The sequence below is a fragment of the Gadus morhua genome, chromosome 12 (genome assembly GCF_902167405.1).
Source record: "Gadus morhua chromosome 12, gadMor3.0, whole genome shotgun sequence".
In the NCBI taxonomy this organism is placed as follows: Eukaryota; Metazoa; Chordata; class Actinopteri; order Gadiformes; family Gadidae; genus Gadus; species Gadus morhua.
The window spans coordinates 18,859,011-19,003,189 of NC_044059.1; the positions used below are offsets into that span (position 1 = coordinate 18,859,011).

Sequence of the window (144,179 nt, forward strand, 5' to 3'; positions counted from 1 at the left end):
AAAAAAAAGAAAAGCAGGGGACCTTTGCCTACATAAGTAATTTGATACAACATAGAGAGAGCTGGTTTAGATTATGTTACTTTAGCTTAACACTTTTCAGAAAAAAAAGAAAAAGAAGATCCCTAGTCTCTCACCTGAATCTGTCTTTTTTCTTTTAGAGAACTGTCGTATGTCCATTGCTCACTGGCAGGCAACACACACACACACACACACACACACACACACACACACACACACACACACACACACACACACACAGTAACGCTAGGAGTTAGTATATACTACTACGCCTGCATGAAGGTCATGTGATTATTATTGTTGCAAAGCCTGGTTCAGGTTAAATCCTCTGTAAAACATGAATGAATACAGCAAAAGAAAAACATTTAGCTTTCTTTTATTGTCTAGTTTGATAGTCAGACTAGGGCTGCACAATATATCAAATTTTTATCGCGATGACGATATTGGCGTCCCACGATGACACGTAGTGTTCCCGCGATATTTTTGCGATATTTTTTTAAATTATTATTATTATTTTTTTAATTACAATTTTAAATAATGCACCCGCAAAAAAAGAAAAAGAAAAAAGAAACGAGCCCCGCCCATGCAGTAAACGCTCTACCTCCGCTGCAAAGCAAACCAAGCGCTCCCTGTACACCTGTCTGCGACTGCGTGAGTCCGGCGCGAAGCGTGAAAAGAGGGGGGGGGGGGGCGTGGCCTGGCGGCAATTTGCCGCTGAGCACAGTGTGTGGCTCCTACCACAAGGGGGTGGTAGAAATTCGAAAGATTTTTTTTTCAATGAATAATCGTGGTAAATAAACGTGATATCAATATTGATCAAAATAATCGTGATAATCATTTTGGCAATAATCGTCCAGCCCTAAGTCAGACACAACTGAAAAATAACTGATATAAATCTATGAATAAATAACAATTTATTAAAAAAGTCACAGTGAGTGTTTTCACACATACTGGTGGTATACAGTCCTATATCGTTTCGTTTTTCAGCTGTACACACGTATGTTTTCACTCGGGTCCAAACGCCGCACCACTGGCAGGGCTTCATGTTTCCATGACGACGCACACACACACCAGAAAAGACGCACCTGACGTCATGTTGACCTGACTCCCGATTGTTAAAATGAGTCTCAAACTAACGATAAACTTTAACAACAGATACACACGTACGCACTACACGGGTACTTGTGGCGCTGCTGTTTTTGCTGAATAAATGGACCTCTGTAGTTCGACTGTAGCCGCGCTATTGGTGCTAACGGAGCTAACCGGGCTACCGAGCTAACTGGTAAACGGTGCCTGGACTCCAGCACTCACCGATATGGTATCAGAATCGGAACAACTCTAGGTAAAAGGAAAGAAGTGTGAGACACAGCTTCGGAGCAACTTACTTAGTTGATTCACAACACTACAACTAAACAGATCTCACTCCGCGTGAGTCGCGCTGGACGACGGTCGGGCTGCGGAGCGGTGCAGGTACAGAGGAGAAGGATGGTTGAGAAGAGGATGATACCATTTGCTAAGCGGGGATGTTTTTTCATTTTCTTCCTTAACATATACATTTTAAACCAAAAACTACAGAGTATGTTTTTGACATTATTTAACAATTTCAAAGACGAACAAATATCATTTTTAGAATAACATTTCTTACTCCCAAGTTTTAGGGGTGCTGAGCCCCTTTTTAGGGGTGCTTCAGCACCCCTAAAAATGGGCTAGCCTCGCCCCTGGTGTCTGATCTTTAGTTTTATAGTTATTAGGAAGATTTAATCGGCTCGCTTGCATATTTCAACGACGTCAGGTTGCTAGGGACGCTGCTTTCGCTAAACTAGCAGCTCACGTGTTTCCTGTTATTAAACCGTTACTTTATATAAATTGTAATGATATTGTAATAACCACAGGCGAGGTATTGAGCGAAGTAAGCTTGATAGCAGGTTTATTGGATTCCACAATCGGACAGGCAGGCACAGCTCCACCGGAAAACTACAGCAACCAAAACTCCCGCCCGGAAGGAAACACCCGGAACCCCCTCTCAGAAGGCCCGCCCCTTTCTCCCAAAGCCTGTGACGCTACAATATCATCTTGTTAGAAACACGTTTATCTGAGAGCCAACCCAGTCGCCAAAAGCATACGTTGACAGTGTACGTTTTTGTGAACACTGGATTACGTCGCATTTCAAAATAAAATAGCGTGTACACACGCTATCACACGTACACACACACACACGCACGCACGCACGCACGCACGCGCGCACACACGCACGAACGCGCGCGCGCACACACACAATGCATTTCGCTGCTAAAACAACAACTTGGGCTGCTTCTAGGACATTTTGGGTGGATTTTGAACGGTATGTGGGCAGGACGTTTTCTGCAGGCAGGACCTGGCAACCCTGCGCTGTTGCCCGAGGTGCAGAAATGCTCCGGAACAGATCTGGATCCACCATGGCCAAAATAATTGTCGGCCCCCCCTTAAATAAATACTATGGCAGAATAAAGAATAGATTCATGCATTATCATTCAACTTGAACATGTGTTTTTACAGTATCGAGTGGCGGAGTGATGACGTATGTTGGCCAACCCGGAAGTGAGCGTCGACCTGGGTTTCCCTTGACAAAAACCCAACGGGTTTTTCCATTGGATTTTGGATTATTGCAGAAAAATTAGCATCTTTGACTGAAAATAAATAAATAAATAAAAATAACTGTGCTCCAAAGAAAGAAATGTAAACCAATGCATTCTGAATGGGAGTGTTTCTCCGATTTTTCCTTGCTACACAGAACGAAATGTAAACCCATGCAAATAAAGACTTCATGGTCATAATCATTTAAATATCATTATTCTCCTCAGTAGCCGCGTTTACATGGACACATCTATGCCGCATAGATTTCTATGCGGCATAGAAAATGGTCATGTATACGCCTCAATACAATTATCTGTGCGGCATAGTTTCTATGCCGCATAGAATAGGTGGTGTAGTCCGTTTTAAATCGCCATGTATACACTTATTCTGCATAGATTGGGGTTTAACTTAGAGCCGCCGCAGTAGTTCGCAATTGGTCCACTGAGCTCCGTCGGTACTTTTAAGCACACCGAACTTCACCGCTGTCAAGGAAAGTGGATTTATTGCCTGATTCACGTCTTTGTTATCACTCCGTTAAAGTAGTCCGGTAAGCGTGTCCGGTTGCTAAGAGCCGGGACATGGGTGTTTATTAATGACGTGTTCGCGTATCGTATAGTGTCCGCGCGCGTCCGAGATAACTGTAAATTAGTAGGCTACCCTACGTCTGCAGTCTAACGTTAAAATAATTCTTAATTTAGAGAGATGGCAGCTGTGGTAGTTCGTATACTTCGAGGAGACAAATGTCCTCTTGGAAATTCTCAAGGAACAAGATATCTTCCGAAGGATGGACCAGAGAAAGGTTCGACATAGCGACCTTTTAAAAGATGTGCATCAAAAGTTTAAGGATGCGGGCTATAGTCGCTCAATTGAGCAGATGAAAAACCGTTGGAAAGTTTTGAAGGCATCCTACCACAAGGCCAAACAGGCAGTTGACAGGAGTGGTGCGGCTCCAACCAATTTTCCATTCTTCGAAAAAATCAACAGTTTCATCGGAGGACGGCCAATATTCAACGTGGAGGAAAATGGAGTTGATATTGGTTTTAGAACGGACGAGGACGTGAATGTAACATCCTCTGGTAAGTTGTCACCGTTGTTATAAGATTTAGGATAAATTCATGGGTACCCATGACTTATTGCTTGCTTTTTAGCGATGGTTTGAGGTTGCCTGATAATACATGAGAGTAGCCTACTTAATGTTATTTCAAGTAGGTGATCACATACATCCCATGTTAGTTCTTAACACGTAGGCCTATGTATTCTGTGGTAGATGATGATGATAGTGACGGCAATGACGCTGTTGGCAACGCTCTGGAGTCAATAGCAGAGGAGACCTCCAATGTTGCCCTTCCTGCTTCAAAAAAAAACAGTAAGCCACTGCCTCGGTAGAAAAATAATAAGCCTGTTAAATGTGGGGTTTAGATAAAGTTGACATTGTGAGCTAGGCTACGAGTCATCTGCTTTGTCCCATTGTCTTCAACATCATGCCTGATATAGACCTGTATGGTTTATAGACAAATCATGGGGTAGCCTATATCCTCTTAAGACCCATTCGCCCACCGGTGGGCGATTTGTGTTTGTTGACCACATGTTTCCACTACGCAGCGACATAACCCGCTTCAACTTTCATCATTACAGACATTCTATGCATCGTTAGAAAGGGTAGAATCTCCACAATTTATTCATCCGGTTTTTTTTTTTTATAAATCATGAGCACAAAACCTTTAATATTGATATTAACCAGCATGGTAAACCGGAAATGCCAGAAAACAGAGTGACTCCCTACCTTTGAAGCAATCTGAGAACCGTAATATGTGTCCATTCCTCAATTATTTATATTCCAATTGTCCGTGAGAATCCACTGATCAAAAGCATCCAAATGGTTTTTCATAAAATTATTCCAGCTTGTGAATATCGTCGTGTAAAGTCCATTTGTTTACCATCTCCAAACTTTGTTCGTCAACTAACATACAGACGTTCGCAGCCGTATCGATATTTTCTCTAGCTCCAGCATGCAGTTGTTGGATATGCTTGTTTTCATCACTTTGCTGGCTACAAAATAAAAGTGTCCCCGTCTTTTTCTGTTCAGTTTTCACTCCGGTACAGCCCGTGAAGTAGATGGAGCGCTCCCAGTTCGAAGGGCCAAGGGCTTTGTTTACTTTGTTACGCGGCTTTGGTATAGGGACAGCGTATTGGCTATTGATATGTCAATCACTTGGGCTTCTAGCCAATGAGTTTACCTTTCCAACGCTGCTAGGCGTGTCCAGCTGTGATACGTATGAGCCGAGATATAAAGCTGCGTCAACACGGAAGACGACTCACTTTGCGCATATTTTGCGCATATATTGTTCATATTTAGTTCTTGTCATATTTTCATGATATGGCCAATATCTCAATATGAATGTGTGAAAGAATTTTAGTTTTGAATCACGGAGAAAGGTTTTATAGTCACCAAAATGCTTCAGTAATGTTTCCAGTGTCACAGAAGTAGAGTAAATGCATTTGGCACAATTTGGCCATTTGGAGACATTTTGGAGAGGTTTGTGCCGCCAGTGACAACACACCATAAAAACTCCATTAACTCCCCAAGGTTTAGGCCTAGAACTCCAAAATTTCTTCCAGGTGTAGTTGGCATGATGTAGAAGGTATTTGGCATATTGCCATATGCCTTACAGGGGGTACATGGGGCGAGGAAACACCTCCCCCTGCTGGAGACAGGGCAGACTGAAGGCAGGTGGAATGACAGAAAGTGCTCCAATTCACCACCTTGCCCGACGACCAGTCGAAATGGGGGTTGTGCCGCTTGAGCCAGGGATGACCCAGGACCAGGGAAGTAAGGGGAGACCGGATGACATGAAACTGAAGTGTTTCATGGTGATTACCAGAAAAATTAATTCAAGGGGCTTAGTACGATGAGTAATAAGGGCCAGGTGGCGGCCATCTAAGGCGTTAGCATTTAGGGGAGAGGCTAACTGTTCAAAAATGATGCCAACCTGAGATGCGAAACCGGCGTCGATGAAATTCTCGTCCGCTCCCGAATCCACAAGGACTGATACTGGAAGGGAACGACCGAGGAACAGAAGAGTAGCATCCAGCAGCGGGCGTGAAGAGAGAGGAACGGGGACGGACGGGGCGTGGCTCAGCAGGGCCCCGAGTCTCACTGCTGAGCCCGGTCTTTTGGCAGTGACGGACAGGTGGAGATGAGATGCCCGGGCAGGGCACAGTACAGACATACTCCGGTCCTAATCCGATGAAGCCGCTCCGCTTGGGTGAGACGAGTGCGCCCCAGCTGCATGGGCTCCTCTTCAGTGACAGCACGTGTCACGGGGGCAGGGAGAGCAGCTCTCGGGAGGTGTGGAAAACGTGAAGCGGCGAGTGCCGGGGGCACGGAACTGCCTGTCCTCTCCCTACACCGCTCACGTAGGCGATTATCCAGCCGAATGGAAAGGGAGATCAGTTCGTCGAGAGAGTCGGCCTCCTCCCTGGTAGCCAGCTCATCCTTAATAGACTCACAGAGACCAGAAACAAAAAGCCCACGTAAAGACTTGTCGTTCCAGCCCGACCTGGCTGCATAGGTCCTGAACTCGACGGAGAACTCGGCTACGCTACGGGAGCCCTGACGCAAGGAAATTAGCCGCTTGGCAACGTCCCCTCCCTCCACTGGGTGATCAAAAACCTTCCTCATTTCAGCTACAAAAAGGCCAAAGTTCTCATTAACTGGGGAATCGCTTTCCCATAAAGCTGAAGCCCATGCTAGAGCATTGCCCTTAAGTGACCCGATAACAAAAGCGATCTTAGCCTTTTCAGAGGGGTAGCTGAGGGGCTGCTGACTGAAAACTAAGGAGCACTGGATCAAAAAGGCTCTGCACGTACCCATGTCCCCAGCGTAGCGCTCAGGGGCAGGAATGAGAGGCTCACGAGCCCGTGGCAGGTGTGCCGAGAGAGTGGGGTCAGGCGGAGGCGCCACAGGCAGTGGAGGCAAAGTGGCGGGGGGAAACCAGCAAGTCCAATTGTGCGCCCATCTGTGTGACACGGGTAGCGAGACTCTTAAAGGCTTCCATAGCTTCCCGGAGGGCGTTGCTGTGCTCAGCAACCAGAGCGCCCTGGGCGGCAAGAGCTCCACGGATGCTGTCAATGTCCGCTGGGTCCATCTTGGCCAGATCGTTCTGTTATGGTTAAACGATGCTGAACCCAAGAGCAGACGGAGACGAAGTTGAGTTGAAGGAAAAAAGGGTTTATTGAATGAGGCGAGGAGGCGGGTATTGGATGAGGTTGCCGGGGAAGGAGCGAAGCAGGCGAACTGGAGTGAGGGATCCGGATAACTGCAGGCAGAGGAAAACAGAGTTGAGTCGTGGACAAAAAACTACAAAAGACGAGAGAGTGAGAGCGAGGTAACACAAATACTAGAGCCAGGCGTGTATCATTACCACAGTAGTGCGTAGTACGATCTGGCACCGACAGCAGGGAATCCAAGGGTTTATGAAGGGGAGTTGATTGGAGATGAATACCAGGTGAGCATGATTGCAGAATAGGTCCAGGTGTGAAGTGAGACAGACAGGAGGAGTGGCAGACCCAGGAGGTGGAAAAAACACAGCAAACTGCTGTGACCACAACATTAGGGTTATAGGGTTATAATATGCTTGGTAAACCCAAACCAAGTCTCTCAAGTCGAGCTGCAGGTGTTCATCGCACCACTGGGGTTGCATTGGCCCCTTTTGGGTCTCACCTTAGGCAGTAGATGGGCTTTTTGGAAGAGATCCGAGTTGCGGAGAACACTGGCGTCGTGTGCGCTACCGGGCATCTTATAGCAGATGTTCCAGAAGCTGGAAACAAGATTTATTTTATTATTATTTTTAATTAGGCATACAACAGTTAGTTCCGACCAAGTAGGCCTAATTTGATTTGACAAGAGGTATTCCATGAGTTCTGATATAGAGTAGCCTATAACAGCACTGGGCCTTTTTTTTGCAGGTGTTCTAATAACCGTTAATGTTATTTACGGTCTTTATGTAGCTTACTTTGTAACAAACTTCTATTTGTGTTGGAAGAGCCAAATAAATCATTAAATAATAAAAAAAACTAATCATAATCGGTTGTTGCTTATTACTGTTGTAGAGCTGAAATCAATATAAAACGCGAGAGGGAGTGCTGTTGGCTGCTGAATATCAGCGCGGTTGTGATTCGGTCGCAGTTACGAGGCCGTATAGGCCGTATAGGCAGAGTGCCAAAGATAAACACAGCCGTTATATAACTTGCATATCACTGTGAACCAGCCTTTATATTATAGACAGAAAATAGAGTGAGAAAAGTGCAAAAGAGTGCTTACCAAAATTGGTGGTCGACAACTGCCTGGAGCACATAAGACGGCCAGCCTTTTCGATTGACAAAGTCTTTGTACCCATCTGAAGGGGGCAACATGGGGATGTGTGTTAGGGCTGTAACGATACGCGTATCAAACCGAAAATCGCGATACTCAAAGCCACGATCCTGTCTCGCGGTGTGAGAAGGCAGAAGCGCGATATGCCCTTTCTAACTCTTCGGTCAAATTGTCCGATTGAAATTTGCTAATAATTTGTCTAAATAATAGTCTGCTGACAGCGCCCCCTCCTATCGATGCCGTAAATATGTGACGAGATGCCCTCTCTGTGATCACAGCTCTCCGTGGCTACGGATGATTGCATTTCCACAGCCGTCGAAGTCCTCATATGCGATATGAACGGCATTTATCCAGAGTGGGCCAAGCGCGAAAAAAAATTGCCTGTGTGATCCTGTCTCTATTGTTTTGTGTGATTTGACTGGCAGTTTGTCTGCTTATAGGTCGGAATGAAGCGGCCACCGATTATTGACAGGATGGGTACTTTATTCTACCGGACTCGTTCGCTTCTTCACTAGACACACGCGCTACCGCTCGCTCTCCTCGCTCGTCCACTCACTCGCTGACGTCACTCACACACGCATACGCACACTGCCATTCTCGCGCATACACATATGCTACTCGTAACACTATGCCTCGTTATTGCGACGTTCATGTTTTTCCTCATCTATTGAAAGTTAGGCTATTAAACATGTTGCATTCTATACGGCCTGATTATGTCATTATTTAAGCTACATAGCCTAATAAGAAGCGCTAATAAGGATATTTGAATAAACCAACCAAACAGTCAAAGGGGCCCTATTATGCCTACCAGCAAAAAGCATCCTCTGACTGTAATCTTTGGTTATTTCTTTATTAATTTAGCTATACTTTAATAGTATTCTTTCGGTTCAAATCTGTTCAGTGTTCCAAATTATTTGTTATTAAATGATACATTAAGATAATTGGTATTTAAGTGTTGTTTAAATAAAATGCTTTTTAAATTTAAAAGAATCGTGGGATGTATTAAACCGTGGGTCAAAAATCGTGATACAAACCGAATCGTGAATTTGTGTATCGTTACAGCCCTAATGTGTGTGCCATCAATGATGCCCATCACATTTGGCAAGTGGTAGCTGGCCTCGAATCTGGATGCGATGTAGAGGGCTTCCTCCTCCGTTGGTACCCTTATGAGGTCTTTTATAGGTCCTTGCACCATACTTTTGCAGAACATATAAACAAACTTCTTAACGGTGCTTTTATGCACCCCGAACTGATTAGCGATCAGCCTATATTCGGCGCTGCTGCCCAACTTGTAGAGTACCACGGCAACCCTCATTGCCAACGGTATTGCTCTTCGCACAGTTACCTCCTCCGGCGAAATAGTCTTCATCAGCTCGCATAATTTCATGAACGACTGCCGACTCATCCTAAAATTCTCTCGCCATTCCTGGTCACAAAATTCTCTCAAGACGACTCTCTCCCACCAGTCTTGGCTGCGGACTCGCATCCAAATTCGTTTTGTTTGCGGCGGAGCTGGGGGTAAATATAAAGATCTTAAAAGAAATTGACGTTGCTGCGCCGTCCTCCTCCTTCTTTCTTGAAGGAGCAGGGAGAGAAAAGCTCTCTCCTGCTGTGCTTTCATTAAAATTTAATTTAAAATCCCCGATAGTGATAACACGTCCATTATCTCGCCGCCGGTCCAGAGATGTGTCAGGTGTGCGCGAGGGACATAACGGATATTTTTGTCACTGCCATGTATACAGTTCATTCGGAACACATTTCGGATCTGCCATGTAAACGCGGCTAGTGTGTAGGGTGGTATTCTATTTTTTTCAACGGGTCTGCATCCAGTCACTTGACCGTCATGGTTGCTATGGTGGTTGCTATCGACCAGCCCCTCTAATCCTTACATGGCTCTAAAATCCACGCGGCAAAGGAGCTGCCGTAAATTGTGTTGTTTTTGTCGTAAACTAGGGTCTGATGGTTAAAAAATAGACAGATATTCCAAGGTATCCTTAAAAGGCAGCTTGGATGTTTTTATTTTCTGCAGTGGTGGATCCAGATCTGTTCCGGAGCATTTCTGCACCTCGGGCAACAGCGCAGGGTTGCCAGGTCCTGCCTGCAAAAAACGTCCTGCCCACATACCGTTCAAAATCCACCCAAAATGTCCTAAAAGCAGCCCAAGTTGTTGTTTTAGCAACGAAATGCATTGTGTGTGTGTGTGTGTGTGTGTGTGTGTGTGTGTGTGTGTGTGTGTGTGTGTGTGTGTGTGTGTGTGTGTGTGTGTGTGTGTGTGTGTGTGTGCTTAACAGGCTATTTTATGTTGAAATGCGACGTAATCCAGTGTTCACGAAAACGTACACTGTCAACATATGCTTTTGGCGACTGGGTTGGCTCTCAGATAAACGTGTTTCTAACAAGATGATATTGTAGCCTCACAGGCTTTGGGGGGAAGGGGCGGGCCTTCTGAGAGGGGGTTCCGGAGGTTTCCTTCCGGGCGGGAGTTTTGGTTGTTGTAGTTTTCCGGTGGAGCTGTGCCTGCCTGTCCGATTGTGGAATCCGATAAACCTGCTATCAAGCTTACTTCGCTCAATACCTCGCCTGTGGTTATTACAATATCATTAAAAGTTACATAAAGTAACGGTTTAATAACACAAACGCAGGAAACACGTGAGCTGCTAGTTTAGCGAAAGCAGCGTCCCTAGCAACCTGACGTCGTTGAAACATGCGAGCGAGCCGATTAAATCTTCCTAATAACTATAAAACTAAAGATTAGACACAATCACTAACTGAAGATTATGCAAGTAAAAAGTATATTTCTCGCTAGAAATGTTATTAGAAACACGTTTAACGGTTAATCGGTCCTAAAATATTGCATTTCCCATTCAGATAATAAAGATTAATAAAGATCATGCACATTCACTGATTCAAGATTATGCAAGGAAAATGTACATTTCTCGCTAGAAATGTCATTAGAAACACGTTTAATGGTGTATCTGTCCTAAAATATTGCATTTCCCATTCAGATAATAACGATTAATATGGCTACGTAACAATTTCACCAAATGCTAGGAGAACGTATCGCCCCCTGTTGGTGCTATTCCCCCATTCATTTCGAATGGAGAAGGACGCGTGTTCAGGGTGACGCTTTGGTCAGGCAAAGCGTGACCCTGAACACGCCTTGCGATGTGGACAGACGTATCTATTTTACGCCTTGGCGTGATACCGGGTTGCATCAGCAGCAGTGTTGGGAAAGTTCACTTTCTACGTGAACTACTTCAAAGTTCAGTTCATAAATTTGAATATGAACGTTCAACGTTCATAATTCAAAATGTTGAACTAAGCTCGTTCCAAAAAATGAACTCGTTCATACTTCTTCTTTTCAATGTGTTGCTGTGAGCTATTATTTGTTTCCAGTATTTTGAACATTGAGCCCCCTTTGTGGTTTGTCTAGGATGAAATAGAGTGGTTTAATCAAGTATCGTAGCGAAATACAGTTTCTATCGTGTTTTATTGGACATTTAGCGCATTTTGTAAATCCCATTGATTTCTGTCTCGTTGCTCGTTGGCCGGAAACGGAAAGGGGGGGGGTGTTCACGTTTGGTTGTAGTCTTTTAGCTCGGTTCTGGCCCTACTGTTGAGTCGGAGAACCGAGCGAAAAGACTACAACCAAACGTCAACAGCCCCCCTTTCCGTTTCCGGCCAACAAGCAATGATTCTAGGAGGCATTCTAGTCTGCTGAGCTATGAGCCAGAGAGCTAACGTTATGGATTGTACATATTTATAATTCGAAATTCGTCTCAGCCTTTATACCACAGATACTCCAGGGTCTATAGCATATAACCGCGTTGTCTGATTGCAGTTTAATTCATTTTTCACAATTTACCAGCTCTCGTTTTGAAGAATAATCACTGCGTAATTAGTTTCAATGGGAATCGCGACGTCCATACTTTCAACATAAAGTGTACATATTTATAATTCGAAATTCGTCCCAGCCTTTATACGACAGATACTATAGGGTCTGTAGCATATAACCACGTTTTTCTGATTACAGTTTAATGTAACAGTAAGCTGACAACACCGCAACTGCAAATTAACCACACGGATATAACCATGGCAACTGGTCAAACAACACGGCGTTCTGCGTGCGCTTCCGCCGTGTTGATAAACAAATAACCCTGCTCATTCACACTCCAAAGACAGACAGGCAAACAAGGACACACATTGGCCAGCAGCGAGAAAAACTAGAAACTGGCACAAAAGTCTCCCATAAACAATGCTGCGGAAATCTTTGCACATCGTAGGCCTATCTTTCTGATTTATGGAGGGCCATAAACTCAACGATTCAATAGTAAAAATGCTTTATATGAACAATAAAACAGTTTGGTATAAAAAAAAAAAAAAAAGGAGTAATTTATAGCAACAATGCCAACAACCTTCTATAACTTTAAATGTAGGATTTTAAAGATTTGAAGATTTTGTTATTAATCTTTTTTTTTTAACAATAATTTAGTGTCGGTATTTTCTTTTGTGAACCACTTCATGACCTTGTTCAGTGAAAGATGCATTACTAAATAAACCGTACTTAATTGAGATAGATAGATAGATAGATAGATAGATAGATAGATAGATAGATAGATAGATAGATAGATAGATAGATAGATAGATAGATAGATAGATAGATACTTTAATAATCCCAGAGGGAAATTATTTTTGTCACGAACTCCAGATATACATACACAAATAAATAAATAAATATTAAGAATAATATATAATATAAAATATAACATATATATCCATATCCATATATATATACATATACATACACACACATATACATATATATATATATATATATATATATATATATATATATATACATATACATACAACATACATATACATACAACATAAATACACATACATACACAAAAGATAAAAGATACAACCTAAGAAAAACAAAATATACAAATAACAAATTTAAGGACAATATATATATATATATACAACACCATATATACATACATATATACATACACATATATATACATACACATACACATACACAAGCATACACAAAAGACAGCACTGTACAGTATTGTGCAAAAGGTGCAAGAATTATAGTCCTTGTTTGAGGTCAGAGATTACAGAGAGTGACGGTGTCTGCCATTCTAAGTGAGGCGTTGTAAAGTTTAATGGCCACAGGCAGGAAAGATTTCCTGTGGCGCTCTGTGGTGCATCTGGGTGAGAGGAATCTCCTGCTGAAGGTACTCCTCTGCAGGGCCAGTGTGTCGTAGAGAGGGTGTGAGACATTGTCCAAGATGGACTGAAGCCTGGACAGCATCCTCCTCTCTGCCACGGTCGTCAGGGTGTCCAGTTCCTCCCCCACAACATCACCGGCCCTCCTAATCAGTCTTTCAAGTCTGTTGGTGTCTGCAACCCTCATCCCACTGCCCCAGCATGTGACAGCGAAGAAGATTGCACTGGCTACAACAGACTCATAAAACATCCTCAGCATCGTCCGGCAGATGTTAAAGGACCTCAGCCTCCTGAGGCAAAAGAGTCGGCTTTGGCCTTTTTTGTAGACAATCTCTGCGTTTCTAGTCCAGTCCAACTTGTTATTAAAGTACACCCCCAGGTACTTGTATTCCTCAACAGTGTCCACTGGGACCCCCTGTATGGAAACAGGGGTCACAGCTGCTGTTTTCTCCCTCCTCAGATCCAAAAATGAGCTCCTTCGTCTTTGTCACGTTGAGTTGCAGGTGATTCAGCTCACTCCAAGTGACAAAGTTGTCCACAACAGTCCTGTATTCACGGTCATCCCCCTTTTCAATGCAGCCAACTATTGGTGAGTCATCAGAAAACTTCTGAAGGTGGCAGGACTCAGTGCAATAGTTAAAGTCTGAGGTGAAAAGGGTGAAGAGGAAGGGAGAGAGGACAGTCCCCTGTGGGGCCCCAGTGTTGCTGACCACCTTGTCAGACACACAGTTCTGTATGCGTACGTACTGTGGTCTGCCCGTCAGGTAATCAACAATCCAGGACACGATGGGGGCCTCCACCTCCATCGCAGTCATCTTCTCACCCAGTAGAGCCGGACGGATGGTGTTGAAGGCACTGGAGAAGTCAAAGAACATGACTCTCACAGTGCTTGCCGGCTTGTCCAGATGAGTGTAGACTCTGTTCAGCAGGTAGATGATGCCGTCCCCAACTCCCAGGCGGGGCTGGTAGGCGAACTGTAGTGGATCAGTGAAGGGCCTGACCATAGGCCTTTACTGCTCCAGGATTAGCCTCTCCAGGGTCTTCATGACGTAGGACGTCAGGGCCACCGGTCTGTAGTCCTGAGGGCCGTTGGGACGCGGCTTCTTAGGTACAGGAACGAGGCAGGACGTCTTCCACAGCACGGGGACCCTCTGGAGTAGCAGGCTCAGGCTGAAGACCAGACTCAGTACTCCACACAGCTGATGGGCACAGGCTTTAAGCACCCTGGGCATAAAAGCCTGTCGGGGCCTGCAGCACACCATCGGGGCCTGCAGCTTTGCCGGAGTGGAGTCTTGTTAGCTGTCTTCTCACCAGGTCAGGCGTGGAGGACACTGTAGAGGTGACAGTTGGGGGAGGGGTGAGGTCCTCAGGTTTTAGAGGACATGATGCAGAGCAGGGAGGAGGGGTGGAGTAGGTAGGAGTGAATTGAGGTGTCAAGGGGCAGACAAGAGGTCTGTAAGGAGAAGGAGTAGGGGGAGTGGAGTGGCATTAGGTGTTTGGCAGCCAGCAGAAGAGTCTTGTGGGGGAGGGGCCGCAGTATCAAACCTCTTGAAAAATAGGTTCAGTTCATTGGCCCGGTCCACACAGCCCTCCAACCCCATGCCACCAGTCTTCTGGAACCCAGTGATGTTTCTCATACCACTCCACACATCCCTCGTGTTGTTTTGCTGGAGTTTATTCTCCAGCTTTCTCCTGTATCTGCCTTTTGCCTCCTTGATTGCAAGTTTGAGTACCACCTGTACTCTCCTCACCTCCTCACGGTTGCCATCCCTGAACGCCCTCTTCTTTTCATTCAGGATGGCCTTAATGTCCTTGGTGATCCACGGCTTATTGTTGGCATAACAGGTAACAGTCCGAGCAGGGACATTGCAGTCCACACAGAAGTTGATATAGTCCGTGATGCACTCTGTAAGCCCATCAATGTCCTCCCCGTGGGGCTCACAGAGTGCAGGCCAGTCAGTCACCTCAAAGCAGCCCTGCAGTGCCTCATAAGCCTCCCCCGACCACCTCCTCACAGTCCTTGTGTTCGTAGGCTTCCTCTTCACCAGAGGCACATAGCAGGGTTTGAGGTGAACCAGGTTATGATCTGACCTGCCCAGAGGGGGGAGAGAAGAGGAGATGTATGCATCCTTAATGTTAGCATACATCAGGTCCAGGGTCCTCTCCTCTCTGGTAGGACAGCTCACATATTGCTTGAAGGTCGGCAGAACTCTATCCAAGGTGACGTGGTTAAAGTCTCCCGAAATGATGATGACTCAACACTGGGGTGTTGAGTCTGGAGTTTGGAGATGGTGGTGTGGACGATGCTGCAGGCAGATGTTGGGTTTGCAGAGGGAGGGATGTACAGCATATCACACATATCAACATTAATCAATAATTAATGTTTCTCACAAAACAAATTGTATATTAAATCAAAATTAAAACTATTCTGCATGAAGCTTCATCATTAGGAAAATACAAATGATAGGTATATCGCTTTCAACCTCATCACTTAGTTATTTTTGCATTTTTGATATCAAATAGACGCTATTCACTGATATGAACTATGTATTTTTAGCAATCACCAAACATCAAATCAATGAAAGATGAGAATGCTGTTCAGGTGTTGTGGCTGACAATGGCCAAGCGAGCATAAAGTCTGAGTGTAAAGTGGTCAAATAGCATTTGGCTCCTTCAGGTTATCTTTGATCATTTGTTGAAGAGCACGGCTGCAGCAGTATGAGCAATAGTGTTATCAATTATATCGTACATCACTTGGATATGAACAAATAGTATTCTGTAGCAAAGCTTTGATCTGAACAGGTCTTTACTGGTCTTTTTGAGGGGGGTTACTTTTTGCATTTCTGCATTTCTGGCAACCTAAGGTAGTCTTCAGTGACTCTCCTTGAAGCGAGTAGTCTCTGTGCATCATTTAAATGAGAGATGATTTCTAGCCACTATTCTGTCTAGCTGCAATGGTACTCACTCCCACAGAAACTCTCGAAAGGTTATCTGAGTATGAGAGGGAGAGAGACACAAAGGAAATATGACACACACACACACACACACACACACACACACACACACACACACACATGCAGACAGATTCACAGAGAGAGAAGGAGATGGATCTTGAGCCATGTAACAAGTTCATATAACTCGCATCTGTCAGATCCATATGGCAATAATACGGCATAGCTGCATTTTTTAAAAGCATATCTCTAAAACCCCAACTGTCAGGCCTGGGTCATCAAAATGTTATTATATATATATGTATATATATAGCCTAAAAATATACTCGATATGGAAAAATATATAGATGGATATTTATATACAGTTTACAGGTAATATAGGTATTAAAACATAATTGAAAGTCTTCAATATATAATGCAGACACATGCAAGTTGTTGGTCCTTATGTTGGTGGCAGTTAGATTAAACAAAGGTATACTTGGATGTGACAACAGACAATAACAGACAGGGTGGGCTTAAAAAGTAGCAGTTTTTTTATTCAAAATTGTGAGGGGAAGGGGAGGGGGACAATCCAATTCCATGTCTTCCTGGAGCGGGGTATCTTTCCTCCAAGGGCCTTGAGGGTACACTTGAGTCTTTGTAGATGACGGGGGGTATAGTGGTGAGACACAGTAGGTAGAACAAACACAATTCGCTCTATTGCAGGGTTTCAAAAAGTGGGGGTTGCAAGACACTGGTAGATGGGGTCCCAAAAATATGTCCAGAATGTGAATTGTTTATTTTTTGGAATGTTGGATTGTGGGTGTTGAAATGTTTAGGATTGATATGATTCCTGAGCTGGAATAATTCTGTGAAACACTGTGAAGAAGTCTCTATGCCCTTCATAAACTCTTTACCAAGTATTCCCCAGAGGATAAAGCTTGGGAATAAATATGATTGGATACGATTTCTCAGCACTGAAATACAACAGTATTGAAAACTATAAGATTATGGTAGGCTATTGTGTTCTCTTGAATTATAAAAGCGTGGGGTTCCTCTTTGGCTTATAACTGCATGTGCGAGCAATTATTTCCATGCATCAAGCACCTCCGGGAAAAGTGGGGTTCTCGAGTCTATGGCACTGTATTTTGGGGGGTTACAGGCTAAAAAGTTGGTGAACCCCTACTCTATAGTGTATCTCTTCAAGATTTAATTTGTTCAATTTGGTTGGTCTTCAGGGCTATTGGATGATTACCACACCCTCTCGAGGTCGCCATACTCCTTCCTCGATTGGGAAGGTTCTGCTGGCTTTCATAGATGGACATTTGTCCAACGGCAAGCAGGTGTTCCCCCTTGCCAATCATGCAGCAAGTGACCTGAATAATAGTGATTATCAATCACTTCTCCCAGTGACTGAGAAGTGTGTGACTTGAAGGGAAAGGGCATTGTTCATGGTTTTGATACTCTTCATCCCTTATGGAGGGAACTTTGGCATCTAGGCCCTCAACATATTCTCCCTAGCGACTTGTCAGGGCATGGAGTGTTCGTTCAGAGGCTCTCGTCTTGTTATGACAGGGCGTCAGCTATCTCCTGGTTCTTTCCAGCCCTGTGTGTCATGGTCCGTTCCTGATTTTCCCATTCACCTGCCTGTCAAGCTGATCTCACCTATTTAGCTCCACCACCTTCACCTGTGCTCCCTCTATATCAATCCTCTCTCCCTACTCAGTCTCTGCCAGATCGTCTCTCGTCACTCAAAAGGCTTTCCCGCAACTCCAGAACTGTTTCTCAGACGCTGATCCTGCCTTTTCCCGAACCCTCGCCTGTCTGACCACCTGCCTGTTGTCGAGTCCCTGCCGGCCGGTCTGCTCCCCTGTTTCCGACCCCTCGCCTGCCCAACTTCCCCGCCCGCCGACGGTACCCCCAGTCTACCTGATTGTCTGCCGGTCCCCGAACTCTTGCCTGTCCCCGTTTCCTCTGCCTGCCCGATCCAGATCATCTGTGCAATCAATAAATCTTTGGACTGCCCTGTCACCATTGTCAGTCTGTGCACTTGGGTTCTGCCTAACCCCCCCCCCCCCCCCCCCCGTTACACCTGTGTTCTACTTTACATTGGAAGTCTTGTAGCTCCAGGAGTGATCTTACATTCACACTACCTCTGTCCGTCTACGTATGGGGGCTTTTTGAGGCATCCATGTGTTTTCCCGGGTTGTATAACAAAGGTGATTTCATTGGACAGTGTATTTGCATATATTTGCATAACGCGATGACCGACGGATCCGTCGCTTCCTGAAAAGTTGAACATTACTCAACCTTTTGACGCAGGCAACGGAGCCGACAGTACGGACGGACCCACAATGCATTTCGAGAGGGCCCCGAGCAAAGTCAATGAGATCCGTCAACGGACGGATGTAGTGTGAACGCGGCGTAACTCTGGCATTCTTATCCTTCTTTACCGTCATCCACTGTGGACACTAACAATGGTATCTTCAAAACTCTTCAAAACTTAATAGCAATGAATTCCTTCTCAACAGAAGAATATTTTTACCCACGTTTCAGTTACCTATCGCTAAAGTACCGTAATTTCCTGACTACTAAGCATACCTGAATATAAGCTGCACCAACTGAATTTTTTATTTTTTTTTATTTTGAACATAAATAAGCCGCACATGTCTATAAGCCGCAGGTGTCTACCGGTACATTGAAACAAATTAACTTTACACAGGCTTTAACGAAACACGGCTTGTAACAAAAATAAAAAAATTGCCTCTGGTTTGGTGACAGCTGAGGATAATGATAACTTCTGGAATATAATGACGAGAAACATCAGCAGACAGGGCAGGCAACTAGGGATGCACAGGTTCTGGACATTTGTTTAAAAGCTGATGTGATGGATTTGTAGTCCATTGCGCCAACCAGGCTGCCTTACTCTACAGTTGACTGGGCCCCGCCGTTCTCCCAGTTCTTGTGGCCCATGCCATCTGACGAGGAATTGGCCGCATTTGTAGAGCGGAGCATTATCACCTTTTTCCCCATACTGGAATACTCTCACCTGGGACTCGGGACCCTCAATTATATACCCAGGCCGGGCCCCCTGTACTTTTCAGATCTGGTGCCGGACCATGGCCCGGATCTTAGCCTTCCATGCCTGCATTTGTTTCATATGCTCAATGAATGACCTGTGGGGTGATGGATGTCGGCCTTTTACTTTGTCCAGCAGCGAACCCTGTTGAGCTCTGGAGAACTTCGCTCATAGAGAAAAGGACCAAGGGAAGAGGCTGTTCCCCTGCTCTTCCCATAGGCATTCAACCTCTTCTTGATATTTAGTTCATCGTATATAAAACCGTTCTACGAGGCCCTCGGCCTGGGGAAGTTGCGATTTTCCATTTGTTTGCGGTGAAGATAGAGGTGCAGCTCTAAAAACCCAGTCCGTCAGATAAAATAAATTAATGACGCTCTTGCTATCGTTGCTCCAGCCAGATCCGACTGGAGGTAAAGCAAAAAATGTTCACTGAAAAAAATCTTCCCTGCTTATTTCCGACAAACTTTTTACCTTTTTCTTCTGTCTATCTCGGATAACGATGTTTTGCTTACTTTGCAGAAGCTACAAGCTATGACAACAATCATTGTCAGAATTGCAGCTGAGTGATTCGGTGAGGAGGTAAAGAAAAGCTCTGGAACAACTTACTCAAAGAACCAAAGAGCTGTGAGGATCCATAACATCCGGTAGGAGATTAAGGCGCTGAAGTTCCAATACAAGGAGGCCGTAGACGAGGGTCGCATTGGCCTGGCCCAGCTAATACTACAGAAAAAGATCAGGGTTCTCAGCCGGGCTGAGTGGCATCGGAGGCGGCGCCGTGAGAGAGTGCGTTAGCGCGCTGCCTTTATCTCCAACCCCTTCAAGTTCACCATGGATTTGTTGGGGTAGAAGCGCAGTGGTAAACTTGCCTCCTCGCAGGAAGACATAGACCAACATCTGAAGCAGACATACAGCGACCCCGCAAGAGAGCAGGAGCTGGGAGAATGTAACATCCTCATAGACCCCCCTGAACCTGAGGTGCAGTTTGACATGTCAGAGCTGCAGCTAAAGGAAGTCAGGGAGGTCGTCCGCAAAGCAAGGGCAAGCTCCGCTCCAGGACCGAGTGGCACTTCATACAAAGTGTATAAGAACTGTCCCAAACTCCTGCTGTGTTAGTGGAAAATCCTGTGAGTCTTCTGGAGTAGAGGGAGGATCCTACATCAATGGAGAGTAGCTGAAGGGGTGTGGATCCCGAAGGAGGAAAACTCCACCCAACTCGACCAGTTCTGCAGCATCTCCCTACTTTGTGTCGAGGGAAAGATTCTTCTTCTTTAGCACTGTTTCCAAACCACTGTGTACCTACCTTGAACAGAACACCTGCAATGACACATCTGTCCAGAAGGGCGGCGTTTCGGGAATTCCAGGCTGTCTGGAGCACAACGGTGTGGTGACACAGCTGATAAGGGAGGCAAGAGAGACCAAGGGCAACCTGTCAGTTCTGGGGCTTGACCTGGCAAATGCATTTGGCTCCATTCCACACAAGTTGGTTCATCTCACATTGACAAAACATTATGTCCCCAGCAAGTGTAGAGACCTCATTGCTGATTACTACACCAATTTCAGGATGAGGGTCTCTTCGGGAGCAATAATATCACATTGGCACAAGATGGAGATCGGTATCATCACAGGGTGCAGTATCTCTGTGACACTATTCTCCCTAGCCATGAACATACTCAACAAGTCTGCTGAGCCAGAGTGCAGAGGTCCCCTATCGAAATCCGGTCAACGGCAACCCCCCATCAGGACATTCATGGATGACCTCACAGTCATGACAGAATCGGTCCCAGGCTGCCGGTGGATTCTGAAGGGACTCGAAAAGGTGATGGTCTGGGCCCGGATTTAAACCATCCAAATCAAGGTCTATGGTACTGAGGAAAGGGAAGGTGGTAGAAAAGTTCCGCTTTAACATCACAGGCACAGCCATCCCAACCATCTCAGAGAAGCCAGTCAAGAGCTTGGACAAGGTTTTTGACAGCTCTCTGAGAGATACAACATCTATCCAGCCGACCTGCACTGAGTTGGATGGCTTGTTGAAATCCGTGGCCAAGTCCGGCCTACCTGGAAAGTTCAAAGCATGGATATACCATCACAGCATTCTTCCCAGGATCCTTTGGCCCCTCCTTGTCTATGCAGTCCCCGTCTCAACAGTGGAGACCTTAAAGAGGAGGGTAAGTAGCTACCTTCGGAGATGGCTTGGATTACCGAGGAGCCTGAGCAGCCTGGCACTCTACGGGAACACCAATAACTGCCCTTCAAACTGCAACTGCCCTTCAAATCCTTGGAGGAGGAGTTTAAGGTTATAAGAGCCAGAGAAGTTGTTCATTAGAGGGACTCACGTGATCCGATGGTGGCTAAAGCAGGGATCCAAGTGAGGACTGGAAGGAAGCGGAGGGCAGAGGTCGCAGTTCAGGAGGCAGAGGCAAGGATGCGTCAAAGGAACATGGTGGGAGTGGTCACACATTGCAGAACTGGGCTAGGCTCCTTTCCAACTCCCCAAATGAACAGCAGCGGGAAGGGAGGGCGCCGCCTTGTTCAGGAGGAGGTGAGAGCTGCAGTGGAAGAAAAAAGAACCGTTAAGGCAGTGGGAATGAAGCAACAGGGAGCTTGGACAAGATGGGAGAACGCGTTTGAGAGGAAAGTAACCTGGGCTGAGCTGTGGAAAGCCGAGCCTCACCGCATTAAATTCCTCATCCAGGCAGTATATGATGTGCTACCATGCCCATCAAACCTGCACACATGGGGCTTAGCCGAGACACCAGCATGCCCGTTATGCTCCAAGCGAGAAACCCTGGAACACATCCTCAGCTGCTGCACCAGGGCACTTGGAGATGGACGGTACCGCTGGAGCCATGATCAAGTTCTTAAGACCAACGCTAAGGTCATCAGCGAAGGACTTGTGTGGGTGAAGCGGTTCCGACACTCCAAGAAAAAAATAGCCTTTGTCAGAGCTGGGGAGCAGTCAACCCCTGCCGGAAGAACATGTGCGGGAATCCTAACATCTGCACATTGCAGATGTTAGGATTGCAGTCACCACCCTGCGACCAGACATTGTCCTTGTGTCTGAGTCCAGCAAGCAAGTTGTGCTGCTGGAGCTGACCGTCCCATGGGAAGACCACCTGGAAGAAGCCTTTGAGAGGAAGCTCTCCATGTTCGCGGGACTGGTCAGTGTCTGTAAGCAGGCTGGTTGGGGAGCAAGGTGTCTCCCGGTGGAGGTTGGTTGCAGGGGTTTTTGCAGCCCGTTCCCTGACCAGAGCCTTTAGTAGTTGGGCATCGAGGGAGAGAGAAGGAGGAGAGCCATCCGCAATATCACCGATGCGGCAGAGAGGGCCTCAAGATGGCTGTGGCTCAAAAGAGGAGAGCCATGGAGTCATGATAGCTAGCTAGCCATCTGGACACAAACTGGGGTCTGATCAGCCCCGGCTGGGTCACCTGGAGGAGGGCGTATTTTGTTGAAAGACCCGAAACGTCTGATGATTCCAGGTGTAATGGGTTAGAAAAATAGTTCCTTATTGAAAAATATAAATACATTTGGGGCATTAGTAAAAATATAAAAGTAGACACCCCTTTATTTTTGTGGTATTTGACTACAATAATCTAATAATCAAATTTTATAATGTCGGCTTTCGCTACTATGACTCACCGAGCCACTAGATGGCGCACGGCGCCGAGGGGATCATTAACAACACAGGGTCGCGGTACCGCAGAATAAATCCTGCGAGCAAGACTAACTGAAGCTTTGTTTCGTGTCTCTTGTTTGTTCAACAATAGGTGGGTTAAAACTCCTTAAATGCAACATATTATACTTTGTAGAGTAGGCATGTTTAGTAGGGTCATGAGTTTAATAGTTTTGGTCAGAAGAAGAGAAATGGGCTGTGTGAATGTTTTGTGATCGTGATGTGACCATGAAGCTACATGCTAATGTTGCTGTTGTGCTAGTGGGTTCTTGCGGGAGTTGCGCTGACATTGGGTTCATGAAGTGAACTTGAGTTTCACCTCGGCACGGTTTAGCCGCTGGTTAGTTTATCTAAAACGTGGGTTTTTGATCTGTTTTACACCATCCGTAAAATGAAATTTTAATATATTATTTCAAGGGTTTTTGTATTGTATTAAATGGAGTTCCTACCTTTTAAATATTATTTGATATAAAGCGACATTTCAAGAAATACTCATAAGTAGCTATAGGCATTTACTTGTTGATATGTTTATTATACTGATTGTTTGATTTCATGTTGTCATACCGTGGAGTTACATATCTCTGAAGTCAAAAGTTTATGTCAGTCGTCATGTGTCATTTCAAAAATCCTTGACTTTATGAAGCATAAAGTCAAGGATTTGAACAAATGTCCTGGTGCAGAATAAATCCTCAGAGCAAGACTAAATGAAGCTTTGTTTCGTGTCTCTTGTTTGTTCAACAATAGACCACAGGATTTGTGGCAACATGCCCTCTTGGCTAGGTCAAGGGGGCAACACAGGCACAGCACTGATGATGTGTCCAGAGGCATCAGTAGATGTATGTACATAGATTGCTACACTTGCTACTTAATACTTTGGATAAGAATGTACTTTTCTATTAATCCCATATGGGGAATGTTGGTGTACATCACAAATGAAATAACTCAAATCCGTGTTTACAACTACTTACTAATATGCTAGGCATTATGTTCACAATTGTTTCTGAAAGTATGTTTGTGAAAGCCAAGTGACATGAAATATATTGACCACTTAAACTCATGTCAACAATAATCAAGGATACATTTGTTGTTAATGTGGCGACACGAGGAGGCTTTACTAATTTATATCAGAGTATCTTCTCTTTGTTACTGACCACGCCACCTTGGGTTAGGGCCCAAGGACCAGTACACAAACAAACAATGATTGGCGAACGAGCCGGAGAGGGCGTGGTAAAACAGAAGCCTGTGTCTAAGTAGCAGTGGTGCCTCATACCACTACAATCCACCCCCCCCATTTTCATCGTTGACCCGACAATGCTCTTGAAGGATCTTGACTAAGACCATGGCCTAAAAACAGCAAACACATAATTTGACTGACCGGCTGAGGGCCCGGCCTGAGCCACCTCATTGGCCGGCCTGGGTAAATGGTGGAAGTTTGAGTGTTGACCAGCTGTAGGTCGGGTTGTCCGACGCCGGACAGCTTCATAACTCACTGGAAGATGGACTGCTAAGGGAGCGCCACTGACAGAGGGTGGCTGCACCGTCAAGTGGGCAGGAAGTGCTGTGGGCAATGTTGCCGTTGTGGCAACAGGTATCGCCGATGCAAGGGCCGTCTGGACTTCTCCGGCGGGATGAGCAGCTGGCGCGAGGATGGTGTCCTTTACTGCAGCCATCAAAGCTCTCAGACGCTGCAGGCCGGTCAAGTCAGATGGAAAGAGGAGCAGGTTTGTTGCCTGAAGCAGCCATCCTGACTATAGCTTTAAGCAGCATTCGATGTACCCGTTTGACCCTGGCCAGGTTGTCCTCTGGTGCAACTGTATACACCGCACCATTGCCGTGGGGAGCTTTAATCACCCGATGCACCACAGGGTTCCACCTGTCCTGGATCTTATGACGCCCCTTCCAGACAAACTCCTTTAGACGAACTGCCTGACCCACCAAAAGCGGCTCTGACCGGACAGACTGATCATGATTTTCCTTCCGACGTTCCGACGCCTTCAAAAGCCAAGTGTAGCCGGGTCTGATGCTCCTGGACCCAGTCATTTACCGTCCCCCCAACAGGATCCTGCACCCTTCCCAACAAGAAATCAACAGGGAGCCTTGCCTTACGACCAAACATGAGGAAAAACGGGGATTCCCCAGTGGATTGATGCGGTGTGGTGTTATAAGCATGCAATATCTGAGTTAGACAAGAGTGCCATTCGCGCTTTCGAGAGAGAGGTAAAGTGCGCAGCAAATCATGAAGAGTGTGATTGAAATGTTCGCATTGACCGTTACCTGCAGGATGGTACGGTGTGGTGCGAGATTTTTCAATGTTGTAAAGACCACACAGCTGCTGAATGAGTACTTTCGAAATTGCGACCCTGATCAGAATGAATGCATGCTGGAACACCAAACTTTGAAAACCACTCCGCGACGAGCACCTGTGCCACTGTAGAGGCGCGCTGCTCACGAGTGGGAATGGCAAGAGTGTTTTTACTGAAAACATCCGTCAAGACAAGGACGTTCTCCAGCCCATTATGGGTTGGTTCAAGCAGGGTGAAATCCATCGCCAGGATTTCTCTGAAGCAAGCAGATGTCCCATGAAGCTATGACCTGGTGGCCCGGAGTCTTTAGCCACTTGGCACCGCTCACAAGTTTGACACCAGCGCCTCACATCAGACAACATCCCCGGCCAATAACACCGCTCCCTGAGCAATTCCAGAGTCCTACCCACCCCCTGGTGACCGTGATTTTGATGGACCTCCGTGAGGACTTTATCCTTTAGAGCAGCTGGCAACAGCACCTGGAGAACCACTTCTCCCCCATCGGAGCGAAAGGCTTGCCGGAACAATACTCCGGCCAATTCCTTAAATTGCTCCCACTGCTTGAGGAGCACCAAAGCTGATGGGGACAACTGCTTGCGTGCCTCATGATTCGGGTATCGTTTCTGCTGCCAAAGCACAAGGACTTCCTGGGTCACAGGGTCAGCTCGCTGAAGTTCTCCAATGTCTGGCTTTGCCTCAGATGCTGAGGCAAAGCCTGGATAGCAGCCTGACAGGCTGCAGGCCCTCGGACCTGGAGAGCTTGTTTCAAGGGCTGTGGAAGCTGCATACCAGAGATGATCATTTCAAGAACTACGGTTCTGGGTGGATACAAGCGAGACAGAGCGTCCGCATTTGTGTTACTCTTGCCAGAGCGGTAACGAATCTCAAAATCGAACGACGCAAGTTGGGCTACCCAACGCTGCTCCAGGGCTCCAAGTTTAGCCGATGACAAGTGGCTAAGCGGATTATTGTCCGTAAAGACAATGCATTTGTGGCCAAGCAAGTACTCATGGAATTTGTCCACCATAGCCCATTTTAGCGCCAGAAACTCATGCTTCATGGAGCTATAATTGACTGGGTTGTGTTCGGTTGGCCTCAGGCTTCGGCTGGCATATGCTATAGGTTGGACCTTTCCTCCATGCTCTTGCGAGAGCACTGCGCCCAGGCCTCCATGGCTTGCGTCGACTTCCAAGATGAATGGGAGGGAAAAGTCAACGTATGCCAGCACGGGTGCAGTGGTAAGCTTAGATTTTAAAGCTTCAAAGCCCCGCTGATGTTCTCCCGTCCACCGTTCTAAAACTTGCTGTTCAGACCGGACTTGGACGCCACAAGTTCAGCAACCAGGCGATGCAAAGGTGCAGCCAACTTGGCATTGCCCTCCACGAAGCGCCGATAATAGCTAGCGAACCCAAGAAAGGACCGCAGCTCCAAGATGCTGGTTGGAGGCTGCCAGCTGGCTACCACTTCCACCTTGCCTGGATCGGTGGAAACACCTTCGGCCGTAATGATATGGCCCAAGTAACGCACCTCGTGTTGGAAGAAGGAGCAGTTTGACAACTTTGCCTTCAGACCTTCATATTGCAACCGCTGCAGCACCACTTCCAATCTCTCAAGATGTTGCTGAAAGGTGGAGGAGAAGACCACAATATCGTCCAGATACAAAAGCAACGACTGACATTGCTGATCTCCGAAAACCCTTTGCATGAGTCGCTGGAACGTGCTGGGTGCATTACACAACCCGAAAGGCATGCGATTCCATTCGAAGAGTCCGAAAGGAGTACAAAATGCGGTCTTGGGTCGGTCGGCCTCTGCCACCGGAACCTGGTTATACCCGCTGGCTAAATCCTTGGTGGAAAACCAGCGGGCTCCGGTGAGTGCATCCAGCGATTCCTCAATCCGAGGGAGAGGGAGAGTGTCTTTTCGAGTTCTGCTGTTAAGCTGCCGGTAGTCTACACACAAGCGCAGACGCCCATCATTTTAACCAGCACGATCGGTGAAGCAAACGGACTGCAGCTCCCCCGGATAACCTCCGTATCAGGCAGCTGGCTGATGTGTACACATCAGAAGTGCCCACATGGACATCAGGTATGTACACAGTACCTCCCTCAACTCGAACCAGTGCTGGGGACGCCAGCAGCCCAGCAGGAAGGCCCTGATCCGAGGGCTCAAAGAGCACAGTAGTCCCAGAATGTTGGGTAGAACAGGTGGTTGGAACTAGCTGCATAGTGCCACCAAAGATACGGCAAGCTTTCTTGCCTCGCAGCTTGACCTTGCCAATGACATCAGCAGGGGAAGTCAGAGAAGCTTGATGACATCTCTGCAATGCCTGCACCACAGGCTTTGGTGCTTCGGTAACGGTGGGCAGATTGAACAGGGCAGAGCCATGTTGCCCAAACAAGGTGCTATAACATCTTCGTAAGATGTTCATCCCCAAGACACCCGGGGCAGAAAGAGAAACATCAGCAGGAGGATCCTTGACGACCAATAGCCCACACCCTGGCAAAGTCCTACCACTGAGCTCGACTTCGAGATCCAAGTAGCCAAGCTATGGAATGGGCAATCCATTGGCCGCTTAAAGCTGAAGCCAATGGCTAGACTGAAGTTTCTCCTGGCCCCAAGTCGCAAAGTGTGGCCGGAAAAAGCTTTCCCTGACAGTGGACACCATGGACCCACCAAGCAAGTGTCCACCAAGCAAGGAACCTTTACTCCCCCCATAACCACGTCCATGTGTGGACAAGCACTGATTAGCCTAGTCTCTCCCCCATCCCTTAACCTAACTGGTGAGCCTGTGGCGCCTCCCCTCGAACTTTGGCTCCGCAGTTCAACGGGTGCTAGTTTCCCGATTGCTGAGCTGGATCCCGCCTAGAAACTGTCGGTGGAGGTGGAGGAGGGGCACGTTCCCCTCTGCACTCCCTGGCAAAGTGGCCAGGCAGCTGGCACCGCTGGTAGATTACCGGACCACGGTAAGAGGAATGATTACGCTGCGGATTAATCTGCAGCCGAGCAAGAGTTTCTGTGAGACAGTTAAGCTGTTCCTGTTGGAGCTTCAGCATCTGTTTCACCTCCTGCAACTCTGAAGCCTGGGGTGGACTAGCCACGGAAGTAGCAGTCCACGCCACACTGCAAGCCCAGCATCAAGGGTACTGATTGGCTTCGGCCCCGCACACCCCCTGGCAATCCCTCTCGCTCCCACTTAATTGCCTCTGCCCTAGCGTCCAGGGTCCTGGCCAGGGATATCAACTCAACAAGTAACCATAACATATGTTTTAAACAAAAATAAACAAGGGCTCAGATTGAGAAGTTCCCCTTCCAAATGGAAATTAAATGAACAACGACACCACACCTTATGAGATTAACTCATAACTAAAAAACACACACACGCACACAAACACAGTCCAAACCAGGGGTGAGTCTTGGCGGAGCTCGCAGCGGCCCACCCGAGCGGCAGCCACACACGCACACACCGCACCACGCACAGCAGCAGCGGGACACAGGGTTAACAGCAGGAGGCAAGCCGACCAGGGGCAGCAGACAGAGCCCCGAACCAAGTCGGCGGAAGCGGCAGCGAAGCAGCAGCAATGACAACGTAGCAATGACTTAAATAACCATGATTGCTCAGCTCTCTCGGTTTAGCGTTCATAACCCCGGTTCTCAGTCCGGTTATTTTGCGTCCCTTCTAAAGAGGGAGAGGGGTGAAGAGGATCGGCGTAGCAGGGGAGACAGCCACCACGCACCATGCGACAAGCAGACTATGCTCTGGTCAGCGGCGGTAAACGACCCCAATATATTGCCCCCATCGCGATGAGGATCTCGACAGATCTGTGCTCTGAGGTGAGCGGCGAGGGCAACGACCCGGAAGTGGACGGGCCGAAGAGGCAGGAAGCGAGAGGGCAGGAGGAAGGGCACGGCCTACTTTTATCCCCTCGACACAAACATGATTGGCGAACGAGCCGGAGAGGGCGTGGTAAAACAGAAGCCTGTGTCTAAGTAGCAGTGGTGCTGTCACACCAAATTTGTACAGGCTGCCAAATTTGTACCGCCTACGTAATCCATACGTAATCCATTCCAAACCTGCCTGGCAACAGACGATCGCGTCGAGCGTTGCCTGGCAACAGACGATCACGTCAAATTACGTGGGAAGGTTCAAGAACATTCGCGAACTCGTTCACTGAGCGCGACAAGACAGATAACACTTACTTTACTAATTACATTTATTAGCGTTCCTAACTTTATATTTGTATTGTATTATGTTGTATTTATCTATTTCCCTACACGGTAATAGCTAAATGTTATGGGGATAACGTGAATAGTAATCATAAAAACTAGAGCTGTCAAACGATGAAAATATTAAATCGTGATTAATCGCATTAATGTCATAGTTAACTATTATTAATCGCGATTAATCGCAAATTCTTTTTCTATGCTAAATATCCCTTGATTTTTTTGTCCCATAATTCTTCTCATTTTAATTCTCTTATCAACATGATGAAGTGCATCGGCTTGCCTTGTGCAAATGATTTTCTATTGATAACAACATTGGCATATACTGATCAAAACAGGACGATACAAAAAAAGAGCCTATAGTGCAAATAAACGACTGCTTTGAACAAATGTCATTTGAACATAGCAGTCAGGCTACTGCTTCTTTGTTTTGAGCCAAAAAAAAAAAAAAAATATTTTTTTAATAAAATAATTACGTTAATCGCGCGATAAAATTTTTAACGCCGTTAAATTTGGTTTGCGTTAACGCCGTTAATAACGCGTTTAACTGACAGCTCTAATAAAAACATTTAACAGTTAGTAAATGCCTGCTCACCTATCTAACCATCTATCTATCTATTATCTATCCATCTATCTATTACCTATAATCTATTCTCTAAATTAAATTAAGGAAATTAAATTAACACAAGCTAGCTAGACTATGATACACTTTAAACACTCGGTTTACTAGCTAAATTCGATTAAACAATTAAATGCAATACAAATATAAAGTAAAAACAAGTGTTATCTAGTGATCCGTTATCTGTATTATTCTTTCTTTCTTTCTTTCATGTTTATTTTGAATATGTAGACAAAACAAAAACAACAAATTTTGCCGATTACAACAATAAAGCCATTCAAGAATGAATAACAAAGACAAAAATAATAATAGTAATAGTAAAAATAAAAAGCAAAAAGAAACAAGAAATAAAAATAAACATTGATGTAAACATATCCAAAAGAGTGAGAAGAAGTAAAAATGTATGTACTCTCACCCCTCTTATTACTTACTCTGTATAATAATAATGATAATAATAATAATAAATGAATATAAAAATGTTATGTTATATAAATAAATATACATATGTAAGTATGTACATATATATATATCTGCAACATACATTTAACAAGTAACAGTATGAATGTGACACATCAGCGTGTATACACAGTATACCTATATGTCGCGACTTGACTCAGGGACAAGGACTCGGAAGCAAAACTCAGAAGACGGCAGTATGTTTAAACCAAAACGCTTTACTAGAAAAAGGTAACAAAAAACGCTCTCATGGAGGATACAAAACTATAACCAAAAGGTGCTCGCTTAGGAGTATACAAAACAGTCAAATACAGTAGTGTCTGCAAGTGTCAAAAACGAACAAATCCTGAGGCTTGACAATACGCTAGGGACGCAAGGCGAACTGACATTAGACAAAGGAAAACAAGGGCTATTTATACATGAGGGAGGGGAACACAGGTGAGACGAATCAGAGACCGGGGAGGCAATCACAGTTGAGAAAGTCAAGTGCCTGAAACGAGAGGGAAAAGGGAACTACAAAATAAAACAGGAAGTGAATGACATGAGTGGTATTAACTTGGCTCAACAGAATTAACAAAGTTTGCGTGACATGACACTATACATACATACATACATACATACATACACAAACCTACTGACTCTTAGTGCAGTTCACTATATCCTGTGAACACTAAATTTTTGTACATTCTTTTAAAAACATGGGTTGCTTGGACATTGCTTATGTACTTATCTCAGATTGTTCCACAACTTGACACCTGTGATGGAAATGCGAAAACTTTTCATGGTGGAATTTCTCATCTGAATTTTGAAATTGAGTTCTCTCCTCAAACTATGCCCCCCTCTCACGTTCACTAAACAAATTTTGAATGTTCAATGGTAACAAATGGTTCCTAGCCCTGTACATAGTTATTGCTGTTTGATATGAGACGATGTCTGTGAATTTTAATAATTTAGACTGTAGAAATAGTGGATTGGAATGTTCCAGATAGCCGACCCTGTGAATGATCCTTACCGCTCTTTTTTGTAAAATGATTAGTGACTGTAATGAACTTTTGTCATTGTTACCCCAGACTTCAGTACAGTAGTTTAAATATGGCAAGACTAAAGAACATTAGAGAGTGTGAAGTGACTTATGATCCAGAACCTTTATTTATTTATGACCTATAAACTTCTTGCTACTTTGTATTTTACATGTGTAATATGTGGTTTCCAGCTGAGCTTGTCGTCAATTGTTACACCAAGAAATTTGATTTTGTGCACTTGTTCAATAGCCACCCCATCAATTTCTATCTTTAACTGTGTGTTTAACCTGAACCTTCCAAAGAACATAAACTTGGTCTTGCTCACATTTAAAGATAATTTGTTCCAGTCAAACCATAATTTCAGTTTGTACAACCCTTCATTTATGTTCTTTTGTAATGTATCTAGATCATCACCAGAGCAAAATACATTAGTGTCATCTGCGAAAAGTACCATCGACAGCAACCTGGATACTTGGCATATATCATTTATGTACAGTAAAAAAAGTTTTGGTCCCAATACTGACCCCTGGGGGACTCCACAAGCAATGTCCAAGCAATTTGAGCTATGGTTACCCAGCTTCACAAACTGTTTCCGTCTGTCCAAATAGCTTTTTATCTAGTCTATTGCCATGCCTCTTAAACCAATTTTCTCCAGTTTATTAATTAATATATTGTGATTGATAGTGTCAAAAGCTTTTCTGAGGTCAATGAAGATGCCAATTGCATATTGATGATTATCAATTGCGTCTGTGATTCTTTCAATGGATTCCATTAATGCCTGAGAAGTTGATCTTTTAGTTCTAAAACCACATTGACTCTCTGAGAGTACATTATGTCTTTCCAGGAATGAATCTAATCTGCTATTAAATAGTTTCTCCAGTATTTTTGAAAATTGAGGCAGTAGTGAGACAGGTCTGTAGTTTGTGAAGAGGTGTTTGCTCCCATTTTATACAGTGGAATGACCTTTGCTATTTTCATTTGATTTGGAAATGAAACGGTTTGAAATGATAAATTGCATATGTGAGTAAGTGGCTTAGAAATCCCCTCAATGACCAGTGACATGTCAATATCATTAAAATCTGTTGATTGTTTATTTTTACAGTTTTTTACTATGTCCAATATTTCCTTCTCTTCGACTCTCTCAAGGAACATTGAGCATGGATTTCTGTTCACCAAATTTTACTCTCTAGATCAGGGCCTACATTAACAAAAAAGTTATTGAAACGATCTGCCACCTCCTCCATATTGTAATTTTCAATATCATCTTCTTTGAAATATTTAGGTAAGCTGTTTTGTTTGACACCATCTCTTATTATACTATTTAATATGTTCCATATCCCTTTTATGTTATCTTTATTATGATCTAGTTTATTCTTATAGTATTCTTTCCTACTTATCCTTATAATACTGATTAACTTATTTTTATATTTTTTATATTTATCCTCATCTTCTTTGGTTCTCTGTCTAATATAATTCCTGTATAATGCATTTTTCTTTTTACAAGCATTTTGCAAACCTTTCGTTAACCATGGACAGTAATCACATGCTCTTTTTTTGTTGTCTTCTTTGATTGGACAATGTTTATCATACTTTGCCTTAAATATCTCCAAAAATATATTATAAGCACCGTCCACATCTTTTTCATTATAAATCATGTCCCAGTTCTGTGATACTAGATCCTGTATTAACATATTAATTGATTTAATAATAATAATACATTTAATTTAGAGGCGCCTTTCAAGACACCCAAGGTCACCTTACAGAGCATATAGTCATCATAAATCGTTTAAAAAACAAGACATTGAAAAAAATTAATAAAAAATAAATAAAAAAATAAGTAAATATAATAAATAAAACAAAAACAAGACAAAACAAAACAAAACAAACAAACAATCAAAACAGTGATCAGTTAGACGTTGTGTGCGAGTTTGAACAGGTGAGTTTTGAGTTGTGACTTGAAGGTTGTAATGGTGTCTGACTGTTTTATGTGTGGGGGGAGGGAGTTCCAGAGCCTGGGTGCTGAACAGCTGAATGACCGGGCACCCATTGTAGTGAGTCGTGATGTGGGGATACATAGTAGTCCAGCAGAGGTTGAGCGGAGGGAGTGTATTCTTGGAGGAGGTCGCAGAGGTAACTGGGGGCTAGGTTGTGGAGAGCTTTGTAGGTGAGGAGTAGGGTTTTGTATTGGATGTGGTAGTGTACTGGGAGCCAGTAAAGTTGGATGAGGACAGGGGTGATGTGGTCAGATGATTTGGTGCGGGTGATGATCCGGGCGGCTGAGTTCTGAATGATCTGCAGTCTGTTGATGAGTTTGGTGGGGAGTCCGGTGAGGAGGGCGTTGCAGTAGTCTATGCGTGATGTGACAAATGAGTGAACTAGGATTTCAGTGCTGGATTGGGTCAGTGATGGGCGGAGTCTGGCCATGTTGCGGAGGTGGAAGAATGCAGTCCGGGTGATGTTGTGAATATGGGGTGCGAATGAGAGGGTGTTGTCCAGGATGACGCCAAGGCTCTTGACTTTGGAGGAGAAGGGTACTGGGAATCCATCGATGATTATGAGTGGAGCTGGGGTGTGTTGTGATTTAGTGAGGGTGGATTTGGATCCGATGAGCAGGGCCTCGGTCTTGTTTCCGTTGAGTATCAGGAAGTTCCTGCTCAACCAGCTCAGGATCTCTTCCAGGCACGTGATGAGGGAGGTGGGGGGGATGGCAGCGGTGGGTTTGGTGGAGATGTAGACCTGTGTGTCGTCAGCGTAGCAGTGAAAATGGAACCCATGGTGACGGAGGAGTGTGCCCAGCGGGAGGAGGTAAGTGGTGAACAGGAGTGGACCCAAGACTGACCCCTGGGGGACACCCAGTGAGACACCTGAACACCCAGACTTGTGGTTGCTTAGTTGAACAAATTGTTGACGGCCGGTGAGGTAGGATGTAAACCAGGAGAGTGCAGCACCAGTGATCCCAATGCCAGCCAGGCGGTCCAGGAGCAGAGGGTGGGAGATGGTGTCGAATGCTGCGCTGAGATCGAGGAGGATGAGAATGGTGAGTAATCCAGAGTCAGCTGCAAGGAGGAGGTCACTGGTGATTTTGACTAGGGCTGTTTCAGTGCTGTGTTTTGGAGGGAAGCCAGATTGGAACGGTTCGTGGAGATTGTTTGTGTCAAGGTGGGACTGTAGTTGTGCGGCAACCACCCTTTCAAGTGTTTTGGAGATGAAAGGGAGATTTGAGATGGGCCGGTAATGGTTAAGGTCAGCTGGGTCAGCACCAGGTTTTTTCAGGATGGGAGTGATGGCAGCCAGCTTGAGAGTGGGGGGTACAGTTCCAGAAGGGAGGGAGGAGTTAATTATGTTGGTGATCATGGGGGAGATGGACGGTAGACATGCTTTGACAAGGGAGGTGGGAAGAGGATCGAGCTGACAGGTGGTGGTTTTGGCTTTGCGGATGAGTTCTGAAACGGTCTGTTCTGTTACTGGGGTGAAGTCAGAGAGGGAGCTGATGAGAGGTTGGCCAGAGGTGATCATCCAGGGTGGGTCATCAGAGGGGGTGCGAGATGAGGCCAGTTGTTGGTGAATGGTGTTGATTTTAGAGCTGAAGAAGTCCAGGAACGCAGTGCATTGGGTGGTGGAAATGTCTGGAGGGAGGGTTTTAGGAGGCTGAAGTAAGTGACTGTTGAGAAGAGGACTCTGCTGTTGCCTGTACCAGTGTGTCCTGGTGCAAAAATGTGTCCGTCTTGATTCGTCTAAATATTTTTTGTTTTTCGATTAAGCTAAATTCGATTAAACAATTAAATACAATACAAATATAAAGTAAAAACAAGTGTTATCTAGCGATCCGTTATCTGTATTATATTATTTCGTCTTTGGCAACATGAGCGCGATTGTTTTTTTAAACCTGCCTGGCAACGGACAACCCCTTACGTAATCTGTTGTCCGTTGCCTGGCAACAGACAACTGATTACGTACCCGGTACAAATTTGGCACCCGGTACAAATTTGGTGTGACAGTGCCTCATACCACTACATTAATATATTATGACATATATATTAATATGGTGTTCAAAGTTGACCATGCCATTTAGTAAAGAGTTTGACCACTCATTTTGTAAGAAAATAATTGTGAAACAAACAAGATACAGGAACAGCATGAAAACGATTTATGTGCTTTGATAGAGCTCTAGTGCCATATCAATGATGGTCTAATGGTGAAATGTGATTAATAACGATATCTGTGAACGAATTGTAACGAATTGTATTGACCATTTGCTCGCAATCAAACATCTAGGGTATGTAAATTAAACTAGAGATGCACATGTGCACAAAAGCCTTCTGTGGGAGGTTTGGGTGTGTGTTTGTGTGTGTTTGTGTGTGCTTGTTTGTGTGTGTGCGTGCGTGCATGTGTGTGTGCGTGTGTGTTTGTGCGTGTGTGTGTTTGTGTGCGGGGGGAGGGTAACTTGCAGAAGTATGGAAAACGCTTTTGTTGACATCCTTGTGCCAGTGGAGGCTGTACAAGGAAGGATGTATGAATGTGTGTAGGCGTCAGGGAAGAACATTGTTCTAAGGTTCTGATTGCTCAAAGGAGTCACTCTTGTGTAGGAGAGTCAATATTATATGCAAAAGAAAAGCAAAGTTCAGTGCCGCAGATAGGAGTGCAACTTTTGTCTTCTCAAATTAAAGCTAGCAAACGCATTTATGTTAGAATGTGACATTGCGTGTTGTAAGGCTAATTCCAGAGTTCAACAGGCTTTTGGTGTAGCGTTAGGCTGTTCAGTGGGAATTTTCCTTAGCATCAATGCCTTCTGCTGCGCTACTTTGGATGAGATTTTGAAAGATGCTCCATTTAACTGTGTTGGCAAACTGATCAGGTTTTAGTGAACAGTTTTGTGGAAATCCACATTTTGTTGCAGTCTGCATAAACATTTCCCAGCCTCGTGTTATAGCATGTTAATGGCCCCCGGCGCAGACACCCTGTTTCCCAAGACTCCAGTCAAATTAATTAACGGGAGATTGCGTCATTGCTAATTCTCTCTTATTCTCTGTCTTGCATAATCTGGATTGTTAAAGTGTAGTTTCGCTGTAATCCTCACACTGATCTCAAGCACACAAATTATTTGCCTACACCTAACCATTGCAATTATCTTAGCGAGCCATTAATCCAAGCAAATGGTTTTGCTCTTGTTGCTTATAACATACGATTCATATAAAAGTAAGTAACATTTTGACATTTTAAAGGTCCCATGGCATGAAAATCTCACTTCATGAGGTTTTCTAACCTAAATGTGAGTTCCCCTTGCCGGCCTATGGTCCCCCAGTGGCTAAAACTTGCGTTTGGGGTAAAACGAGCACTAGGTGTTCTGCCCGCCTTTGAAAAAATGGAGGCTCAAGCGTGCTGATTTGGAAAGTGGTCCCATATGTTGTCATAAAGGATCTAAGCTCCTCCCCTTTCTCTGCCTTGCCCGCCCAGAGAATTTGGCCCGCCAATGAGATACGACCTTGCGAGCGCCACATGTGTGTGTGTGTGATTACACACACTTCGCGTGTCAGGAAAGAATGTGGTCTGCAACATCAGTCACAGAAAATATTAACCTGTGCTGACATTGGATTGTGTTCTATGTTGGACCAAAGGACAATTTCAAGCATTTTCGCAGAAACAGTCAATGTTGCAGACCGCGATTTGCATATGAAGTAGGGAGAATGCTTATAAAGCTGATTATCTAATATAAAAATTAAATTTTCGTCTCTCTCTCTCTCTCTCTCTTTCTCCCCCCCTCTCTCTCTCTCTCTCTCTCTCTCTCTCTCTCTCTCTCTCTCTCTCTCTCTCTCTCTCTCTCTCTCTCTCTCTCTCTCTCTCTCGTGTGCCTAATGCCTTTTTCTACTCTTCCTTCTCCTTCTGAGGCTCCCCCTCAAGGCATCTCTTTTTTATATCTCGTCTCAACGCATGTATTTTTCATACTAGGATTCTTTCTGCGCCCCAACCTCTTTACACCCCCACCCAATCCGCCTCCTAGCTGTGGTTTCGCTAGTAAAGTAAAGCTGCCTCAAGGCAGTGTGAGCAGGACAGAATGTATCTTGCGTTCGTGGTAAGATGCTTGGATGTTATACACCTGCCATTCCTGTTTGACACCTGCTCCCTGTTTTGCCATGTGGTTGGTCCCTGTGTTGCTGAGCTATTTAGTTTGGATATTGTTGTGTGGTACACAAAGCAATGGATTTGACCTTTTGGTCGGGATATATATTTTTTTTTTCTTCTATTTTCTGCACTCTGACTACTCACTACGTGTCTCAGGGTAATTTCAGATACAGTTGGTTTAAATGTCTCTCCCACAGCTTTCCTTTATCTCCCTGCTCCTCTGCTGCCTATCAGAATGTGTGTGTGTGTGTGTGTGTGTGTGTGTGTGTGTGTGTGTGTGTGTGTGTGTGTGTGTGTGTGTGTGTGTGTGTGTGTGTGTGTGTGTGTGTGTGTGTGTGTGTGTGTGTGACGTGTGTGTAGGGGGTGCTTGTCCCAAATATCTGGAATGCAACCAACGTACTATAAGCAGCCAGAACCACCTGATATGTATGACATTCTCCTTGGTAATAACTACACTACTACTTATTCTAATTTCTTTGAGCAGTGGTGTGAAGACAGCTATTCAGTGGTCCTCCATGGTTTCAGGATGTGTGTGAATGGTGGTAGAATGAGCTGGTTTTGGGAGGTCATGGAGTCCTGCAGTATTGTTTCGTATATTAATTTTTCTTAATGATATTAATAGCCTTTATGTATTGATATTTTTTTAAAGTGTGCATAAGACCAATGAATGAGATCAGACATGAAACATCATATCTCATGTGATTATCCTGTTATGTGCTTTATTAATATTGTTTGTTTCCATTCCTTTATTTCAGAAAGGTTGTTTATGAATCTAGAGCCAGACGTCCATTCTGAGATGGGTAGGCCTGCAAAACCAAAGCAACATGGTTCTGCAATTGTGCATACTGTGTGAGCAGATACCAAATCAACTATCCATTTGGACATAAAGAATAAAATTGTTTGCATTCATGGAAAACAGCTTTTCTGATAATATTGTGTTAATATAAGTTTGGGTATTCCTTATCATGCGAATATGCAGCAAAACAATCTGGCAACAACTGAACAACTGTCTGGAATTCAATTAAATATGCTTATCAGTGTAATGCATATATCACACACACACACACACACACACACACACACACACACACACACACACACACACACACACACACACACACACACACACACACACACACACACACACACACACACACACACACACACACACGCACGCTCAGTGCTAGACTAGGGTGGTTGCGATTGTGGCCCACTAGAGGGCCCACCGTGAGTCTTGTTGTGGGTGGCTGCTCCTCCAGTACGACTAGCCCGTTGCCTCAGTACCAGGCAGGCAGGAGGAGGGTGGAACAGCGCTGAGCCGATTAGACGAGGAGGAGAATAGTCCGAGAGAGGAAGGTTACTCCATGCTGGCCGTGATCTAACGGGCTATAAAAAGCTCTGGATTCAGCGTCTTTAACACATGTATATTTTGGAATTCCAGGAGTCCGTATTAACAATGCACTTCATCAGAGCCGCTGGGATCCTCATCGTGGCATCGTTAACGTTACAGGTAATAATTTATACATTTTTGTGATCCGACAAGTCGCAAATTCGCCGTTTATTGCATCCTGATGAGGCTCCGAAGAATGATGCCGTGTATGCGGTGCTGCTGCCCGGTTAGGTCGGACATAAACGCATGGTTAATTGCTGATGGTGGAACATTTCAAATCACTACAGATGAAGATAATTCGCTTTACGTCTAGTGTCGCGATTCTATATTCACCAAGACGCTTTATGCCTCCACATTTCTCTAAGATTAAGGTCTGTGGTCGAGAATAGAAACCAATATTTAGAATGTATCGGGGACTTGCAATGGCTTTACACAACGATGATACCAGCTTACACTGTTAAATGTTGCCCTATCTAGGGCAGCCTTATATCCAATAGAAACAAGGACCGACATCGGTGCCCAAGGATAGATCCTTGTTTTCGCCTATGGCTTTAAACAATTTGTAGCCAACACAGAGAGGGTGTCGAATAATGATTAAAATATTACAGCTAAAAGCATCTATGAGGTCTGTTTAAATATACGCTGGTCTAATCCTTTGCATATCCACCTGCGGGAACCCGTGTTATCAAGAACCCCTCTGCTCGGGGTGGGTAACATGAGGCCTGTAGGCGACGCCGAGTGCTCATTGGGAGTGATGATCAATTGCATCCTGTGTGACTGGGCGTCCGCTTCATACCCGGGGTCAACATCAGCCATTGGTTTTCATGTCCTCTTTCCTCTAGTATGCCAGAGTGCTTTAACACCCCCCCCCCCCCCCCCCCCCCCCCCCCCCCACACACCTTTTTACGTCAAGACAAAAACACAGACAGACAGACAGACAGACAGACAGACAGACAGACAGACAGACAGACAGACAGACAGACAGCATCTCAAGACAAATACAGTCCCCATGACAACCGTAGCCTACAGTGACGACTTTTCTTTAGTTTCCAAGTAAACAGTTTGAAAAATGGGTGAATAGCTTGGGGCTGCTTACAAGGACAAAGGCTCATAACATGTTGGCTCTGCAAGGAACATAGGTTAGGCCTCTGTAAAAGGATAAATCACATGACTGCGTAAGCTAGCACTTACAAGTTATAAATCCTATACAGTCGTGCCCCACAAACTGGTAAAGAGTAAACAAGAATGAATCAGGCTGCCAGTTTGCTTTCATTTGCCCACAACAACAACATCAGCAGCAGCAACAACACCAGCATTCAAAAAAGTAACATCTCCAATAAGAATAACAAATCACTTTTATTGGTGCAATACTGCGAGGGAGCTGATCATCATATATTCCTGGCATCGTTGGGCCACATGGCACTATCTTCTACAGCAACAAGGCAAATTGTACCTACTCTTGTTGGCAATTGCCAGTTCTGACAGCGTCCAATTGATCTATTTGCATTTCCCTCACTGTGTAATGTTGTCCTAAATCTGTGCCTGGTGCTTACTTTTTATTTATTTTTGAAGGGGGGAAGGGGTCCTTCTCTGATCGTAGGATGTCTAGACGGTAAATATATAAACATTAATTGACCCAGTTAAGACTATATACCGATGGTTGATTTCAGTTGGTGTGAAAGACTTGGATTTAATTGCTATTGAGCGTGTTTTTGATATATTTTTTCCTTCCTTATTTGTGTACCCCGATGAAATGTCGCCTCCATTCAACAAGATTTAAAACAGACATCCAATCTTGTCCTTCAGTTAGATCAAAACATTTAATAAATCAAGATCAGCAAGATTAACACTGAATGTCTGATATACTTCATCACAGACAGATCACCCCCAAATACATCATCCTTTACACCCCCCCCCCCCCCCCTCACACACACACACACACACACACACACACACACACACACACACACACACACACACACACACACACACACACACACACACACACACACACACACACACACACACACCCTTACATGCAAATAACATGAGTAATAGCAGTGAACCAAATCGATCAGACAAAAATGTATGATATTAATGTTAAAGATGAAACACCTGAAATATCTGTTGGTCATGCAAAAATGTTTTCTGGGTTTGCTTTTGCAATGTGCAACTACAAAGCAGAGACTCCAGAGGATCCTTGCTTATGAACAACGTCTGAGTGATAAAAGATCCCCAACATGAATAATTGAGCTCAAAGAGGAACTTGAAAATTACACCAAAATGATCCATAGAATAGCGCCATTTTACCAATAAGAGCCGTGCAGATAATGTATGAAACCAGATTGTTGTTCTTCCTGCTTCACCATATATTTCCCCTCAACACAAATATATATATTATCATTGATTTTCCAAACAACATGGCAACCAGCAATTAAAAAAACTAGGGTTGATATTGTTATAATTTGAGAGGATCTGCTTGTATTTATGGGACCCAAAAGCTAGTCTGTACTGTATATTCGGTAGGTGTTCCAGTGTTACCACGATGCAATACATCTCATCCTTGCCCTCTCCCCTTCTGTCCAGGCTGTTTGTGTGTATGGCGGAGCGGCGCAGGGGTCTGTAGGGGCGGAACAGGTCTCGATTTCATGCACCAGGGGCTTCCCGGACCAGGAGTATAGTATCATGGTGGATGCAGACCTGCAGAAGGGACAGCATCTCCTCAACGGTGAGTGATCTAATTCACCCGTTAGCACACCTCCATATTTTTTATTTTGTGTCGTATTGCTGTCACGCACACTCACACACAAACGCATGCATGTGCACGCATGTATACAGACACAAACACGGAGACATACACACACACAGACACACATTCACAGGGACACACAAACACACACAAACAGACACACTCATACAAAGATTCACACACACATATCGAGAGAGACACACACTGACACACACAATTCCATCCAAACTACTCGGAATAAGTGTGACATGGGCAGGAGTGCTAAAGTGGTAATCCCCTAGCTGTTGGTGGGGGCTGTGTGTCTGGAAAGAAGTCCTCGCCATGATATTTGATTGCTCTTTGAGTGGAACTGGCGCTTATAATGGCGTCTTTGATTTGATTAAATTTGTGGTTGTTCGAGGAAATGTGTGTGGGAGGTGAGGAGGGATTAAGAGAGATGCAGAGAAAGAAAGATTCAGAGAAAGAAAATAAAGAAACAGTACTTATACATATTATGTTCTTATGGAAGCCTAAAGTAGGATGGATATCATGTTAAAGTATGACCACACCCACATACATACCTTTATGCAGGTGTACTTTTATCTTTATACCAAACTTTAATTTAAATTGACTACATGTTCAGATTGGAATCATTATTTGGAGTGAAACTGCAATGAACAGCATTTTACAAGGAAGAATTTAAAATGATAAGCACAAGAGATCTGCTCACATATCTGGCCAGTGGCCACAGAGTTTGCATGCAAGGGTCAGGTCTAGACCATAGACCAAAATATAAAAGTGTGGATCAGCGTCCGTGTTTCCCCCCATTGCTTTTCACTCAACCGGATTGAGAGAGTCAAAGATTTGCCGTCGACAGACCGTAACCATTGGTGGAGATTTGTGCAGCCAGCAGAAGAAACAATCCATATTTGTCCCATTGATGGTGGGAATTGCCTCACACTAGTATATGGCCAAAACCCATTAATATTCAATCCTTAATGACATTTTAATGAAATAAAACTGTCAACCGGGACCTTTGAAAATGCATAATATGAAGATGAACTAGCCACTAAGTTCCTAACTGAACAAAGAAAGAAACGATTGGCTTTGTATTACGAGAATGTACGCACATCTCTTTGAATTGAATTAGAATGATTGTGAACGACCTCAAGGCCATTACAGGAACAACATATTGTTCTCACTCTTCCACATGAGCTGCAAAAACAGACGGCTGTGATCATAAAAGTCACATTACAGCGTCATACAGCGCATCAACGGGTCAATCAAATGCATTGTAGCAAATGATCTAGCTCCTAGCAGACTGCACGTCCGCAGACTCTGCGGTGGATACAGCTTAGACAGGAAAGGAACTCTTTAGGAGATGCGAAAAAATACTTAGGGGCACCGCCTGAACGTTAAACATTAAACTCATCAAAGTCATTCTCAAAAAGAAAAGCAGTTACTCATCCTTGAAAAGTTATCAGCCAAAAAGAGGATTCATGAACCTAGATGTAGTCTGGATTAGATAATAATTTGGACGTAGTTCTACACCTCGTCATAAATGATCTCCAAACTTCAGAAAGCTTTTTTGTCTGAAAGTGAGACTCTTGCAATGCCCTAAGAGAAAAGGCTGTTTTGAAGCGAGGATGAGAAGATGCACCTAATGTTACAACTAGCTCAGTTACTTCCTCATCTGTATTCTGACAACTCCAATGTGCTGCATGATGGTGGGTTAGTGGTTCAGTGGACCGTCCTCTGTCCCATCCTGTGTTTGTTGTCTATAGGCCAGATAGGCCAGATCATTATCTACTATAGGGGCATCTCCTACCATTGTTCGGCAGATGACATGCAGCTGCATGCATCACTTATAACCTCAGTAGCTTGTCCAGGCAACAAAACAGTTTCTGTGACCTTCAGAACTGGACAGCCTATTATTTCCTCCTGCTGAACAAAGAACAAATCTGTGGTGCCCATATTTGGTCTGGAAAACATCATAAACAATATTCATCCACTGACCTCATAGCTGTTGATAAAAAAAGCACAAGCGTCATCCTTGACCAAGAATGAAACGTGAAAAAAATGTAAATAAACTGGTTCAATCTTGCTTCTTCCACGTAGATACATTGCGAAGGATAGTAATATCTTGTAACATCTCAGATTAGGGATTCATTAGCACCTTCATTTTTTTATGAATTTTATCTTTTAGTTGAATACAATTCTGTTTCATGTCTGTCCCAATCAGTTTTAGTTTGCCTTCCGCTGGTCGAAAACACAGCTTTTCAGCTTTCAATTAAGTCCAGGCAAAGCTTACGAATCCCCCGTTTTCTTCAGTCTGGTTGCCACCAGTGAAGAAAACTATTTGTTTTTTAATCAAATTGTACAATGAATCAAACCACAGCAGAATGTGCGGAACCACTGCCCGCGATCCAGAGGTGACCGCTAGCAGCACTGGCCTCTGGTACCATTTCACTTTGTCTATTATGCCTGCAATTTTTGTTGAACAATTTGCAGGAGCTTTTAAAAACTCATCTGTTGAAAATTACCTTACCGTCTGGTCTCATCTTCTGTCAGCGTTTACAGATTTACAGAATTACTGTTTCTTTTCCATCATGCTTTTTTGATAAACCGACTTGGGTTTTTGCCGTTCTGTCTGTTAAGCACTTTGTGACAACCTGTTTGAAAAGGTTTTGTATTAAGGTGCTAAATTATGAATACATAATATTAGTTTTTTCTTTTCATTTGTTATGATTCATATTATTCTTATTATTATTAATTCATACTCGAATTTCAGAAGTAACAGAACTAGGGCGATTTCATATTTTTTGTGTAACTATGATGTCTTCCTGCTATAGTAGTTGCAATTCCATCTATTTTGGCTGATCATTTGTAAAATGTTTTTTTTGGCAAAAATAATATTTTGCCAAACAAATATCGACTATAGTTTTGTGAACATCTACTACTGGCATGCTAGTTTACAGTACAATATATCATCCAGCCTGAGCAAACTCAGCAGGACAAGTCAAGTTACTTTGGTTCAGCACTTTTCTGTCTTAAATCTTGGAGCAACGCCAGGATTATCACAGTCTAGCAGGAAGACAACATCCTGACAGGGCCTGTCTTTCCTCGAGTGATACCAGTTCAGAACATTTCACTTCCAACTGTAACGGTATGGTAACATAATGTTTTTTATCACAGAATCTGAATGTATTTCTGCCCTCAGTGGCACTGGATGCTATAACTACACACACACACACACAAACACACACACACACACGCATACACACACACGCGCACACACACACACACACACACACACACACACACACACACACACACACACAGACACACACACACACACACACACACACACACACACACACACACACACACACACACACACACACACACACACACAAATGATAAAAATACTGTTTGTGTATTAAGTCAGTAATTTATCAACTATCTCAAAGCAGATTATCTGGTGTTGTTGGCTCCTATTTTGCCCGGAAATGGAATGTAACAGGTGAATAAGAAAAATATCTTTATTTATTTATTTGTTGGGTGATTTTTATCTTATCATAACAGCATTAGATATTGTTTGGGATTCAGGTGTGGAACAAAACAGTCAGCATGCCAATAGCAAACAGTATTTTTGTCAGTACAGTTGGGTGGGTTTGGATTGATCACATGTTCATGCTCTCTGGAACACCAAAGCATCTTTATGTTGCATACATTAATAAGAGATTTGTACTAATAACGGCCAACAATTATACTTTTTTTTTGCAGTATGCAGCATTTAGCCATGATCACAGTAATGACATGAACATCGATAGATGAATAGACTATATGATCAAAAATACAGTTTACGGTATATTTCCTTCAGCCTTAAAGTAAAATATTGAAATCCTACATATTCAATGACAGTCTAAGGGCGCACTCACACTAGGCAAGTTTGCCTGTTCCGTGCTGCAGGAAGATTCAGCACGATTCCCCCCCTCCCCACTCCCCCCGGCGCTGGCCCGTGGTCACACTGCTCCCAAAGGTCGTGGCCTGGGCACGATTGCTCCTTCATACATACGTCATCACGTCGTAATACGATAAATACGTCATCACCAAGCGTCCTCCCCGCCAGAACAACAATGGAGAACAACAACGTGAATGCTGTTGCCGGCCCAAATTTCAAGTAAACACTCGACTTCACTATCGCACCAACGTAAACCCACTCGTGAACCGCTTGCCGCCATTGTTTAAAATGATTGTTGTGGGGAAGAAGGGCATGGACCTAAAAAGAAAGAAGGGACGCGCAAGGACTACGTCATCCAGCTCACGTTGCGTATCCGCACGTGTGCGCGTGTCATCTCATTAGCATCTGTACTTTGGCTACGGCACACCTCTCCCAAGTGTGCCGTGGCCAAGGGGCTGTTCCGTGCTGGAATACGGATGGCGTGGTCGCACTAGCCAAACATTCTAGACTTTAGTATGCAAATGAGCTCGGGCACGGGGCCGCGGCCCTAGTGTGATTGGCCCCTCACGGTACATCCTCGTCTAGACCTTTATCCATACGCTGCAAGGACCCGTGTCTGTTAACGACAGGGACTCGTGCTGTGAGTTTGTATGTGAGTGCAATAATGTTATTTTCTTTCCTGCACCAGCTAAACCGGCGTACAGCGCCACAGAGAGTGATTGTGTTTCTTTGCAATGGGAAAAACATAGCATGGACTCCTGTGGCTCATAGACTTGCCGTTCCTACATTGACTTTGCACAAAGACAGAGAGAGAGAGAATGAATAACAAGAAGCCTGTGTCTCGTGTTATGTGTGTGTGTGTGTGTGTGTGTGTGTGTGTGTGTGTGTGTGTGTGCTCATGCATGCATGGGTGCCTTGTATGTGTGTGTGTTCGTGTTCTGTGAACTGTAACGAGGCAGCACTGACAAGAACCGACAGAGCCCCCGAGAGGACAGAACTCTCTGAGTGTCCTTCCTAGTGTTTTAACACACACATGCCTGCATGTGTGATGACCATGTTGCTGAACCACAGACACCAGCGTCACTTTGTTGACCGTGCCATTTCAGCTACGACAAGGAGAATGGACTCAGGGTGTGGGATAATGTAGTGTGTGTGGGTGTGTGTGAGACATTTGTGTGAAGGGGTGTGTACATGGTAGAAAATTGGTGTGTACACCAGGCCATGGTTGGGTGAGAGATGTGTGTGTGTGTGTGTGTGTGTGTGTGTGTGTGTGTGTGTGTGTGTGTGTGTGTGTGTGTGTGTGTGTGTGTGTGCGGGTGTGTGTGTGTGTGTGTGTGTGTGTGTGTGTGTGTGTGACGTGTGTGTGTGTGTGTGTGTGTGTGTGTGTGTGTGTGTGTGTGTGTGTGTGTGTGTGTGTGACATGTGTGTGTGTGTGTGTGTGTGTGTGTGTGTGTGAGACATGTGTGTTCGGGGGTGTGTGAGAGACCTGTGTGTGTGAACATGGTAGAAAATGAGTGCATATACGAGGCCATGGTTAATTATTTAATTGGAGCAGATAAGGGCCTGGTAAATCATTAATGAGGGGATGGAAATGAAAGGGGTATTCTGAGCAAGGGGACGTTTTTCCTCTCCTTTATCTGGGGGCAGGAATCGAGGCGGTTGAGCAAAAAAGGAGGTCATTTTGAGAGAGGATGACAGAGGCTGTTGTGTGTTATCAGGGTCACAGCACAGATAAATGGAGTGAAGCGGAACATTTGGGGGGGGGGGGGTGCATGGCCATCCGACCTTCCTGTCCGGTTCCCATGTGCATTCCTGTCTCATTAGCCGGGGCATTGACCAGCAGTCAGCAATATATTCACCAACTTACTGTCAGCCGCCGGTCACGAGCACAGAAACACTTGTGTGCGCGCACGTGGAAATAGACTTTGCGGAGAAAAAATAAAGAAGCGATCTCCCGGTCTCTGGCAGGGGCATACAATGAGCACATTCATCTCCGCTTTATCCGAACGCCCTCCCTCCACCCAAGCCCTCCCTCCCCCTCCCTTCCTTACACCCTTTCTACGGTTGTCTCTTTCACACTCTCTCTCTCTCTCTCTCTCTCTCTCTCTCTCTCTCTTCTATCTCTCTCTCTCTCTCTCTCTCTCTCTCTCTCTTTCTGATGCTGTCACTCTCTCTCTCACTCTCTAACTCCCACCCCATGCCGGGGATCGCCCCAGTTTTTTGATGGCCTCATACATCACTGTCTTCCTTTCCCTCTTTTTGTCCTGTCTACAGAAAAGTCACCAAAAGGCAGGGGTGGTGGGGTGATAGGGGTGGATGGGGTGGTTTGGGTGGACGGGGTGGACGGGGTGGATGGGGGGGTGGGGAGTTGTGTGCTGTCGGGAGTGGTGTGCTGTCTGTCTCAGCGAGAGATCTCAGTCTCTTTGAAATGTTGTGTCTTTTTTCCATAAATTCTTTAAAGAGATCCATTTCGTAGTAACACTTTCCTTGCCTATCCCTCTCATGCACTGCTGATTGCACAATAGGATAAATTTATGAATTAGCCAAAGAATGATGAGGGAGTGGGGCTTCTGTCAAAGCCAATTTGAATTTGAGCGTTGCCTTGATAAAAAAACTTGTTTTGTCAGTACGTCATCTGAGGTGATAGTTGTCTTGGGTATTATGTTGCTATTTTTTTGTTACAAATGGGGACCACAAATATGAGAAACACTGTTGTGTGATGTAGGAATTATGGATTTGAAAGTCAATGCATGATGTGTGTGCAGGAGCAGTGTGTGTATGTGTGTGGGTTTTTGTGTGTGTGGGTTTGGTGGGATTGAAGTGCTAGACACGGTCAGCACCCACAGGGTACAGGCGAGAAGAGCTCGCTTTTCCAAAACAAACTGGATATGATGAAACACACAGGCACCGCAGAAAAATGGAGCAGGCCTTTTAGTGTGTGTGCGTTCTTGTGTGAGTGTCGAACATTGGAAACCCAGTCTTGAATTAGGGCTTTGACTTTTGCCCAAAAATCATATTCGAAGTTTGTTTCTTTATTAATATTAATATTCAAATATATTCTAATATTTATTAATAATATTTTGACCATTAAATGCCTTCAGTAAGACCTGGGCTGAATCCGAATACTTAGTACATACTATTTCTGTTCAGTGTCTACTACTTGACCGTACTACACTTGACAGTGTAGTACGGTCTCTACAGCTATGCGTAGATCGCTTCCGAACACTGCTGAAACTCCACCGGATGTTTGGAGATGACGTATCTCCCCTCAGATGCCGGCAAAATTACCTTGATAAGTTACCTGTTTTCCGTCTTGTCATCGTTGCTATTAAATTAAAAATGTCTCTTTTTACTTTACTTTCTTTACTTACTTTACTTTTTACATAACGCCGTAAATAAAGGGATTTACACGTTTCTCTCGTCCGTGCTGTTGTAAGGATATTTCCGATCTGTTTGTTGTTGCTTTTGTAATGACAGATGCTTTTGAAAACAGCCGGACTTGCTCCGGTGACGGTAGTTATAGCCTAGCCTTCTAGGTGGCCATAGAGCTATTGTCTATTGCTTTGTTCCAATATCCATACTATCCGCAGTCATTATACTTTATTTTAGTATGACTTATTTTTTATATAGTTTGAGTAGGCTACGTAGTGCGTTGCCAGTTTCTACTGGCACCTACCGTTTTTCCGCTGGCATGCCACTCATGTAAAATGGTATTACCAGTTTCTACTGGCACCTACCGTTTTCCGCTGGCATGCCACTCATGGAAAATGGTATTACCAGTTCTACTGGCACATGACGTTTTTCCGCTGGCATGCCACTCATGGAAAATGGTAATTACCAGTTTCTACTGGCACCTACCGTTTTTCCGCTGGCATGCCACTCATGGAAAATGGTATTACCAGTTTCTACTGGCACCTACCGTTTTTCCGCTGGCATGCCACTCATGGAAAATGGTAATTACCAGTTTCTACTGGCACCTACCGTTTTTCCGCTGGCATGCCACTCATGGAAAATGGTAATTACCAGTTTCTACTGGCACCTACCGTTTGCCAGTAGATATTCCTTTCCTGTGGTATTTGCCCGTTCATACACACATACCACTCATGATTCACAGCTACACAATCATTCTTATAAAAACGGTAGGTGCCAGTAGAAACTGGTAATTACCATTTTCCATGAGTGGCATGCCAGCGGAAAAACGGTAGGTGCCAGTAGAAACTGGTAATTACCATTTTCCATGAGTGGCATGCCAGCGGAAAAACGGTAGGTGCCAGTAGAAACTGGTAATACCATTTTACATGAGTGGCATGCCAGCGGAAAAACGGTAGGTGCCAGTAGAAATTGGTAATTACCATTTTCCATGAGTGGCATGCCAGCGGAAAAACGGTAGGTGCCAGTAGAAACTGGTAATACCATTTTACATGAGTGGCATGCCAGCGGAAAAACGGTAAGTGCCAGTAGAAACTGGTAATACCATTTTCCATGAGTGGCATGCCAGCGGAAAAAACGGTAGGTGCCAGTAGAAACTGGTAATACCATTTTACATGAGTGGCATGCCAGCGGGAAAACGGTGGTTCCAGTAGGAAATGGAACTTTCCGATTAACATAATTGGCTTGCCAGCGGAAAAACTTCTTGGCCTGTATGCCATGATACCACTGGATCATGTCGATATAGAAAGGTTTATGGAAACTGGATCAGGGTTAAATGATAGGAACCTATAGGCCTACTTAAAATATTTGGTTAAACACCAATAAGAACAAATGCAAAACTTAATATTTGGCCTATTGAATAGTTCTGAGCTGAAGCAGTCATACAGTAGGCTTTATTATAGGCTACGCTTACTAGAACATCTTGATAAAACACGAGTGGGAAAAATGGATGACTGTCTAGCCATAGCCTACAGTGCCACCCCTATAGGGACCTGGCTCTGGTGCACTAACCGGAAACTACGATCGCAACCGCAATAAACATCTCGCTTTGAACGGTGAACTCTTTACACATAGTAGTTATAAAGCTATTAAAACTACAAAAATGACTCCATTAATGCAGGATACGTGGAAAATGCATGGACCTATTAAAGAAAATGCGCCGACGTTGCTCAGCCTGGCTCCGCCTCTTCAGCTACGTAGCTAAGATCGCTGCCGTGGAGCACGGAAAGGTGTACATCAATCCACACTCATCGGTTTGGACCGTTTTGAGTATACCATTCGGGTCCTTTCACTACACTTCCTTTTCGCCCTGATCTTAATTGCAACGCATTACGTACTCAAACTATATAAAAAATAAGTCATACTAAAATAAAGTATAATGACGGATAGTATGGATATTGGAAACAAAGCAATAGACTATAGCTCTACTGGGCACCTAGAAGGCTAGGCTATAACTACCGTCACCGGAGCAAGTCCGGCTGTTTTCAAAAGCATCTGTCATTACAAAAGCAACAACAAACAGATCGGAAATATCCTTACAACAGCACGGACGAGAGAAACGTGTAAATCCCTTTATTTACGGCGTTATGTTGTGATATTGTGTCAATAAATACCAAATATATATACCTTTACATTCATGGCAATACCTGTCTTGAAATTATACGGAGGAGTTATGCTGGTGTCACATACATTGTTGGGAAACTGCAGTTACCGGTTCCACCTGAACGGCAGTTACCGTTTTCAGAACGGTAGTTACCGTTCCAGGAAAGGCATATGCCATGGCATTACCGTTTCAGAACGGTAGTTACCGTTTCAGAACGGCAGTTACCGTTTCAGAACGGCAGTTACCGTTCCAGAACGGCATATGCCATGGTATGTCAGTGGTCGCGACGGCAGTTGCCGTTTCAGAACGGCAGTTACCGTTCCAGAACGGCATATGCCATGGTATGTCTTTTTAATGTCTCTTTTTTTCGCCGCTTTCTACGACGTCTTTCTAAGCCGCTGTTGGTAGTGTCGGGTCAGCCATCTCTTCTTCGTTCGTTACCAGACTCCGGTTGCATTATGGGATAGCGTAGTGAACTCCGTTGTTTACTGTGGCGGTAGTACGCATTCGGAAACGTTTTATGTACTACACAATGCGTGCTGAGCATTCGGACGCGCTATATTTGTGGCGTACTACAAAATGCATACTATAAGTATGAGTATTCGGATTCAGCCCTGGATTGGGCTTTGCAAGGTTTGTTTACCGGCGTTGCTATGGTTACCGGTCTTGCATGTTCCAACGGTTTATTAGGTTTCTAATAAATCGCTGTCTAATCAATACTTAATGGAGAATTTGTGTACAAGACTATTGTCTACCATAGGCTAATGTTTTTTGATTATTGAATCAGGTCAAATAAAGTAGCAATGCTACCAAATTCAACTTGAGGATTTCGCAATTTGTTGATCAATTTCAAAAGAGGTATTCATACCTCCAATTTTATTTCTGAAAGTTAAAAAAGCATTTCAGAGATTCAAAGAAGTTGAGGCCCATCAAAGGGCCAGCATACAAAATCAGTGTTATTTATTTATAAAAAGAATACACATGTAATAAATGCTTACCAACAGGTCTGTGTGCGTTTCCTGGAGACATGAAAAGATTAATAGAGGTACACATATAGAAAGAAACACACTTGAACTTGAAAGACCCAACCGCCCTTTCTGCACTCAGTTTGCAGAGATTTGCCGTCATGCCGGAATGATATTTTCTCTATTGTTTCAGTTGATAATTCAGGAAAGATAAAACAATCTTTCCCTTGCAGCGAGTAGCAGCAGTGACCGGGTGTGCGAGTCATGCTGGGAGTTCTCTAGTTTCTGTTTCAGCGTTGATATCCCCCCTCCCCCCTGCGGACTGTTTTAGTTGTTTTATCTTTCTTAGGTTTGGTGTGTATGCTATGTGTGACTGTAGGCTACTGCTGCTAACTAACCAATATGCCTTGCATTTTAAAATGTCAATGCACTTTTCAGCCCTGAATAACATTTAAAGCTATTTAATAATTGATTTGCATGCATAGTATTCTACACTTTCCATTGAACAATTTCCCCTGTGACCATAAATTGACTAATTTCATAATGTAATCAAATGTCACACACTAGCTGCTTTCAGACACACGTGTAAGTCCTGATATTCTGTTGATGGGCTGTATGTGTGAACAACATATCCTGACATTTGTACCCTGAAAATCTCCCGAATAATACTACCTCCGAGGTAGTATTTTCTCCGTAGGAAATGTAAATTACCTTATATGTGAATGAGGAGTAGAAAGTCGGTATTTCCCACACCCCTTTAGTGGGCGTGTTGATAATGCTTCTGCATCTCATTGAGTGGCACTGCTTTTAAGAGTCATTTGTGGTGAACGAATTTTACGAATTAATGCACAATGCCTGCCTATAATGTTACGTTGTTACGCTGTAACATTATAGGCAAAATGTTATTACATTATGCACTCAGAAATTTGTGAAATTATTGACTGGGGTTTCCACATTATTGCTATGGGTTTAATTACAACTAGAGGTTCGCCCGCGCGTTGTAACGCACGTGCGAAAACTCTTGTTTAACATAATTTGACCCACGGATAAACCCTTACATGAATTGCACTCTGTTTCATGTCAACCTTGTTCCCGTTTGTACTCAAACTGTCAAAAACATTAGATGGAACCTTATATATATGAATATCTTTCAATGATTTTGTTTGTTGTTGTTGTCCTGTGGTCATCCCGGGCTGTAACCTGTCGTACACAGCTCGTAAGCAAAGGAACAGAAATTGCGTTTCGGTAGACTGGATAGCAATACGATTTCTGGCCTTCTCTTAGCCTTGCTAAGAGAAACATAGAGACGTGTTTGTGGCCAGTGTCTCTCTATTTGCATATTTTCTACCCAAACTACTAGATAGCCCTTTAATATCTGTTGCTAAGCATATAGCTTAGAAATTGCAGAAACTAAGTGCACCTCTTCATGGTTAATCTAATCGTATGGCCGTGCATTCGTTCATTGATTACTGGGGAGGTTAAGTTGCTGTCACAAGTGAATGCCCCCAACTTACAACAAGTCATGTTTTGGATGGTTACTCGCTGAGTATTAAGAAAGTGATTACAGAAAGAGAGGAGGATGAGCTCCATAGGAAGAGACAAGCTACATCATTGTCCGTGGGATGGACAGTCCAGTGAAACAGGCTTCAGCCTTTCTGCCAGTCTGCATGCTCCTAATATGATATACCAAGGCAACAACTGAGTGTGTGTGGGTGTGTGTGTGTGTGTGTGTGTGTGTGTGTGTGTGTGTGTGTGTGTGTGTGTGTGTGTGTGTGTGTGTGTGTGTGTGTGTGTGTGTGTGTGTGTGTGTGTGTGAGTTGAGCTTGTCAAGATTCATTCTTCATTCTTCACTCTTTCACAATTATCCTTCCATTGCAGTTCTGCAAGACTACTGCCAAGTACCCCTAAGTACCCTCGACACTCCTTCACATTTCCCTCCAATGCACGTTCTTTTGTTAGCATGACAAATGTGTACATTAGAAAGATGATCATTTGTGGGTGTCCTGTTGTGTTTCATTGTGAGGCTGGCTCAGTCACCAGGGCTGCACAGGAAGCCTTCACACTTCGCCGGCTAATATCTGATTTCTTTTGGAACACCGTCACAATCTATTTTTAGGATCCATGCCTATCCAATATGCAATATGAGCTGACGGTTGATGCCTCAAAGACATGCTTTTCAGTAACAACACAAAATGTCATAATTTCAAGCACTTTCCCTCATACTGCAGCACGTTATTGTTTGCCGTCATCCTAAACGTTGTTATTCGTTTAAAACAGAATGCACACACACCTAGTGCTTGCAACACACTTGCCTGCCAGTCTTCGTATTGCTTTGTGGTAGCATTTAGGCTATGGGTAGCATTTATGCTATTGGTGCTCTATGTGTTTGTCTTGCGTCTGCCTTTCCTCTATTCATATTGTTTGTTTAATCTTCCACCTCATTAGTGTTTAATCTTCCACCTCATTTGCTCCACTCATCTTAAAGTCTTTTGAGATTATTGACATAATCAGAGTTGTGTTGCATACCCAATCTTTAACCATCCGCATATCTCCAGACTCCAACCATGTCAAAATGACTACCACAAACATACACTTACTCATGTGATTACGTAAAACTTGAATTTGCATTCGTACATTTATAGAGCGTAATTAAAACATCCATAGTCTCTCATTAAAGCCAAAAAAAGCCTAACTATAGCTCTAAATATAGTTGGCCAACATAAAGCAAGAGGCTAAGGCATTGCTGGTAGGCAAAACACAAAGGGAAGCCGATTCTCGTGGCAACATGTAGAGGAGCTCACGAGTTGCATGGCGTGTATGTTCTTTTAGAGATCGTTAGGTTCAGCTATGTGGTTTGGAATGGATTAGAGGTGGTGTTTAGGTTAAGGTTGAGTGTAGTGGGAGATGAGCAACAACTCTAGGCAGACTCATTTAGAATAAACCATCAGTACATTGCCCATAGATAACTGTGATTACTGCATGGTCAGAGCTCAAATACGTCGTCTGCACTGTGACTATTTCTGTGGTGAATACCAGAAGGTATGTTCTCGGATCTTTCTGGAATGTGGCTGACATGATGTGAGAAGATGTGTTCATTAACACACTAAGCAACCTTGTGAAGAGGACCTGCTAGACAGATACAGTGTGCACGTGTGTGTTTGTGTGCATGCGTGTATGTGTGTTTGTGTGCGTCATGTGTGTGTGTGTGTGTGCCACACGTCTGCAGAAGGTGATGATTGGCGGTGCCAATTGTCTCAGGTTCAGCCCAACCAGCTCAAATCATCACTTAGGAAAAGGTGCTGATGTTCAGTGGGGCTCATTGGCTTTCTGATCCCAGATCACATGTGTTTTCCTCGTCACACAAACACACAAACACAAACACACCATGGTCAACTGTTTCCTGCTCCTCCTCATCCCATCCGTATCCTTTCTGTGTCAAGCCTTCCTTATATTAAAGAGTGTTTGGTAATGCAAATAATCTAGTAAAGCTCACCTTTACTTCATAAAAGTGTACGCTTAATGATGGTTGATTTGAGCAAGTGCTGTTGAATTGCCAAGGCTTATTGTATGAACTAATAACATTTACTGTACAACCTGCGTTTTGTGCTCTAGGTATCGTTTTATTGTACTGTTGATATAGAGTAGAGGGCATCGCGAAATAACACTAAAACATTAAAGCATTGCAAAGACAGGGGACATGTGTAACCAGGTTGCGGCCAGTTTAAGTCTGTAAATGTTGTCCTTCTTGACTGTGATTTATCCGCTGTGTCTCGCCGAGTGCTACTTGAGCAACACATCCATCATCAGCCATTGGCTGTCTTCACATGCTAATTCTCGGCATTAGGCCTGACATATTGGAAACACAAGCGACTGAGCCATCTGCCCGATGTACGACCAGGTCAGCATCTGTGTGTGTGTGTGTGTGTGTGTGATTGCGTGTGTGTGTGCGTCTGTGGGTTTGTGCACACGTGGGTGTGTGAGGGTCAGCCCTCCCTCTGGAGAGGTATATTGGCGACATATTGGTATTTTCAGGGTTGAGTGGATTCATTCGACAATTTCTTTTTTTCTATGTTTGTCAGAAAAGATAGCGATTGAATGATAGCGAGTGAAGCCTCACCCTTCTTCGCCTTCATGCGTCCCCGTCAAACACTGAAGACCAAAACATGCAAAGGTAACAAAGGCAATTAATAGCCGTGGTCCAAACAAAGTCAGAGCTAGAGTTAGTTCAATTGAAATTGAAATTATATTCAATTTCTAAATGGGCAATGGAATTGCTGTGTGTAATTTTTCAATATATATTATGCTAATCTTCTGATATCTTTAACTCTCTTATATCCTCAGTACCTTTAAATAAATTAATATATTACATTAAAGAAATAAGAAAAGTTATACATCACTCAACTGCATTAATTTAGATTTTAATATTAGAATTGATTATGATCAAATTAATGGCCCTTGTGAAAAATGAATGTGTTCTAAATATTCTGTCGTCAGATAAATGCATAATAAAATATAATTTATTCAAGCATTATTTGTTAATTTATTTATGTATATCATTAATAATAGGCTTCAATATTCAAGTATTCGGCTTCTTTTTTAATAAAAATACAAAGTATTTTTTTATATGTCTTAGCATATTTACGAAACCGTAGGGAGAAGGTAAGGTTACAGTTTGTTTGAATATCCAAATTATATACTAGGGATAATGGTGCCCATCATCAGAATGGAAAACACGCAATGAATTATTCGTCCTTTTCTGAGAGAGAGAGCGTAAAATTGAGATTAGGGAATGGGACATCGAATGGGATAATGTCAATATTTATACGCCCACAAAACGTCACCTTGCATATTGAGTACACCTTGACTATGCCACATGATTATTATAAAAAAAAATACAAGAATAATCATAGAGCTGAATGGTATTGTTTACATATGAAACTATTCCCATCTTGGTAAAAGTCACCAAGGACACTATATATGAGCCTATTTATGTTCTTCAACACAGAGTCGTCTCATTACATTTAGTGACTTATAATTATCGCCATCTGTTATATGTATTGATTATTCATCTCAATAGCAGTCAGCGCTAAAGCCAATGTCTACCTGCAGTGCAGCATAACTGCTTTGGATAACATAATGGTTTGCAGGTGTATCGCAAAGTTTTGTTTTGACTACCCCGAGGAAGTCATAGCCTACTTTTAGTTATTGAACAGGGAAACAACCGCAAATACTAACATCTCCAAAGGGTCTTAAATAATGCACTTTATCATAATCCACCTCATCCACAAATTGCCATTCGCTACACTATTTCACACTTGGATTAAAATGGGAAACCCCATAATAATATATTGTGCTGAAAGGACAGAGCCCGTCTTCACTAAACTATATCAGATTGAGGGCTGTCTCCATCTGTCTTTTCAAACGGCACAACTCGCATTATCCTGACGTTTAGTTGTTACATGCCTCAATTAGCCCCACAGTCCAATTAACCTGCCTCGGGCCAGGTGAGGCTGCTTAAACCTGTGGGGCTGAGGCTGTCATCAACTAAACACACACCCAATATCACCATTCAACAGAAACTGCCAACAGTTTTTTCTTCAGTTGGGGCTGTCTTGTTAGACCTAATGAAAGCCTCTGATAATGTCAACCATGAGGTGCTTATCGCATAACTTTCCAAGTTCAATTTCTCCCCTGACGCATTGAGTTAGATGAAATCATACAGATTTCAGAGTGAGACTTCATCCAGCCTAACCCATGATGGGGTTGTGCCACAGGGAGTTACCCTTGGACTCCTCCTGTTTTGTTGATATATTATAAACAAAACGGGTGTAAAATACATGCTCGCTGGGAACACAGACCAGGCTGCTCACCTTCGCACCAAAGTGATGCTCCAAGTTACAAAGTTGCTCGGTGATTCATACTTGCACCTCAATTGGAAGAGAAACACTTTCAATGTTTCACGAGTGACTGAAGTCACCAAACTACAAATCTTGATCTCAGGAGAGAAGTGCTGTTTGCCTGACTAGTTGAATACAGCTTTGATCACAGGCCATACCACATTGAAGCCCATTGATTCCACCTACAAACAGGCCCTCAAGGTGCCTGAACAAAAGCCGAAGAGCCACCACGTAAATATCCTATTTTAAGCAAGGAACATCAATTGAATATGCAGATGCAGGGCTTATGTGTAAGATACTTCATAGCTTGTCTCCTTATCCACTCTCTGTATTTATTAATCCACAAGACTGGACTGCCTTGTTCCAGTAAGTAAGCATACCTTCAGTTAGACCACCTTTTCAGTAGACGCTTCCCACCTCTGGAAACAACTACCAACAGATGTACAAAGAAAAAAGTAATATGTAGATAATAAAAGGTCAAATTGGTGAGTAGTAACATCCTCTAACCAAATAATTTAGCTCTAGTTTATTTGAATGTTGCTTTCTCTGTTTAAACACTCTCTGTCTGCATGTGTTCACCGTCTGCATTGTCAGTTTCAATCTGTATTATTGTGCGTTTACATCATCATCATGTGCACTGTGGGAAACTCAAAAAATAAAACAAATTCTAACTGATGCACATGGATAACGAGAGAGAGAGCACGTGAGACAAACCATGGGATGTTAAATCAACTAGGTGAGAGAAATAGTTATACAAATAAAATAGGTAGAATGACAGACAGACAGAGAGAGAGAGATGAAGGAAGAGAGAGATGGAGGAGACAGGAATTTATTGAGACCTACTGATGGCATCCTGACGAGTCCCTTCTTTCCGTCCTGAATAAGCCGCCAGGCAGAGGAACAGAGAGATATGCTAATAGAATCTTACAGACACACAGGCAGGCTGTCACATTCTCATTCAGCTGGCTGTGCCTTATTTAGTTTGGTGTTTCGCCCCATCATGCTATCGTTTTTTTTCCTTGAAATGGGGCACTATTTATCAATCTCGTTAGCCTTAAAGGCCCACTATGCAACAATTGTAGCCAAAATAACCTTAATTATGCAGGTTGAGAGTCGTTCTGATCATTCTAGAACCATTTCTGGGTCTTTTGACGGGTGTTTCATTGCCCCAAGTCGCTTCTCCAAGGAAAAAGCGAATATGCAACTTGCTCTGTTCGGACCGACACAATCCGGATGTGACGCAGCGGAAGTATCCAATCGCTCCTCGAAAATGTAGTAAGATTGTAGTTTCGAAAATGCTTTACGGCACAGTCACACCCCAAACATGGCACCGGCTAGATATAAACAGCCAGTTGCGAGGCAATTGTTGCATTCATCATGGATCAAACGACTGATAAGGGACCCAAGAGGCGACTGTCGGTGGAACAAAAGAAGAATAAAAGTTGGACCAGAAAAGAGACCAGACATGAGTGAAAGGGGAACTATGCAACTCTTTTGGCTTGATTTACCTTAATATAACAGGTTAAGAGTCATTGCAATGGTGCTATTATGCATTTTTGTTCGATTGGTCGTTGTTTCGACTCCCCCTCGCACTTCTTGGCGGAGAAAGGGAAGTTTCTGCCGGCAACCCGCCGCCCACTCTCGCGGGAGTCTCGCAAAGTAACGAATTGCTTTACGTCACAGACCCCCAAACACGGAACCGGCTCGATATAAACACAAGTAACTAAGGGATTGTTACATTCATCATAGATCAGCCGACTAAAAAGAGACAGAGAAACCCAATGTCGGAGGAACAGAAGAAGAGAAAAGGGAGACTGACCGACAGAGAGGCCAGACACGAGTAAACGTTTGGCGAGCTTTTCAGGAATAGCGTGAACTGAAAGAAAAAGAAGACTGCAAATCAGACGCCGACTTGGCCGTGTTGCTTTTGAAATTGAAAGTACCCTCTGTAAAAATGTGTTTTCTCAACCGTTTTGTTGTGAGCCCTGTATATTTCTAGCTTGCTTGGTTGCAACAATGGAAACACCTTTGTTTCCATGGGTGTTTTGCTGTTCGTCTGTCTCGTCCCTCAGATACAGGCTGAATCCCCGAATCCAGGTTCTTGTTTATTTAGATTATTAATTTGGCCAACACTCCCCGTCAACTATAAAAAAGGATGGATTTATGTTTATTGCAATACAAATACACCATTTAAAAAATGTATAACCTTGTCTACACTTTATGAACATCTACTTCGGACATGGCTCCACGCATTCACTTCTTTGAAAACAAATGCACATGGCTGGTGTATAAGTGCATGGGGAGGGATCGTGAAAGAGTTGTTACGACAGTGTTGTAAAATATCTACTACGAAGCTGTAGGGGGCACTGTATAGAGAAAAGTGCATGCGCAAACCAAGAAAACAGCGAAGAAATGGCCGATTCTGAATAGTGGGCCATTAAAGCACAATGTTATTATAAGAAAAAGACAACCTGATTAATAAATGTGTCCCTTGTACACATACATTTTTTCACACATACCAGGGGATACATTACTTCAACTCTGTGTACAAATCTGTGTAGACGCGAAGCCCCCCCCCCCCCCCGTACTTCTGGGTCAGAGTTCCCGTTGTCCGGTAATTACAGGTCTTTGACCGTAAAAAAATTAGGAGGACCGAAAATTCTAAATGTCTCCGGTCAATATGACCGATTGGAAATAAGGCCCCGTCCACACGGAGCCGAAACGGGCGAAAAAGATCCGGTTTCGTTTTATGCAGAATATTCAACGCGCTGGTTCTCCACAGAAAAAAGTGGAGCGCATCAACCCTGCGCGCATACAGCATGAGCGCTGTATACAAACATTCAGTCACGAGGAGATTCAACCTTTTATATTGAGCAGAAATACTTTTGAATGTGTTCATTTGAATTGTGTTTAAATATGCTACAGTGGTCATTTGTTTAGCCAATTCATGTAAAACAATGAGGGTTTTGATTGTAGCGTAGCCTATGTGATAAAATACATGAGTTGTTACATTTCGTCCACTCGCTCAAATTGATCGCTATAGACTACCGTAGGTTTATGAACTAAACAGCGGCAAGCTAGCGAAAGCCGGCGGCAAGCTTTGCGGAGTACCGGTATTTAACAACCATGGCGAATCAAAATATGATCATACACTTCTTCTTCTTTATAAAGCCTGCCTATACATTTTTTTAAGTGCAATATACACAGACAATATCCGAACGATTTTTTTCCAATTTGACCTGTAAAATAAAACCTTACTGGTCACATGACCGGCACCAATTTCTTCTAGCGGAAACACTGGTCGGGGTTGTTTCCTCTCAATCTCAATCTGCCTGAAATTGTGTTTGGTGCAGGAGTTTTCTAGCCTGGTCCTACCAGACCATCGTACTTCATTTCATTTGCACAGAAGGTCTGGAACTGCTCAATTGACAAACGTTCACTCACTTGGAGGTGGGTGTCTGTAGAAGTTTTAAAATGATTGGATCTGCCCAGTGCCACTCTCGATCTGCCATAACCAATCGCATAGCGTTTGGTCGTGACGTATGTCATGCGATGGGACCGGCTCCTTCACCACTAACGGAGCCAGCTGGAAAATCTAACTTTTCTCGAACCCGGTGGGGTGAAGCGCCACAACATCATTGCCACCAACAAAACTCTGCAAAGCTTGTTCTTGCTCCGGCTTTAATTGATCGATTTTCGGCACCGATGCCACAACAGACCGAATAGCTTCTCTCGTATCCTTCTCCATTGTCTTCCTCTGACTACAACTGAAACTGGCACGCGACCTAGACGTCATCGTTCTCAGCCACTCCCTCTGTTCGCTGATTAGACCGCCAGAAATCTGGTTTACATTGAACGCATTTACATTAAGCAGACCCAGACCTAGTACTGAAGTGAAATGAAAATTGAGCGGAAGTAGGTAGGTGGGCGGTGCCAGGCTAGGAGTTTTCTGACCATGCCCACAAACTAGCATAAATGGCTTCTTACACCCCCCAATTGCCTGGTATGCATATAGAGGGTTAGCATTTTGTTGAGTGGTGAGGAGGAATGGCAGAAGATTTTATGAAGCATTGGAAGAAGAAGAAGCGCAATTTAGATCAAATTTACAGAAAAAAAATGGTATTATTTGGAAGTCTACGCTCTGGCTTGACCAACTAAATGAAACAATTTGAATGGCAGAAGTAACCGGAGCAGCGTAACCGTTAGTTCTGAGCCGAACATTGGTCTGCGCGAGGCCAAGAAGTGCATTACTGCACTACAATGCAATTGTCAGCTGAAGTCACTAAACACCTAACTTATTTATGATTATGTCATCATAGTGAAGTTTTTTTTTTAAACTACAGATTACGTTTGAGCAACACGTAGACCTAAATAACCTAAATAAATTGTCATTTCACACTTTTATCATCCTTTTCGCAAACTCGCAACATCGCACTACAACATCATCGCCGCCCGTGGTTTTGTATGTATACAAAGCCACGGGTGGCGAGAATGTTGTAATGTGCTTTCCCTGCAGGATTCCCAATATATATAATGGGAATCCTTCAGGGAAAGCGGTAGTGTGACAGATGCAAACCAGTACGCTCCTTCTCACCGCCGTGGGATTTTATTTTATACATTCAGACACCTGCGTAGAAAGTGGAAATAAGAATTTTGCCTTTGACTGAGCCCCTAAACAGACTTTATGAAGTAAGGCTCGGCTGTCACAATGTCTCATACAAACAGATACACATCGACACTCTTTCCCGCGGGAAGATCGCTGAAGCTTCAAAGAACAGCTGTGATTATTTTGAGGAACGAAGGCATTTCTATTGTCTTCCATTCTTTGTTTTAATTTCATTGCATATAGACTGTGCTTGTCTTGGCTTATGTCGTTCATTGTACAGACGCACACAAACAAACAAATCAAGACATGCAAAATATGCAAACACAAACACGGAACTCTTTCCTTGCAAGTTATCACACTCTAGTATTCACTTCCTTTCTCATTTGTGAAATGCACACATCATGCAGTTTTATGAACAGAGGCATCATATGGGGGCACTCATTTGAACCAATCAAAGACATTCATTGCATAACGTTCTGCATCTGGAAGGGTGTGTGTGTGTGTGGGGGGGAGTGTCTGCACTTGCATGTGTTTGATTCATGATGTGTGTGTCTGTGTTTGTCGCTAAGTGCACGTGTTTACATCAGGATGTGTCTGCGCGGGTTTGCATCAGGCTGTGTGTGTGTATCCCATGCATCCATCCATTCCATTGAAAGTGGGACGTCGTTGTTCTTCCTGTTGGATCAACAGATAACACAGCTGCTCCCTGGGGAAGGGCCACACAGTAGCTCTTACACGATTAAATATGAGCCCTTGTCACAATAGCACCGCCATAATTCCACATGTCTTAATGTATTCATAGAACATAATATATGTGCAATCCCTCCTCAAGCTCAGCCACGTCCAGCTCCCCTCATGACATGTCACGTATTGGTTTTAACGTCAAAACTCTGCAACCTATATCATCAAAAAATCCTTTGTGATAAAAGGACGGATTCCCAGCGTTGATTCTGATTCTGAATTTAACTCTTAAAATCTTCAATAAATGATCAATGTAAAGAAATTCTAAATTAAATATTCAACGATAAAATGTCATCTTAATTATTTTGAACGCCGAAGTCGACTGCAAAATACAATGTATGAAATTCAGCGTTAACATCGGCTGACCCAAGGAAGCCATCCTTTGTGATAAACTATGCACTTATCCTCCAAAGTTGTGTCATGTGTCCCATGAACGAGATCTGATGTCAGATGTAAGTGTTCAATGATTGGCCATCTCAGACATGTTGTTGTTGCTGCTTTTTTGTTAATGAGGCCGTACAACTAATGAGAGGACAAATCCCTGTTTGGGTGGGGGCCCTATCAGAGCCTAATCGGGCTCCTGATTATAGTGACTACAGTAAACCTGACTATAGGTTAACTGTAGCTGGGAGCTGTGGTCTTAAACATCTGCTGCAGTTGTTTAACCTAACACAAGGACAAATATGTGCATAGCAGTGTTATAACAAATTCACCATTTATTTAAGATCAACATACGCTGTACATTAAAGCCTGGTACAAATATCAGCTCTAAAAACGTTTGATTAAGGTCCTCCTCCTGCTCCTCTGTGTGTGTTTGTGTGTGTGTGTGTGTGTGTGTGTGTGTGTGTGTGTGTGTGTGTGTGTGTGTGTGTGTGTGTGTGTGTGAGTGTGTGTGTGTGTGTGTGTGTGTTTGCAAGCACAAGTGTGTGCTTGTGTGTGCTCTCATATGTAAACATGCATACGCACACACACGCACACACACACACACACACACATGCACACACACACAAGTCCCTATGGGCTTTCAGAGTCTCACTTTATATATCTCATGTTGGCAGTAATTCCTCTGTCCTATCACACCTCTCTCTCTCTCTCTCTCTCTCTCTCTCTCTCTCTCTCTCTCTCTCTCTCTCTCTCTCTCTCTCTCTTTCTCTTTTGCTCTCTCTCTCTGTCTCTGTCTTTGTGTGTGTGTGTGTGTGTGTGTGTGTGTGTGTGTGTGTGTGTGTGTGTGTGTGTGTGTGTGTGTGTGTGTGTGTGTGTGTGTGTGTGGGAGTGCGTGTGTGTGTGTCAGTCTCTCTCGCTGTCTCTCTTCAATTTAATACAGTGTGGTGAGAATGATAGATCGAGCCTTATTGATATTCAGCTTGTCAGTTGGCAGCCCTAAATAGTGTCTCTTGTGTATCACCTGTGACAAGTCTAGAGGGCAGAATGGTTTCCCAGAACTGATTTCCAATATAAGGTTATTCTTAAACATTGGAATTGAATGGTGTGCTTTGTTTATTACGTTCCAATGCATTTACATATGGAATATAGGCAAAATTATTTGGAAGAAGGTCTGATGTATTTTGATGGAGTAGTGAACGTGATATCCTATTAGAAATTAAAAATTATAATGGTCAAATTAAGGATTGGTATCTATGGTAAATGTGTTAAAATATATATTAATACAGAAAGTAAAGAAGAAATATTTCTGTTAAATAAAATCATAGTATTTCCCATGCTGCCTATCCATATTATCATTAGTATTCATTAATCATTCTTCCTTTAGCACAGCTCTTTGACATTACCATGGCTTTCATTTCTACGTTCGGTTTTTCTACGCTCATAAAGCTTGATTGACATCTACCGTTGTCCACTACATTTACAAGACTCTCCAATATTACCTGACCAGCTTAAGCAACGGTGGAATGCGTTCAAGACGGGGTAATTCATAAAAGATTTTTGGCATAAACTCAGACTACTGGCAGTATTTAAGTTTGATGTCTGAGATATTACTAGCCAGATATTATACATTCTTTGTTTTGCTGAGATTTCTAAGGAGTGGAGACAGTACAGTACTTCTTCTTTTGTGTACTGTGCCAATGCTTGGAAGCATACAGCATAACTGTTGAGAATGCTCCCTATCACATGACGTTATCCTAGCCCTGGCCTCATATCAGGGGAGGTCTGCATAGAGGAGTTCCAAGTCTGTGAGCCAGGATCATGTGCCAAACATCGGAGAAAAACAGCAGGATATTAAAGCCAATTTTGAGCAAAAGTAAGAGATGGTGCAGAAAGATGGGACCAAGAAAGGAGATAGGTGTGTGTGTGTGTGTGTGTGTGTGTGTGTGTGTGTGTGTGTGTGTGTGTGTGTGTGTGTGTGTGTGTGTGTTTGTGTGTGTGTGTGTGTGTGTGTGCGCGTGCGTGCGTGCGTGTGTGTGTGTGTGTGTGTGTGTGTATGGCAGTGTGGGCTGAAAAAGATTGAATGTCAAAAGCCGAATGTTACGTTTCATATTGGATATGATTATAAAATATGATTATGAATTTGAAATGAGAGCGAATGAGTATTGTTAATGGAGAGGTGGCCTTTTCCAGAATCATTTCTAATACTTGTGAAATATATGACATTAGAACCCCTTTTTTTGGGTTATGTAATCAAATGATTACCGGTTGTGATCTCATTACACATGTAGATTGGCTGAGTTTTTGGTAAAAATAAACGAACTGAACACCAATAGCATAATGTGTTCGCCAACGGCCGATGGCAACGCAAGAAATCTATGAAGAAAAATAATAGCGTGCAATTTCAAGGTTTCAACCATCCTCACTTTCAACTCAAGCGAGAGAACATATGGTTGTTTTCATGTCTCCACGAGTGTGGCTGTTCATGAGCCATCATCGGCCTGCTGTCCCGTTCCAGTCCTGCTGTAGCATTGGTTTTGTCATTGGTTACCTCTCAAAGATGTGTTAATCTTGTTTTTACGTGTCTGCTGCTGGCTAATATGTCTGCTTATAGGCAGCCTATAGGCTAGCATTTGCTTGTGTTTCCGCAACGCACTTTGACAATCGAGACAACAACCGAACCACAGGAATGTTTCGCATATTTAACTCTCCATCTCTGCCCTGAACAGAGAACTTGTATGCACTATTTAACGGCCGACCACAAGAATCTTTTACAGTCCTCAAGGATAGCACATTATTGACAAACAGTTTACAGATGGAAAACATTAAATCGTCAAGGACTGAAGATAATTTAGGCTAACAGACTGGAGAGGTAATCATCATATTTGCAGTTACAATGATTATGTGTTCTCAACAAATATTACTTTTCTCATTGAAGAAAAGTAAACGAGATGTTGTGTTTACTTTGAACACGCAAAACGCAGAGCCTTTGGGCAGCAGCACTGTTCAATCAAGTTAAGCCTTGTTGCTGAGTCAAATACCCATTGCTTGAGTCCTGTTTTGTCTGTGCATGTAGGGGGGGCGGGGGGCCGTAAGACCTGAAACTTTTGTGGATCAACATACGGATGCATGACGTGACAACCTACTTAATGTGATGCCTGTATGGGAGGTTGTTTAGGATAGTTCCTGGAAGATAGGCCTATGGATTAAGTATTGTCCGTATCAGACAAGACACTGGAGTTAAATGAGCCGCGGAAACAATAGGACTATTATGTTGGAAGTGTGACCCCTCGCCAAAATCCGGATTGAGTCTATATGTCATCATATTTTCAATATTGTTTCTACAATTGCCTGTATTCTTTAAAATTACACACACAATGTCCCCATATTTAAATTAGGGGTTGTAAGTATTTCATTAGTAACATTTTTAAGGTATAAAGATTTATTCTTCTTCTTAAATAGGCTACAGAAAAAAACATCATCTATTTTATTTAGAAATAAATGAATGAGTGTTTATTTACTTTATTTAGATATAAGTACTTAATGTTTCCTCCAAACGTGTTTGTTCTTATAAACAGTTGAAACAGTTGAAAAATCCAAGCGTCGCTACTCGCGGCTTACTTAACTGCAGAGGGTCTTGTCTGATACAGACTTTAGTTGATACATTTATTAACAGTAAACGAATATATAGACAATATATTAACATTAAATATATTTGATCATAATATAACCAATGATTAAAAGGCTTTCTTTCACAACGACTTCAGGAGACACTGAGTGGTCTCTTACGCTAACTGAGTTCTCTTGCACACTTAACTTCCAGCCATGCCGTCAACTTCTGCACCCCCCTCCCCCCCAAGAGTTTTGCATGACGTGTGTCAAGTAGAACATGTGTGCTTAAAGAAGTGCATCATTTGTGTGCTTGCAAGAGTTACATATCATGCGCAAGCTATGAGTGTGCCAAAGGGTTATGTACTCTGGGCTGCCCTACATCTTCATTCTTGCATGTCTGACTGAGTGCAGAGTGAAACTATGGTTTGGCGTTAATAATAATATGTATTTTTTCATTATTATTTTCTAGCATAAAGAACATGGTGTTGATCATCACAGCTTGCAGTCTTCTCATTGCACTACTAGTTGACCAACAGCAGATTAGCCCCTATAATCTTTGCAACAATGTATTCATTGATTGTGATATACACAGAATAAGAAAAGGTCCTTTAAAGTCTACAATAAGAGAATCTACTTCAAGGGTTGTGTTTGATTGGTGTACGCCTTAAACACCAATACGTTGTAGCCAAATATTGTTTTATTTCTGCAGGCTCACATACTGTATCTGTGACTGTGTTTACTCCAGAGCTTGACTGTAAACGCCTGCCTGGTCTTATCCATTAAATTCATCGGTTCATTCCATTACGCCGTTGTGAAGTAATTACACATACTTCACTTGTTTTGCTTTCACATAACTAATGGTTGGACCTATTAATTGTACATGCTATTGATAGCAATTGAAATAGGTCCATATTTAAATGTACTTAGTACAAAACGTTGTATACATTAGCATAATGGCATTATGCTAATATTGGGCATCAGTAGACCTTATGACATTTGTACTGTAGTTGAGGGGAAACACACAAAATCAATATATGAAAAAAAAAAAAAATTATATAGAAAATCAATAAATGCTCCAAACAGATTATGTATTTATCGACATACCATTGCAGTCAAATTCATTAACATATTTCCACTAAATGTATATGTTAACAGAAAATAGATGAATGCATATAAATAAGGTCAAATCAGCAAAGTTTATTTATGTACAAGCAAGAATCTTTGTATTCTCTGAATTGTTTTATGCAACATTTTGTGTTCCCATGTTCGTGTTTTCTTTTCAACAATGAGTCTACATAATGTCCTTCTGTAAGAGGGAATTGATGACTTCCCGATAACCCTGAGTTTATTGATCCTAGCTTGGCTGTTATTAATGGTTGCACTAGCTCCTGCTACACATGATTAGTGTTTAGTCGCCTTATCCTCTCTCCCACCCTCACAGTGTTTTCTGCCCCAGTTCCCCCACATTATATTGTGTTTGTGTATTTGTGTGTGTGTCTGTGTGTGTGTCTGTGTGAGTGTGTGTGTGTGTGTGTGTGTGTGTGCGTGTGCCTGTGTGAATGCCTGGATGTTCCCTATGAGAACACAGCCATTTTCAGCCAATGAATGTGTGCTAGTTAAACATGTAGTGAACATTTTGGGAGTATAAATTCCCATAGATTTCGTGATAGTTTCCACCGAGATAGTAAGTTCAGAGACATAGCAACACATAACACATACAAAAGGGGTAATCTGCACCTCTGGCTCAGGCTCACATTGACAACAGTCAGTGGTTGTTCACACATTATTCTTTGCCTGCCACAGACTCCTGAAGCACTCCATATCCATCTCTAAACATGAGTTATGTTATGTCTATATCGTTGAATGTCCTTCTCCAGTATGCTGCAATTGTTTACACACACACTTGAATGTTTTCCACAATAGTATATCTGTATCCTATACAGCATTTGCGTTCAGAGATGAATAGCAATTATTGTTAGAAGTGCAACAAAATAAGTCTATCTTTGGAAAGGAGCCGATGTGTTTCCATTGAACAGGTCATGCCTGACTGCCTCTATTCTGTGTCTGTTCCAGTGAGCTTCAGGGACTGTGGTCAGAGCAGGGTGGTATTTGAAGCAAAGGACCAGTCGCACTTCAGGGTCGGTGTGGACGGTGTCCTCTACGCTGCACGCCACCTCCACCTGTCCGATGAGGAGACCACCCCGTTGGTGGTGTACGCCCGAGACACGCAGTCCAAGCAGGTGTGGAAGATGCAAGTGCATTTCATCTTGCAAGAAAAGGGAACGAAAGAGGTAAGGTCATGTGAAAGAATGTTTCAAACCCTATTGTAGCTGTGGCCAATACTGCAGGGTACACAATTGGCCATTTTTCAAACAATTGATGAAGAGGAATGGATTTTTTTGATGGTTAAGCCTATGTAAGATAACAATTAGGCCCACTGTCCGATTTCATTGCCCAACAGCCAGGTCCCGATTCTCGCAAGTCGGAATTGCAATCTCCTGTTTAAAAGCATGACTTAAGCTAAACCACGATGAAAGTGGCCATTCTATGCTAGCTTTGCACAAGATATCGTAACATATAATAATAAAATTGTTATAATAATAATAATAATAATAATAATTATTATTATTATTATAATTATAAATATAACCGCAAGCGCCGATTAACGGGGTCCGAGCAAAATAAAAAGTCAAGAACAAACCAATGAAAGATATTTAAATATGACATATAATTGTCATATTTAAGGAAAGATGTTCCTCTTATAAACCTGAACTGCAGCCTCATTCACATGGTCAAAATGTCTATTGATAAGCACACAACATCTAGAAAACTCAAAGCACACATTTCTCAACTGAATTAAGGGCTTTCTTCAAAGGATATACCTGAAAAATCTTTGAAATTCTGGGGAAATTAAACATTTGTAGTCAAGAACACTAACGGAAGAAATATAAATATAACAGAGTTAATTATGAAAGAAAAATGGTTAACGAAGAAGTTCCCCTTAATGCCATACTATGTCTTGGCAGTCCGATTCTTGGATACTAAAGAGCCGGAATATTGATTGCCTGATGTTTCAGGTGCTGTTCAATGTTGTGTTTCTTAAATGAGTGTCAATGACAGAATGTCATGTTCAGCTTGTTCATAATGCACTAAAAAGGAATCGAACTCTCAACAGATCAGCAGCACATTATACCGTTGAGCCACTGACATTCCTGCACTGCATGAAGCCTCATTCACATGGTGAAAATGTCGATTGATAAGCACACAACATCAAGATGAGATTGTGGACGTTTGGCTTTTCTATGAAATTGTGGGAAAAGTAAACATTTTTAGAGCAGAAGAACAGGGTGAAAAAGATGCATCTGATTTTAGAGATTAATATGATGAAAGAATTTTGAGTCCAGGTCAATCTAGTAAGGAGAAATAAGGCTAGTTCATGGCTTGGTCTTTTTACAAGACTAACCACGCTTTTGCCGCCATGATCCTGTGTGATTACCGGTAGCCTTGGCTCCCAATTGGCTATTGTCTTTCCCCCTTGACAATAAATATACTGCGTACCTGGCTGTCCTCGAGGTTCCCCCCCACAGTACAAGATTTTGAAGTGGTGCAGCCCTGGTCAGATTGGGTGAGGTGAAGGACAATCTTAACATACCCAACAACCCATGCACAACACTTAGTATTCCGGAGTAATAAATCACTCGAACAATATAAAATGGCTGACCCTAGTCAGAAGGCAGTGTGCTGGGCACCAGCAAAAGTAAGGAATAAACACAGACAGATATTAGTAACTCCGTTCTGTACCGTATCGTTTTTTACCAGCATTGATGCTATATTGGTTACTCGCCTCTACACTGTATAATTTTTTTTACCAACATTGATGAGACATTAGTTACTCTCCTCTATAACGTAAAGTTTTTTACCAGCATTGATGATACATTAGTTACTCGCCTCTACACTGTATAATTTTTTTTACCAACATTGATGAAATATTAGTTACTCTCCTCTATAACGTAAAGTTTTTTTACCAACATTGATGAGATATTAGTTACTCTCCTTTATAACGCATCATTTTTTTATTTAAAGATTTATTATTGCATTTTAATGCTTTATTATAGAGTGAGATAGAGAGGAAGGTATGGGAGATAGAGTGGAGCACATGCAGCAAATGACCACGGGCAGGACTCGAACCCATGCGTTCTAGGACTGAGCCTATATGGTACGCGCTCTACGCGCCAGATAATCCATACATTTTTTAGCAAGATTGATGAGATATTATTTTTTAAGAGTTAGTCGTTTTTATCAACTCAAACAGCTGAAATTTCAGCATATTGTTTGTGCATTGCCAAGGAAACATCTGATGGATAGTTTTATTTCACCGTTGGTTGTAGCCCAATGATTTGAAACTGTTAAAAGCCAGAATCTGAATAAAGTATTAAACACTGGTGTATACCAATAGTAAATGTTGTGTATTCATCAGGTAATACAACAACATATAAAGGAGGACATTTTCCCTTTTCCATGCCTTTACCCTTAAAGGGGAGTGAGTAGGGACGACTGGATTACACCGTGTTGAATGTGTTTGCATTTTCATTTATTGCATCAAGAGCAATCTCTACGGAGGGGAAATGTAATTGGATTAAGACCAATTGTGCGTTTTTTTTGTGTTTGGTTTTGTGTGTGTGTGAAAGCATGCACAACTGCCTCCCCTAAAGCATATTTCCTCCGTTTCGCAGGTGAAGACTGCAGGTGATGCAACCGGGTTCCGGCGGGTGCCTGAGATTGTGTTTCCGTGGCACAGCCAGGTTGTCGGGGGCGACGGCTCTGTGGTGAGGCGAGTGAAGAGGGACTGGGTGATCCCGCCCATCAACGTGCCGGAGAACTCCCGGGGACAGTTCCCAGAGGAGCTTGTCAGAGTAAGAGAGAGCCCCGTGACTAAAGCTAAACACACAAGTTGTTTTTGCCATGCTTCTCTTTCACAAAGAGAGCAGACTGTTTGGAACACAAAGTGGGGGGATAATAAGTACTACTGACGCCATGCCACTAGTACTTATAATGGTATAATAACCATAATGGTAATAATAATGGCCATGCTATCACATGTTAGTTTGTGTAAACCAGCTTGTAAACACAGAGACACTAACACAAACAGTGTTAGTGTCACAGATTGTGACCAATCACAATCTGTGTGATTGGTCTTCTTTGGCTTTTGACTACTTTTGTACACATCAATTGGTACGTGTTTGTGTTGACATTGTGTCCGTTGATTTACTTTGTAGTATGTAGTACTGCTCTCTCTCCATCTCAGCTCATCCAGGTCCACCTTCACATTGTACACTCCTTCCACTTGACCTCCTCCCCAGGCGTTCTCCGCTCCCGGGGAAGGGCACCTGGAGGCGGAGGCTTCCGCTGGGCGGAGAGCGGCAAGAGAGAGGGGGGGAGGTGTATTCCCCCCACTGTTGCAAGGGGGGAATACATGATCGTATCGTTTACCCTTCTGTGCCGCAGATCCGTTCGGACCGGGACAATAACCGTCTCCTGCGCTACAGCGTGACGGGCCCCGGGGCCGACCAGCCCCCCACGGGCATCTACATCATCAGCCCCATCTCTGGCCAGCTCTCCGTCACCAAGCCCCTGGACAGGGAGCACATCGCCAACTTCCATGTGAGGCCCAAGCCCCCAATGAGGGAACATTGCCTGTCTGTCTTTCTGTCTATCTGTCTGTCTTTCAGCCACACAGTAAATACAGATTTAACAGACGTATTTTGAGCTGCTTTTTCCGACCCAGTCTCGCAGACACCCCGAGGAGAGGAACTCCTGTTTGATCTTGGGAACAGCAGGGGGGGAGAGCACAGTGCGAATCTCAGGCGCAGCTGGGGCTCACGTCTGATGAATATTCATGTTTCAGAAGGAGTCGTCTGCGCCAGAGGCAAGACGCTAGACGCTGAGGCTAGGATCTATGATGTTTAGGAAAAACGTTCAACAAAAAGAGGCACAGAAGTAGTGTAAAAAGCCAGGTTGTGAACAGACGCCCCGTTGTGTTGGGCTTTGAACATAACGGTGGGCTGGTTAGCACAAACTAGAGGCGCAACAACTGATAGCATGCGGCTGGCCCTGCAGATGTGGGGAGCAAAGAACCGGACCTGGGATTCTCTGCCTATGCAAGGAAACCATTATTGACTGCTATGTCTATCTCAAAGCAAGGTATAGCAGTTAGTGTCCCCATTCTAGGGACGGGCAGATAGAGAGAATTGCATATTTGCTGTTGCTGTTTTCTGAAATATTTCAGAGGACAACGGTGTGGTATCCTAATTTGCCAATGGCTTGATTTAAACCATGCGAGAAATAGAAAGCTGAATTACAAAATATTACATGTTAACTGAATTCAAAGGAAATCTAAATATTAATGATGATGTGAACGCACCCGGATGGCTTTGTATGTCATTAATGTGTGTGTGTGTGTGTGTGTGTGTGTGTGTGTGTGTGTGTGTGTGTGTGTGTGTGTGTGTGTGTGTGTGTGTGTGTGTGTGTGTGTAGCTAAGAGCTCATGCGGTGGACCTAAACGGGAACCAGGTGGAGAACCCCATCGACATCGTCATCAACGTTATCGACATGAATGATAACAGACCAGAGTTCACCCATACCGTATTTAACGGCTCTGTACCGGAGGGATCCAAACCTGGTAATAGCATAGACACACACAAACACGCACACACACACACACACACACACAGACACACACACACACACATACACACACACACACACACACACACACACACACACACACACACACACACACACATAGACATAGACACACAAAGACACACACACACAAACACTAAAGCTTGATCTTACCTAGTCATTAGTCTTACTTTATTCATCTTTTACATGAATGTGTGTGTGTGTGTGTGTGTGTGTGTGTGTGTGTGTGTGTGTGTGTGTGTGTGTGTGTGTGTGTGTGTGTGTGTGTGTGTGTGTGTGTCACTCCCACAGGGTCATTTGTGATGACAGTGACTTCTATAGACAAAGATGATCCCAAGACGGCCAACGGGATGCTGCGATACAAGATCCTGTCCCAGAATCCTGAAAGCCCCTCCTCCAACATGTTTACCATCAACAACAAGACGGGCGACATCATCTCCGTCGCAGCGGGTCTCGATCGGGAGGTACGCTGTTAGTGTCTCTGTGTCTCTGTGTGTTATTGTCCCTGTGTGTTTGTGTCTCTGTGTGTTAGTGTCTCTGTGGTGTTGTGTCTCTGTGTTGGTGTGTTAGTGTCTCTGTGTGATTTTGTCTCTGTGTCTCTGTGTCTCATGGTGTTTGTGTCTCTGTGTGATTTTGTCTTTGTGTGTTAGTGTCTCTGTGTGATTGTGTCTTTGTGTGTTCGTTTCTCTGTGTGTTTGTGTCTCTGTGTGTTAGTTTCTCTGTGTTATTGTGTCTCTGTGTTGGTGTGTTAGTGTCTCTGTGTGATTTTGTGTCTGTGTCTCTTTGTGTTTGTGTTAGTGTCTCTGTGAGATTGTGTCTTTGTGTGTTAGTGTCTCTGGGCCCTATCTTGCATCCGGCGCAAATGACTTAGTCACTGGCGCATGTATCGTTGCTAGTTTACAACTGGCGCAGAGCGCTCTTTTGCCACCTGCGCCACTCGCCGGTAAATTAGGGAATGATCTTGCGCCCCAAGGGGCGGTTTGGCGGAAGGAGGAGGCGTGTTCTGGCGCAAACGGTATTTTGCCGTCTCTGAATACCATTGCGCTACTGACCAGGAAATACCTGGTTTAAAGTCAGTGGCGCGTTGTTCAGATGCTATTTTAAGGGCGCAAGCATACATGCGCCTGCGATGCATACGGATTGCTTGTGCACCTCGCGCATACACTTTGCTTCTCTCATCTACCTAGCCGCACATTCTTGGTAAATTATTTGGGAAAGAACAGCTGATGCAGCGGTAATAAGTTGTAGGCTACTTTTTAATCAATGCATCTGTAAACACAGCAAACACATATTTTCTTGACACAGACATCGTGTAGGCCTACATGCCCATAACTTTTAGGATTGATGAGTAGGCCTATTTGATCGTGAAAAACATTGTTTTACCGCGAGTGAGTGTTAAAAAGAATTAATGAATGCGGGCGCGCGTGTGTGCTCTGTTTAAACACACGCAAACTAAACACTCTCATCATCATCTCATCTTCGTCCGCTTATCGGGGGTCGGGTGGCGGGGGGAGCAGCTCAAGCAGGGGGCCCCAGACTTCCCTTTCCCGGGCCACATTGACCAGCTCTGACGAGGGGATCCCGAGGCGTTCCCAAGCCAGTGTTGAGATATAATCTCTCCACCTAGTCCTGGGTCTTCCCCGAGGTCTCCTCCCCACTGGACGTGCCTGAAACACCTCCCAAGGAAGGCGCCCATGTGGGCATCGTTACCAGATGCCCGAACCACCTCAGCTGACTCCTTTCTAAGTAAAGGAGCAGCGGCTCTAATCCGAGTTCCTCACGGATGGCTGAGCTTCTCACCCTATCCCTAAGGGAGACGCCAGCCACCCTTCTGAGAAAACTCATCTCGGCCGCTTGTACCCGCGATCTCGTCCTTTCGGTCATCACCCAACCCTCATGACCATAGGTGAGGATAGGAACGAAGATAGACCGGTAGATCGAGAGCTTTGCCTTGCGGCTCAGCTCTCTTTTCGTAACAACGGTGCGGTAAAGCGAACGCAATACCGCCCCCGCTGCTCCGATTCTCCGGCCAAACTCACGCTCCATAGTTCCCACAGTTGCGAACAAGACCCCGAGGTACTTGAACTCCTTCACTTTGGCAAACTAAACACGTAACGCATAATACAATCAATGGCAATGTATATTACCGCGGGGACACATGCATATTAGGATAGCATACAATACCCATAAGAAACAATGTTTATAATGTATTGCGTATATCATTAAATAGAACCACAGTTATCATATGTTATAGCCTATCATACGTTTTCTTTGCCGAAAACATTGAGGACTCAGTATTTCTGAAGTTGTGGAAGAAAACCCCTTATTCCATGTGTGAATTAGGCCACATTATTTGGCAATAAACTAAGCCATTTGCAAATTCATGTGCTTCTGTCTCATCGGAGACTGCAGACGCGCTGTCAAAATATCAACTCGTCCGATTCAAATGCGCTCATGGCTCTTAAAGGGGATGGGAGCTGGCACTCTCATTGGTTTGTTGCACGTTACGCCCAAACCACACCTACGGGTAATTAGGCTGCTTCAGACCAACCCTTTTGACGCTTGCGCCATGGCGCAAGCGTCATTTATCCGCCTGTAAAATAGCGATAGCGCCGTAGAACCGCCCACAAAGCTACTTGCGCTTTGCGCTTTCCCACTTGCGTTTCAAACCGTTAAAATAGGGCCCTCTGTGTGTTAGTGTCTCTGTGTGTTAGTGTCTCTGTGTGATTGTGTCTCTGTGTCTCTTTTTGTTGGTGTCTCTGTGTGATTGTGTCTTTGTGTGTTAGTGTGTCTGTGTAATTGTGTCTCTGTGTTACTGTCTCTGGGCCCTATCTTGCATCCAGCGCAATTTACTTTCTACACTGACGCATGTGTCGTTGCTAGTTTGCAACTGGCGAATAGCGTTCTTTTCCCTCCACCGCCACGAGTCGGTAAATTAGGGAATGATCTTGCGCCCCAATGGGCGGTTCGGTGAAAGGAGGAGGCGTGTTCTGGCGCAAACGTTCCCTGGTGTTATTTTGCAGTTTCAGAAACAAATTCCGCCACAAACCAGGAAATACCTGGTTTAAAGTCAGTGGCGCGTTGTTCAGATGCTAATTTAAGGGCGCATGCCTAATGTTGCTTGTGCACCTCGCGCATACCCTTTGCTTCTCTCATCTACCTAGCCACACATTCTTGGTAAATGATTTGGGAAAGAACAGCTGATACAGCGATAATAAGTTGTACTTTTAAATCAATGCATCAAACACCGTACAGCAAACACATGTTTTCTTGACACAGACATCGTGTACAAGCCCATTACTTTTAGGATTGATGAGTATTTGATCGTGATCAAACATTGTTTTACCGCGAGTGAGTGTTAAAAAGAATGAATGAATGCGGGCGCGCGTTTGTGTATGTGTAAAATAATTAATGAATGCGGGCGTGTGTGCGTCCATCTGCTTAAACACAAGCAAACTAAACACGTAACGCAATCCATGGCAATGTATACTAACGGGGGGACACATGCATATTGGGAAAAAAAGTCGATAACGATAATGCATACAATGCTGGTAAGAAACGATGTTGGTTAATGTATTGCGTATATCATTAAATAGAACCACAGTTACCGCATAACATATGTGTGTTAAGTTTTCTTTGCCAAAATTTATTTGAGGACTCAGTATTTCTGAAGTAGTGGAAGAAAACGCTATTCCATGTGTGAATTAGGCCATATTATTTGGCCATACTGAGCCATTTGAAGTTTGAAATTCATGTGGTCATGCATCTGTCTCATCGGAGACTGCAAATGTGCTGTAAAAATATTTTCTTGTCAGATTCAAATGCGCTCATGGCTCTTAAAGGGGATGGGAGATGGCACTCTCATTGGTTTATTGCAAGTTACGCCCAGTGTGTTAGTGTGTTTTTGTCTCTGTCTGTGTGTGGGTTAGGGTGTCTGTGTGTTTGTGTCTTTTTGTGTGAGTGTTTCTGTGTGTTTGTGTCTCTGTGTCTCTTTGTGTTAGTGTCTCTGTTATTGTCTCTGTGTAATTGTGTCTTTGTGTGTTTGTGTCTCTGTGTGTTTTTGTCTCTGTGTGATTGTGTCTCTGTGTGTTAGTGTGTTAGTGGCTCTGTATGTTTGTGTCTCTGTGTGTGAGTGTCTGTGTTAGTGTGTTTGTGTCGATATGTGTTAGTGTCTCTGTGTGTTTGCGTCACTTTGTGTTAGTGTCACTGTGTGTTAATGTATCTGTGTGTTTGTGTCTCTGTGTGTTTGTGTCTATTTGTGTTAAATTCCATGTTAGCTTGTGTCTCTGTGTGTTTGTGTCTATGTGTTATTGTCTCTTTGTGTTGGTGTCTCTGTGTTTATGTCTCTGTTGTTTTGTCTCTTTGTGTTAGTGTTTCTGTATGTTTGTTTGTGTCTGTGTGTTTGTGTTTGTGTTTGTGTCTGTGTTTGTTTGTGTCAGTGTGATTGTATCTCTGTGTGATTGTATCGCTGTGTGATTGTGTCTCTGTGTGCTAGTGTTTCTGTGTGTTTCTGTTTGTAGCTCAGTGTGTTTGTCTCTCTGTGTGTTTATCTTTAAAATACCTTTGGAAGATGAATATCTTTCGAAGACTAAATGCTATTATAAGATACCTATGTGGCATCTTCTAAACTTTTGTTGATTTATGGACATATTTCTTTGGTTTATTTGAAAGTAATAATCTCAAAGGTTTGAACATTAGAACATGTCTGTTATCTATCGCCAACTGAGGTAACACAATGAAAAAGGAGTCTATGGCTGAGTGATGAAAGCCCTTGCATTTGCATTATTTCGACGTGGCCAACTGGGTGGCAACAAAAAAAAATCCCAAACTGCGCACAGTTGTTCCGAAGAGAGGCTAGCAATTCAACTGCCAAATGACGTTATACAGATGACTTGGTTTTGATCTCTGGGAAGTGAGGTCCAACACACACATGCAGTGCTTATCGCCATTTGTTTTACCAAAAAAGATTTTTAAGGAAATCTTAGAGAATGCCATTTTAATTATCAACATGTAAAAAAACTTAACTTCGAGAGCTACTTTTAATCATTTCACTGCATTTTGTTTTAAAAAAATCCTGTTTCAGCCATGATTGAATTGGTAAAATAATGTAATTAATAGCTACTGAAAAAAAAAACAATGATGTCTTTTGTCTGTATTTTTGTAAAATGCCAAATGGAGCAATGAAATGTATGACCTACACCTAAAGGAAACATTGAAGGACTTTCCATATCAAACTTTAGTATTGGCAACTATCTTGGCTGCTAGACTGCTAGACCCATATCATCAATTCACCACCCCAAACTTGAAAGGGTTCAGAATGACATTCCCTGCTTAGCCTTCTAAGTCAGTCTACAAATTTGCATCTTCCAAATTTATGAAAAGACCAGAGACAGGCATTTGCTGTCCCTTTCATCTTCCTTAAATGTCAGTAGAAAAATACAGAACAAGTCTAAGCAGCATCACATTTGATCACTAATCAGACCACAAGCCGAAACGTTCACGATGAACAGAATCATTAAAATTACATAGAGGCTTGACTTAGAATGGATTAAATTGCATTTTGGTAAATGCAGAATAAAATACTATACTATAAATAAAATATTGTATTCTTCTGAGGTGAGTGACAGGGACAGATGGAAGAATGTACATTTCAGGTGCCAAAATAAATAGATGTATTTCTTTCTACGTGACTACAGACATTAGAGCTTGTGTGTGTTTTTATGTGTGGGATACATCAAGAGCAAGCTGTACATATTGTAAAACTCTAGATCGTATGCTGGCTCCTCTACATCCACTAGAGTTGTCTGTAAACAGATCCCAGACAAGCTAGTTTGAAGCCCTTTTTTGGCTTGATGCAGCATTTAAGAAATGCGGCAACAGTTTGCAAACGGGCATTTTAATTATACTCACAGTTTGGCCCTTTCATCGGTGTGGACGTGAGCTTCAACATTTCAGAGGTGCGCCAAACGTAAATCGTCGTATGAACCCTGGCACGATCACTGCGGATAACCTTTTTTTTCGTTGTTAATTTCTTTGTTCATGCTACCTTTTCCATATCACGGCTTAACATGTTGGTATGCATTTGATCCCAGCCTTATGGTCGCTCTCTTTCTTTCTTTTATTTATGATTTTTTTTACAGAAAGTTCCACAGTACACTCTGATCATCCAGGCAACAGACATGGAGGGAAACCCTACCTACGGCCTGTCCAACACAGCCACCGCCATGATCAGAATTACGGACGTAAACGACAACCCGCCAGAGTTCACCACAGACATGGTAGCCGATACTCATTGGAGGAACAGCCCAGTATTTTCTCCTTCCTTTCCTATTTTCCTATCCTCCTTTTGAGTTTGCTTTGTCTCTAGACTTTTGCGATCTTGTAAGAAGACAGAAGCACAAGACAAATGAACCATCCTGAACCAATTTCACCTCTTCTTGCCCTGTAAATTAATTGTTCCATTTTATTATAACTAATAAACACAAATAAAAAACAAGAACTATTTTTGATCAATAAGGAGAAGTTCTACTAATGGATTCAGAAGTTGTTCCAGCTCTTCTGCCAACCATGTTTCCCTCCTCTGCACCAAACTGCAGAAAAATGTTTTATTGCAGTTTAAACCTTGACTGTTTAAATTGTTGCTTAAGTCTATCCCTCCTTATCTTTTATTTTCTCTCTCTCTCTCTCTCTCTCTCTCTCTCTCTCTCTCTCTCTCTCTCTCTCTTTCTATATATATATATATATATATATATATATATATATATATATATATATATATATATATATATATATATATCTGGCTCCTTCCAACACCATGAATGTTTGTTTACTTCTTACTATCTTTCCTCATAATTTCTCTCTCTCTCTCTCTCTCTCTCTCTCTCTCTCTCTCTCTCTCTCTCTCTCTCTCTCTCTCTCTCTCTCTCTCTCTCTCTCTCCGTTTTGTCATGCCAGTTTTTCGGCGATGTTAAGGAGAACCGGGTCAACGTGATCGTATCCAACTTGACGGTGACGGACAAGGACCAGCCCCACACTTCGGCCTGGAATGCAGCATACCGGATCATCTCCGGAGACCCCACCGGACGCTTCTCCATCCCCACCGACCCCACCAGCAACGAGGGCCTGCTCACTGTGGTCAAGGTGCGCTTCACTGTTTGTACCGCAAACACACACACACGCTTGGCAAGGATGGGTCAAAAAGCTCTTCTCCCATTATGCTGGCTCAAGATTACCCTGTGACTAGGGTAAGGGTTAGGTAACCCTTAGGTAACCCTGACCCTAACCATGACCTTCCTCCAGGCTGGTTTCTGGCCTAATCTGGAGAAAGATATATCAGTCAATGTGCGCTGCAATAACTCAACTTGAAACTCAGTCTCCTTTGAACCATCCTCTTTGTTGCAGTTGTTTTAAAAATCCTTCTTTGCTCTGATGAGAACAATTTAGAATAAATGACATTGCATTCATAATACATTGCAGAGCAGAGGCAGAGCATGACGGATTAAAGTGAGGCTGTCTCAGTGAGTGATGCGTTTGAATTAGGGATCGACCGATATATCGGTCGGCCGGTATTATCGGCCGATATTCGCGTTTTTTACGTGTATCGGTATCGGCCGATACGCAGCTGATTTTCGCCGATATTTTTTCGCTTTTTTTTTTTTTTTTTTTTTTTTTTTTTTTTACTTGTTCTACCTCACCTGTTTTTAATATTTGTTAAATATTGCTCATCTAATTTTTCTTACTTGTTTTACCTCACCTGTTTTTACTATTTGTTAAATATTGCTTTTTATATTGAAGTTCAATAAATGTTCCTTTTTTTAAATTGAGACTTGTAACATTTGTTATCAGTGTAATTTTTATGATTGAGGGAGCAAAAGCAGTGTCGGCTCTAAATATCGGCTCTAAATATCGGTATCGGCGTATCGGAGTATCGGCTAAGGCTGATGAAAAAATATCGGTATCGTATCGGCCCTAAAAAATCTGTATCGGTCGATCCCTAGTTTGAATAGCTGACCAAGAAAATGCCAGAAAGACCATGCAGGAATAAGTACATGATTAAATGAGGGTAGAATTATTCAAAGGAAATCTTGCAAAATCGTACGCATAAATAATTAGAATTAAAGATAATAATAATGAAATAAAGCAAATCTAAAATAACCCCCTATCAGTTAAAATATGCAAAAACATAAAACCAAAACAAGGGGAAGAAAAGGGAAGAGAAATGATGTAAAATGGTTAACGTATAAATGGAATATATTGGGATATTGAGGATATATTTAAATATCCTCAAAGAAACTGCTGATAACCAGAGGCCAAATAATAGAAGTGGAAGACCAGTGCAAAGGAACGCATACATGTGAGGCTCGAACGAGACCCCGACCAGACACAAATTAACCCAACCACCTCCCCTCTGTCTCCAGCCCATCGACTATGAGCTCAGCCGCTCCTTCATGCTGACGGTGGTGACGGAGAACGAAGTCCAGCTGGCACGCGGCATCCACCTGCCTCGCCAGTCCACCTCCACCGTGTCGGTGCGCGTGGTCGACGTCAATGAGAGCCCAGAGTTCTCCCCGGACCCCAAGTCCATTAAGCTGGAGGAGGGCCTCCCCGCCAGCTCTCTGCTCACCACCTTCACCGCCCAGGACCCTGATCGATACATGAGGCAGACCGTCCGGTAAGGAACCCCCCCCCCGATCCGACTAACGTCTTCCAGAAGCTGGTTGATTTTGAGTAATTCTTTATTAGATATTCTTCAACCAGGTTGGTCTTATTGAAACCTTAACTCTCTTTAAAGGGATGCTTCACGATTCAGAACCGGTGTTCTATCATTATAAAATCGCTATTGTAATATAAAACAAAGGTTTTTTTCCTATCCCAGTCTTCCCTTGGCCCAGCTTTCCTGATCTAATTTTCTCACGTCAAATGACGCGTTTGATGTCATCACAGTAAAACTTTGCTTGCCTGCTAGAAGGGCCGAGGACTACAAGCAACTTGTTCCGCAAATTTGTGAGCCCACCAATAAGGAATGAGGGGTGGCGGGAGCTTGTGTACGAGATGTAATCACAATGTCTGCCATGTTTCTTCACCGCTTAGTTAGAGAACTGATTTGCAATGTGAAACAACCGAAGTGGATTTTGGAAATCTATTGTTAGATTCGGACATTCAGGGCTATTTGTACAAGCCAGAATACAGCCAGGAGGAATTGACACAAATAGAGTAGGAGGCTGCTGCGGCTGCAGCTGAACAAGCCTTGCCTGTTGCCGAGATCGAGGAGCCGGAGCGCGCCGGTTTGCTCTGTTCGCCTATAGACACTAACACAGAGTCCCTGTGCTGCAGCGAATTTCAGCGATGCTTCTTCTAGCATAAATGGCTGAATCTGGTGAGGACTGGGCCATGTTTGTAACCTCTCACCCAGGCTTTACGCCTCACCTGAGCAGTTGGGTATTGGATACATATTTCCGGACCCAGAAAGTCAACTGGAAACGCCAGCCAAAGCCTGCAGGGAGAAACAGACGTCTGAGCATAGAGTAAGTGTTGTTGTTTTTTACTAACACATTGGCTACAATAGTTTTGAGTCCCGGGGAACGTGACAATCTAGTTATCCGAAAATAGCCGATCTTATTGGCAGAGCATAGGCTACGTTACTTTAGCTTGAAGTCTGTGTAATGCTGTACAGGTTACTCAAGGCATAATTTATCTTGCTTTGCTAATGTTGTTCTCTTTCTTTCTTAGACAGTATCGGCTTCCTGTGTTGTCCAGGCCATCAGAGCTAATTACCCAGCACAAGATGGGCAGAACCGTGGCTACCAAAAGACAATAGATGCTCAAGATGAGCTGTGACTATTTTGACTCTAGCAAGCGCACCCTACACATTTTTTTTTGGAAATAGTTTGTAAATAACTTTTTTCATGAATAAAACTTCAAATTCATGTTGGGTGTTGTGATTTGTTTACTAACCCAAGTGCTGTTATAGTTTGGTAGGCCTACTGTATAAGATAAACACTTATGTCAACTGGGGAGAAAAGGTTAAGTATCAAGTACAAATACTTGATATGCTGAGCGACTGTAATTAGCAAATGTCTAAACTAGTCTAAACTAGTCCCCGTGATACACAGGGACATGTTTACACAAAGTTTGCTCGCGCTAACACTCGCGCTAGGACCATGGGTCCTTCCCCCTCCAAACGGAGGTTAAATGAGCCAGAGAGACACTTTTTGCCTTTTCTCAGGATAGGATGAACTGATTTCAAGGTTTTCTTTGCACATTTATAATACATAGAATTATTTACCTCATATTACCTTCATATCTCCATTGGTGAAGTATCCCTTTAACAAGAGAGGTGTTAAATCTTAATAAGATTGAACATTTCCCTTGTTAAAGACATGTTCAGTCTCATTATGACCAAACTGGTGGGTCTTAATGATATTCGACATCTCTTTAACAAGAGAGACTTGGCTGCAATTCAATTTCCATTGACTGACTGACTTTGATGTATATGGCGGACATGCCACGCGGCTCTAATTATTGATCAGAGATTCTTCTTTTCAACTAAATGTGGTGAGCTTGTGCAAATACTGGAGAAGCTCAGAACCATTGATTCAAAAGGTCTTTCCATTGTTGTCTTTTTTAATTGTTTTAAAGTCGGGCGGCACATGTTCTATCATGAATGATATGTGATCACTATATGAAGGTCGTTGATTATTTCACTTGCCTGTACGTTTTATTGGTTATGAATAACATTGGAGAGATACGTTCAAGGCGCTTGTCCTCTGGCTGTACACATGTTTTGTGAAGTGGTCTAACGGTTCTAACACACAGGTACACTAAGCTGTTCGACCCGGCCAACTGGCTGGAGATAGACAACCTCAACGGGAGGATTTCCACCCGGGCAGTACTGGACAGAGAGTCGCCCTACGTCAAGAACAACCTCTACAACGTCACCTTCATGGCCAGCGACAACGGTAGCCGCCCAACACTCAACACTCACACAAACCCGACTTTGGTACCATTTCCAGAGTGCAGTGCATGGGCAGCTCTGTTGTAGCCTGCCAAGAACCCGAAGCTGGGTTTGTTTCACTGTTGTTCTTGACTTGATCTGCTGCTCACCCCATGTTTGGTGATGTAGTCGCGTGCATCGGCATTGATTAAACAGAGAGAAGCCAGACTCAGAGGGCCGGTAGATGCAATGCGCTGACCTCCACTAGTGCAGGCTTCTACACTGTGACAGGGTGAGTGAGGGAAGGGAAAGGCTTTGTCCTGCATACCGCGGAGTAGAGTAATTGCAATCCATTCCAGACAATTCTCTTATCAAATGTTTTTATCACTGAGGAGGAGATTTCTCGGCGGAGCTTGCTCTCGTGGATTACCCTCAATTGGTTCTTCATAGATAGATAGATGGAAAAGTACTTTTATTTTCCCTGTGGGGAAATGAATTTGTTGCAGCACCAAGACGGGCCAAGGAAGTACAATCAACTCACAGTAGAAAATAGAAACCCAGCGCACATAGTTAGAACCACCCACTAAACATTGGACGTTGGATAGACGTGCAGATCATGTCTATATCTGGTCCGTCGGTCCATGACCAATTCTGGACATCTATTTTACATCCAAACTAGGTCCACTATTTGGATGTCAAACCATGACCCAACTTGGATGTCATATTGACATTTCACTTTTGAACTGGGTACATTTTTGGAAGTCATTCGGACACCTATGACAGGTGTAGGAAATGTATACATGATCCCACTACATTTTTACTTTTATTTTCCCCGTGGGGAAATCACTCTGTAAGTGTGGATTTATCTGTTTATTTTTTTAATCTGTCGTCAGAGTGACGTCTTCTCTGTGTCATTATTGATCGTCAAATTTCGGTCCACTGAAGGGGTTGTTTTGTAACGCCGGACAACGTCTTTTTTTCGACGTCTACCAAACTCTAATGTTGACGTCCGTGGGGTCTCCGTGTAAGGGCTATTTATAGTCCAAATGTGATGTTGGAGTGACGTCCTTTCGGCGTCAAATTTGGGTCCACTGAAGGTTTTTTTTTTTTTTTCGTGTACCGAACGTCTAATGTTGACGTCCATGGGACCTCCGAAAAGTGGATTTTCAACGGTCAGTTAGGCTACAGATCTTGTTATAACGATAATTGAATTGGGGTGACTTATTATAAGTAACTTATTAATATTGCACCACTTCCTTTAGGGCTTTGGCCTCCTAATTGATCAATGTAGTATAATTGAATGCCCTCAGTCATATATATGATACCACCACCACTGGGACGTGGCAACAATTCTCCAAATCCATATGGGGGGGGGGGGGGGGGGTGTGCTTGTGGACAGTAGGGGTGTACACTAGACATAAATAGGAAGCACACTCAGGAGGAGGAATGACCTCTCACACATATTTAATTAATTGTTTCAAATAACCCTGCCTCATTAAATCAATGAGCTTGGTGTTTTGCTTTCAAGAATAGGTAATAGACTGTGACACCATGAAATCCGTCCATGCGCGTCTCTCAGAGTAACGTAACAAGCCAACAGACAAAGATTAAAAAAATATATATTAAAAAAGTAACTTATTAATTACGGTACATGTCTAAACTGCAGAAAATAGACACATCCAAGGTGCCTTTTGAAGGAAACCTTGGAATATCTGTCTATTTCCTAACCAGCGGACCCTAGTTTACGACAAAAACAACACAATTGACGGCAGCTCCGTTGCCGCATGGTTTTTGGAGCCATGTAAGGAGCAGAGGGGGTGGTGGATAGCATCCACCATAGCAACCATGACAGTCAATTGACGTGGACTTAGCCCCATTGAAAAGAATAGGACATGTCATGATTAGAGCTGTTATTATAATGTATTTTCCGCGGTGGACCAACGTAGTTATACTACATCCTGTGAGACTGGATTTAAGGGACGTGGTTAGTTTCAATTTTTGAGGGGGTCTGCTGCAAAAATCGTTTGTTGTTTTGACCAATCTATAACTAGTGCGTGCACTGCGCGGCCCTTCTGAAGTCGAAAAAAATCTCCTGATTGAAATTTATTGATTTAATTACAAATTAAAATATAGGCTATATATTATATTTAAATATGAATATAACATTATTTAGTTATAATATTATAAGTAGACAATGTAGCTTTTATTCAATAGCAAGATCTGTTAGTGTGCCCTGCGCAGCCCGCTCCCCCCTTCTGAAGTCCAAAAGAATCACCTGATTGAAATGCATTGGTTTAATATTAAATTGATTAAATATTAAAATATAGATTATATATATATAAATAGAATTATTTTGTTATAATATTATAAGTAGACCATGTAGCTTTTATTCAATTATCGTTATAGGAAGATCTGTATGCTAGAGCATGCATTGCGTAGCCCGCCCCCCCTTCTTAAGCCGAAAAGAATCACCCGATTGAAATGCATTGGTTTAATATTGAATTAATTAAATATTAAAAATATAGATTATATATCCGATATAAATATAAAATTATTTAGTTATAATATTATAAGTAGACCATGTAGCTACTATTAAATTATCGTTATAACAAGATCTGTATAGAACGTGCACTACGCAGCCTGCCCCCCCTTCTGAAGTCGAAAAAAATCACCAGATTGAAATGCATTGGTTTAATATTAAATTAAACCAATGCATAACTATACAATTATTTAGTTATAATATTATAAGTAGACATGTAGCTTTCATTCAATTATCGTTATAACAAGATCTGTAGCCTATCTGCACTTCCACCAATGTGTAGGCCAAAGTGTGGTTCCGGTATACCAGACAATATAAAAACATTGATAATATAAAAACAATGTAAAAAATAAGGTTATGGGCCGAATTCGGTTCAAATTCAGCCTCGGCTGGCCCACAACTAAATCGTCTTATTCCCTCGTTTCACGCTTTAATTTAATTATATTTAAATTATAATGACCATGGAGCCTTTATTTTCTTGCCTTTATCATTACATCCTGTCTCATTATATCGATAGGAATTCTTGAAACACAGTGGAAAAGAGAGCTGCACTGCGAAGTAACTGATGGGCTTACGAGGGCCTCTCCTGTATGATCAATATATATATATATATATATATATATATATAGGGTTAACATCAGAGAACGCTCCCATTCAGAATGCATTGGTTTACACAGATATTATTATTTATTTGTTTATTTTCAGTTTTTGAGGAGGTCTGCTTCAAAATTGCAAAAATTTAAATATTGACAAATATATAACTAGAGAGTGCACTCTACTATCTGCACACAACCCTTCTGGAGCCTCTCTCTCTCTCCGTCTCTCTCTCTCTCTCTCTCTGTCTCTCTCTCTCTCTCTCTCTCTCTCTCTCTCTCTCTCTCTCTGTCTCTGTCTCTGTCTCTGTCTCTGTCTCCCTCTCTCTCTCTCTCTCTCTCTCTCTCTCTCTCTCTCTCTCTCTCTCTCTCTCTCTCTCTCTCTCTGTCTCTGTCTCTCTCTCTCTCTCTGTCTCTCTCTGTCTCCCTCCCTCTCTCTGTCTCCCTCTCTCTCTCTCGTTTCATTTTGTGGAGCACTTTAATTGTTTGAGAAACGTGTGTTCTGTGGAGCACGTTCGTTTCAGTTTTTGAGGAAGTCTGCTTAAAAAAATTGGAAATATTGACATATATATCACTAGAGGGTGCACTGTCTGCGCACCACCCTTCTGAAGCCTCTCTCTCTCTCTCTCTCTCTCTCTCTCTCTCTCTCTCTCTCTCTCTCTTGTTTCGTTTTGTGGAGCACATTAATTGTCTGAGAAATGCGCGTTCTGTGGAGCACGTTTGTTTGTCAGTTTTTGAGGAGGTCTGCTTAAAAATTGTGAAATATTGACCTATAAATAACTACAGGGTTCACTGTACTATCTGGGCATACCCCTTCTGAAGCCTCTCGCTCTCCCTCCCTCTCTCTTTCTCTCTCTCTCTCTCGTTTCGTTCTGTGGAGCTCGATAATTGTCTGAGAAACGCGCACGTTCGTTTCAGTTTTTAAAGAGGTCTGCTTAAAAAATCGGAAATATTGACATCTATATAACTAGAGTGTGCACTGTACTGTCTGCGCACACTCTCTCTCTCTTTCTCGTCTGATAAACGCTCCCATTCAAAATGCATTGGTTTACATTTCGTTCTGTGTAGCACGGAAACATCAGAGGAACGCTCCCATTCAGAATGCATTGGTTTACATTTCGTTCTGTGCAGCACGAAGAAAGTCTGACCATCGTGCTCTGGGACACGATTCAATAGATTAACATTTGTGCGCATGAACACGAAATCGCGTGATACCGGGTTGGTGTGTGTGTGTGTGTGTGTTCATGTGTGTGTGCACTGGTATGTGGCCTACTGGTTAAGGAGTTGGACCAGTAACCGGAAGGGGGCCGGTTGGAATTCGACCAGTGCACAAAAAATGTGGATGGGTGGTTTCCACATGTGTGCATGTGTTCACCGGTTTCCGGATGGGTCAAAAGCAGTCGACTGATATGGAGGGAGCGAGAGAGAGACAATGATCGGTCCATCTCATTTATCCGACGCTGCAATTAAATGAACCGTTTCTCTTTTTCCGACGGAAACTACCATAAACATATGAATAAAATAAATAAATTATAGAAGTAGTAGTTGCCACAGTTACCTTGAAAAAGTAATCAGATTACTGATTACTAGTTACTCCTTAAAATAGTGACTTAGTTACTTTAATGATTACTTGATTTTAAAAGTAACTAAGTTAGATTACAAGTTACTTTATTACTTACATTAAGCTGCGAAAACCCCCCCTGCCGCCTCGAAATAAAAAATTACAACCGGTTTTGCCAAAACTAACTTTTTGCCCCCCCCCCCCTCAACAATTCTGCGCATGGGGCTGGTAGGGGGAATTCGGGGGGGGGCATCAGTACCTCTTGTATACAGGGCCCAGAATTTGGTGCTACGGCCCTGGGGTGCACACACTGACACACGGCTTTCAACCGCTTTCGCCAACTTTTAATGCGTTGACAAAATATCAACGCGCGCTTTACGGGGCGATCACCGGACGCATCTCAACGTGCGTGACGTAAACAGCGCGTTCTAGCGCTCGAGCTGCTCAGATCTCCCCGTGGGTTTAGTTCTCTGGCGATAATGTAGAGGCTCCCACGCGCTAGTTCCGCCGCTAATAACAACTGGTGGCGCGGACTCTGGAGAGTCAAGTTCGACACTCGCCTCTGATAGATTGAAGTCTTTGGAGACGTTTACGTCCCCCGCTAGGAGAAGGGGTGGCAACATAAAACCAGATGTCGTTGGTTAACTTAAAGTTGTTTATTTAACCCGGAGCTTGGGGTATTCAAATAAACACTAACAGAGGAGGCAAAACTACAAAAGGAAAAGGACCATTGGGTGCTGTCCAAATCAAAGAAATGAATATAACCAAAGAGAAGCTCCCAAAATACACGTGCGCCTAGTGTTTCTTAACAAAGGTGTAACTGCGTGTCGGTTTTCGATAACCTCTAGCAACCTTACCCTGGCCCAGTTCCCTGGTTGCTAACAAGAGCCTCAATCAAGTAACAAACTAAGCATTTGAAGACCTAAATGGCAAGCTGTAAATCTGAGTAAAGCTGCCGCGAATGTTGAGCCCGCCCATATTTTGTCTTCCTGGATCCTCGGCTTTCCGATGCAGCAACCAATCACGTCCGGGGAAAGGCACATCAAAACTAACATAATTGTAAACAAATCTCATGCATGGAAAAACAAATGGTCATTTGCATGGCCATCGACAAACGGAGGGTTTAATCTGATTACTTGTTTAGAAATAGTAACGCGTTAGATTACTCGTTACTGAAAAAAGTGGTCCGAGGCCAGTAACGCGTTACTAAGTAACGCGTTACTGGCATCACTGTATAAAAGTGACATTTAAAATTAGTCTAAATTTGATGTTGAAAAGACGTCCAAAAACGACCACATTTGGACTATAAATAGCCCTTACACAGAGGCAAGGCAACTTTTTTTATGTGGCACTTTTCATACACAAGGCAGACTCAAAGTGCTTCACATATAAACATTGTCATACAATAAAATAAAATAATAGATAAGTAACAGAAAACATATGCAAAGAAATGGGTAGAATGTGTTAAAATAGAAAATAAAGGCAAAGTTAAAAAAATAAAATAATAATAATAATATTAGAAAGTGCAATATATTTAAGATTTAGCAGAAAGCTAAAGCAAACATGAAAGTCTTCAGTCTTGTTTTAAAGGTGCTCAGAGTTGGGGCAAGTCTTAAATCCTCTGGGAGTTTATTACAGCTATTTGTTGCAGAGTAACTAAATCCTGCTTTGCCATGTTTCGTGTTTACTCTGGGGATAATTAACAGATTGGTCTCAGAGGATCTTAGTGGTCTAGAAGACTTATGTAGTGGAAGCATATCAGTTAAATATTTTGGGCCTAAACCATGTAGGGATTTATAGGTTAGCAACATGATTTTAAAATCAATTCTCTGACCTACAGGAAGCCAATGTAACGATTTCAAAATTGGTGTAATATGTTCAAATCTTTTGGTCTTTGTTAGAACTCTAGCAGCATTCTGAACAAGCTGAAGCTTCCTCAGAGTTTGTTTTGGGAGAACTGCAAGGAGACCATTGCAGTAATCAAGCTTACTAGTGATAAAGGCATGTACAAGTTTTTGTAAGTCTTCGGTGGACATGAGCCCTCTAAGTCTTGCTACATTTTTAAGGTGATAATATGCAGATTTTGCAACTGATTTGATGTGACTGTCGAAATGTAAATCTGAATCCATGATAACCCCTAGATTTCTGGCTTTGATTGAGGTTTTCAGGGACAGAGAGTGAAGGTGTTGGGTTACTTTAAGCCTTTCCGTTTTAGAACCAAATACAATTATCTCTGTTTTGTCCTCATTTAGTAGAAGGAAATTTCAGCACATCCATTCTTTCACTTGCTCAATGCACTGGCACAGCAGATCTGTGGGCCGATAGTCATTTGGTGATAGCGATACATAGATTTGCGTGTCATCAGCATAGCAATGATGGTCAATATTGTTATTTTGCATGATTTGCCCAAGTGGGAGCATGGAAATGTTAAATAAAGAGGGTCCTAAGATCGAACCTTGTGGGACTCCACGTTGGTTGATTCCGATACAAAGTCGCCAATGGAAACAAAGTAGTTCCTATTTTGTAGGTAGGACCTAAACCAATTTAAGACAGTGCCTGAAAGCCCCACCCAGTTTTCTAACCTGTCCAGAAGTAATGTATGGTCTACAGTGTTGAATGCAGCACTGAGGTCAAGTAGCATTAGTATTGAGGTTTTGCCAGAGTCTGTGTTAAGACGGATGTCGTTTACAACTTTAATAAGGGCGGTCTCAGTGCTGTGCAGGGGTCGAAATCCTGATTGGAAGGTGTCATAGCAACCAGTTGATGCCAGGAAGTGATTAAGTTGCTGGAGGACAACTTTCTCAATGATTTTACTTATGAAGGGTTGATTTGATATTGGTCTGTAGTTGTTAATAATAGAGGCATCTAGGCTCCGCTTTTTTAAAAGGGGTTTAATAGCAGTTTTCAAAGCTTTTGGGAAATTGCCTGACTGGAGAGAGTTGTTAACTATCTGCAATATGTCTACTGCTAGGCAGTCGAAAACATTCTTAAAGAGGTTGGCAGGTAAAGTATCAAGGCAACAGGTGAATGGCTTTAGTTGTGTCACAGTTTCCACAAGATTTTGAGAGTCTATAACATTAAAGCATGCCATCCTTGCCGCGTTACTTTTGCCTGAACAGGGTGGTAGTCCAACATTTTGGTTTGAAGTGGAGATATTGAGATGGCTTGTCTGATGCCTTCAATTTTAACAGTATAAAAAGCTGCAAACTCATTGCATTTCTGCGTGGAATGGAGATCAGGTGGAATTTGTTTTGGGGGGTTGGTCAGTCTGTCAACAGTTGCAAATAGGGTTTTTGCATTATTAGTGTTGGTTTTAATGATATTGGAGAAAAATGTTTCTCTAGCATTTTTTAAGTCTAAATTGTAGGCAAGGAGGCTCTCTTCATAGATATCATGGTGAATATGAAGTTTTGTTTTACGCCAGATGCGTTCAACCTTCCTGCATTCTTTTTCCTCTGCTGTTACAGAAGCAGCTTTTCTCCAGGGTGCCTTTTGCTTTCCAGAAATCGTTTTAACCTTATAAGGTGCAATGACATCTATGACTTTCAAAATTTTCAAATTAAAGTCTTCTACAAGATCATCAGCAGAACATGGGTTGAGAGGTGGTAGCAAGGAGATGGCCTTTTTAAAAAGTATATTAGAATCTTCATTGATATACCGTTTTTTGACAGTATTTGATTTTGTCTGTATGTCGGGAATAAAAGATATGTTAAAGAAAACACAAAGGTGGTCAGACAAGGAAGGATCAGTCACAGAGAGATCAGAAACATTGAGGCCCTTTGTGATAACCAGGTCTAGAGTGTGCCCCTTACAATGAGTAGCCTCTTTCACATGTTGAGACAGTTCAAATGTGTCCAAAATGTTAAAAAGTTTTTTTGCACACTTGTCATTCAAATCATCAGTATGAAAATTGAAGTCACCAGTTATAACTAGACAGTCAAATTCTGTGGAGATGCTAGACAATAATTCTGTGAAGTCATCGTTTGTGGCCTGTAAATAATTAATAGGAGAACTCTGGGGGAGCATTTCAATACAGCACTAAGGTATTCGAATGATGGAAAATCACCATATAACATCTGTTTCCCCTGAAATACATTTTTAAATACAGCAGCAACCCCTCCACCTCTTTTTCCAGATCTACATGCATCAAAAAAGTTATAGTTGGGAGGAGCTGTCTCTATCAGAACGGTTGCACTGTTATTTTGTTCCAGCCATGTTTCAGTTAAAAACATAAAATCCAGTTTAGAAGTGGTAATAAAATCATTAACTAAAAATTATTTGTTATTAAGAGACCTCACATTAAGTAGAGCCATCCTGGTGTTGTTGATAGGCTTTAAGGTTGTTTTTGGTTTGGAGGCAATAGATATGAGATTTGTGAGGTTAGCAGTGTGTCTAAGTTTCCCTTTGTTTACTCTCTTAGTGGTTACAGCATGAATGCAAAAGTTGCCCTGTTTTGACGTAGGCAACCTTGGGTTCAGCAGATTATGTGAAACTTCCTTTATACTGTGTCTACGGCTGAACCCTTTTTTGTCTCAGTATTACTCAGGAACACTATCAGTACAGGGGGGGCGCTGGGGCGCCATCCTCTTGGGTGTTATCAGCCTGTGGCCATGACCTGGCGATGCTATCATTGACATAGATGCAAGTTTGATGCCAACATATTCCAGTTTCTTAAATTCAGCTGGAAAATCGCAAAGGGAGGAGTCATTGGGGCTGGAGTTGTTGTTGTGGCTATGGGAGAGATGAGGCTGGACGTCATCGTCGATGGGGGAATGCAGAGGAGGGGGGTGGCCGTTCCTCGCCAAGCCAGCATCAGCGATGGGGGAAGGCACAGTGTTGATGGCGTCGGGCGGGCTGTTGTCTCTCTTCAAGGTCTGTGAGCTGTCTGCTATGTGTGTCAGATAGTGGCAGAGTAGATGTGTGGGGGAGGCTGTAGTCTCGCTTCTTCTCAACCTGTGGTCTGACTGTGGCCTGTGCGTCAGACCATGGAGATTTGTGGGAAAGCGAGAAGAGAAGATTGTCCCTTAACAGTTTTGAGCCTAACCTGTTTGGGTGTAGGCCATCTGCTCTGAAAAGATATTTGCGCCCCCAGAATAAGTTCAAATTGTCAATAAAGCCCCTTCCTCTTTCATTGCGGACTCTGGAAAGCCATGTATTCAGTGCAAGTAGACGACTGAATCTGTTTATTCCCCTGTCAACTGCTGATATGGGTCCACTGATGAGTGTATTTTGTCCAGTGTATCCAATAGATCAGTGTAATCCCTCTTCAGAAGTTCTGACTGTTCTCTTTGAATATCATTAAATCCTGCATGCACAATAATCTGTGAGATTTTGGGGTTTTCAAATATGATTGTGGCTAGTTTCTGGTTGATATCACTAACCATTCCATATGAGAAGTTGCAAGTTTTGATCTTCTTACCGGTTATATCCTTGATGGTTGAGTCTCCTATAATAAGAGTGTCTGGTTCATCTGCTTTCTGTGAGATGGGCCCTTGTCGGCTTGAGGCAACGGTGGCAGACGCATTCGCAGCCCGCCTCCGTGGCGAGGTCCGAAGGGTGTCAACATTAGACGTTCGGTAGACGTCGCCTGGCGTTAAATAACAACCCCTTCAGTAGACCGTTATTTGACATCCAATAATGACAAAGAAAAGATGTCGCTCAAATATTCAAATATATGTGCTTTATTTTTAATTCGCACTATTGGAGCACGTATACCCTCTTGCGCTCCGCCTCCAACTATGAGATGGTTAGTGTTACACCTTTCCTGCTGTCGGCTCCCAGACCGTAGTCGAGGAGCACAGGGGAGACGTTCCCTCCAGGGCCGAGGCTCTCTCGGGGGCAACACCCTTCACTTTGACCGGCAGTGGGTCTGCTTATAGGTCGGAATATGGTCGGAATGTAGCGGCCAACGATTCTTGACAGGCTGGGTACTTTATTTTTCTATTCTTCTATTATCACAACCGGACTCGTTCATTACTTCACTAAACTGACACACACACTAGCGCTTGCTCTCCTCACTCGTCCACTCACTCGCTGATGTCACACACACACACACACACACACACACACACACAAACACGCACACACACACACGCACACACACACACACAAACACTCAAACACAAGTTCTGATAAATAAAATGTCAAAATATGCAAACTTAAGATATGAAAAAAAAATGATAGATACATTCATTAATCCACCATTATAATTGCCGATACCGATAGTTTGGAAAATGCCTAATATCGGCCGATAATATCGGCCCACCGATAAATCGGTCGGGCTCTAGTATGTATGCAATGATAATAAAACGAGGTGTCGGGTTAATATGTGTAAGTCGCAGACAGTGATGTGCATAAAGTGGAGGGAAAAGTCTGTGGCATTGAAAGTCTGATGGCAGTAAGCAGTAAGGATCTCAGATGGAGCTCTGTACGGCACCAAGGCGAGTCTCCTGCTTAACCTGCTGCTCTGCCTGTCCAGAGTATCACGCAGTGGATGAGAGGTCTCGTCCACGATGGCCAGCGGTTCAGTCACCTTCCTCTCACCTGAAGCCCCTCATACCAAGGCAAGGTCTGCCCCAATCAGTTTGTCCATCCCGTCAGCTTCCACGGCTTATAGGCTGCTTTCGGAGCACACAACGCAAATAACTGGTTTACGAGCCTCCGGGGCTCAGGCTCTTTCATATGCTGCTTCAGTGATCCCAGGCATGTCCATCTTGCCAAGGCCATCCAGGGGAACCCCCTGGCACTTATAGGATTGCACCAGCTCCCCATGGATAGTCACACAGGTGACTGGGGCTCTTGTCTGTCGCCAACGTCCTGGTTTTCCCTGTGTTGAGCTGCAGATGGTTTCAGCTGCTGCACCCCTTAGCAAAGTCACCAACCAGTCTTTTATGCATCCACCCCAACTGATCGACCAATCACAGAGACATCCGAAAACATCTGTAGGTGACAAGAAAGAATTGTACCCTAAGTCAGAATACCAAATGGTGAACAGGAAGTGAACCAGCACATTCGCTTGGCCATGTAACCACCCCACGTGACACACAGTCCTGCAGCCTCACAGATTGTAGTCTGCCTGTCAGGTAGTCTTTCACCCAACTGTCTCATACATTGAATGGCCGACAGTCTGTTCTGCCGGGGTGTTTATGACCTCCAGCTGGGTTCTGGATGCACGGCCACAGAGAGATACTTATCTGTTCCTGAGACAAAAAATCATTCAAGGTTGAACGTCCTCCACTTTGCCCCAACTCCAAATGGGTCTCAGGTGATTCCTTGTGATTAGATTTTGTTGCCTTTCTCACTAGGCAAATTACAGTATTTTTGCCCTGTCCTATAATTCCTCAGCCTCTACTCATGTTGGCAAGCACTAGGCCGGGATCCTTTTAGCGTAAACCTCCTGTGATGTGGCTTAAGCAATATGCAAACATAGCTTTTCACACAAACAAAAAAAAGATTATTTAAGGGGAGTGGGTTTGAGCTTTCTCTAGGTGACCTTGAACATGTTCCTGTGTTTTCTTCCAGACTACCTCCGTTCAGACTAGGGGTCGGCAACCTTTTCTTTGTAAAGGGCCATTGTTGGTTAGAAAAGGGGTGTGGATGGCTGTATGGGGCCGCATATTTGTTGTAATACGCTATTTAGCTACTATAGCAGTTAAATAGCCTGTGTAGGCATATACCACAATTGGAGTTTATGCACTGAATACATGCAATTGCAATAAAACATGGGCTACAAAACAAGCATTTGAGTGGATGTTAACATCTAACAAGAAATGAGGGAGAAATGCAGGAAAAATCCACTATCAGGTTTTTAAGTTGAAATTGAGTAGGCCCTTCGGTTTTGGTCCGTGTTTGTGCAAATGAATTGAATATCATTGCCTCATAGAAAATATCAACCTAACCCTGCTTTAAAATAACAACACTGATAAACATTTCAAACAATTTAATTGTGACTGTCCAGTTGAGAAGCGGACGAAGATGAGATGTGAGATGTCCAGTTGAGTGCTTAGTAGTCTTGTTGCATTGATTCCCAGCAACACTTGGGGCCTGCATGAGCAAAAAACTATATTAACTCAGTGTTACAACTTGCTATATTGAGATAATCAAACACCCCCTACATTTCTCATCCAGTTTCATGTTTTTTTTCAGATTCTTTATTTTTTCATGCCATATACAAGCAATATTTTTTACATATTGATAATGTAGGATTGACTTTTGGCCTACAACAATCATAGGAAAATTAATCCCATAAATGTAGAGTTAATTTAATTTTATCCAAAGGGCCGTAAGGGCGGCGCCAAAGGGCCACATGCGGCCCATGGGCCGCGGGCCGCGGGTTGCCGACCCCTGGTTTAGATTAAATTGGCAATATGATCATAATAAAATCCATGGCCAACTTGCCAATCGTCAATTCTTACCCACACACTTTTTTAGAAGTTCTTGTGGGATATTGAGATTCATGATACATATCGCCAGTCCTCTTTCCATGACCAGCCCACAATATTGTGTCCACACACCAGAAATCATCTGATGTAATACTGCGAACAAACGCAATGTTTTGATAATCACGCAACAATACCTATTTGTTAGCCTTGTAGTGGAGCTGCATGCGTAGCATTACTTTTGACTTTGTATGAATTTTGTAAAATATTAATAGCAATACAATAATGAGTGTTAAGTAATCTCGTGGAACATAATAAACCTCATTTACTTCATGATGTCTTTGTACTTTTTTATAGGGTAGCTGTTGGAGGGATATATGACAACCAGCAATTGTATTTTCTTTGATTTATGTAGCCATAGAGCCTCTGCCGGGCTCTAAGGAAGGAGAACATTGGAGGTTTGCGAACAGTCTTTTACTCGGCCAACACTGAATGCCAATGTGCTTTCCGCAACACACACATATAAACAAATGCACACCACCATATTGCTTGGTTGGCTCCCTGCAGACAGCCTGGGCGTTCACCGGACGAACCCAGTGTCATGGGGGGGGGGGTGAGCATTTGTAGTGAGTAACGTCATTAAGCCCACCACACCCAACACCCCCCTCACGCCACAATGTATTTATGTATTTGACCCTGTATGATGCGTCTCCTTCCAGGAAACCCCCCTGCCAGTGGCACAGGCACCCTGCAGATATACCTGCTGGACATCAACGACAATGCGCCGCACGTTTTCCCCCCTGAGGTGGAGATGTGCGAGCGGCCCGAGCCCAACGGCATCAACATCACAGCCAGCGACCCCGACCTGATACCCAACGCCGGCCCCTTTGCCTTCGAGCTGGCAAATCGGCCCCTGGACACCCGCCGCAACTGGACGCTCATGCGTCTCAACGGTCAGTATGGGCGCTGTATGGATTAGATAGACCAGGAACCCTATCCTATTGCTTATATTGTTCATCAACATATTATATTAGCATGCTAGCCTGTTAGCATATGTGCTAATAATTAATTCTTAATAATTAGTGTGTTAATGGGGCACCTGTGCAACCACCCACATTTTCTTCAGAAATCATCATATAGTCTTAGTTCGACATAGTTCAATCCAAACCATATTTTTTGAATTGGGTTTGACAAATAAAAACACAGAGACACACCCACAGCGATTAGTAAATAATGCATACAATTCTCCATTACTTTTTTCCAATGATCCTCCGAACCCCAGGTGAACAAGCTCAGCTGCGCCTGCGCATCGGCTTCCTGGAGAGCGGCATCTACACGGTACCCGTCATCATCACAGACTCGGGCAACCTGCCCATGTCAAACACCTCCTACCTGCGCGTCAAGGTATGCCAGTGTGACCAGCACGGGGACTGCGTGGACATGGAGCGCATCATCGCCGCCGGCCTGGGCACTGGGGCCATCATCGCCATCCTGATCTGTATCATCGTGATGCTGGGTGAGCATGCCCTGCGTTCGGACACACGTGTAAACTTGTACATCCGCATAAACCCTCAAAGTCCACAGAATAAGTAAGATGTGAGTTTCAAAGGCTTCGAGCAATGCTCCTGAGATCCATTTCCTTCAGGGTTAACGCAAATTGACGATAGGAAATAAAGTCAGTCAATTTCATGGTGGTCTGTAGGGGTGGAGAGGTGGTGTGGACGATTTCCCACGGATGGATGTTCTTCTGAGAACCCTGCGGTTTCTGGGAACACCGTATTAATAAAGGATTATACTGCGTATCTTTCCCTTCTGAATCGGAGCCGGTGGAGAATTACTTCAGAATTACATTTTCATCAACTGATCATTTATCCTTATCATTTCTCTGGTTAAGGCGGTGCAAGTTTGATTTTAAAAAGACAAAAATCTCAACTTCAACATTACATAAGGTTGCTGCGACAACAAGAGTGGCTTTCTGATCCACTCTTCGGTCTGGGTCCGACGCTGTTATGGAAGATCTTCAATGACATGCGGCTTCCAAAGTATTAGAGTACAAATAAGGTGGTTTGGACATTGTGGAAAGGTTCCATGAAATTGCACAGAAGGACTTGCACTATACACCCAACAAGAAAAATCACACATGTGCTATTGGGGGTGACCGATTTACAGAAAAGGAAAAAGAAAAAACCTCCCTGTTCAGTTCATGTTTATTCATAGCCAATCAGTTCCATTCATCATAAGTAGGACGGGCTTTTTGGAATATTTTGTCTTGGTTTACCCATCTGGGTAACCCTTCCTTTTGCAGTCCCCTAATTACTAGGTATTTACCCGGTACATACATGGTAAATCATAGTGTATTACTGGGTAATTACCACTGGTAATAAGAAGGTAAATACAGAGGTAGTTACCCGGTAAATACATGGTAAATCATAGTGTATTACTGGGTAATTAACACTGGTATTAAGAAGGTAAATACAGAGGAATTATCCGGTAAATTATAGTGTATTACTGTGTAATTACCACTGGTAATAAGAAGGTAAATAAAGAGGAAATACAGCTGAAGTACTTAGTAAAACCTCCACTATTACCCATCAACTCAACTAAGTACCCTGTAGTTGTAACTGTTTTAGGTTGGTAATAACTCCGATATTGTGTACTTCCTAGAAAATTAGGCAACCAATTCTTAGAAACACCTATTATCCAAGGTTTGTGTTGGTAACAGCCCAAGTTTAATGATGTACTATCTAGAAATTACCATAGTACTTTCCAATAAAATACTTTTTCTTAGTTATTATTCATAGCTACACCCATTTAGAAAGGGTTTATTCGATTTACCACTATGGAATTACTTACCTGGTAACAACCTCCGCAGGAACAGTTTTCCTCTAGTGTCATGGCACATCTTCTTAAATACTGGGTACGATGCCGTTTGTTTCCATGGTATTACCAGGTTCTTACCATATAATTTATAATAGATACATTCCATTGTCCATGAAGTCAACGTAAAACTTGTACCATGTACGTTCTACGACGTTACCAAGTAAGACACGACATTTACCCAGTAAGTAAGCTGAAACTGTACTGTAAAAGGAAGCCTTGTTTGTTTCCATGGTATTACCAGGTTCTTACCATATAATTTGTAATACATTATTCCCTTTTCCATGCAGTCAACACAAAATTGTACCATGCACGTTCTGCGACGTTACCAAGTAAAACACAACAATTTATCCAGTAAGTAAGCTGAAACTGTACTGTAAAAGGAAGCCTAGTTTGTTTCCATGGTATTACCAGGCTCTTACCATATAAGTTGTAACTGGTTATTCCCTTTTCCATGCAATCAACACAAACTTGTACCATATATGTTCTGCAACGTCATTCACCAGTAGTTAAGAACTTTAATTGTTGTTATAAAACCCCAAACCACTGTTGATGAAAGGCATATTAAAATTAAACAAAATCAAAGGCTTATCTTAAAAACAATGCATATCTCACAAACAGGCACTGAATATTGAAAAAATCTGACAAAAAAAAGAGCTGTCCACATCAACTCAATTTAAATGTTACTGGTGGTGTTTTGATAAAAAACATGACAGTATTATGGCAAGTGACCACAATGAAGACTGCTTCAACCTCTACATTTTGAATAAGTGGCGAATGCCATGCAGCAATCTGCCAATGGGAGCATCTTTGTGGTCATTCGCAAACCAATGAGTCCACTCGATGAATGAGAGATGGCTCTTTAGTGTCTTCTCTGTGAAGTATCCCTGCAGTCTCCACATCTGGGATTTGTAGGCTGACCCAGGCCTGACCAGGTACCTCCAAATCTCCCCTTCCATACTGTAATAAAGAATCAGAAGACAAGAAAATAAACATTAGGACTGTCAATTAATGAACATTTCTAGAACATGTAGAACTCAAAGATTATTTTGTTTATCAGTTAAGAAAAGATGCTGGACCTCTGGCCATTGTGTTTGGTCATATTAAAAAGAGAAAAAGGTATAGCCATAAATACAGTTAATAGGATGGGAGGGGACAGGCTGTTAGCTCCGGTTAGCACTTTAGCATCGAGCTAGCAGAGCTTCTGTCATTCAAACAACTCAGACATGTTGTTTAAAACCTATAACACCCAACTTATTAAAAATTTCCGGATTTAATCGGGCTCTCTCCCAGAAGTACAGTTAATAGGACGGGGAGAGACAGGCTCTGTTAGCCCCGGTTAGCGTGATGCTAAAGAGCAGCTCTACCGGAGCATGCCACCTCAACAGGTGCAAGTTAGCCTCCGGTTTGATATTCGCCGGATTTTCGGTTTACCACCCAATCGGATTCATCAACATAAGTGCAATACATTAAGGGCTAAACCGAATATCCGGCGAACAATTAAAGTGCTTAACTACTGGTGAACGACGTTGCAGAACATATATGGTACAAGTTTGTGTTGATTGAATGGATAAGGCAATAACCAGTTCCAACTTATATGGTAAGAGCCTGGTAACATCATGGAAACAAACAAGGCTTCCTTTTACAGTACAGTTTCAGCTTACTTACTGGGTAAATTGTCGTGTTTTATTTAGTAACGTCGCAGAACGTACATGGTACAAGTTTGAGTTGACTGCATGTAAATGGGAATAATGTATTACAAATTATATGGTAAGAACCTGGTAATACCATGGAAACAAACAAGGCTTCCTTTTACAGTACAGTTTCAGCTTACTTACTGGGTAAATTGTCGAGTTTTACTTGGTAACGTCGCAGAACGTACATGGTACAAGTTTGTGTTGACTGCATGGACAATGGAATGTATCTATTATAAATTATATGGTAAGAACCTGGTAATACCATGGAAACAAACGGCTTCGTACCCAGTATTTAAGAAGATGTACCATGACACTAGAGGAAAACTGTTCCTGCGGAGGTTGTTACCAGGTAAGTTATTCCATAGTGCTAAATCGAATAAACCCTTTCTAAATGGGTGTAGCTATGAATAATAACTAAGAAAAGGTATTTTATTGGAAAGTAGTATGGTAATTTCCAGATAGTACATCACTAAACTTGGGCTGTTACCAACATAAACCTTGGATAATAGGTTTTTCTAAGAATTGGTTGCCTATTTTCCTAGGAAGTACACAAAATCTGAGTTATTACAAACCTAAAACAGTTATGCCCTGTTTACACCTACCCGATAGTGGGCCCAGATGGTGACCGATGGCTAAATCAGCAGCTATCGTTATAACATCGGCAAATAGCGTGGTTGCATCGGGAAACACCGTTACTCTTCCCGGGAACATCGCTAACTAACTAGTTGGAGCGCCACCGCGGAAAACATAATAAAGAATATTTAACTAGAATTATCATTAAAATCACGTTATGTTTTGACAACTAAAGCAAGCCGATACGCAGTGCCGGCCCCAGCGACCCCCCTTTACATATGGTGTGCGGGGGCCGTCCCTCAGGGCCCAGGAGATAAGTTTCCTCAAGTGAATTGGAGTGATCCAAGTCACAAATCAACAGCATGCCGTTTATGTGCCATTTTGAGTAAAAGCGTTTTGCTGAGCATTTATTCAAATTAACACTGTGAACACATTTTTGGAGCTTTTGAACCAAAACATACTAACTGCTCAGGAGGAGAAGGATGACCATCGGTCGGGTTCGACCAGAGAAACGTCCATTCAGCCCCTGACAAGCACTCTGCTCTACAGTGTTTTGAATGAGTATGCCCCTGTCTCCCTGCTGCAGTGATGGTGCTGATGTTTGTGATGTGGATGAAAAGGAGGGACAAAGAACGGCAGGCCAAGCAGCTCCTCATCGACCCAGAGGACGACGTGCGAGACAATATCCTGAAGTACGACGAGGAGGGGGGAGGAGAGGAAGACCAGGTAATTCACCTCTTCGTCTTTCTAATCATCCGCCATTTTTCTCTGTCTTGATCTCTTTCTATGGCATACACTAGGGGTGTGAATCTTTGGCTTCAGACGATTCGATTCGATTAACAATTCAGTAGTTGGCGATTCGATTCAAGGACAATTTTGTTTTGTTGGAACGATTCGATTCGATTCTGCAAACCACGATTCGATTCAGTAACTTTGAACCGAAATTCTATATCCGTGAAATAAACATGCAATAATGTGACACCCCTTGTCAATTTTACCATCATTCTTTGCGAAGCCAAAATGCTTCCACACTTTGGATTTCAAGTTTGCTGGTGCATTAACAATCTCGACGCCACTCTCTGCCATGTTTGAAATGCACCAGTAGAGGGTGAGGGAGAAAAAAAACACCCGTGGGACTTCCTTGCAAGCTGACTAGCTGATGACAGAGTTACGGATTACCGAGCTGCACTTCACAAAATAAACGTGTAAACTAAGTCTTAAAACATTAATCATAATCGATTCATACGATTTAAAGCATTTATATCGATTATTGGTGAAGCCAAAGCGATTCATTCTATTTATTTATTTTAGCAGATCAATTTAGTTGAATCGGTAGGACTGACAATCGATTCATCGATGCATCGCATGAATCGTTACACCCCTAGCATACACATACACAGACACACACATAGACACACACACACACACACACACACACACATATATATCTATGCATAAACACACACAGACACCTTCATACACACATTCACATAAAAAACAAACAAACGCACTCATACGGACATATACACATACACCACATGCACGCTGACATACACACAAATGCATACAGACACACAAATACACACACATATACTCAGACACATACACATGGGCCCATATCTCTTCCTTTCTTTCTTCTCTATTCATCTTGCTTCTTTTTTGTCAGTGTGTATTTATCTTGCAATATTGCATCAGACTCTACTGTCCCATTCTCTCGAAGCTTCGCACATTATAAATCATCTGGCCCTGAATCGCTAAAAAATAGCCAAACATTTTCCCATATTCAAGGATGATAATAATGGAAACATGCATAGTTTGCAAAACTTAGCCTAAGTAAAAGTACTATATTATAATCTGAAAGTAGGGGAAAAGTGCTGTAAGTTCCCAAAACTTTGTAAAATCAAGCACTCAACGACACAAATGGCAGTGCTGCCCTGGCTCAGAGAATACATTTAGAACACTGGTTTAATGAGGTGGAATGCATAGGTATAGTACTGTTAGGCTTTTTATGTGTGGGTGCAATAAAAAGTCTGAACACATTTTCAATCTCTTATGTACTTTCAAGTCTATCTATACATCTATCTATATTTCTGTCTGTATATCTGTCTCTTGCAGCAATACCCTCTCATCTGCTTGTGTTTATTTATTGTGGAAAAGAGCAATAGTGAAAGCAAAGGAGAGAACAAACATTTTTGGCAAAGTCTGTGTTTCACGCCCACCGACCATTACAGAACATTTCAAACCAAATTACCCAAACAAAATACTGAATGAAACCCTTCCAGTGAGGTGGTCGGGGGTGCAGAGGAGAAGGGACAGAAGCGTACGTTTGGCTTCTCCCGACACCAGCTGTCTGAATGAATGAAGACCCAGTTAGAGTGACAAAGTCTATGTGCATCTAGCTTGCTAGATGTCCAGCCATATGTAGTGGTACTACGGCCTTTATCCACTATACCAGTGGTCGGCAACTGGCGGCCCGCAAGCCATTACTGGCTCGCCAGATTATTCTGAAGTTATATAATTTTTTTTACATATATTTTTTGAATATCAGATATCTATATCTGTTAGCTTAAATGTAAAGGGCCGGACACAGTGAACTTTTTTTTCTTTCACAACCCTAATTGTATCAAATCCTGCTACTACTCAGTCCCTCTAGGATTTCGCGGGCCTTTTTTGAGATTGTTGTGGCCTTTCCATTGTTGCAGCTTTTCCCAAAAGTTGCGATGAAGGTTGCAGTGTTTTATAGGTTTTTGTTGCGATTACTAGATTCCTTATCGATTCTCTTATCGATTCTCATTGGGTGAGAAAATAAGTACAAATGTATTTGTTTGTATTAAATCTCTTTAATATCTGATCAGAAGTGCGTCTAGTATTAGGAAATTGTACATTTTCAAATCAATTGGTCTAGACAAAAAAATATATGTTTGGCTTTTTAAGCCCAAATGTCATCATTATGTGCCATAAAACTAAAAACACAGACTGAAAACAGTCAAGTAAGAGCTTGTGCCTTTTGGAATACTAACAGTGCTCATTTGCATTCAACTTGTAACAAAATTCAACTGACATAAACAAAATGAAGTATTGATTAGACAGAGATTTATTAGATGGGCCTACCTAGTAAACTGTTGGAAACCACAAGACCGGAAACCATAGCAACGCCGGTAAACAAACCCCGAGAAGCCCATTTCCTACGAGAGCTCCCCGCGCCATCCGGAGGCGCACAGAGCTTTTGGCCGTGATATTATCTATACAATTATATTACATTATATACTATTATATATAGAGTCCCGGGAGTCGCAAACGGCAACAATCACTTTCTCTTCCATGCTGCAGTTCCCCCCGGACTGCACTGCACTGAGTTTGATGGTTGAACGCTGATTGGCTGTTACGTTACACATGTCACTCAGTTGTCACGCTGTTGAACGCTGATTGGCTGTCATCACGCGAAATTCGTGTGAAAGTTGAAATATTTCAACTCTAGCGAATTTGTCGCGGCACAAATCCTCGTGAACGCGCTCGCCTGTGCGCGGCGAAAGTGTGGCGCGACAAATCAAAACTTGTCGCCGGTTTTCTCTAGCAGAAAATTTGCCCGATACACGTTTCTACGTTCACTTTGTATGGGATCTTGTCGCCCCGTCGCGTTTGGTGTGAACGCACAATGCGCTTCTTCCTCGGCAGCGCCATGTTTGCTGCGTTCTGAATCAAAACAAAGCAGCGTGTGTGTGACGTCATGACGCATTTTCCGGGACCTGAACCGATAAGCGGAATCGTTAAGCTGGCTTGCTAATGATTCCAAGGAATCGGTTGACTCGATTCCCATTCCTAGCGATTACAGTGCGACAGGAAGTGAAAGTTGCGATAAAAGTTGCGAAAGATTTTCCTGATGTTAAATATTAAGTTATTACTGCAATTTTCCCCCAGTAATTTGTTAAATATTAAGTTATTACTGAAAAAAACATTAATTAAAAGAACACAAACACTGAGAAATGATCCTGTGAATAATTTATTCTTGATTCTCTTCGCGCTGGCAATTGACTTGGATGCAACAGCCTGTGTCATAGTGATCTGCCGCCTCGTCGTCTGACGTCCTGCCTGCAGTTCTGCAGTTATGTTAAAAAAAAAAAAAAAGCTTATTAATGTAAGATTTATGCTTATGTTCCTCCACAATGTTGCATGCAGTGCAAAATAATATCCCCCCGCTTTCATGTGAATACCAAGATACTGCTTTTCGCGATCTTTTGCAGTTATTTTGGTTGGCAAGTGTGAAACGTTGGATGCGCACATGCAGTATGAATGCTTGAATCGCTTGAACGTAGTAGACATGGAAGTAAGGCGGAAGGTAATTTGTCGACATCAGTTCTAGACGACGCCAACTGTTTGGTCAAATTTTCGGGAAAGTTGCGGTGGTTGGTTAAAATTGCGTTAAAGTTCACCACCCTGAACTCGCGCTGATTGGTTGAAGTTGCAAATCGCAACATCGTGAAATCCTGGAGGGTCTGAACTCCCGGAAGGTTAGAGACACACTCGTCACGGTCACGCGTAATCTGCGTGGGGCTTGGCGGGAGTTATTTGAAACTATGCAATATTAAATTAAATGGAACCCCCCCTCTATAGGCCTATATGCAACAACAATGGTGACCCGACATTACGCATTTCTACGTGCAGTGATACTGTTTTAAGAGTGGTTGGCTGCTTTTTTAGGTGCGCACTACTGCCCTCTCTCCAGCATAAGGCCTTTCTACACTGCCAATCCGGTTCGGTCGAGGCTTGGCACGCCCGGCGATTTCACCGTCTTATCTCAAGTTTCCTGTGTAAAACCGAGGAAATTTGGGCGAGGCTGCGCATGGAGTCTAGACCTCTTTATAGTAATTTGCATATTCCTGAAAGTTTTTTTTTTTTTATGAATGAAGACACCCGCATGCAATAATGAGTTCACGTCTGAGTGTAGGCTACAAATGCTATTAACTATTTACAAGTGCAAAAACGCCAACATGTTCTTTATTTGCTGACCACATTTGGGTTAGGGTTAGGGTTTTTTATCCCGACAAAAGCCTCGTAAGGACAGCTCCTCTGCGTCTCTGTCCTAGATCACGCCATCTTTCAACGTTTTTCTTTATTACGACTGCATCCCCTTCTCTCACATGATCAGCAGCTTGCGGATTTCACTTTCCCTCCAGTTAGAACTGCTCATGATGATATTGCTGCATTGTCTCTGTGGAGACAGTGCAGCAACACCTCTACCCAACGTGATCAGGCATGACATTATTGCTTCCTAGGGCCCTATTTTAAAGGTCTGAAGCGCAAGTGAAAAGCGCCAAACGCAAGTAGCTTTGTGGGTGGTTCTATGGCGATGTTGCTTTTATACCGGCGAATAAATGACTCTTACGCCTGACGCATATCTAAAAAGGGTTGCCCTGAGGTAGGCTAATTACCCGTAAGGTGTGATTTGGGCATAACTTGCAATAAACCAATGAGAGTGCATCTCCCATCCCCTTTAAGAGCCATAAGCACATTTGAACCTGACGAGTGGATATTTTGACAGTGCGTTTGCAGTCTCCGTTGAGACATATGCATGGCTACATGAATTTCAAACTTCAAATGGCTCAGTGTATGGCCAAATAATATGGCTTGATTCTCAGATGGAATAGCGTTTTCTTCTACAACTTCCGAAATACCAATTTGTCATGTAAATTTCTGCAAAGAAAACTTAACAAACCTATGATTTGCGGTCCTTTGGCCGCAACTCTGGGTGTATTTAATGATATGCGGCAATGCATTAACAAACCTAGTTTCTTACCAGTATTGTATACATTATCATTATCGACTTGTTTAGTTTGCGTGTGTTTAAACAGATGGATGCGCACACACGCTCACGCATTCATTCATTCTTTACACATACACACATTCGCGCCTGCATTCATTTATTCTTTTTAACACTCACTCGCGGTAAAACAATGTACTACAATGTACAAATACAATCAATCAATCAATCCTAAAGGTTATGGGCTGGTAGACGATTTCTGTGTCAAGAAAATTTGTGTTTGCAGATGCATTGATTCAAAACTACAACTTATTACCGCTGTATCAGCTGTTCTTTCCCAAATAATTGAACCAACGTTATCATTTATCCTAAAACAAGATTATTTTTTGGAAGGCTGGGATATTTGTTTGAGTTTATTGCTGTGATTATTATTATTTTACCACATGGCATAGCCTACTACAGTATTCATTCATGCAGCCCTTATGGAATTTTTTCCAACATGTACATCACCATCATACTATTTCAATTAGGCAAATCGTTTGCCTGTTTGTGCTGTGTGTAGCCTACTGATGTGTAAGCTTATGTAGCAGTTCCGACCTGCCATGGTACGTCAAAATAGCAGCAACAACTGCGCTATCCGCTTGTGCAAGACCTATTTTTCGGTCAGTTGCGTAGCTGCATAATTGATCTGTAAGATAGCACCATGTATCATTTTCGCCACAACATGCCACTGCTTTTCGCCGACACGCCTCTCAGGGCGCAGGTTTAGTGGTGCGAGTTTGCTGCGGGGGAAAATCTGCTTTGCGCGGGTGCAAACTAGCAACAATACAGGTACAGGTAGAAAGTCAATTGCGCTGGGCGCAAGATAGGGCACCTTATCTCAATAGCTCATTGAGAGCTTATTTATTTTATATTTTACCTGTTCACACATTAAACAATGTCTCACACAGATTTCCCGGAGTGCTGAATTATATCCTTGATATTAGGAAAAAAAACGTCATATATCGATATCATTGATCTAATAGTGTGAAATATTGTCCAATGTCCAGTCTTAACCCATCTGTAAGATATGTGTCCTCACCTACTCTATTCACATTTCTACACTCACAGTAAATAGTATTATATACAACAGTTTTGATTGCGCGTAGATTTTTTAAATCTGCAATGCTCCTTATCCATTATTAACTGAAACTCCCTCCCTCCATTATTATAACCATGTGTTACATTAGCTGCCATGAGTGGATTCTGTGGTTATCCATCATAACCACAGTCCATCATATGATATATGGCTTCCTTCTCAAATTCTTGCCTACGTCCCTCTGTGAATTTAAACCCTCCTTAAACATACCTGATACAGCGGCAAACATTTACATCACATTCATCCCTCGAAACATTCCCCAATCATTTTGTTTACATGATCTTCGATCATATTATCTGATTTAACTGATTCTTTGTCTGGAATCGGTGCATTTTTTTAGCAATAGGATGTAGAACATTGTTATTCTCTAACTATATGTTTGTGTGTGTGTGTGTGTGTGTGTGTGTGTGTGTGTGTGTGTGTGTGTGTGTGTGTGTGTGTGTGTGTGTGTGTGTGTGTGTATGTATGTCTATGTGTGCGTGCGTGCATGTACGTGCATGTGTGTGTGTGTGTGTGTGTGTGTGTGTGTGTGTGTGTGTGTGTGTGTGTGTGTGTGTGTGTGTGTGTGTGTGTGTGTGTTTGTGTGTTTGTGTGTGTGTGGTGTGCTGCATATGCCCCTGCAGGACTATGACCTGAGTCAGCTGCAGCAGCCCGATGCCCTGGAGGCCGAGTGTGTGAAGGTGGGCATCCGGCGCCTGGACGAGAGGCCCATGCACCACGACCACCAGTACCCCGTACGCTCCGCCGCACCCCACCCGGGGGACATCGGAGACTTCATTCACGAGGTGCGTTGGACGCAGAATAAAGATTAGGCTAATTAACAAGTCTTTAGAGACCATTGTTATTTTTGAAAGGAAAGAAGGAGAGGAAGGAAGGAAGTAAAGCACAACACACAAACATACAACGCACTAGGTAGAAGATCTACTGTTTGATCCGCCTGCGAAGGCGGCAGGTCCCTGAAATCCCTCTATTGACCACCTTTTGAACAGATAACAGCATGATAATAATCATATAGAAGGATGTTTGACTAGTAGAAAGATAAGGACAAGCGCCAAAGAGAGTCTTCAGACCCAAGAGGTTTATAATGAGGTTAAGCAGGGCAGAATGGGGTGACAGACGGACAGACCTAATAAAAGTCTTAATTAGGCCTGCAAATGAGCTGGATTAGCCATCTTCAGATGTAGTCACAGCCTCTTTAATTCATCTGAGGTAAATCCACTGTGTTTAAATAATCCCAGAGACTTTGGGGCTGTTTCCCTGAGAGATATCTCAGGGTTTTTCAGTTAAATTCATTGTCATTCCTGATTGTGCTGATTATCCCCCCAAAGGGGATGATGCAGACATTGCAGCCACAGTCACACCTAGCGTGTGAGTGTTCAAGGCATGATTGGAATATAGTTTGGAATATTGCTTCCTTTTTCACTTGGTTTTATTGTAATAATATCTCTTTACAGACACAGTAAACATTCCTCCATAAACCTTTTTGGTAATATAATACAATAATTTAATAAACCATTATTAATATTAGTAAATGCAGTAATATGCATTGTGTGTGTGTGTGTGTGTGTGTGTGTGTGTGTGTGTGTGTGTGTGTGTGTGTGTGTGTGTGTGTGTGTGTGTGTGTGTGTGTGTGTGTGTGTGTGTGTGTTGGGGGGGGGTAGGTATGTGTGCATTTGTGTGAGAGGCAAGGTGTTAGGGGTTGTTTGTGTGTGTTCGTTTGTGTTCATGAAGCATCTACAGTGTGTTAGGTTGGATAAAGACATCTGCCAAACAGAACTCTGAATAATGAGGCAGGAGCTGTCAGACATGGCGAGTAGCTCTAGACAGCTTAATCCGCCAGACATGACAAGCCGACACTGCTCCAAAAGCCAAAAGTCTCTCTCTCTCTCTCTCTCTCTCTCTCTCTCTCTCTCTCTCTCTCTCTCTCTCTCTCTCTCTCTCTCTCTCTCTCTCTCCCTTATTCTCTCTCTCTCTCCCTTATTCTCTGTCTCTCCTCTTTTTTCTTTTTTTTTATTGGAAGTGGATGTTGACTATAGGGTTGTGTTTGTGGTATGTGCTGGGAGTGTATGGGTACAAAAATTGGTACATTAGTGTGTGTCTTTGCATGCACACACAGATCTTTATATGTGGCTAGGTAATCTGCTGAATCTCCTCAGAGGAATAAACCCAGCATCTGTGCACCCTGACCCAAATCCTCTGTCCCCCTCCCTCATCCCTCCACCTCCTGCTCCCTCCTTTTAGCCCCTCCCGTCCTCCTCCCTTGGTTTCGCCCCATTCTATTCTCTCTCATGCCCCCTGCTGTTATTTCAGCCTCCTGACAATTAGGGATTTATAGATAGATGAGCAAACCGCAACAACACAGACACACACGCACACACACACACACACACACACACACACACACACACACAGACACACACACACACTAGCACTAACACACACACGTCCTCTCAGGAATACAGGAGAATACAGAATAGATTGTCATGAAACTTGTTGTTGAGTCGGTTGTCAGCGCAGAGCTTCTTATTTCTTCAGTCTCTGTCTAAAACACTACATGCACAAGTGAGGGGGTTCTCCAAGCCCCCTCACTTTGCCTTTGTCTCATTTCCAGCCTCCGGACAAACCTATCACAAACGACGATGCGTATGCCAGTTTGCCACATTTTTATATATCTTGAATATATGCTTATTTTACTTTTTTATTTATTATTTTCTGTATTCATTCTATGCTTTTTGTAATTGTTTACTTCATCTATGCTGTTCTTAATTGTGAGTTGGTCTGATGTCGCCCATGTCGGGATTGTCCACGTTTAATAGCACTGCTTACATATTAGTGTGTGATTGTGTACGTAACGAATAGGTGCTGACTGACTAAGCAGTCTTCGTGCCGGACTCAATGGTTTACCCCATATCATCATCAATAAAAATGTTGCTTGTATGGGTATGCTAATGAGAGGGCTTGAGTAGATTTAGGGCTATGCTAACGAGAGGACTCAACGTGAGTCAGGGCTATGCTAACGAGAGGCCTCGACATGATTCAGGGCGAAGCTACCGAAGAAACTTGACATTATTCAGGGCGATGCTAACGAGATGACCTGACGTGATTCAGGGCGATGCTAATGAGAGGCCTTGGCGTGATTCGGGACGATGCTAACAAGAGCACTTGATGTGATCAGGGCGATGCTAACGAGAGGACCTGATGTGATTCAGGGCGATGCTAGCGAGGGAACTGGCATGATTCAGGGCGATGCTAACGAGAGGTAAAGACATGATTCAGGGAGATACTAACGAGAGGCCTTGACCTGATCCAGGGCGATGCTTACGAGAGGAACTGACATAATTCAGGGCTATGCTAAAGAGATGACTTTAATTGATTCAGGGCTATGCTAACAAGATGACTTTAATTGATTCAGGGCTATGCTAACGAGAGGATCTGACGTGATTCAGGGCGATGCTAACGAGAGAACCTGACATGATTCAGGGCGATGCTAACGAGTGGACCGGACGTGATTCAGGGTGACGCTAGCGAGGGAACTTACATGATTCATGGTGATGTTAATGAGAGGACCTGACGTGATTCAGGGTAATGCTAACGAGGGAACTTGACATGTCTTGTGCTGCAGGGCCTCAAGGCGGCGGACAACGACCCAGCGGCGCCACCCTACGACTCCCTGCTGGTGTTCGACTACGAGGGCAGCGGCTCGGCAGCTGGCTCCCTCAGCTCCCTTCACTCGTCCTCCAGCTGCGGTGACCAGGAGTACGACTACTTGGGGGACTGGGGCCCCCGCTTCCACCGGCTGGCCGACCTGTACGGTGGCGGCAGTGACGACTAGGTCCGCAGCGCTCCATCGCCGCTGCATCACCCCTACCCTGCCCCCACCTGCACACCTCCCCCTTCCCCCCGGTGCTCCGATCCACTCCAGAGTGATAAGGATAGTCGAGGAGGAGAGGGAGGGGTAGGGGGAAGGGTGGGAAGGATGAGCCTAGGATATGGAGGTGTCAGACATGGGAGTGAGGGAAGGGGAGGTGCTGCACAACAGGGGGACGGGGGAAGTTATCACAGGTGCTGTGGGGGTAGGGGAAGGGGTATATGATTGTTATTGATGGAAGGGATCATTAAGGACATGACGTGGGAATGAAACATGTGCGAATTCTCTAGAGGACAGCCTACAGAGGGACTGCACTGTCGAGGATGTCTGATGAATAACAACAAAACATGTTGCGGACAGAAGAACCGCGATGCGGGGCTGACTTTCTAGCGTGCTCGGCATTTCCATGACAGTGGCATTGAGGAGTAGTTGAATGCCAACGCTAGCGTTCATGTAAGCTGATCCGGCGGATCTGAGCATATGCGATGACTGGCATCGGGGGACCCTTGTGATGCAAGTTGATATGCTTCCTGGAAGCAGCTAGCTAGGAACGCTCACGGGGGCCCCGAGGAGCTTAAGGTTAACAGCAGATGAGGATTGCAAGTGCACCTAGCCATGCTGAAGACGCTCATTTTACACTTGAAACTCACAGTACAGAAGCACTGGGTAAAAATGTGCCTTTTTGTACATTTTTTTTATTTTGTTGGTTGTTTTATTTTCAATGCTTTCAAGCTCCTGAACTTTTGCAACTTTGGCATTGACTGTAAATGAAAATGTGTTGCCAGGAATCTGTCTGTTTCTGTGTGTGTGTGTGTGTGTGTGTGTGTGTGTGTGTGTGTGTGTGTGTGTGTGTGTGTGTGTGTGTGTGTGTGTGTGTGTGTGTGTGTGTGTGTGTGTGTGTGTGTGTGCGTGTTTGAGTGTTTTTTGCATGTGTCTGTGGGCATGTTTGGGTCATATCCCATTGCCAGAGTGTGTTTTTGTTTGTATAAACCATTCCCACAGAGAAACACTGGAATGAAGCTTCAAAGGACAAACCCTGTGTGAGAGACAGCTTTGGAAATGGCACCAGTCAAAAATAAATACAACTCTTCTGCACAGCAAGGATAGACATCTCATTAATTTGCATCTGATACCATTACTACGTTGACCATAGAGCTACCTATCTGTTTAGTTCTTTCACATTCTGTTGTTGTTGCCTGACCATTTCATTGGTCAAACACAAATGAGGGCAAACAAGGTATTTATTGCGAACTGCAGATTCAATTCAATTCAATTCAATTTTATTTGTACAGCCCTTAATCGCCATTACAGTCTCAAAGGGCTAAACAGGCCAAATGTTTATTACACCCCCTTTACCCAAGCCCCCACAAGGGCAAGAAAAAACTCCCTTTAATTAACAAGGAAGAAATCTTGAGAAGAAACGCATAGTAGGGGATCCCTTCTTCCAGGGATGGTCAGGAGTGCAATGGGTGCCATAATTGACATACAGGTAAATACATGCAAATCATATTAAATTGATGATGTGGTGCTGGCTGGTTAACCATGAGGAGAGTCCAGGCATCCAGTCCAGTCACCGCAACACGCTAGAACAGACAAAATAGTTATGGTTTTTTTAGATGCCTTTGTCCTTCCTTCATAACTTTCAAAAGACCACTCTGATACCTGTAGACGTTACAGGTGTAACTACAATCTCTTAATACAATTATCATTCTATAATAACTACACTTTCAATATCCCAATTGGATTTCTGAATGTATACAGGTAGTAAAAGAGATACAGACAAAAAGTGGAAAGCATTGTGTTGCACAAATTCTCGCTGTAGTGGCTTTTCTACAACCAGGAAAATCAATGAAACAACTGAACAGTTTCACCCCATTTGAGTGTTAGCAGAGTGTGTTGTGTTAGAACTCAATTACTGTCAATTCAGCCGATTAAGCAAACAAAGACTTGAGCTGAACACAAAGTGGTATGTAAGAGTATACGTTGTTTTTTTTATCAACTGGACCTTTTCCAAAGCTATAGAGAACATGTGTATAGTGATACCAGAATTGTTGTTTATTTTGTGCTCTTTTGGCTGTAATCACAACAGTTGTGCAGCTGACACCAAGTACGGTAGTCACCTGGTTGTGTTTTGTTGCACAATTTTTCAATACAAAAACAGAATTGATCTGCTAATGATATGCCTTTGCATACGCTGTATCTCCTGATTGGCTTGTCACTGTAAATTTATAGAAAATGTACATATTGGTTTTTTTCATGTTATGTTACTTTGTTGATTTTCTTGGATATGTTCCATGAAAAAGACATGCTATCTTGTGTATGTATAAGTTGGATTACAAATTAAAACATTTTTGCATGTTTTCCTCTTTTGTTATTACACTACAACATTTCCAAAGGACCAAAATACTATGTATTGTGTATTGAATGGAGAACATATTCCAAGGTACAATGCAATAGAAATGCAGGTATTAAATGGAGAAGGATCAGATAATGCAGTTGTTTTAATTGGTTAAACAACAAAAACGCCTCAAGTGTTATACCAATACCAATTACCAATGCTTCACAGATTTCTCACTACCCAAATTTTCCAAATATTCAAGATTCAAGATTTCAAGATTCAAGATAATTTATTGTAATTTCAGCCATATACACAGTATACAGTGAAATGAAATAGCGTTTCCCAAGAACATAAGGTGCAACATAGAGCGACAATAATAACAACATCAACAACAACAACATCACAACATGCTACATATAACTGCAAACCAGTAAAGTGACTGTGTGGAATTTGTAGTGCGGGAATATAAATATAAATATGACTATGTGTCTGAGTAGTGCGGGAATATAAATATGAATATAATAAATATGAATAAAAAACAATAGTGCAATAGTGCATAAACCAAGGGCAACAGAGATGATCAGATCAGTCCCTTAGAGTTGAGGAGTCGGATGGCCTGGGGGAAGAAGCTGTACTGTAGTCTGGTTGTGGCGGACTGGATGCTCCGGTACCTTCTGCCAGACGGAAGGGGTGAGAAAAATTTGTGTGAGGGGTGGGAGTGTGTCATCCACAATGCTGGTTGCCTTGCAGATGCAACGAGTGGTGTAAATGTCTGAGATGGAGGGGAGAGAGACGCCGATGATCTTCTCAGCTGTCCTCACTACTCGCTGCAGGTTCTTGCGGTCCAGTTTGGTGCAGTTTCCGAACCAGGCAGTGATGCAGCTACCCAGGAAGCTCTCTATGGTCCCTCTGTAAAAAGTGGTGGGAATGGGGGGTGGGAGATGGGCTCTCTTCAGCCTTCTCAGGAAGTGGAGGCGCTGCTGGGCTTTCTTAACAGTGGAGCCGGTGTTGAGGGACCAAGTTAAGCTCTCAGCCATGTGGACACCAAGGAATTTGGTGTTCTTCACGATCTCCACCGGAGAGCCCTCAACGTCCAGCGGCTCGTGAGATGTCCGTGAGAACATCTGCCAGCTGGTCTGCACATCCTTTGAGTACACTCCCGGGAATGTTGTCTGGGCCAGCAGCCTTACGCGGATTCACTCTGCGCAGTGACTTTTTCACCTCAGCCGTGGTCAGACGTAGAACTTGTTCGTCGGGAGAGGGGATGTTCTTCTCCGCCACCACATCATTTTGTACTTCTAACCGGGCGTAGAACACGTTCAGCGCATCAGGCAGAGAGGCATCACTGTCACAGGCTGGTGTAGATGACCTGTAGTTGGTGATGGCTTGGATACCCTGCCATAGCTGCTGTGTGTCTCCACTGTCTCTGAAGTGGCCGTGGATTTTCTGGGCATGTGCACACTTAGCGTCCCTGATAGCCCGGGCCAGTATTGCCCTCGCTATGCTCAGAGCCTTCTTATCACCTGCTCTGAAGGCTATGTCTCGGGCTCTCAGCAGTGCACGTACCTCTGCAGTCATCCATGGCTTCTGGTTGGAGCGTGTGGTGATGGACTTGGTGACAGTGACGTCATCAGTGCACTTACTGATGTAACCAGTCACTGAAGCTGTGTACTCCTCCAGGTCAATGAAGCCGTCGATGGTTGGTGCTTCCCTAAACATATGCCAGTCGGTGCACTCAAAACAGTCCTGGAGGGCAGAGATGGCTCCTGCTGGCCAGGTTTTCACCTGTTTCTTGGCTGGTCTGGAGCGTCTGACGAGCGGTCTGTATGCTGGGATCAGCTTGACGGAGATGTGATCCGAGTATCCGAGGGGGGGGGGCGTGGCTCAGCCCGGTACGCACCGGTTACGTTGGTGTAAACAAAATCCAGCATGCTCGCCCCTCTCGTCTCAAAATCCACATGTGGATGAAATTTAGCAAGCACAGTTTTGAGATTTCTCATTCATCTCATCTCATTTTCGTCCGCTTATCCGGGGTCGGGTTGCGGGGGGAGCAGCTCAAGCAGGGGGCCCCAGACTTCCCTTTCCCGGGCCACATTGACCAGCTCTGACGGGGGGATCCCGAGGCGTTCCCAGGCCAGTGTTGAGATATAATCTCTCCACCTAGTCTTGGGTCTTCCCCGAGGTCACCTCCCCACTGGACGTGCCTGAAACAACTCCCAAGGAAGGCGCCCAGTGGGCATCCTTACCAGATGCCCGAACCATCTCAGCTGACTCCTTTCTAAGTAAAGGAGCAGCGGCTCTAATCCGAGTTCCTCACGGATGGCTGAGCTTCTCACCCTATCCCTAAGGGAGACGCCAGTCACCATTCTGAGAAAACTCATCTCGGCCGCTTGTACCCGCGATCTCGTCCTTTCGGTCATCACCCAGCCCTCATGACCATAGGTGAGGATAGGAACGAAGATCGACCGGTAGATCGAGAGCTTTGCCGTGCGGCTCAGCTCTCTTTTCGTTACAACGGTGCGGTAAAGCGAACGCAATACCGCAATACCGCCCCCGCTGCTCCGATTCTCCGGCCAATCTGACGCTCCATAGTACCCTCACTTGCGAACAAGACCCCGAGGTACTTGAACTCCTTCATTTGGGCTAAGGACTCATTTCCTACCCGGAGTAAGCAATCCACCGGTTTCCTGCTAAGAGTCATGGCCTCAGATTTAGCGGTGCTGATCCTCATCCCAGCCGCTTCACACTCGGCCGCCAGCCGATCCAGTGAGTGCTGAAGGTCACAGGCCGATGATCCAATGAGGACCACATCATCTGCAAAAAGCAGTGACGAGATCCTCAGACCACCGAACTGCAACACCTCCCCACCACGACTACGCCTCGATATCCTGTCCATGTATATCACAAACAGGATTGGTGACAAGGCGCAGCCCTGGCGGAGACCAGCACCCACTGAGAACGAAACTGACTGGCTGCCGAGGACGCGAACACAGCTCTCGCTTTGGGAGTACAGAGATTGGATGGCCCTGAGGATAGACCCCCTTACCCCATACTCCCGCAGCACCTCCCACAGTTTCTCCCGGGGGACCCGGTCATACGCCTTCTCCAGATCCACAAAACACATGTAGACCGGATGGGCATACTCCCAGGCCCCCTCCAGGATCCTTGCGAGAGTGAAGAGCTGGTCCGTAGTTCCACGTCCGGGGCGAAAACCGCATTGTTCCTCTTCAATCTGAGGTTCGACGATCGGCCGAACCCTCCTTTCCAGCACCTTGGAGTAGACTTTACCAGGGAGGCTGAGAAGTGAGATACCCCGGTAATTGGCAAGAAGGATAGGAAGTTATTGCATTTTTCAACTGAGAGGGAGTGAGAGATGGTATCCAATGGCTTGAGGAGTGTGGCAACCCGGATACCCAGAATCCCCTGCGCGACCCCGTAGGAGTCGCCACAGTATACTTAATAAGTAGTGGCTTAATAATTGCGGCTAATCATGTTCAGAGAGGTACGGATAAAAAACGTAAGGGTTATGAATGCATACAGTTGCTGGTTCTCTTTGGCAAAACTACTCTATCAACCGCAAAGCAGGGCCCCAAAATTATCCTGCTTAGGGCAACCAGGTGTACAGGGCCGGCCCTGGTAAAGAAGTCACACATATAGGGTGTCACTTATCTCAGACCCATATAATTGTATTTGCTGTTGTGTTGACCACTCTGCGTTAAGAAGCAGAAACAAGTCAGAGCTGTTGTTAGCACTACACGTAGGTGATCCAATGAGCTACTAATGTTAGGTTTAATATCGTTTGGTCTAATAGGGCATGGAATAAATGTTAATCATATTCACAGACACAGCGCTATCATAGCTCCACCACCCAAGTGTGTAAATGCAAACTTGATATGAGTATTGCATATAGATACTGGAAATAAGTTCTTTAATAATATAAGTATCTAAATAATTAATGCTGGAGAAAAGCTGGGCGAGAGGGAGCAGAGAGGGAGGTTTTTGTTTTTGTTTTGGGTTGTTTATCTTCAAACTTTCTTCTGCTCCTCTCTGCTCTCTGAAGGTTCTGTATTACTCTCAAATCTTACCTTTAGCAGCTTTAAAGCAGGGGAAGGCAACATTGGAGAATTCAGGCTACCATTGTAGATAGCTTGATTGTGAAAGGATACAACTAGTGACTGTGAATGCAGGTCGATGATCTAAAAAGATTTTCTTGAAAAGGTGAATTTGACCCAGAACCATGTTTTTAACCCAGATCTACTTTTGCCAGTCTACTGAGATCCAACAGCCCAAATAGGGAGCAGTGTTATACATTGACAACTTCCCTTCTAACCTTTTTCCTCTGCTCCTTTCAGATTCACTTTCACTGTCTGCTGCTTGATTCCTCACTCGCTCAACTACACACATTTTGATCCGGTATTGGACAAATAGCTGAAGTGAAAGTTCTGTCACTGACTTCAAAACTGATTGGGCCTTGAGCCTGTTGAATGCCTCTTCCAAAAGTTATAGAATGATAGGACCAATGGCACTAGGGAATGGGCATTTCAGTTCATGATGAAAAGGAACAAGCAATGGTGGCACCCAAGGAATATTTAGCTACAGAGCAAATCAGAAGTCTGCATTGAAGTCTACTCTCAGACGAGAAGATGTATACTTTCAACTGGATTTGGCAATTGAGAATAGAGAGAGAGAGAGAGAGTCAAGTTGTTATTGAATCAGATTGGCAGGAGTATGTTTAACAGTGGACAGCTGAGCCCTTACGTTGAAATCCATTGCTGACCAGCCAAGGCCACACGGATACTTAGTGTGAAACACAAACTTTCCGAATCCCGTTTCTTTGCTCTACCAAAATCTCCACCTTAACCCTACCCCTACCCCTTAACCCTACCCCTTAACCCTACCTCTTAACCCAACCCCTACGCAATGGGACAACAACCCCTCAAGACCCAGTTACAGTACGTCATTAGTAGTCGTTGACAGGGTTTTGATCTTTATTTTAAAAAAAAAAAAAATTATCTTTTGATACAATATCTGTCTCTGAATAAACATAGAAGTTGAGGTAGTATGGCATCCAGGTAAAACATAAATATCGTACAGACAAGAACCAGTGAAATAATGGAACTAATATTGCATATTACAAAAGGCATCAACCATCACATTTTAGCAATATCTTGGTCGGTTTTAAACCATCAGTGGACGTTGAATCTTTCTATCTTCTTGGGGGTTGGGGGGCGTACGCCTTGTTCACATTACATTGCATGCGTCCGTCGGCGGATGGCCGAGGCCGTGTCTGACATATAGGGGACTAGTCTCTGTAGACGAATACTGCAGCCAATCAAATCGCTTCCTGCTACAAAGCCGATGTGTGGATATAAATACAAAAGAAGACACAAAGTACAGGTGACTAAAAACAATGCTATCATTCCACATTTCTTTAAAAAAATATAACCGGCGGATTTTTCCTGCTTCTTCCTGCTTGTTATTGCAAAAATGGATCCAGGAAACTGATTGGCCGACGGATCCGGCGCTGCCTGAAAAGTTGAACATTTCTCAACTGGACGCAGCCCACGGAGCCGAATGGACGGACGGACCCACAATGCATATCGCGAGCGCCCCATGCAAAGTCAATGAAATCCTCAGACGGACGGAGGTAGTGTGAACAAGTAGGGCTACCAATGAAGAAGTGGTGATTGAGATTGGAGGGATGGGCTCTGTGATGGCAGCGACCGGACAGGTAGGTAGTTAAATAGATAGAAGATATTTCTACCAAAATAAATGAAAAAATGCATCACATTGATCCACCATTCTCCAGGCTAATTAGCATTTTTAAAACTAACTATGGCATTACTTGGCAGGGGATTAAAGCTTATCTTCAACCTGGAGCCCGCGGCTGGTCTGGGTAGCCCGCGGCTGGTCTGCGTTGCCCGCGGCCGGGCTGAGGAGCCCGCGGCCAGGCTTCGAAGTCCGCGGCCGGGCTGCCCACGGAGCCCCCGGCATGAGTCTGGGAGCTCTGCTCCAGGAGTTTTGGTGGTTGTGCTTGTTATAAAGAAAATGCCTATACAACATTAAAATGGCATAAAGATAATGTGATGGTCATCATCATTAATTAATGATTATTTACACAGAAAACCCTTACATTTATGGTTTTCGATCCTGTCGCATATTTTCGCCAGCCATCTTGCCTGGGATTTTTTTCCATTTTCTCACAAGGTATTGCGGGAGCAAGTCATGTCGTGGAATCTATTAATGACTTATGTAATTCACTTCAACTAGCTATACGCATGAGGAATCGGAGAGTCCGGATCAAGTATTGACAGAGACTTTATTGCTACCCGTAAGCAAGCAACAACAGAGCCGAGTGAGCTTTGCAAAGACACTGCCGGATTAATAGATTCCAGCGTCTTCTTATTCACACACTACAGCACAGCACTCAGCAGTTTCTTGTTTGAGGTGTCCGCCCATAATCAATCACAAATTCCTCTAACCAAATGGTCACCCGAGATAATTTAGGACACCAGGCTGAGGTCAGCATGCAATGTCTCCGTAGCTTCCTGCTCCTGTTTTCTACCATTAGATATACAGGCCTAATAATAATCATGGTTTACCATAGAATATAATCATTAATTAATGCCACACATCCTCCCTTTTGTGACTGCTAAGATCACAACAAAAACATAACAGTGCACTACATTTCATCATCGTTAAAAACCTTTAAGCATGTTCAGGGCATTCAACCTGCATAATTCTCAGGAATATCTATCAAATGTGGTACATCCTATTAACATTTTTATTCCTGCAATTCGTTCATATGGAACCATACACCCTTCTAAATCATAAAAACACAATGTTCCATATTCAGCATATAATCCTATCAAATTTCTAACTAGAATTCACACATAGTAATCATAACATAGTATTTTCAGCATGCATTGAAAATTAGCATTTCAGAATATATGACATAAAAATATAAAACAAAAAATGATATTTCAAAAAGTAAGTACAAATAATGCAAATTAAGAATGTCCACAAGCTTGCATAGATTTGGATAGCTCTGATTATCTTCATGTATCGGTATGCTGTATAAATGTGGGGGGTTTGGGTTGTCCTATTTTATCAATTCTTATGTTCTCGTCTGGTTCGTATGTTCTCTTCCGTTTGTTTAGGTAATTGTTTTCTAAGTTACCGACAACATCATTTATTGATGGTAATATTGATTTCAAATTCTCGGCATCTTTTCATAATTACGTTCCATGGCTCTCCGTCATATTTATCTTCAAGATATTTGTTATGGTGACTCGATCCTAACAACAGAAAACATTTCATTGAACATATAGCGTACTTTTTCTGGTATGGGATATCTTCTCTTCGTGCTCTATTTTAAATTGACCTCTGGATCATATTCCTGCTGTGTCCGTTCTTTTAAGCAAATTTCAAAATCCTATTTAGTATTTACCACATATACTGCATCCTGACAATTTTTGCTACACAAACAGTTATTTGCCTCTATTTGTTTTCCAGTAAATTCGATCCATTTATACAACCTATTTGCTTTTGCTTGCCTGAACAACTGGTCTTTTGTTCTTACCCTAATGCGTCCACTGGGATCAGGTTTATATTATTTTAGGGCCCTAGCTGTTGAGTGGCGACCAATGCTTTTAGTGTAATTACCCTCCCGAATGGTTGTCTGCTCCACGGGAGTCTCTTCAAGAACATTGGTGTCGATGTTAAGATCCTTGTCGCCATATTTTCTGAATTCGCCATTGATATAGCGGTTGCCAGGGGCGGACTGGCCATCAGGGCCGATGGCCGACAATATAAACCCACCGGCCCATCACTATTATGTACCGGCCCACGCCCATCATCGCATCAGCCCTACAAGATAAATATTACGCACAAGCGTAATTTTCTCCAAGAGCTATACCTATTTAATCACACTGACTGACTTTTATACTGCTACTCGCAATCGGTCTTCACACTCATGGTGACTATTTTTCGATTTTTTTTTAAGTGTCTTCTAATATGTGTTTTACAGACTTCGGAAGTCCAAAGTAAGAAAAGATCTCCACCTTATTAATAAACACCTCTAAATTGGTTCTTACACAGCCGAAGTGTTCTCAGCTGTGCGGATTGAGGTAGAGAATTTGGATTTGCATACATACACGCAACGCGGCACCCAGTTCTACGCATGCGCTCAACCCATGAGGCCCAGCTCTTCGTTGCCTCTTCCAAACTCTTGTTTTAGGTGTTATTAAATATCACTCATTCTAGCTTATATTATATTTTATTTATTTTGTGCCCTTTCCTTTTATTGTTTATTTATAGCACATTGAGTTGCATAAAAAAATAAAAAAATGAAAAAAGTTGCCTTTCCTTGCCTTGCGTCATTCTCTAGCAGACAAAGTTGTTTTTGAGAGTGAGAGAGCATGTCGTCGGACTCGGCACCAAAACGAAAAGGTGGAGCTGAAAAGCTAAGAGATAAAAAGAAAAAATGTCTGGAGGAAGGTGCCTCAAAACATTTAAAAATATCTAATTTCTTTGGAAAACCACCGACTGGTGACAGTGAAAAGGTAAGATGTGGCGTTGACCTTGCCAAATGTGAGCTTTCTATTCGCAGATGAGGTAACGTTCCCTACAGCTAGCCTTGCATATATAGACCGTTATGATCTGGTAAAATAAGCAAGCTGGTGTTGTTGTCAACATCTAGATTATCTATTTTAACATGTTTGCCGTAGTCACTGGCTTACAATCGATGAGCAAGCTATCCATGGTGGTAGTTGTAAATAGGGCAATCTTATAATTTCTATTAACCTGTGACAAATAAGTTAACCAGCTAGTTTGTTATGCTAAAATCTAAAATTATAAATAATGTTTATATGTTATCTAGATTGCTAATATGTTATGTAGAGGCGTTGACCTGGCCAAGTATAGCATGCATTTCACAACATATTATACAAAATGTTAATATGTTATCTAGATTGATGATTCAGCTGCTGGAAGCAGCAGCCAGGGGCATGAGAGCCAAGATAAGAGCCAGGGTACAACGTACACCGTAAGTAACACTTTAATATACCAAGTACAAAAATAGTTTATTTCAATTGAGCAGATGTATTAAGATAAAGTCAGATTAACGCGTTATTAACGACGCTGCAAACCCATTTTAACGACGTCAATGTTTTTCTCGCGAGATTAACGTTACGCGTAAATGAAGCGAGCTTCACTGTTGTTTGAAAATGTCAACAGGCTTGTCTACTTTCTATTGGTAACCTAACTGTTAAGGTTCATTGTTTCTTAAATAAGAGGCCTGACTGCGATGTTCACAGCAAACTTGAAAAAAAGAAATTATTAAGCCATGGTTTGACTGCACTATAGGCTGAGTCTTTGTGAAATGTGCACTTTATAATTATATTTTGTAGCGCCCTGTTTGGCAATGTTGTTTTTCAATAAAATAAAACATCTGCATAAAGCAAGCCAATCCACTTTTCCATGTTGATAAGAGCATTACAATAATAGGGACATTCAAAAATTGCGATTAATTGTGTTTAAATATTTTAATAGTTTGACTCATTTCAAGTATATTTATCTAATGCACATTGAGTGTACTAACCAATAGTGGAAAGTTAATTACAAAAAAGTATTCTTAGTATACTTAAATGTAATGTTCTTAAGTGTAGTTTGCTGATAGTGTTGTGTCAATGGTTTAACATACTAACATGATAAACCCTATTTACCACTCACGTAGGCTGAAGATGACAGTGACAGGGATATCAGCCAGGATGACAGAGAAAGCCAAGGCCAAGAGGATAGGGATAGCAGCCAGGATGACGGAGAAAGTCAAGGCCAAGAGGACAGGGATAGCAGCCATGGTGACAGAGAAAGTCGAGGCCAAGATGAAAGGGATGATCAAGGGCAAGAAGACACAGAAAGTGAAGGCAACGATTTTGATTATTTCACCAGGCCCAAGTCAGACACATTTGACCACTTCTCCCGTTTTCACCCCCAGCAGAAGGCAGACAAGGCTGTAGTGCAGAGAGCTTTTTTTTGTAAAGACGGCACAAACAGAAAATGGCTTTCATACAGTCAAGAAAAAGAAGCCCTCTTCTGTTCCCTTTGTCTCGCCTTTGCTAATCACACAGAAAGCAGCACGTTCATCACTGGCATGTCCAACCTCACACACATACACCAGAGAGTTGAAGAACATGATAAGAGCCACCTACACAGAGCCTGCGCTGAGGCATATTTTCTCACATCTTCAAGAAGCACGATCCAGGACCTTCTCATGGGACCTCAGATGTCACTTCACAGAGAGCAAGTCCGCAGAAGGCGACAAGTGTTGGAGCGCATTATAGATGTAATAAAGCTCATCGGCAAAAGAGGTTTGAGCTACAGAGGCAGGCAGAAAGAGGCAGCATACACACTGGATGACGACACTATTGACCATGGTAACTTTTGGGAAATAACAGTTTTACTGGGAAAATATGATGTTTGTCTCAAGGAACACCTCACTCTCTGCATCGAAAAGAGCAAGCAGATTCACCAGTCTGGTTCAACAAAAGGTAGAGGTGCCCTTGTCACTCTCCTATCCAAAACGACCATCGACTACATCATCACCACCATTCAACGCCTCATGAAAAGTGCCATCGCTGCTGAAGTCCGGAAATCTGGAATGTACTCGGTCCAGATCGACACCACACAGGACATCACAGCCCAAGATCAGTGCTCTGTTGTCATACGGTATGTGACAGACACTGTTCATGAGCGACTAGTTGCTGTGACCAGATGTGAGGCTTCCACTGGGCAGTACTTTGCCCAACTTGTGAATGGCGTGCTGGTGGCCATGGATCTGGATGTGAAGCAGTGTATTGGGAATTCCACCGATGGGGCCTCCAATATGCAAGGCCAATATAAAGGCTTCTCTGCACTGCTCTCTGAAAAGTGCCCAACACAAATCCATGTGTGGTGCTATTCACACATATTAAATCTTGTGCTGACAGGCACAACACAGTGTGTGCTGGCAAGTGGCTCTCTTTTTTCTCTTATGAACCACATCGCTGTCTTCTTCAGAGAGTCCTACCAGAGGATGAACATCTGGGAAAAGGAGAGCAAAGACCCAAGACGCAGACGTCTCACCTCTATAGGAGAAACGCGCTGGTGGTCCAAAGGTGCTGCTCTGACGAAGGTGTTTGGCTCTTTTGGAAAGCCAGACGGGGCCCTGTATTTTGATGTCCTTCACACCCTCTCAGACATTCAAGATGGAGAGACCATCAATGCCACGGCGAGAGTAAATGCCCAGGGATACATCGGCCAGCTTCTAAAGTATGAAACTATACTAACAGCTCAGATCTTCCTGCGAATTTTCCAGGTCACTTCACCAGTTTCAAAATATCTTCAAACCAGTGGAATGGACATCCTGACAGCTCATCGGATGGTTGCGACTGCAGAAGCAGAGCTGAAAGAAATGACCAGAGATTTTCAGAGCATCAAGACAGCAGCCGACAAATTCATTCAGTGGGCCAACAATAAAATTGGGGAGGAGAGTGAGGAGACTGAGCTGGAGGTGGAGACCACTCTGCCACAGAAACGGGGAAGAAGGAAAAAATCTATGCCTGGAGAGAGGTCCCGAGATGAGGCTGTGACAGATGCCGAAGCATCATACAAGATTGAGGTTCACAATCGAATAATGGACATAGTCGCAGGAAGCATGCACCAACGTTTCCTCAAGAATGGCACTTTGTATGCTGATCTGGCACTTCTGGACCCAAAAAACTTCAGCCAGGTTATATCCTACGGCGAAAGTTTCCCAGAGGCAGCACTTCAAGAGTTAAGCAAATGTTTGCTGCCATTTGATGACAGAGCAACAGAGGCAGAGTTACAGAGCGAACTCAAAAGTCTGGCACGACAATGGGATAGGCTGAAGTCATCAGTATTTGATGAATACACAACAAAGACAACAGAACCCGGGCCAGAGGATGCTGAAGATGAGGCAGAGATAGTGTACAAAAAGTGCTCATCTTGCAAGGACTGTCCAATCTGTTGCTACCGAGTTCTGAAGCAGTACAACCTCCTGACAGATGCATACCACATCATAGGCCTTGCATACAGGTTCCTGCTTACCCTCTCTGTCACACAGGTAGCATGTGAGCGAAGCTTTTCAACCCTGAAATACATAAAAAACAGGCTCAGGAGCTCACTCTCTCAACAGCACCTGGAGGCTTTTATGTTGATGGCTACTCAAACAGATGTTTTGCAGATGCTGGACAGTGAGAAAATCATTGACGGTGTTGCAGAAAAGAGTGAGCTGCTGCAAAAACTACTCATGTAGTGGGCTTATAATAAAACTGTTATAGTATGGAGTATACTGATATTGTTTTTTATATCCATATATATATATATATATATTTATTTATAACCATATATATATATTTATTTATTTATGACCTTAAAGAACCCGGGCTGACAGAGTTAGTTTAGGTTCTGTTATGTAACTTACTGTTTTGTTATGCACCTTCAGCACCCCTACACACACAAACAATCACACACCCAGCATGCAACACTACTGATACCACTGATGTTCACACCCCATCGTATGTTCTGTTCTGTTCATTTCTAATATATTGTTCATACTAATTCTACCCTCTGATTCAAGTTTCTTTATTGTGTGTTCTTTCTCTGCTGACATTCATTCCTTAAGGCTTTGTAGTTATACTTGTATAACCATCTGATACTAGCCAAGAGGTAAGCATATTCATCTAGCGAACTATACCTACTTTGGAGTGTTACAAAAGCCAATAATCATTTTATTCCATGTGTCCATCCAGGCAAATTGGTGGATCCAAATGTTATTAAAAAACAAACATACATATATGATGTAATTTCTTTGTAATCATCCAAAATAATGTTAAGTGTATGGGTATTTTTCCCAGAAGGCCACTGACTGTTCGATACGCGCGATCCATTGAGTGGGCAACGCGGCGTGTACTTAGTGGGCCGCGCGCCGTGTATTGAGTGGGCCGGTCTGACAGAAACTCCCGGGCCACTTTTTTCCCCCAGTCCGCCCCTGGCGGTTGCCAGTGCTTCTATATTATCCTCTTTAGATATTATTATTGTGGTCACCTCTACTTTTGCTAGCATTGTTGTTAATATTATTTTACCCTGAGCAGTTGCTGCTGTACCATTTGTTGCTAGTTTGTTTATTAGATCACTCATGACTGTTATTTCTCTAATTGGAGTTACATTAGTGGTTGCTAGTATTGTCGCTTCCTCTCTAATAGAAGTTACATTTGTGATTGCTAATGTTGTTTCCTCTCTAATATAAGTTACATTAGTGATTGATGGTTGTGCTAAATCCCTGATATCAGAAGTTTCATTAGATTTACTTGCATCTAGACTTGAATTTAATCTATTAGTGGTTACCAATGAATTCATCCCATTATCTCTAACTGGAGGTTGATCTACTTTATCGGTGGCTGTGTTACTTTGTCTTTTTTTTTCTGTGAAGTTTTTAGTGGATTGCTTTGATCAATTTCAACGACCTTACCCAGTTGATTTTTGATTTATACAAGAGTCTTCCGTTAGGGTTGTGGGTGCAGGCAGGAAGGTAGGACCCAGATGCAGACGGTTAGGGGAAAACTGCACTTTGTTTCCGCCAAAAGGCTAAGGCAAGGAGCAAGGAGCAAGCAACTACAGAGAACACGCAGGACAGCACAGGGAACAAAGGAAAGACAAGGGCTTAAGTAACAAACACAAGACACGCACCGAGGAACAGCTGAGACACAATAGGGGAGGGAGCAGTAATCAACACAGGAGGGAAACACACCAAAACACGACAGACCATGACAGTACCCCCCCCTTAAGGGTCGACTCCCAGGCGACCAAAAACAATCAAAAAAATAAATAAATGGACTTGGTCAAAGCGGAGGGGTGTCAGGCGGGCGGCCAGAAAACTGCCCCAGGGCATGGCAGGGAGCCTCAGGCGGACGGCCTGGGGGGCAAGCAGAGGCAGAGTGAAGGCGGAACCCTTCAGGAGGCCGGCGGCAAGGACGATGAGGGCTCAGTCCCTCCGGAGGCCTGCAGCGGCAAAGAAACCCCTCTGAAGGCCGGCAGCGGCGAAGGCGGAACCCTTCAGGAGGCCGGCGAAGGCGAGGTAGAGGGCGGGTCCCCACAGGAGGAAGGCGAGGTAGAGGGCGGGTCCCCTCTGGAGGAAGGCCAGGTAGAGGGCGGGTCCCCTATGGAGGAAGGCCAGGTAGTGGGCGGGTCCCCTCTGGAGGAAGGCCAGGTAGAGGGCGGGTCCCCTCTGGACGAAGGTCAGGTAGAGGGCGGACCCCCTCTGGAAGGCGGGACCCCTCAGGAAGGCAAGGTAGAGGGCTGGTCCCCTCTGGAGGAAGGCGAGGTAGAGGGCGGACCCCCTCTGGAAGGCGGGACCCCTCAGGAAGTCAAGGTAGAGGGCATGTCCCCTCTGGAGAAGAGGGCGTGCCCCTTCCAAAAGGTTTGGAAGGCGGGACCCTTCTGGAAGGCCTTGAAGAGGGACCCCCCTCGGGAAGGAGTGGAGGGAGGGCTCCCACAGGCAGGAGTGGAGGGCGTGCCTCCCCTGGACGGTCTGGAGGGCAGAGGCTGGTAGCTGGGGACCGGGGGCAGAGGCTGGTAGCTGGGGACCGGGGGCAGAGGCTGGTAGCGGGGAACCGGGGGCAGAGGCTGGTAGCTGGGGACCGGGGGCAGAGGCTGGTAGCGGGGAACCGGGGGCAGAGGTTGGTAGCTGGGGACCGGGGGCAGAAGCTGGTAGCTGGGGACCGGGGGCAGAGGCTGAGAGCAGGAGCGTGGAGGCTTAGGCCGGTCACCAAAGTCCGGTGGCAGTGGCATGTAGCTCTCCGGCCCAAAGGTTGTGGAGTTGAGCAGCTCGACTGCCCACTCAGGTAAGACGTCCTCCAACTCGGGCCTCGACGCAACAGCCCTGCACGTACGCCCCAACACAGCCTCCTGCTCCTTCCAGCTGGGAATGTTCTCCCAGCCATCCATAGCTATGATTATCGACACTAACAAATCCTCCAACTCACGGAAAAATAGAGTGTCCGCTTGGTCCAATCTTGGTGCTGTCATTCTGTTAGGGTTGTGGGTGCAGGCAGGCAGGTAGGACCCAGATGCAGACGGTTAGGGGAAAACTGCACTTTATTTCCGCCAAAAGCCTAAGGCAAGGAGCAAGGGTAACTACAGAGAACACGCAGGACCAACAAAAACCACAAGTGGCAGCACGAGGAACAAAGGAAAGACAAGGGCTTAAGTAACAAACACAGGACACGCAACGAGGAACAGCTGAGACACATAAGGGGAGGGAGCAGTAATCAACACAGGAGGGAAACACAGGGAAACACACCAAAACACGACACAGACCATGACATCTTCTGCTTCTAATGCAAAATTGAATGTTCTTTCTGACACTTCTTTAAGAGGCATATATCCTCTCATATTTAATTTATACTCGCTGTTATAATCCCATGTTTTTTCTGACTTTACTGTTAAACGCCATTTCATTGGTTCAGGTTGAATATCTACTAAACACCGCCTTTTCCTATGCGCTTGTTCATAATTCTGGCGGAAGGTTAATGCACATAATGGTTGGTTACCTGACATAAAAGTAAACACAAATTCATTAACTTGGTTTTGCGGTGGTATCTGAGCATATAAGACTATTCTCTCTTCCTTACTAACTATTCCTAAATGAGTTGGGGCCGGATTGTCCTGTGTTTCTCTCAGGCTTCTTTCAGTACCAGCCCCTGATTCCTGGCTCTTCCAGGTCTGTGTTGTTTCCATGGTTTCATCCTTCCTCTGGATCTGTCCTTGAGCCAGCGGAATCTGGCACAATCCGTAGAGGATCAGGAACAAGCTCCCCATTTTCAGCATCATCATGTGTTTGTTGCTCCTGGCTCGGCTGGGTCTGGTCCTGGGGTAGCTGGTCAGCCCCAGGTGTATCTGCATCTGGCTCCTCACCCTCCTCCTCACGCTCATCCCTGGCTTTGGGTTGAGCGGCTTTTGTGCAGTGGTTGAGATGATACCAGGTGGCACTTCCTTCCACCTGGATGGCTGTTGGTGTTGCGTTGGTGACTTTGTATGGTCCTTCTCTCCTGGGCTCATTCCACTTCCTCCTGAACATCCTCAGGTACACTTGGTCACCTGGCTCCACCCCTCTTGGTGGTTCCTCCTCCAACTCTGTAACTCTGTGCTTCTTTTGCTGGGATTACAAACTTATGTACAGCAGTTAGTTCTCATCTCATCTCATTTTCGTCCGCCTATCCGGGGTCGGGTCGCGGGGGGAGCAGCTCAAGCAGGGGGCCCCAGACTTCCCTTTCCCGGGCCACATTGACCAGCTCTGACGGGGGGATCCCGAGGCGTTCCCAGGCCAGTGTTGAGATATAATCTCTCCACCTAGTCCTGGGTCTTCCCCGAGGTCTCCTCCCCACTGGACGTGCCTGAAACACCTCCCAAGGAAGGCGCCCAGTGGGCATCCTTACCAGATGCCCGAACCACCTCAGCTGACTCCTTTCTAAGTAAAGGAGCAGCGGCTCTAATCCGAGTTCCTCACGGATGGCTGAGCTTCTCACCCTATCCCTAAGGGAGACGCCAGCCACCCTTCTGAGAAAACTCATCTCGGCCGCTTGTACCCGCGATCTCGTCCTTTCGGTCATCACCCAGCCCTCATGACCATAGGTGAGGATAGGAACGAAGATCGACCGGTAGATCGAGAGCTTTGCCTTGCGGCTCAGCTCTCTTTTCGTTACAACGGTGCGGTAAAGCGAACGCAATACCGCCCCCGCTGCTCCGATTCTCCGGCCAATCTCACGCTCCATAGTACCCTCACTCGCGAACAAGACCCCGAGGTACTTGAACTCCTTCACCTGGGCTAAGGACTCATTTCCTACCCGGAGTAAGCAATCCACCGGTTTCCTGCTAAGAGTCATGGCCTCAGATTTAGCGGTGCTGATCCTCATCCCAGCCGCTTCACACTCGGCCGCCAGCCGATCCAGTGAGTGCTGAAGGTCACAGGCCGATGATCCAATGAGGACCACATCATCTGCAAAAAGCAGTGACGAGATCCTCAGACCACCGAACTGCAACCCCTCCCCACCACGACTACGCCTCGATATCCTGTCCATGTATATCACAAACAGGATTGGTGACAAGGCGCAGCCCTGGCGGAGACCAGCACCCACTGAGAACGAAACTGACTGGCTGCCGAGAACACGAACACAGCTCTCGCTTTGGGAGTACAAAGATTGGATGGCCCTGAGGATAGACCCCCTTACCCCATACTCCCGCAGCACCTCCCACAGTTTCTCCCGGGGGACCCGGTCATACGCCTTCTCCAGATCCACAAAACACATGTAGACCGGATGGGCATACTCCCAGGCCCCCTCCAGGATCCTTGCGAGAGTGAAGAGCTGGTCCGTAGTTCCACGTCCGGGGCGAAAACCGCATTGTTCCTCTTCAATCTGAGGTTCGACGATCGGCCGAACCCTCCTTTCCAGCACCTTGGAGTAGACTTTACCAGGGAGGCTGAGAAGTGTGATACCCCGGTAATTGGCACACACTCTCTGGTCCCCCTTTTTGAACAGGGGAACCACCACCCCGGTTTGCCACTCCTTTGGCACTGTACCCGACTCCCACGCGATGTTGAATAGGCGTGTCAACCATGACAGCCCCTCAACACCCAGAGCCTTTAGCATTTCTGGCTGGATCTCATCAATCCCTGGGGCTTTGCCACTGCGGAGATGTTTGACTACCTCAGTGACCTCCACCAGGGAAATTGACGACGAAACACCATCAACCTCGAGCTCTGCCTCTAACATAGAGGGCGTGTTATTCGGATTCAGGAGTTCCTCAAAGTGTTCCTTCCAACGGCCGACGACCTCCTCAGTTGAGGTCAACAGAGTCCCATCCTTACTGTAAACAGCTTGGATGGTTCCCCGTTTCCCCCTCCTGAGGTGCCGGATAGTCTTCCAGAAACACTTTGGTGCCGACCGAAAGTCCTTCTCCATGGCCTCTCTGAATTTCTCCCACACCCGCTGCTTAGCCTCCGACACGGCAGCAGCTGCAGCCCTTCGGGCCTGACGGTACCCTGCAACCGAGTCAGGAGTCCTCCAGGATATCATATCCCGGAAGGCCTCCTTCTTCAATCGGACGGCTTCCCTGACCACCGGTGTCCACCACTGTGTCCGAGGGTTACCGCCCCTTGAGGAGCCTAAGACCCTGAGGCCACAGCTAGCCATCGCAGCTTCAGCAATGGAGGCTTTGAACACCGCCCACTCCGGCTCAATGCCCCCAACCTCCACAGGAATGCCAGAAAAACTCCGCCGGAGGTGTGAGTGGAAGATACCTAGGACGGGGGCCTCCTCCAGACGTTCCCAGTTCACCCGCACTACTCGTTTGGGCTTACTAGGTCTATCCGGAAATTTCCCCCATTCCCTGATCCAACTCACAACCAGATGGTGGTTGGTTGACAGTTCCGCCCCTCTCTTTACCCGAGTGTCCAAAACATGCGGCCTCAGATCAGATGACACGATCACAAAATCGATCATTGATCTTCGGCCTAGGGTACTCTGGTACCAGGTACACTTATGAGCACCCTTATGTTCGAACATGGTGTTTGTTATGGATAATCCATGACTAGCACAGAAGTCCAATAACAAACGACCGCTCGGGTTTAGATCAGGGAGGCCGTTCCTCCCCACCACGCCTCTCCAGGTGTCTCCATCGTTACCCACGTGGGCGTTGAAGTCACCCAGCAGAACTACGGGTCCCCAACGGGTCTTCCCACAGGTGGTGGGCCCATGGGATGAAGAGAGGGGGGGTGCCGCGTAGTTTGTTCGGGCTGTGCCCGACCGGGCTCCGTGGCAAACCCGGCCACCAGGCGCTCGCCATCGAGGCCTCCGTCTGGGCCTGGCTCCAGACGGGGGCCCAGGGCTTCCTCCGGGCCGGGTCACATCTCCTCTTCTTCCGTTATTCATTGAGGATTTTTTGAACCATTCTTAGTCTGGCCCCTCACCTGTGACCACTCTGCCATGAGAGACCCTACCAGGCGCACAAGGCTCCAGACAACACAGCCCTCAGGTTCACAGGGACACGCAAACCTCTCCACCACGATAAGGTGACGGTTCCAGGAGAGGCAGCAGTTAGTTGTTCAAACATATTTTCCTTAAATATTTTCCGCAAATCCCATACCCAACCTTTAACTAGGGAGATGTGAAAGAAAACAAAAATCACACTATTAAAACTTGCATTTTCAATATTGGGCGACTCACTTCTGTCTTAACCGTTACTCAAAATCACAATTCCCTTCATAATCCTATCCGATTGCCCTACACTATCTATTTAGATTGGACAACCTAATTTAACCTTTTATTCTACCTATTGCTTGCATTTAGTGTTTTCCAAATTTTGATCCACTACTATGTATCCAACCCAAACCCTCTATGTTGTCCATATCTAGTTTATTCAACACTGAATTGATACATTGTTTCCATTTACTAATTAACCATATTGTTTTATCTGAAGTATGCTTTCAGTATCCCCTTATGTATTCCATCACTCTGAGTAGGAGAGGATTCTCCCCTACTTCGGCGGCCCTGAGACACACACGAGAACAGGCCTCGTCAGGTCCAAGCACCAAAACAACATCCACCTATCCACGCGCTCACGCAGAGTCCATGGGTTGGGTCAGCTCCTCTTTTGATGAGTGCAACTGTGTTTACCCTGGCGCCATTTAACCCCTTGACTAGTCAAGGGGTTAAAAGTCTAGCCTAGCCCAAATCATTGACGTTCAGATGCATTTAAATGGTTGCTGGCAGTGGCAAGTACGGTCTACGACACACGTAGGCATACGTATGCCTTGCGAAACCCAGTATGCCTTTCGAAACACCTCGTGATTGGTTGATGAAACGCTACCAGGACTCAAAGGGCGTTCTTGTGTCATAACGGAAGCGGCCAAGCCTGCAGATGGACCCTTCTCCCCTAAATGGCATTCGGGACACGGCTCGCTGCCCGTGATCGTGCAACAGCGAGATTTAGCTTGGAGCAAAGAAACGGGATTCGGTCTACCGTACGTCCACACCAGGAGCGACCAAAGCGTCAAAGGCGCTTTGGTCGCTCACAAAGTTTCGCTGCGAATATTTCTGTTCGCTTTGGTCGCTCAAGTCGCTCATCACGTACAATTCAATTATGCAGACGCATTTAAAGGAGCCGTATGTTTTTAGTAAAGACAGCCATATCAAAGAGTGAACTCTCCCATACACTTTGGCCATATTGCCGAGACGGTTTTGCTTGTTGGATAAAGTGCTTCGACAACAAGTAGGACAGTGATTCCCCCCAATATAAAAAAAAACTCCTAAAATGTAGGCTAATTACAACCGAGAACAAAAAACCCTGCGTGCTGTAGTAGTTAAAATATGTTTCACTGATCTGCATCTGCAAATCATGATCTGCACTCATTCTATGAAGGTATTATTGTAGCAAAAGTCTTTAGCACCTGTAACTGCAGAATTTGAATGCGTACACTAAAGTCACAGTAAATTTGAAGATGTATATATTTATTTTGCATGTGTACTCTAAAGTCACAAATGTGTAACATTGGTAGTCGTAAAAAAAAATATATATTTTTTTTTATACCATTGTAAACACAAAATAGGGTCTACGAGTACGCAAATCTGTGTTACAGGTGCACAAATCATTTTGCTACAATTATTGCAGCGCAGTTGGTGCAAAACACATTCGCACACCCGTGTTTCATACACTGGAAAAAGCCTTCTGTTGAACCAATTAAAATAAACAAGGGTAATGGTTCACATCTATATTACATAACTTGAGCCAATGACAAATATATAGCTTGCCTCAAACAATATTTCCTATGTTCATAAAAACAAAATAATACAACTTGGCACCAAGTATAATTCTATTCTTTGAATGAAGTTAATACATTTAAATCGTATGTTAAATCCTAAACAAAAAAATATTGATTCACTCCAACAATTGTTTCTCATTTAAGAAATATCTATCAGAAATAATTTGTTTTATCCAATCAAAAAGATTACAATTTAATCAAACAATTGTTTCTCATTTAAACATGAACATTTTTAAACATAACATATTTTTGTATACATCATCATCATCATTTTTTCCCGCTCGGCTCTCGCCGCTTCATGGCCTTGAGGCGCTTCTGTCTGGATTCGACATCACATCGCGACATCAGTCAGGGTTAGGTCAAAGACACCTCGATACCAACAACCAACAACCAACAACCTTCAGGTTACCAGCCAACCCGCTCTACCACCTGAGCTACTGCCGCCACACAATATATATTAACAATCTAAATGGCAGGGTTAGACCTACTCCAGACCTCCCTCCAGACACAGACAGACTGTCCTAGCTCACAGAACCAGTGAGTCATTGTCACTCTGGTCAAGGCTAGTGCTTTCACCTCAAAAAGTCGCCAAAAGTCACCAATAGCAGCTGAAAAAGAAGCTAGATTTGTCGCTTGTCGCTTTTTTGAAAAAAAGTCGCCAAAGGGGTCTGAAAAGTAGCTAAATATACCGACAAAATCGCTAAGTTGGCAACACTGCGGTTTGGTCCAGTAGTCGTAAGCGTCTTTGTATTTAATGCGCATGCGCAGGCTTGTACGTAACCTTGAAATTGTACATTTGTCTGAACAAATATTTCTAAATTGAGCTCCTAATCAAATATAACAGTGTTTTAGGAAGAAAATAAAAAAAAAATATTTGGATTGAATGACAAAAGTATTAATCAGTTGAATACACAACCTTAAAATTTTACATTTGTCAAAATGGATATTTCTTAATTGAGCTCCTAATTAAAAATATCTATATTTCACAGTATTTTGAAATAAAAAAAAGTTATTTTAAAAATAAAACAAAAAATGTTTATTTGAATTGAATTACAAAATAATAATCAGATGAAGTACGGCTTAAGACCCTTTTTCCAGTGTAATCTGAGAACATGCCCGAAAAGATGTGCATTCGTAAACCCAAATTTGAACTAATGCATCAGAAGTTGCACATCTGTGAAAAATTTCCTCACAAATAAAATGATAAAGAACGCTATGTTAATTCAGCATTTTAATGAGCGAGCACAAATCCATTTTACAACTGCTCGAATCTGCTCCTGCAAGTCTCAGCTGTGGGTTTTTTTGCAGGTTGTTTTGCACCACGGCAAGGTGGTAAATGTGTAGCAAAAGTATTCGTATCCGTAGATGCCAGAGGGTCCGTGGGCAGGACAAAATAGTCCCTCTGCGGCGCGGGATACGTTTCTTTCTGGAGAAGTGGAGAGGGCGTCCTACTGAACGGAGGTGGGTATCCTACATTATGTTAAATGAAATGACTTAGTTCAAGTGAATTCCCCCCAAAATATTTCATAAACATGCCGCAAATGTCCTTCAATGTATTTTAATGTTCGCCATAACATAAATTCAGAAATGTTAATGCAATTCTTTGGGGAGAATTCACTTGAACTAAGTCATTTAATTTAACATAATGTAGGATACCCACCTCCGTTTAGTAGGACGCCCTCTTCACTTCTCCAGAAAGAAACGTATCCCGCGCTGAGTATGCTGTGATCTTTATAGCTCCATGGCTGGCACGCAGGGGGTCCCAGTGTAATTTGAGAAACGCATCCCTGCCGGCGATTTTCATTGGATTAAGAAATTATGGGCGGGACTATTTTGTCCCGCTCACGGACGATCTGGCATCTACGGATACGAATACTTTTGCTACACATTTACCACCTAGACGTGGTGCAAAACAACCTGCAAAAAAACCCACAGCTGAGACTTGTAGGAGCAGATTCGAGCAGTTGTAAAATGGATTTGTCCTCGCTCATTAAAATGCTGAATTAACATAGCGTTCTTTATCATTTTATTTGTGAGGAAATTTTTCACAGATGTGCAACTTCTGATGCATTAGTTCAAATTTGGGTTTACGAATGCACACCTTTTGGGCATGTTCTCAGATTATGAAACACCGGTGTGCGAATGTGTTTTGCACCAACTGCGCTGCAATAATTGTAGCAAAAGGATTTGTGCACCTGTAACACAGATTTGCGTACTCGTAGACCCTATGTTGTGTTTACAATAAAAAATATATTATTTATTTTTTACAACTACAAATGTACTGTTACACATTTGTGACTTTAGAGTACACATGCAAAATAAATATATACGACTTCAAATTTACTGTGACTTTAGTGTACGCATTCAAATTCTGCAGTTACAGGTGCTAAAGACTTTTGCTACAATAATACCTTCATATCATTCGTCGCACTCAAAACAAATAGACATTGGCGCACATGGCTAATTTGCATACGTGCACAGGACTGGTTGGCTCCGCAAGGCAAATAATGGAACATATCTATCTATCTAGGCCTATCCGTCTATCTATCTATCAACGCGTGTCTAGTTTTAATGTGATGTATTGTGTGTATGTCCAGTCAGACTTGTTCTGTGTGGTCTTGTAGGCTACTGTCCTGACTCCTGTGTGGGCCGAACCACCTAAATGGATTCCCGACGATTTGTGTCGTTTGGTATTAATAAAGACTTGACTAGGCTATATATCTAGACTATTTAATTAACAATTATTCAGCTCAGGCTCCGTGAATACTGGGGAATTGAGGGATAAAAGACAAGAGATATATCCCTCTTCATTTATCCCTCGTCTTGTCGATTAGTTTGTTTATGTGACGATTTCAAAAACTTTTTTGGTTTCGTTTAAAGCATGCTACACGCGATTGGTTGGTTAGATTGGTGGCATGGAGAGCAAATGAAAATGATTCCCGCTTAAATACGAACGTTCTAGATGTATAAATACTCCCGCTCATCACTTGGTATCCAAACCACTATGGCGTTTCAATCTCTGAACTGAAAAAGGGTTGGGTCGTACAACACCGGGTGCCCAGTTACAGCCGCGATTAATACTTCAGCCGACATTTGGTTCAGTGAGTGAATAAAGGTAGGTAGGAACCAAAGTGCCTGCCGGTGTTCCCCGGGATCCACGCAAGCGAAGAGCGTCTACATTCCGATTGGCTGTCAGTGTTTGGCCGCTGAAGCGCGTCATAGTCATTTGCATAAAGTTAAAAAGTTTTCAACTTTTTTTTGACGCTCTGGTCGCTCAACTTTGGCCGCTGGTAGCGTTGGTCGCTTTGGTCGCTTTGGTCGCTCTTGCCCATAGAAAGTGAATGACTTCCGGCGATTTGGTCGCTCAATTCGCTTCTGGTGTGGACGTACAGTCCCTCTTTAAGTCAACTCTGAATTCAGATTTCTTTTTCTTTTTCTTGACCATTGGCATATGCATATCACTGGCGGTTACTTTGGCCTATGAAAACATATTTTGTTTGTTGTTTCCACTTTCATTGTGGAGATATTCTACAGAAGAAAACTAATTTAGTGGATGTGTCTGGATGAAGCTTTCAGAAGGGGATTTTACTGTAGGCTACATTGTGAAAGCTGTATCCTAAAACTTAACATAAATAAAAATCTTTTTCTAAGTTTCACACTGCCTCTAAATCACTCTCAACTTCACACACTGTAACATCTTTGTTGATGATGAATAAAAACAGCATTTTATAATTGGCCTATTGCTAGTGTTTAGTGTGCGGCAAAGCAGGCAGCATGTGGAGCAAGTTTAAATCGAAAGTGAAGAGGAATAAAAAATAAGAATGTTTAATCTTATAACAAGAAGACAACCTTGCAGCTTGTCATTTTTACAATGACATTTGAAACATGCTGCTAGTGATCTAATCAGCTAGAGCGAGGGGGTGAAGTGGGCGATCAAGGACTTCCCATTCAAAACCCTTTTGAATATCATTAGCAGCAGAAACAGGCCTGTCAATTTGAATAATTCATGTAAACATCGTCCAATCACGCTGCCTGCAAATCACTTCCATAAACTCTCCATTATCAGTCTCAATATGGCATTAAGAAAGCGCATTGAGGAATAACTATTTTCCCCTTGTTCAAAACAGTTTTAGAAAGATAATTTTTCACCAGTAGCCGGGAGACACAAACATAAGGCATAAGATCTAACATGGGAATAGGTTTTTTACATCGATTCAGATCGCAATGAATGCCTCATTTTGGGAAGAATAGGCGCATTGGAATGTTATTTATAATGTTAAAAACAATAATGTTGTTTTGGTCATTGTTCAGTAATTAATTATGACATTTTTTGTGGCTAAACAAAGTTATTGTAAGCCTTGGTTGCAATATATTTGTGTTGGATAACTCTTGAATACTCATAGGGGTGTGCTAACGGCTACATTAGCTGTGAAACCTTTTTTTATTTGGTGAATGCTCAGCGCCACCGTATCATGGCGCAAATCAAACTGAATAAAAAATTATTTGTCTCTCGCTGTTGACTGCCTTACATATTTCTATTGAAGAAAGTTCCTTAGGGGACAGCGATTGGGCTTGACTTATGCTCTCTATACCCCTTCATTACTCACATATCAATGCCGTGTTGGATGAGTCCTAAAGATCCCCTCACCCCGTACAGAGATTCCAACCCTCTGAGCTCATCATGTTAGCTACCAAACGCAGCATAGCCTACATGCACTTTTTCATGTGCAACTCGAAAGCAACTACACTAGCACAAACACATCATACAGATACAAATGGGCAATTTCTGAGCAAAAGAAAGACACGTTGCCAGTCCTCAGTGGAGATAAGGCATCCTCCTCGTTAGGGGCAAGTGTGACTCCAAAGATCCAAGGGCAGTAGGAAAAATCCATGCATCTGAACAATTATCAATTAAGGACATTTCCACTGCAACTCCTTCACTCGCTCGACGAAGAAAAGTGAGTCACGTGCACCGATGTGCGCACGCCGACAAATCAAAGCATGGTTGTGGGCAGTGGCGTCACTAGGATGTTTTATTCGGGGCTAAAGCCCCGGATCTAATTTGATTAGCCCCGAATCTTTTTTGGAAAAAAAAAAGAAAAAAAAAAAGATTATTATAATATTTTTTTTATTTTTTAATATTTGTATAATAATGCTGCATGCAGAGCCTGTGCCATATCCGCACGTCGCACATGCTCCCATTTGTTAGGACTCTTGCGTAGCTTACTGCTAGGAATTTCTGTTCTACTGCTCAAGATTTTAAGCCATGAATTGATGAACTTGCATTGAAGAAAATATGTCAGTTTTCTGTGGGCTGTAAAAAGGCCAATCTATGAGGCTAAATAGCATGCCAATATTGATGACTGATTGTGTCAATTGTCTAAGGATGAATGCTAACATGATTTGTTTCCAACTTTTGCCTTAAGTTACAATTTAGCTAACTAGCTAGCTGCCCACCCTTTTCAATTCCAATGGTGGCTTTCATTTCATTACCAATGTTTAGTGTAAAAAATAGTTAACACTGGTGCTGAGTCATGATTCCTAAGAAAGAAATACCCAAAACATGTGATATGTTTTAAGTTTTGAAAAATCCAGGATGCCTGAGAGCCTTACTGCATTATATTCCATAATAGTTGTTTCTTTAGGAACCTGAATGTTGTCTTTTCCTTCACAGAAAAAAAGAAAATTCCACTATAAAATGATGCAGAAAAGGCACAGATAGATGAATAAAAATCCACCAGAATGCAGGAAATTAAGTGTTTGACACTCAAAAAATTCTGGGGGAGCACCCCCATACCCCCAACCTATAATCTGTCCCCCAAAATGTTGAAATGAAACCTAGCCTATATGACCCTGTACGCAGGTTGTACACAATATATTCATGGATATTTTGTTTTTACTTTCTGGATTAAAAAGAAGGCATGTCAGCAAACTAATAATTAGTGTGATTATCATTTCATCATAGAGTGGCCCTTTGTGAAAATGAGTTTGACACCCCTGATATAGGTAATGTAAGGTCTGTCTCACTTGTATTCATTTTACTCTGAAATAACTTGAATCGAACTTTAGATGTCTAAGCAGCAGTCAGGTAGCTATTCAAAGCTATAATTACCTGCCTATTTTGTTTATTTAGGTAAAGCATTATGAATTATTTTTTTGCATGCGCAATAAAGTAAACAACAAAATTTGCACTGTCCTATTCCCTCTTGGGCTAAGCCCCGGATGTTTCAGAAACCTAGAAACGCCCCTGGTTGTGGGAGTTTTGTCTCTCAATTGTAAAGAGGAATCCTGACATTTTTCCTGACACCTATTACTTAAAAACGTTCTTGGCTCAACAGGCTTGAATTTCATTATGTTTTATCTTTCTTGAAGGTCTCAAAGGCATCAAACGTGAATTGAGCAAAGAGTGTCTCTAATACTGAAGATGGCTTCCAAACAAGTTGGGTTTACTTTTAAACTATTTAGAGTGCAAGATAACATTCTTCTATCTCTGCTATACCACAATTTATAAAAACAAACCATCATTGCAATTGTTGAAAGGAAAAGCTACAGCAGCCTCTTCATTGTTATATTAAGATGTGTGATACATGTAAAAGTGCTTATATTTTTTAATTTGTTATAGATATTGTTCTTTATTTCCACAGCTACTTCTGAAAATAACCTTCAAATATTCACTTGAAAAAAAGACCACACCCTTATTAGTGGAAATATTTTATGCATTTTCTTCCCCAAAATTTGTGCAAAATGAAAATAAGGTAAAGCTTAGGGGGGTTGTAAATATAAAGAAATGGCCTTTGAAACTTCACTGTTCAAGACCCTTTTCTCAACACAATTGCATCTCACAGAACGCTTTGCACAAAGACTG

General features: G+C 43.4%; 1 protein-coding gene and 1 pseudogene across 1 annotated transcript; both read left to right on the forward strand.

Moving 5' to 3' along the window:
• The first annotated feature begins 19,144 nt into the window (after positions 1-19,144).
• LOC115555036 (uncharacterized) lies at positions 19,145-22,689 on the forward strand (annotated as a pseudogene).
• Positions 22,690-38,925: 16,236 nt separating this feature from the next.
• On the forward strand, positions 38,926-116,459 carry LOC115555565 (cadherin-2). The gene is made up of 16 exons (XM_030372502.1): positions 38,926-39,174; positions 41,641-41,782; positions 69,555-69,772; positions 72,215-72,394; positions 72,987-73,142; positions 74,016-74,160; positions 74,475-74,647; positions 80,324-80,461; positions 81,138-81,323; positions 82,601-82,854; positions 84,999-85,141; positions 98,907-99,140; positions 99,470-99,703; positions 103,921-104,060; positions 110,854-111,015; positions 113,853-116,459. The coding sequence occupies exons 1-16, from the start codon at positions 39,085-39,087 to the stop codon at positions 114,060-114,062; spliced, it is 2,805 nt and encodes a 934-aa protein (XP_030228362.1). The 5' UTR covers positions 38,926-39,084; the 3' UTR covers positions 114,063-116,459.
• The last annotated feature ends 27,720 nt before the right edge of the window (positions 116,460-144,179 follow it).

What these genes read in the sequence shown, in the direction of transcription:
- LOC115555565 (XM_030372502.1), top strand. Translation starts at nt 39,085, where the DNA reads ATGTATATTTTGGAATTCCAGGAGTCCGTATTAACAATGCACTTCATC. An exon ending in ACCGGAGGGATCCAAACCTG is followed by an intron (nt 74,161 to 74,474) that starts GTAATAGCATAG and finishes TCACTCCCACAG; the next exon opens with GGTCATTTGTGATGACAGTG. An exon ending in TACATGAGGCAGACCGTCCG is followed by an intron (nt 82,855 to 84,998) that starts GTAAGGAACCCC and finishes TCTAACACACAG; the next exon opens with GTACACTAAGCTGTTCGACC.